Consider the following 144,179-nt stretch of genomic DNA (forward strand, 5'->3'; position numbering starts at 1 on the left):
TGATTTATTGTGTAACCAAAATTTAATGGATTCCTTTTAGCACTCATGTGGATAACCTCACACTTTTCATTGTTTATGGTCAACTGCCAATTTTGACACCATACAAATATCTTTTCTAAATCTTTTGCAATTTGTTTTGATCTTCTGATGACTTTACTACATGATAAAAGACATAATCATCTAAGAAAAAAACCTAGGATGGCTGCTCAGATCATCTCCTGAATTGTTTAGATAGATAAGGAACAGCAGAGGGCCTATAACACTACCTTGGGGAATGCCAGAAATCACCTCTATTTTCCTTGGTGACTTTCTGTCAGTTACCACAAATTGTGATGTTGCATAACTTTTACACTTTCTTTTTTGGCTTTTGATCCATTCTTCCTGCCATGAATGAATTGCTTGTTATTTTATTTTCAATAGCTAGTCTAAATGTGGGAGTTTTATGTCGACAGGTTCCAATTCCTGTAGTTATTAGATTTCAGAATGCTTATTATTACTGCTGATTATTATTGCTTTGGCAATTTTTAGGGAGCTCGCACATTGTACTGCCTGCAGAACTATGAATGTTTCAGCAAGACATATGGAAGCATCACCTGGTAGTTGAAACTTCCTTTCTTCCACAGTTTGTAAACCAAAGAAGGTGCATCCTGTATGAGGGTTTGTATCTATTTTTGAGCCATCCATTTGCATTTGATTATATCCTGCCCACTTCTCTACTGGGTATGATGTAACTGATCACTGCCCACATCCTTTTCTGTTGCTGGAACAATTAACATGTTACAGGAATGTACTGAGAAAGGCAACAGTACTCTAAAGTGGGGTGAATAGAAACAGCAGGGTGAATAGAAACAAAACTTCATATACACAATTACTTTGAATACTATAAGGTTGTACTGGAAATTAATTTTTACTATTATTGTTTTTGGGTTAGCAACACTTCATACTAACAAGGAAATTATGTTTTGTTGGGTTGGCAGCATTGTAGGATGATATTTATCCTTGTGTCTATGTCAACAGTTTTTAAGTTGTTTTCCTACCTACTTTGAACTTCTCTGGTAAGTAAACATGTATTCTACGTATGACAGTTAATGGCATTGTAAGTACTAGGTATAACATCTATATAAAACAGTAAGGGCTGGTTTTTGTTTCACTTTCAATGAAACCAGGCCTGTGAATTTTTCAGTATTTTAGGTTACGTTTATAAACTTTGTGGTCTGAATAGAAACATATGAATTCTGGTGTTTCTATTCACCCAAAAATGACAAAATCTAAAATAACCTATTTGTATGCCAATTTAATACTATATAATTCTCTAGTTATGTTACATGCACAACTAACATATCTTCCCTGTTTCAGAGTTGCTTTTCAAATATGCCATGGAAATACAAACCCATCATAGGAGGTAGTTAAAAAAACACAGCCCTAATCATATAAACAAAGCCCTCTCTGACATCAAATTGTGGGTTAGCTTATGGAAAGCAGTTGAAATACATGGGATTCATTTTAACATACTATACAGACACCTAAAAAGAGGCGCCAACGTTAAACCTCAGAGTGGACAAACTGCCTTATCTTTTGAAGAAGAGAAGCTGTTTGTAGACAGATTGAAAATATGCAGCCAATGGGAATATCCTATTGTCTTTACAACCTTAAGAGTTCTAGTAAAGGATTCTCTGGACAGTGAGGGAAGGAAGTGAGAAGGTTTATGAATAATCTCCCAGGTCATGATTTTGTGGAGTCATTTATGAGGTGACACAAAGATCAATTAGCAGTGCGAGTGTGCCAAAACGTGAAATGCTCCAGAGCTGGCGTTACACCAGAAACTATCAACAGTTACTTCGACAAACTGTCAAAGGAACTGAAGAATGTGCCTCTGTTTAATATAATAAACTATGATGAGACGGGTCTTACATATGATCCAGGTAGTCACACGGAGGAGAACTAAATATCCCAAAAGGGTCATGAACTCCTCAAAGGCATCAATCTCCATAATGTTTGCAGATGGCACTACGCTGTCCCCTTATGTGATGTATAAGGCTTTGCATTTGTATCGAAGTTGGACTCAAGGTGGGCCAAAATATGCAAAATACAATTGGACAAAATCTGGCTGGTTCGATTCATTCTGCTTCAACAATTGGGTCCTTACAATTGCTGTCCCATACCTGAAAAAGCTGGAAGGTAAGAAATTTCTCATTGGAGACAATTTATCTTTGCATCTGTCCATAGAATCAGTTAAGTTGTGTCAGGACAATGGCATAAGATTTATATTCCTACCAGCAAATTCAACACCTGACACAACCACTGGATGTAGCATTTTTTCGGCCTCTTAAAACCACTTGGCGCCAAATATTAGAAGAATGGAAGAAAGACCCAGGAAGAAATTAGGCTATGGTTTCTAAGGATAAATTTCCTCCACTTTTGAAAAACTTGCGACTCCTTGAAGGAAAAAAGATGTTGCTGCAGGTTTGAGGAAATGTAGGATTGTGCCTCTAGATTGTAATAAAGTGTTGTTAATGCTCCCACGTACTGGTACCGGTAGACCAGTAAATGAAAACCAGGATAAGAACAATCTTGAAGAGTCCACTAATGCTGTTGACTCTTCCAGAGTCTTAGACAAGACCAGACTCCTAAACAAAGGAGAAAAAGGACAAAAGTTAATGTCCAACCTGGCAGAAGTGTTAGTGTTTATAGCGTCCCCAGTGCCATATTACGAAAAGACTTAAAAACGGTATATATTTTTATCATGTAGCCGTAAAATAATAATTTCTCTGTGTAGGTTCAGATTGCAAAGAAATAATTTATGGCAAAATGATCTAAAGAAACGACAAGATACGCTCTTTCGTTAATTTTTTAGTCGTCTTCATTACTTCCTCTTTTGTCTTGAGTGTGTATAGACGGACATCTTTCGAGTGCTGACAAATGTAAGCATATTTGTATGAGTTAAGCGGATAATATATTAATTGAATATTATTGTGCACTTTTAATTTGTAAGAGGTGATCCCGATTTCATGTCCGCCTTCCTTGAATTAACCTGCATTCGAGTAATTTACAGCTCAACAATCGCAGCGGCCGATGCAGCCAACGACGCCATTACGTGGCGATATTAACTTATGAAAAATTAGCGGAAGCGGAAAACTCACCCGCTATTAACGTAATATTAATTTTTCTCCACAGCCGCCCGACGTTGCAGAAAATACTTAGCTTTAAGATTCTTATTTTCAGTACCATAGCCGAGACCCAGAGCCAGGACTCCGACTACAATACAATGGTTAACGGAGGTAAGAAAAATACTCTCGCGCGTGTGTGGGCCGCAATTTTAATTAATAACTAAAGATTTCTTGCTTTAAAGTGAACTGACTAGCCGAGGAAATGAATATGAAAAGTTTATTACGTTGTTCAGCTTGTATGCTCATGTTTGTAAGATGCAGCGAGTCTAACATTCATTAACGTAACAAATAATTTGAGATTAATATTGTTAAAAAAGAGAACTTCAGGAAAGCATTTAACAGTAAAATCAAAATTAAATGGAATATCATTTTTATTAAGGCCCACCACGTAAGTCGGCAACAATCAAAGAATAATAATAACAATAATAATATATATATTAAATTACGACGGCCGACGGACGCGAGATTGGCGCCGCAACTTTGGGGCCCGATTAATATGATTCTATTGTACTGAATGTAATTATGTATGTGTCTAATTGTTGTAAAATATTAATGCTTGTATGAATTCTTTTACATGTACAACAACAAAACCACACCCTGATGAGATCTGGAGAGGAAAAAGAGTAGAAAAGAAAAAGGATTGCGGGAAAGAAAAATAAGTAAGGTAAGGCCTATTGTGCAAGCATCCTGTGTAGCTCTGTGCGGAATATCGAACCCATGTGCACATGAGATACCTTCGGTGTTTTGTTTATTTATATGTTTATTTTTGGAGGGGATAATTAATTTTGTGTGTATCAGTGTTAAAGATTTGTCAGTGGCTTAAAGTAAATTTAGTATGGGTAAGATAGGACAACCTAAAGCATCCGTACCAGAAGAACAAAATTCTGTTAATATGGAAAGTGAGGATCATTTGCAATACGTAAACGAATCCCAAGCCACCGCCTCGGATAACATAATTTCCGGAGCGGGGGGCGAGGATCTGTGGACGGTGAATGACGCTCCACAGCAGAATGGGAATAGAGTAACAACTCCACTGCCCGGGCAGGGGGGCCAATCGAGTGCTAGATTAAGCGGGACACCAGTATGCTCACCGATTGCAGACCCATTTGCAGAATTTCTGCGCAGGTTAGAAGAAAGAGATACCAAAGCGAACTTGCCGAGATGCGGGACGCTTGCAAAGAAATACCCGATCTTGTGCAAAGCTTAGCCGGCGAAATGCAAAAATTACAGATATCGCAGGCTAGGCTTGAAGATAATGTCCATACTTTAACCAACCGCGTAGATAATGTGGAGATAGATGCACGGAAAAGTATTGACGCATATTTGGAAGTGCAAGCTCAAAAAGTAGAAAAAGAATTAAATGAATGGCTAGAAGTAAAGGATCGCGAGATATCTGCAAAGATTGAAAGCGACGTAAAAACAGCTGTAGAACAAGCGACTGCGGCCGCGAGTGTAAATATTGACGCTAGCGCTGCCGCACTAAATGCCGAATTAACACAGATCAAGTCCCGTGTGACAGTGGAGTTGCCAAATTGGCAACAGGAGGTCGCGCGGAGACTGTCTGCATTGGAAAGCAATGTAAACAGTGGCGGACAGATAATGAATCCGACTCCGCGTACTGATTACTATAATAACGCTGACGGTAGGCAGGGTGCGAGTGCGCAACCGCAACCTAATACGAATTATGAGCACGAACAACATGCGATACCGTGCAGCGCACATCACGAAGTAATGAATGTCACAGAATGTAGCAATCAGATGTGCAAAAAAGAGGACAATGTAATAAAACACAGGACATTCCAACCCATCAATAGCGAAAAACGAAATGTCCACCCTGTTGTATTTATTAAGAGCTTCAGGAATGTGTTTCCCAGGACATGGACCGAAAGACAAAGAATACAGTTCGTGGTCTCCTTTATTCAAGGTGACGCGGCACTGTGGGCCACCGACGTGTCCGAAAAATGTCTAACGATGCAACAGTTTGAAGGTGCATTCTTGCAAAAATTCTGGTCCGATAGCGTCCAAGAAAGACTACGAAAGGAGTTGTACAGTCCAGAAATGTACAATCCTAAGATGGGAACGTTACGCAAATATTTCGAAAAGTATATAAACAAAACCAGGTACTGGGACGAGCCAATGTCCGATCGTGACATAATCAGATTGATAAAAATGAAGTTGCCCAGTGAAATTAAAAGATATTTCATCAATGTGCCGGAATACGATATAGAACAATTCATGGAAATAGTGGATTCTGTTGACTTATTGATCGAAGATATGAAAACCGAAAACAAGTGGAACCATGCAGGCTGTAATCAACAAAAAGCCGATTACAATAGCAGCCACAGTAATGGTAGTAACTTAGTACCAAATGGTAACGGGAATAGGGAAGAGCACCGGCAACAGAATCGAGGCACAAACAGTGGCAATGGTTATAACGGCAACGGTTATAATCGTCAAAATCGAAAGAGACATCATGATGGACGCATGAGTAATGGATATAATGGTAACGGCAATCCGCAATGGCGGAATAACCGAAACCAGTGGCGTGGTCGTAACGAACCGACACCACAGTGGCAACAAAACACAGCGCCACAATGGAACGCCAACCCAGGTCCATCACAGAGCATGTCAGGAAGTTACAACCGACCACCGCAAAACCAGAGCCATACACAATATCAAAATACACCATCGGGGAGGCAGGGCGGCCAACCCAACAGTAGCAACAACAACCAGAACCACAATGTGAGGTTAGTGGAAGTGACAGACAACTGTCAATCCACTAATGCTCATCCGTTAAACTAAAGACAGCCACAATACGCTCTCCGTTGTTGCCTGCAGGACGGTGTAGTGAGGGCACATTCACGGATGACAGCCAAAAATTTTGTATGCTGAGATACAATGAGGGAATAAAAATAGAAAAGGAACTTGACATACCGCAGAAATGTAACCGAACAGACAAAAGTGTTGTGCAGGCTATATTGCAAGCAGATATGTACGGAGCACCAATACAGATAATAGTCGATACCGGTGCGTCAACCAATGTCATGAGTGCAAATTTTTACAAGTACTTGAGTCAAAATAATAGAATACCAGTATTGCCAGTGAAGAATTGTCGTGTTACAGGTGCAATAGGTGCACAATCTCATGTCATAAAGCACCAGGTGCAAGTCGAGTTTACGGTAGGAAATGAAGCAATGAAAAGCTCGTTCCTAGTAGTTAAAGGATTAGGTGTTGCTTGCATCCTGGGGATGGAATTTTTACGCCAGAGGGACGCAAAAATCGACCTCTTGTGCGGAGAAGTAAGCCTTATGAATGAGGACAGACGTGTAATTTTGCCATCGTTGAGGACACGGGAAGTGCATGGTAAATATTGCCGGAGCTTTCAGTCTAGATTCGAAGGAATACAGGTAATGAATTTATATTCTGACTTAAGTACAAGACAAGCATATTATAAAGAATTTATTACTGAAGATAACGAGGAAAAAAGGAAACTGATAGCCATGAAAGTCAGGGAGTCAGAACATTTGACTGAAGCACAACAAAACGAATTGACTCAGCTACTTACAGATTATGAGAATGTGTTTTTGGAAAAACCCGGTGTTATCGAGGGCTACACCTATAACATCGAAGTGGTACCTCACGATACTTTCTGTCACGCAAACTACACCATCCTGTGGTCAAATAAGGAGGCAATTACGAAGGAAACAAGGAAAATACTTACAAAGACTTAAAGACGTTCGCTCAGTAGAGCAACTTTTACATATGTGAATAATAGGCTAAGTTTATAGTGTATTTTTTTGTGAGTAAATGTTCAGATTTTAGTGTAACATTAAAAGACAATGAGGCACACAAGATTAGTGCGATTCAATTTTGTAGATGTTAAGGAATAATAGTATTTTTAAGCAATTGCATTTTGAAAAAAAAATGAACGTAGATTTAAGATTTTTTTTAAAAATTTCATGTTGAAAAATGCTTTAAAAAAAATTCAACAGCATGTAATGATGAAAGAATTTTTCATTAGTGTGTCATGGATATTTTTGAACTGTAGTAGTAACGAAACTTATGAAATTCAATATTATAGTGTATATGTTGTTCCATGTATTTATGACTATATCGGTTTTGAAATATGCCCAATCATAATTTACTGCACAACATGAGTGCAGGGTGTACATCACCCGAGGTACCTCATGTGTTGTGGACAAGGTACAAAGCAAATCAGTAAACGCAACTACCGCTAAGCACTGTTAAAATATATTGCCATCTGCTAAGGCAGAGATTTACACGAATTTATCGTGTAAACAAAAGTCACAAATCAAACATTAATCTAGGAACTTGCACGCTAGGCCTAGATTATAAAATGTGTACGATAATGCGAGAGGCAAAGTTTTGTAAAGTCGAGCCTAGCTCTGGAGGGCAAGTACGCAATGAGTGGGCAGACATGACATGGGGACTTACCTCAGATGAGACGGAAATACAATTGTATAGTCAAAAAAAATCTGAAGGCAAGTACGACTAAGTGGAAAATGAAAAGAGATAATTAGTGCGAGAGACTGGTAAAATCCAGCACGAGCCAAAATCCAGTTCAGACTGAATGAAATACATTAGTGTTTGTGAACTAATCGAAACAGTTACTTTAAGCAGTGTGAAAAACTGTGAAGGTGAAACTGTGATATGGACAGTGAAGTGCTAGTATTGAACGTTCAACAGCGGTAAGGACGCCAAACGCCAATATTACGCACGAAAAACTGTGAATTTGCTTATAAATGTGAACTGTTAACGTGAACCCACAGTCAATATTTTTGGGACAGACTGTAGTTTCAGTGAGCACAATAATGCGAGATTGGAATGCGATGCGTGGACTGTTGCAAAACAGCGACCGCAGAAACGGCGAATGTTTGTGCTAAGCTCGTACTGGGACACTCACCAGTGCCTGCGAGTGCGGCGAAAACAAAAATAATTTTATCAAGACAAAAACTGACGTGTAATGGAAACAGTGGCGCATCAAAACTTCATTCACGGGAGAAGATCCATGTCATGTATTCTGCAAGACAGTGCTAGCTTGACACTCGGAAACTGGCGAAAACTTAACAACTGCCGCACTAATAAATGCTCCTTTCCCACTAGCGTAACCATCTGCTGCGGGAAACAAATATTACGTTGGTTGTGTGTATGTTTCATGTACTACGTCGGAGATGCGTAGCAGAGCTGACTCCTGCCAACAAGCGCGGGGGGCGAATATCATCCCACTCCGCCACGCCTGGGCGAGACAGAAGCGCATCGCCAACCGTGCAACCGATCAGCTGATTCTGACGTTCCGCGACGGCGAGAGAGACGCTGGCGTCGAGCGGGCGTTGACCTCTCCGCAGCCGCCACGAACGCCGAGCACCGAACACACCAACCGACGCCGTCGCGGCGTAGATCATCAACGACACCGCAATCAATTGTTATAATGACCTCATTTCTTTGCATAGTGCAACAAAAAATATTTATAATGTATGCACATCTTGTACTCCAATGACATCCCAGAAACTTTTAAGTGAAAGTGACCAAAGCAGTTAGTCTGTCGCTCCGCCGAGGTTTTCCCCAGGTTTCCCTACGGCCGCGCCAAATGGGGAGCGAACAGTTGACACCCCTGGGACTTCAAGTTTATGGACTAACTCGTGATTGTATACCTTGAACACTGCAAAAGTTGCAACCCAAAAAGAAGCAGCCAAAATTGTATTCTATTGTATTCTATGTCCTTTTCTTTTGTACATGAGTGTATACGTAACCAATTGTATATTTTATTGTTATGTAGATAACTTCATCTGTATTACACTTTGTGTGCAACACACCTCAGTAACTACAACATACGATGTGACATATGTAAACTGTGAAAGAAGAATCTGCGTGTGGACACTGTGGACATGAAATAGGAAATATTTATGTCAAAAAACACGAACATTTTTTTTATGACATAAACATTTCGGGGGGCAATATAGCGTCCCCAGTGTCATATTACGAAAAGACTTAAAAACAGTATATATTTTTATCATGTAGCCGTAAAATAATAATTTCTCTGTGTAGGTTTAGATTGCAAAGAAATAATTTATGGCAAAATGATCTAAAGAAACGACAAGATACGCTCTTTTGTTAATTTTTTAGTCGTCTTCATTACTTCCTCTTTTGTCTTGAGTGTGTATAGACGGACATCTTTCGAGTGCTGACAAATGTAAGCATATTTGTATGAGTTAAGCAGATAATATATTAATTGAATATTATTGTGCACTTTTAATTTGTAAGAGATGATCCCGATTTCATGTCCGCCTTCCTTGAATTAACCTGCATTCGAGTAATTTACAGCTCAACAATCGCAGCGGCCGATGTAGCCAGCGACGCCATTACGTGGCGATATTAACTTATGAAAAATTAGCGGAAGCGGAAAACTCACACGCTATTAACATAATATTAATTTTTCTCCACAGCCGCCCGACGTTGCAGAAAATACTTAGCTTTAAGATTCTTATTTTCAGTACCATAGCCGAGACCCAGAGCCAGGACTCCGACTACAATACAATGGTTAACGGAGGTAAGAAAAATACTCTCGCGCGTGTGTGGGCCGCAATTTTAATTAATAACTAAAGATTTCTTGCTTTAAAGTGAACTGACTAGCCGAGGAAATTAATATGCAAAGCTTATTACGTTGTTCAGCTTGTATGCTCATGTTTGTAAGATGCAGCGAGTCTGACATTCATTAACGTAACAAATAATTTGAGATTAATATTGTTAAAAAAGAGAACTTCAGGAAAGCATTTAACCGTAAAATCAAAATTAAATGGAATATCATTTTTATTAAGGCCCATCACGTAAGTCGGCAACAATCAAAGAATAATAATAACAATAATAATATATATATTAAATTACGATGGCCGACGGACGCGAGATGTTGATGACTTTGAGGACATGGATGGGGAAGATGTAACCCCAAATTCTTCACTTTACAGTGATCCAAGCCCTTGTACATCCAAACAAGCCAAGACAACAACAACAAAAATACCGAGAAAAAAAGAAAACGTCTTGATTCATCATCAGAGGGTGAAGATGCGTACTCAGTGCAGCACAGTGATGAAGATTTGATTTTGTCCTCTTCAGATTTTTTAGATCGAGACGAAAATACTCGTCTCTACATAAGCCAAGGTGAGCATATGGTGGTCAAAGTATATGGTAAAACATCATCTTTTTGATGTTATGTTTGCAAAGATAATTACCTTATTGACAATGGTTTTGTTGGAACATTTTTAAAGAGAGGTCCTCAAACCAAGAAGTTCACAATTTACTGATGAAGAATTTTTTGTCTCAAGAAACAATGTCGTCCTAAAATTGGTGTTGCCGATTCTCAGTTCAAGTGCTCGTTTCAAAGACATGCTATATTTTGAGAATGATCTGTCTGATTTAACAATTTTCTAATAATAAAGTACCAGACTCATGGTAAACAGCTGTATTCTGTTTGTTCACCTTAAGTTTGAATAGATTAGCCATGTGACACAAACATATTTGTATATTTTACTTACTTAAATTAAGAAACCATTATCTTTTGAAATAAATGTTTATCCGTTTATTTTATAATAGAAAAAAATATAATTCATAGCTTTTATCAACTTCTCTTTGCTTTTAAAAGAAACTAAGATCTATTCACCCTTATCTGCAGGAGATTAGAAACACCATGATTAAATTTCTTTAAACTTATTGAAAGAAAATAATTTGATGATAATATCATAAGCTGATAAGAGCAATACAGGTATGTATTTTGGGTAGTATTTTTTTGTTTAAACTTGAGAAACAATAAGTAAATTTTTCAACCGAAGTTCAAATTTGTTGTTATTCACCCTATTTTACAGTAGTTATACAGCAAAACTGTTAGTACCACTCGTAGAGAAGGAGCTGTGATCTAGTCAGATTTCTATTATTTGCGATTTGACAGTGCATCAGATTTCCTAATCAGTTAATGGGTAGTATCTACTGTTCTTTGTAAAATATAATGATAACATAGCATTGTATGTATAAGGCATCTTAGTTTCTCCCAAGAGAAAGTTGTTGGTGAGGAAGGAAAGCATAGCTCTGAGGCAGATGCCTACGAATTTTTTGTGTAGTCTGTCTAGCAGTAATAGAACTTTTTAGCAGCATTGTGATAAGAGCATGCATCAGTGATATAAACAAAATCATATCAATGTACAGTATAAAGTAAGCAAAATGTTGGGGAGAGCCCTCCCATCACACTCTTCTCACCGAGCTGGTGAGATTCATTGCTTTTTCACATGTGCTGATGACGGTTTGTATAAGAGATCTCCAATTTATTCTGGAATGAAAAAGAATGCCAAAAATCTAGCCTTGGATTTTATTCATATTTCATGAGTGGGGAAGTCTTACAGTCAAACAGTCTGGTAGTATGGACCTGGCAATTGCTCCTTGTGGATGACCTGTTGTAAGAACACGTGGCCCAATTAATTTATCCTGGACACGAACCTTTATACGTCTTTTGGCGAGGAACATACTACACTAGACTCTCGCTAATCTGGCCATTCCTGGCACATATGGGAGCCGGATTATCGAATGTCTGAAATTTATTTTATTAATCTATTTTGTTTATTTATTTTGAAGACTTAGGGGATATAGTGTACTATACTTTATCAAACCGAAGGACACAATTTTAAAACAGAGGATATACTTTATTAAATCCAAAAATACATTAATTTTCAAAGAAAACTTAGTCCTAGAGTGTATACTGTAAATAATTATACAGTTGTATCACTCACTATGAAACATGTCCCTAATTTTTATCTGTCCCATTCTCTTCTTTAGCTCTTTTCTCACCGCTGGTACAAACGTTTCATGTAACCACCGAAAGAATATTTGTCTGTCCATCCACCCTTTCTTCTGAGCGCAATACTGCACTGGTAGACTATTTATGTCAGTGTGTTTAAAGCAACATGGATGTTGGGATTTTCAAATCAACATAAGTGGTAGGTAATTTATGATTCCCATTTGCATTAGAACACGCCACGCTGTTTATTCCTCACTGCGTTGTTGTATGAACCATCTATAAACAGCTACGTCCAGTTCTCCATTCTCATACATTCACATAACCTTCCGTTTTCCCAACTCACTATCCACTTGTGTTGAGTACTGTCGAATAACATGTTCTTACTTTTTAATGTTATATATAGTTGCTCGTCCAACATTGAACTCAGCAGCAATGGCTTTCTGCGAAGAACATCGATATAACTCATGGAGGTAATCTATTCTTACCTCCATGATATAACTTATCTAAAATTTCGGGTCTCTGCTTGACAACCAAGCCAGGTGGCGCAGTGGCTAGCACACTGGACTCGCATTCGGGAGGACGACGGTTCGGCCATCTTGATTAAGGTTTTCCGTGATTTCCCTAAATCGCTCCAGGCAAATGCCGGGATGGTTCCTTTCAAAGGACACGGCCGACTTCCTTCCTCGTCCTTCCCTAATCCGATGAGACCGATGACCTCGCTGTTTGGTCTCTTCCTCCAAACAATCCAATCCAATCTGCTTGGGATCTAGCGTAACGTGTTTACTGAGGGCCGGATTAGCGACAGCCTAGTGTGATTCCGTAATTCGCAAGTGAACTCCGCTTAGTCAAAGATTGCGAGTAAAATGAATTTCACATTTAGTTTTACTGTGCTACGAAACGCTTTTACACAATACCGTAATAAACAGACTAGTTAGCCCATTTATAGCTTGTGAAATGTTCTATTGTTTATTTTGCACTCCATTAAAGTATTTACTTTTTTATGTTTGATGTAGTCATGACCTCAAATTTTTGTATTATCTTTTTCACTTACATCTACACAATAATAAGAAGTCGCTTGTTAAAAACAAGTACAGGAATATTGCTTGATATAATACACAATTGTAACATTAACTGTCTGGAAGCTTAAAAAGGGTTGGGTCAATATCTCTGTGTGTGTTGACGGCGTGTACCACTGAACAACAGACACGTAGCTTTGGAAGTGTCAAGTTGGACGGCGTATCAGTGCGTAAGTTTGTTGATTTCTAATAAATTACTTAGAGACAGTGTGTTCAACCGTGTACTTTTGCGACATGTGCACAAAATTAACTTATGAAACGTCGTTTAAAGAGTGTATCCATGTATTGATGTAAAGAGAGCTAAAAAAATTGTTAAGCCTTTATTAGCTGTATTTTGTGCGTGTAATTATTTTGCCATGCCATTTTTACCTGCAAATTTGTTTATAGTACCGTGTGCAAAACTAATACACGAAGTCCAAAAGAAATGAACTGAAGCTTTGTCTCCGTCCCAATCTCACCGATATAATGTCGAAGAAAGTGCTCAGATTGTTTATATTTGTCTCTTTTGAAAATGTCGCATGAATAGTGTGAATATGCGATACAGGTGATGTCCGTTAATTAAATAAAAACATACCGGTGTACGAGCGAATTAGCAAATATGAAAGAAACTAGTTTGGGGGAACGATATTCGAACCAGCCAGCTGGCAACTGTATTTAGCATGATTAGCAGAATAATCCGCATCTAATAATATCTCGGTGTGACCAGTATAAGTGAAACTTGTGGATTTAGTGTTCAATATGGAAATGGGGCAACACACACATCACCTACGAAATCCTGTGAAGAGTCTTTGAAATACGTTTGTAGGTTGAGCCACCAAAATAATTACACTTCAACTGTCAGATATTGGCATAATTATGGATACTAAAGTATTTCAATATACAATTATATGCTTTTATTTTTGCCCACAGAACTGTTGGAGATTTTGAGCGTCTTTATTTTTTTGTGTAAGGGCTTCCTAATTTACTTTAGGTCTAGTGCCATGGGATTTACAAATTCTATTCACCACACATTTTGGAGTGGTTTTGATAGTTAGTATATTCAGAGAACGATACTCACCCATGAGGAAAGTCTGTTTTATTGCTTACATTTTTCACATGTTATTGATCCAAAGAATATTGGTACGAAACACGCTATATGAAATATAACTGTAAAAGCCCAAATATGACATCCTAAGATAACAGGCATAAACCATATTATAACATGGTCATCAACTACCAGAATAGTAGTAAGGTACTGTCATCCACAAGTGACATTTATTTCAAGTGCTGTGAATTTTGCAAAGATTGCCCATATCTTATTCATAGACAGTGTATTCTTCCTGTTCTACAAAAGCAGAATAGGTTTCCTGTTGAGTAGTGAACTGAAATTTTTGAAGTTGTCAAACTGTTGCCAAGTACTGCGTATGCATGTAGCAAGTGAGCCATAGACAGAAGTACTTGTTTGATAGCAATAGTGAAACACCAAATAACTGTCAATAAACTAGTATGTAAAACAGGTGTTTACTGTCAGAAAAGTAAATAAAATAAGATAAAACAGAACTGGAGACAGCCACACTCAAACCAAACTCAGCGCCATCATGACGTCACACACGACAACACCCTTATGTCACGGGCCGAAGCCGACGCGTGGGATCGGACGCTTCTGTCGACCCCGATAGACACACAAACATACACACAAAATTCAAGCTTTCGCAACAAACAGTTGCTTCACCAGGAAAGAGGGAAGGAGAGGAAAAGACGAAAGGATGTGGGTTTTAAGGGAGAGGGTAAGGAGTTATTCCAATCCCGGGAGCGGAAAGACTTACCTTAGGGGGGAAAAAAGGACAGGTGTACACTCGCACGCACACACACACATATCCATCCGCACATACACAGACACAAGCAGACATTGTGTCTGCTTGTGTCTGTGTATGTGCGGATGGATATGTGTGTGTGTGCGCGAGTGTACACCTGTCCTTTTTCCCCCTAAGGTAAGTCTTTCCGCTCCCGGTATTGGAATGACTCCTTACCCTCTCCCTTAAAACCCACATCCTTTCATCTTTCCCTCTCCAGGTATACAACCGCACACATGTGTGGATGGATGGATGGATGGATGTGTGTGTGTGTGTGTGTGTGTGTGTGTGTGTGTGTGTGTGTGTGTGTGTGTGGGCGCGCGCGCAAGTGTATACCTGTCCTTTTTCCCCCCTAAGGTAAGTCTTTCCGCTCCAGGGATTGGAATGACTCCTTACCCTCTCCCTTAAAACCCACATCTTTTCATCTTTCCCTCTCCTTCCCTCTTTCCTGACGAAGCAACCGTGGGTTGCGAAAGCTTGAAATTTTGTGTGTGTGTGTGTGTGTGTGTGTGTGTGTGTGTGTGTGTGGGGGGGGGGGGGGGGGGTTTAAATTGTGCCTATCTACCAGCACTTTCCCGTTTGGTAAGTCATGGAATCTTTGTTTTTAATATATAACCTTCCTTTTTCTAAGATGCTGGAATTGTTGCTTAATTTGCTCATATATCATACCTCCAAATCTAAAATAAAATTTCATAATCTGTATTTCTGTGTGTCTAATAAATCTGTTTCCGTCTAGCTTTCTTTATATTTAACTGCTAATCATAAGGTCTATGGTTCTTGGCAATTCACGAGAGATTTAGGTTTGTAATAAGCTGAATATTTTCATTATTGTTTGATAACATTATCTGTTTGTTTGGCCCTTGTATGACTACATTTTCTGTTTTAACTTTATTTTTATTTGTTTGTTTATTTTCTTCTGAAGTAATGTGTTCTTTCCATCTGCACTGTGTGGTGGCTTGCAGAGTGTTTATGTTGTTCAAACTTTTTGTTGACATACTTGTTATTCTCAGCAACTTCTGCTAAATAACTACATCTGTCATTCCTGGTATTATAGGCAAATTTCATTTTTTATTTAGTTTTATAGTATTAAAATCTCCTATTACCATCTTTTCATGCAATGTGCTTTATCAGTTGTCAAGATTATAAATATCATTCACATAGTTCATTAGTAGGGCGTATTCAGCTGTTTTGGAAAACTGCCATGTACAACACCAAGTGGGTGGGCTTCTTAATTCAAGTTCATTTTCAAGTATTGTCAGTCAGCAGGATATGCATCTCCACTGAGGGTTTTTTTTTTTTTAATGGATGTGGACTAAATGATGATATCATTTTATTTGTGCAGGTAGACATAATGGTCAAGAAGCTTAGGCTTTTAAAACATTTGAAATGGCCATTTTCATAAATGAATTAATTGCTTTTTTGTATAAACTACTTTTGTTTCTATAGGGTTTCTAATATACTTTTTACAGAAGCTGTTTGTCTACACAATGTAATAACTGCTTCATAGCGAATATGTGTCAGCTTGGTTTTCAGCAGACTGTGTAAATACGTTATTTCCATTTCATTTTTACTTTTGCTGCTTTGTAATCCAGTAGATTGTACTTCCTTCAGCCTTGTGAAAAAGGGAGGGGGGGGGGGGGGGTAGAGGTAGGGACCCACTATGTAACTCTTACAAGTAACCATAAAACTTTGTGTGCTCATTATGAGGAATTGCATTTAATGTATATTTCATGTTGTGTGGAAATAAATTATGTTGAGATGTTTAAAGACAATCAGCAGGGGTCCCCACAACTCTCTCATGTGTACATGTGTTATAAACGTGGGATACCAAGGTTAGTTTCTTTGACTTCATTTCCAGTCTTTCGGACTCTTATTTAGCCAGTGTTATGTCTTTATGCTGACCTGGCTATTTTCTGTAAACTGTGATAGTAATAATGTGAGTCATTGGAAGAAAGGTCCTTAGAAGGCACTATATCCTTTATGTATGATAACAAACTAGTAAAGTAAATTGACAACTAACTACTACTGCCAAACAGCCAAAGCGGTATCCAGTCCATTGTGGTTCATCATGTATTCTCTTCACCTTAGCCCTCTGACAATGCACAAAATAGGTGGAACCATAGCAAATACATCACAAGGAAAAATGATTAAACCAAGCAATGGCAATTTAGAACTGGCTGTATCAATGCTTGGAAGAAGGAAAAAAAGTTAATGCCAAGACTGATAAAGCCTCAGCCACTCCTTGGCATAAGGTAAAGGCTGGGAAAGAAGGAATCAAACAATTTACCCAGTACTTAGTTTGCACTAGGACAGATGGTAGTTCCTTCACAACTATGAAACCTATATTTTTTTGTTCTGCACTTTCAAGATAACCTTAGCACCTTGAAAAAATACGAAATGAGCCCTTATTAATTAAAGCAGCAGCTGAAACATGATCTCAAGCACTCTGAGCCTGTAACTAGCTAGACAATATCCCCATCATTAATACCTCAAGCAAAAGCTTTAATATGAAACAGGGCATTATCTTTCACAGAGATGTAAAATTCCAATCTGAAAAAGATATCAGAGTGAATTTGGATGTTTTTGGCATTAATTTTGTATGAGGCATGCAGGAAGGATCAAAGGAAAACAAAGGTGACACAGGTGGCTTCATAATGACACTTGATGAAGCACATGTGTTACTGAAAAAAGTAAGTCATGGTACATGAGTGTGACATTAAACCTTACTTTCCCTACACCCATAAACTATATCCTATACTTCCACTTTGGTTGCATATCATCCTATCATATTTCAGTAGCCATCTGTGAAACTGTGATGGAACTCCACAATAAGATCACTCTTTTGAACAATATACACTGAGCTTAAGCTGCCAGGATGGTTGCCCTCTGTGGTGGCAAGATCCACCAGTTAAAGAAATGAAAATATGTCAGTGATATGACATTCAGTCAAGTACGATACTTCAAAACCTGAAAAAAATATGAATGACTCCGTGCAGTGGATGTGGCCACAAATTTTGCTCTGTTCAAGGTTATCATCAACTTCCTAAATTAGTAAACAGTTCAAGTGTGAAGTTACACCTTCCCTTGAATGCCACCCGTATAGTGTCAGTGGATACCTTCCTGCTGATACAGCCAGAGGCACTCCATCCTTTTCTTGCGTCCCTGAAGGGGAGGTTTGCTGCCCCCTCCCCCTTCCCCAAGGACATTCTCCTATATTTTAACTGACCCACAGGCAAATAATGATCAGTGGGACAAAACAGTAAGAGCATCAGACTGTAGAATGGTCAGAGCATCCTCTTACCCTGATGCAGAACACGGAGAAACCCCAGCAACATTGAAATCTTCTAAAAAGGAACAAGAAAATATTTAAATAAAAAGCTCTTTTATGGTACTGCTTGATCCTGATTCTTCCGCTGCAGCACAACTACATACTGAAATGGATATTACATCATAGATGAAGCTGGAAAGGACCAGTGACTTAAACAAGCAGCCTTTAAGTTCTACTGCCCAGCACCTCCAATTTTAATGTGTGAGTAATAGAATTTTATGATTATCACCGGCACCTGTCTCAGTCCAAGCAGTTGATGTCCCTCTCCACCACGTATGTGTTGCACTGCAGGACTCGTGGTTGTTGGGAGGTCACCTGCCCAGTCAGAAACTCCTACATTTTTAGGAACAGTCAAACCCAAGCAAGGAATTTGCACAGTGGTACAATTGTCCACTTTTAGCAAACAAGTGATACCATATACAACACTCAAAGCTGTACCCATTAGCATTCAGTTGTCCACTGTGTTAATGATTTTTCAACCTTTCCCTCCTCCTAGGTCAAGAGATATCCTATCAGGAAATGAAAGAACCATTATATAAGTCACCCCTCCCCTTCATCCCATTGGGCAATTTCAATTATATCAATTATCTGTGAGCTAGAGAATGAACAAATAGTAGAGGTCAACTAGTCAGAGTTCCTCATGGATTTTAATCTTTGTCTAATGAGTACAGGGACCCCAGTACACTTTATACCACCCAAAGTACCTTTTCTGCAATCAGCTTAATGATCTGAAGTCCCAGTCCTTCATCTAGGATTTAGTGACAATTCCACACTTGTTTATGAAACATAGATTGTTATCCAGTTATTTTATTTGTAGCACATTCGAGACCTATGACAATCTACCAAGATGCTCCATATGAAAAGCCAGTTGGGAAGCATATGACACACACACTTCCCAAGGAAAGGTCACAGACAGGTTACTGCAAGAAACAACAAATGCCTACACAGCATGTAATGCGATTTCCTGCTCTTCCAGACAATCTTGATGCAAGTCTGTACCATGACGATATCAAGAAATAGTGCAGGCCGTCAGGAAGCAGTGAAGGGCCTCACAGTGATGTTCCTCTGCTAATAATCTACTTTTATATAAATGACTATGAGCAAAGTCATGTTGTTTAAACAAATAATGGAGGGGTATTGTTGGGAACAAGATTGCTTCCACAAATACACTTACAACAGATGCCCAGGTGTGGGCAAAAGTTTGATATGTCAACAGATATGCTTTCCTGGCGGGAATAACTAAAGTCTTTGACAATTACTTCATACCAATTCTTTTTACTTAGCCACATTACTGATTACACATTAAACTGAAATATTGGCCACAAACACTTTTGACCAAGCCTGTCCCCCATGCGGGTCAGAGGGTAAGAATAGGCCCAAGGTATTCCTGCCTGTTGTAAAGAGGCGACTAAAAGGAGTCTCACACGTTGTTACCTTTATGTGATAGTCCCCTGTAGGGTTTGACCTCCATTTTTCAAAATTTTCATGAAGAGCAAGCCAATTGGGGAAGGGTGCTTTACATGGTGCATTGTGTTCATTGTGCATTGAGATCTTTAACCCACTTTCTCATCGTCGTATTGCAGTCCTGCCCATTCTCCATCTCTTGGGCGAGGACACATTCCTGGGTGCAATTTCCACCATGCACTATTCAGTGTCACTTTCTGTGCTGACGATGACCATGAACTTCTTTGTACCTTGTATCCAGCACAGTAGCCAGTCTGTTGTGGTGGGGCTGCCATGTACCCTGTTGGTTGTAGCCCCCTGACAATACAGGGATCACTCTGCTATGCCTGCACCATTAACTCCCCACGTGTGCTAAGGAGTAGATGCCTGTCACCCTGGGGCATCGGGACTCCTGGCAATGGCCATCCTGCCAGGTGGCCTTTGTTGCAGTTGGGTGGTGCCTGTGGGAAGGGCTCCTGATAGGAGTGGGTAGCATCAGGGTGGATGGCATGCCATGAAGCGTACTATGTCATCTCTTGCTGGTGGTCCACTGCCAGCATTCTCTAAGTGAGCATAGTCTAACTTTAATGCTAAGAAATATGACCCCAAGTCATTCCCCTCCCTGGCCACACCCTGGGAGGAACGCCAGGCTAAGCATGGCAGTGAAGCTTATTCGACCCGGTACCGCGTATGTACGAGAGTTGATGGGATTCTTTCACGTCCATGAAGCCTCAGTTTTTTGTGGAGAATTTGGTGGACGAGTTTGGGAAGGTGGAGGGCTTTAAGACCCTGGACCGACTGACCTACACTGAGGCTAAGAGGAAATTTGAGTGCCTATATCCTCATACGCCACCGCTACAAGAACAGTTCTCGCCCCCATCAGTTCCTTGAATTCATCTCGCCTCTCAGAACCGGGAGACTACACCTGCCCCCTTGATGGTGGGGGCCACTTCCCTCTCTGTTGCTCCTGCACCACCTACTTTGGGAGCAACACCCTCCCCCCTCCCAACCATCGGGGATTTCAATCCTGAGCCAGAGAAGTGTAAGACTTCTTCAGTTCCTCTCGCTAGGAAGGGTCCCTTTGATCACTCCCTTCCCAGGTTTCTGCTAGTGGGAAGGATGACACCTGGCAGCGGCTGAAGAGCCCAGGAGCAGTTGGTCATAGTGATTCATGCTCATCCTCAGTCCTGGAGACTGATTAGTGATTCAGTGAAGTCGTCCCAGCCATGGAAACACAAGGAACAGCACGAGAAATTGAAAAAGAAGACCCCTAAGAACAAGGAACTTGTGTTGGCACCCACACCACTGCTACCTACAAGTTCTGCATCTGAGGATGGGTTGGAGATTCTGGCATCCCCTGAGGACCTAGGTCTCACCAGACCCTCAGACATAATGGATATAGACTGCTCAGGCAAAACGTCGGTGGCAGCAGATGACTCTGAGGCGTAAAATTGCCTCATTGAATGTTCCGTACCTTCCCAGTCTCCCAATGTCATCCTCCAGTGGAATTGCGGCAGTTTATTCCGCCATCTGGTTGAGCTACGGCAGCTGTTAAGCTTTACACCTGCTTTCTGCATTGCCCTCCAGTAAACCTGGTTTCGGTAGTGCGGACCCCTGCCCTCCGTGGCTATAAGGGATATTACAGGAACCGTAGCGACTGTAATAGAGTGTCAGGTGGATTTTGTGTTTATGTGCTAAACTCGGTCTGTAGTGAACCTGTGCCCCTTCAAATCCCTCTTGAAGCTGTTGCTGTTAGAATACGGACGACGCAGGAAATAAATGTCTGCAATGTATATCTTCCTTCAGGTGGTGCAGTACCCCTGAATGTATTAGCTGCACTGACTGATCAGCTCCCTAAACCTTTCCTACTTTTCAGAGATTTTAACGCCCATAACCCCTTGTGGGGTGATGCTGTGCTTACTGGCCAGTCTCAGTTCGACCTCTGCCTCTTAAATACTGGGGCCGCCACACATTTCAGTGTGGCCTGAGGTAGTTACTCAGCCATAGATTTATCAATTTCCAGCCAAGGATTTTTCCCATCTATCCACTGGAGAGCACATGACGACCTGTGTGGTAGTGACCACTTCCCCATCTTCCTGTCACTGCCGCGGCGTCAGGCCCACGGAGGCCTGCCCAGATGGGCTTTAAACAAGGTGGACTGGAAAACTTTCACCTCTGATGTCACCGTTTACTCTGCTCCTCATGGTAACATCAATGTGAAGCTTGAGCAGGTGACTACCACAATCATTTCTGCAGCAGAAAACACAATCCCTTGCTCTTTAGGGTGCCCCTGGCGAAAGACAGTCCCTTGGTGGTTGCGGAAGTCACTGAGGCAATTACAGAGCGATGGCGAGCTCTACAGCGGCATAAGCGACACCCTTTCCTAGAGCATCTGGTAGCCTTTAAGCGGCTCCCTGCCCGTGTAAGCCAGCTTATAAAACGATCGAAACAGGAGTGTTGGGAGAAGTACGTGTCGACCATTGGATGCCATACGTCACCTTCCCAAGTCTGGACAAAGATCAGATGTCGTTTTGGGTATCAGACCCCAACAGGTGTCCCTTGGCATTACCATCAATGGCATGCTATGTACCGATGCAAACACGATTGCTGAGCACTATGCTCTAGCCTCTGTGTCGGAGAAATACCCCCAAGCCTTTCACGCCCACGGTGAAAGGAAAGCAAATTCCTCTAGCTCTACCCGCCACAGTGAAGTCTATAACGCCCCATTTATGGAGTGGGAGCTCCTGGGCCGGATCAGATCCACAGTCAGATGATTAAACATCTCTCGTCTGACAACAAGTGCCATCTCCTCGTCATCTTCAACTAGATCTGGTGTGATAATGTCTTTCCATCTCAGTGGTGGGAGAGCACCATCATTATGGTGCTCAAACCTGGCAAAAACCCACTTGATGTGGATAGCTATCGGCCCATCAGCCTCACCAACGTTGTTTGTAAGCTGCTGGAACGCATGGTGTGTCGGCGGTAGGGTTGTGTCCTGGAGTCATGTGGCCTACTGGCTACATGTGAGTGTGGCTTCTGTCAGTGGCACTCTACCACTGTCCCTCTGCCATCCGAACAGCTTTTTCCAGGTGCCAACCCCTTGTTGCTATCTTTTTTGATCCATGCAAAGCGTATGACATGACCTGGTGACATCATGTCCTTGTCACGTTATACGGGTGGGGCCTTGGAGGCCTGCTCCAGATTTTTATACAGAATTTCCTGTTGCTTCATACTTTCTGTGTCCATGTTGATGCCTCCCATAGTTCGCTAGTTGCCCCCCCCCCCCCCATATCCAGGAGAATGGGGTTCTGCAGGGATCTGTATTAAGTGCACCACTATTTTTAGTGGCCATTGATGGTCTAGCAGCAGCTGTAGGGCTGTCCGTCTCACTCTCTCTGTATGCAGACAACTTCTGCATTTCGTACTGCAGTACTGCTAAGTCGCGTGTTATGCACTTCTGTCGGTCTCGTACCATTCATCCGGAACCAGAACTTTACATTCATGACGATCCACTCACTGTAGTGGAGATAGATCAATTCTTAGGACTGGTTTTTGATGCCTGATTGACTTGGCTTCCTCACCTTCGTCAGCTTAAGCAGAAGTGCTGGCAGCACCTCAGAGCCCTCCGCTGCCTGAGCAACACCAACTGAGGTGCAGATCGCTCTACTCTGCTGCAACTCTACAAAGTCCTTGTTCTATCCTGCCTTGACTACGGGAGTCTCATTTATGCTTCGGCGGCACCATCAGCAGTGGCCACTGTGGCGTTCGCCTAGCAACAGGAGCTTTTAGGATGAGTCCAGTGGCCAGTGTCCTTGTGAAAGCCGGAGCCCCTCCCTTGCAGATCCGACGTGCACAACTCCACACCAGTTACATTGCACACGTTCATAGTTCTCCTCAGCACTTGAATTACTGTCGCCTTTTTCCAACTGTGGCAGTTTATCTCCCGCATCAGTGGCCCAGGTCAGGGCTAACGATTGTGGTTCACATGCAATCCCCTCTGTTTGAACTGGTGTCCTTCTCGTTACCACCTCCCACCCAGGTCCATCTGCATACACCTCCATGGTGTACACCTAGGCCGCAGATTCGTCTGGACCTTTCACATGACCCTAAGCAGCAGCTCAGTTACTCCTGCCACTCTTCACTGTCACTTTCTCTCAATTCTTGATGTTTTCCGTGGCTCTGAAGTGGTTTACACTGACGGCTTGATGCCTGATGGTCATGTTGGCTTTGCCTACATCCACAAAGACCATTTTGAACAACATTCCTTGCCCAATGGTTACGGTGTATTCACTACAGAGCTGGTGGCCATCTCTCATGCACTTCAGTATATCCATTCATGCCCCGGGGAATCATTTCTTCTGTGTACTGACTCATTGAGCAGCCTATAAGCTATCAACCAATGCTACCCTCACCATCCTTTGGAAACATCCACCGAGGAGTCCATATGTGTCCTGGACTGGTCCCGTCGTTCTGTGGTGTTTGTGTGGACCCCAGGACACATCGGCATCCCAGGCAATGAACATGCCGACAGGCTACAAGGAAACCTCTTCTGGAGACGGGCATCTCTGAACCTGACCTGCGTTCTGACTTATGCCATAGTGTTTTTTGGCTTTGGGAGACGGAATGGCATAAACAGTACACTGTGTAATTAAGGAGACTGTCCCACTTTGACTGCCCAGCAATGAAATCTTGGGTTACCGAACTCGTTGCTGCTAATTTTGTCTGACAGCGCCTCATCGGCTGATTTAGATTTACGTTTTATTTGTGAGGGTGGGTTTTATCATTTAATCTAAGTTTTTGCGTGTGTCCTTTGTCCCTCTGTGTCCTCAATCTCCACGTTTGTTGCCCTTCATCGTTCTTGTGATTTTTTTCTTTCATTCCGTTTTGAGTTGTCAGTCTCATTTGTTTTATCATCACACTTGTGGCATTGTTTTATTCAGAACAAGGGACTGATGACCTCGTAGTTTGGTCCCTTTCCCCCTCTTTTACTGCAAACCAACCAACCAACCCACCCACCCACCATGTACACAATATCAAATTTTTACTCGCATACCTTTCAACATCTGACAGACAGACACATGTAATGTTGCTTTTACAAACTGGAAATTCAACAGTGCACTAGAATAGTGTAAAACCACCTCCCAAGATTCAGATGGCACCCTAGTAATTATAGCAAATGAAGTATACTGATGTTAGACGAAAATTTTGTGAGAACAAGTTTTTCCCATCCAGTGGACAGAAAGTATCATTTTACCAATATTTAAACCTGATAAAACCCCCACACTACAGGCAGCTACAAACTAAGAACTTTAACGGCTATGCTATGCAAACTCCTGGAACAGATGGTAAGTTGCAGTCTCTGCTTGTGCCTGGAAACAATAAATTTGCTTTCACTGCTGATTTCAAAAGCCAGATCCACAGCCAGCCACCTGAATATGTTGACAGGGAGGCTGTCGAAATTCGGCACATGGTCACAGTTGCCATTTACCTACAGAAGGTATATGATGCAATGTAGGAACAGCACATCTTAGCTACCTTACATAGGTGAGGTTACTGAGGCTACATACTAACTGTCGTTAAAATCTTTTGTCCCATCAGCATTTCTGAGTTGGTACGATCAGTAGTGAAGATTTTGTCTTGAGTGCTAGCCTGTTCGCAGTTGCCGTAAGCGGAACTGCTGCTATTGTGAGAGTGAACGTATTGTTTGTTTTGTATGTAGATGACTTCCATTCTGTGTCATTACCAGCAGAACATCACTTCAAATGACCATTTGGAAGACAAAATTATTGAGGCTTTCATGGCTACTTATTGACATATTGCGTGATATTGCCTGTTGGCTTTAATCTTAGTATCTTTGGAATCTTTGTCCGACATGTGGTTAACAATTTGTGCTGGAATTTTGCAGCACTCTCAAAGATTTACCCTCCATTACGGTGGTGGTTCATACCAGTTTCTGTGCTATGTTCATTTCAGATTCTTCTATAAATACACTGTTGAAATAATAATGATGATAATAACAAGTACACTTGGAAAGACAAAGTAGATTTTGATCTGATGATGAGATACAGGGAGTTCAATTGATCATGACCAGGCCAAATATCTCACGAAATAAGCGTCAAACGAAAAAACTACAAAGAATGAAATTTGTCTAGCTTGAAGGGGGAAACCAGATGGCACTATGGTTGGCCCCGTAGATGGCGCTGCCATAGGTCAAACAGATATCAATTGCATTTCTTAAAATATGAACCCCCATTTCTTATTACATATTTGTGTAGTATGTAAAGAAATATGAATGTTTTAGTTGGACCACTTTTTTCGCTTTGTGATAGATGGCACCGTAATAGTCACAAACATATGGTTCACAATTTTAAACGAACAGTTGGTAACAGGTAGGTTTTCTTAAATTAAAATACAGAACGTAGGTACGTTTGAACATTTTATTTCAGTTGTTCCAATGTGATACAAGTACCTTCGTGAACTTATCATTTCTGAGAACGCATACTGTTATAGTGTGATTAGCTGTAAATACCACATTAACGCAATAAATGCTCAAAATATGTCCGTCAACCTCAATGCATTTGGCAATATGTGTAACGACATTCCTCTCAACAGCGAGTAGTTCTCCTTCTGTAATTTTCGCACATGCATTGATAGTGCGCTGACGCATGTTGTCAGGCATTGTTGGTGGATCACGATAGCAAATATCCTTCAACTTTCCCCTCAGAAAGAAATCAGGGGACGTCAGATCCGGTGAACGTGCGGGCCATGGTATGGTGCTTCAATGACCAATCCACCTGTCATGAAATATGCTATTCAATACCACTTCAACCGCACGCGAGCTATGTGCTGGACATCCATCATGTTGGAAGTACATCGCCATTCTGTCATGCAGTGAAACATCTTCTAGTAACATCGGTAGAACATTACGTAGGAAATCGGCATACATTGCACCATTAAGATTGCCATCGATAAAAAAATGGGGGCCAATTATCCTTCCTCCCATAAAGCCGCACCATACATTAACCTGCCAAGGTCGCTGATGTTCCACTTGTCACAGCCATCATGGATTTTCCGTTGCCCAATAGTGTATATTATGCTGGTTTACTTTACCACTGTTGGTGAATGACACTTCGACGCTAAATAGAACGTGTGCAAAAAATCCGTCATCGTCTCGTAATTTCTCTTGTGCTCAGTGGCAGAACTGTACACGGCATTCAAAGTCGTCGCCATGCAATTCCTGGTGCATAGAAAAATGGTACGGGAGTAATAGATGTTGATGTAGCATCCTCAACGCCGACGTTTTTGAGATTCCCGATTCTCACGCAGTTTGTCTGCTACTGATGTGCGGATTAGCTGCGACAGCAGCTAAAACACCTACTTGGGCATCATCATTTGTTGCAGGTCATGGTTGACGTTTCACGTGTGGCTGAACACTTCCTGGTTCCTTAAATAACATAACTATCCGCGAATAGTCCAGACACTTGGATGATGTCATCCAGGATACCGAGCAGCATACATAGCACACGCCCGTTGGGCATTTTGATCACAATAGCCACACATCAACACGATATCGACCTTTTCCGCAATTGGTAAACGGTCCATTTTAACATGGGTAATGTATCACGAAGCAAATACCGTCTGCACTGGTGGAATGTTACGTGATACCATGTACTTATACATTTGTGACTATTACAGCGCCATCTATCACAAAGCGAAAAAAATGGTCCAACTAAAACATTCATATTTCTTTATGTACTACACAAATATGTAATAAAAAATGGGGGTTCCTATTTTAAAAAATGCAGTTGATATCCGTTTGATCTATGGCAGTGCCATCTAGCGGGCCAATCATAGCCCCATCTGGTTTCCCCCTTCAAGCTAGAAGAGTTTCGTTCTTTGTAGTTTTTTTCGTTTGACGCTTGTTTCGTGAGATATTTGACCCGGTCACTATCAATGGACCACCCTGTGTACCACCTGGGGCATAGTAGGTGTACTGATAAAGGCTTCAGTGTTGTCTGCCAACAGGGAGCATGGTGACATGGCTTCCAGAGTGCCAACTGTGTCTACACTTTAATAGGGAATGCTCACTTTCGGAAGAAAGCATGGTGCAAATGGGTGAAGCAATCAGGCAACCATGCCACAGAGGCGCACTCGTGCTTCCTACAGTGAACTGACCAAGTTTGAAAGGGGTCAAATTGTGGTGTTCTAAATGGTGGTGGGGGGTCCTTTTGGAGAATTGCCTTGCAAGTTGGATGTGCTGTGTCAGTCGCGCAATATTGCTGGTATCATTGGCTACATGAATATTATCACTCCTATAGACGAGGTTCTATACTCCATGCAGCACAGATGCCAGGATCATTGTAAGGGCAATAGTAGCAAATCGTAACAACTACCACAGCACACATAAGAGGGTGTGTGAGCCCAGATATGTCAACATGAACTCTTGCAAACTGGTTATTAGCAGTGGGACTACGGGCACACACACCCCTAGTCAGTCTTCCAGTCCCACCACAGCATCGAAGTGCGTGGCTCGGCTGGTACTGTCGGAGGATCACGTGGAAGCTGAAATGGTGAGCTGTGGTCTTCAGCGATGAAAGCAGATTCTGCCTGTATGCAAGTGGTGATTGTTTGCACATAAGAGACAGACCTGGTGAGTGCTGTCTCATTGAGTGCATTGTCGCAAGTCACACTGACGCCACCCCAGGCCTTATGGGCTGCGGTGCGATAAGCTACAACTCTCATTCACCTTTGGTGTTTCTTCAGAGGATGGTAACTCACTCTTGGTACATGCAGAAAATTGTTAGACCTGTCTTTTGCCATTATTGAAACAGGAAGATGATGTGTTGTTCCAACAGGGTTATGCTGACCTATAAATTGTCTGTGAAACTCATCATGCTTTTCAAGACGTGCAGTGATTTTCCTGGCCAGCACGATCTCTGGATTTGTCTCCAAACAAGCATGTGTGGATTATGATGGGATGAGAAATGACTTGTGACTCAACAGCTCTCACAGAACTATGTTAACAGGTCGAGCAGACATGGCATAACATATCCTAGGACAGGATTCACCATCTGTACTATCAACTGGATGTCAGTCAGCATCTGCATTGCTGTCCTTGGAGGCTACACCACATACTAGTGTGGTATTTCAGCATGGGATGCTCTCTGGAACCTAGTACCTCGGAACCAGTTGTGCTATTGATTTGCAAATGCAATCATCTAATATACTCCATATGCATTGTTGCAGCAATAAATCTTGAGTGTATCGGAAACCTCTAAAAGGCTGTGCTGTTTTTCTTTTTTTTTTTCTGGCAGTTTATTTTTTTCTCTCTTTCAACTATCACAAGTTCTTTTGCGTGATTAGGTATGTAATAAAAATTGACTGAGATGGAAATTATAGATTTCACTCATTCACTCAGTTCATGTCATTCAGTGAACAGTATGTTATTTCCACAATGTGAATGTTGAAAACTCAACATTGAGAATAATTATTTTTTGGATGAGCAACTGGATCTCTAGGTACATAACCAAGATTTAAGATATTGACAGGGAAAAATAGCAATAAATCGGAAATTACTGAAACAGAAAAATCAAACACATAACACAAGCAAGCACACCTCATTCGCACATGATAACTATCACTGGCTGCTGTGGCCATAATGCAGCTGTCGCATTAAATGAAAATAGTAATCTGTAGTGGAGTGAGGAAGGGGCAGGGATAGCAGGGTAAGGGTGAGAGGAGAGAAGAGTGCTGTCTGCATAGTGTGCAGGGACTATATGGTGGGAGGACAAGGCTTCCAGGTGCAGCATTAGGAGGCAGTGAGAGAGGGCGGGGGTGGGGAATGGCAAAGAAGAGGAACAGAATAGGAGGAAACACTGGTGGGTGCATTGGCACAGAACTACACATAATGAGGGTGAAGTGATGTATATAGGGAAGAGATGAATTGTCAGAAGTGGTGGTAAGGTTGAGGCCAGGGTAATTTTGTGAGCAGGGAATGTGTTGTACAGACAACTCCCATCTGCTTAGTTCAGAAAAATCTGGTGGTGGAGGGGAGGATCCTTGTAGCTCAGGTTGTGAAACAGCCATTGAAGTCGGGCATGTTATGTTCAGTTGCGTGTTGTACCACAGGGTAGTCCACTTTGCTCTTGGCTGCAGTTTTGTGGTGGCTACTCTTCCTGATGGACAGCTGGTTGGTAGACATGCAAATATAAAAAAACTGTGCAATGACTGCAGCAGAGCTGGTATATGATAGGGCTGCTTTCACAGGTGGCCTGGATTCTGATGGTGTAGGATAAGCCTGTGACAGGACTGGAATAGGAAGTACTGGATGAGTGGAGTAGGCAGGTTTTGCACATGGGTTTTCTGCAGGGATATGATTCCTGTGGTGAGGTTTGCTATTATCAGAGGTGTAGAGATGAACTAGGATGTTGTGGAGGTTGTGCGGGTGACGGAACACCCCTTTAGGAGGCACGGGTAGGATATTGGGTAGGGTGTCTCTTGTTTCAGGGCATGATTACAGATTAAGTCCTGAGGAAGGATGTGGTTCAGTAGTTCCAGTCCAGGCTTTTATTGGGTGACATAGGGGCACTCCATTGTAACTGCTTCTTGGCAGTGGTGGGAGTATTAGGGCTGTCTGGGGATATGCCACAGGAAGTCTGTTTGTGGACTAGGTCTGGGGGATAGTACCTGAATGTAAAGAGCTTTGTGAGGCCTTCAGCACAATGGACAAGGTAGTTCTTGATACTGCAGGTATACCATCCCCAGATGGGAAGGCTGTATGGGAGGGATTTTTTGGTATAGAAATGATGGTAGCTACCGAAATGCATGTACTATTGTTGCTTTTAATATGGACAGAGGTGTGGATGGAGCCATTAGAGAGGAGGTGGTCAATGTCCAGGACAATGGCATGCTGGGTTCATGAGGACCAAGCAATGGAGATGGGAGAGAAGGTATTGAGGTTGTGAAGGAAGATAGGATAGGATAGGATGTCTTGGCACTGAATCCAGATCATGCAAGATATTATCAGTGAACTTCACTTAGACCAGGGTTTGAGGTTTCGGGAGGAGAGGAATGTTTCCCTAGATAGCCCATAAACAGGTTGCCACAAGAGGGTGTCATGCTGGTGCCCACGGCTGTGATGTAAATTTGTTTGTATACCTTCCTTTCAGAAGAGAAGTATTATGAGCTAGGATAAAATTGGTAACGTGTATGAGGAATGAGGTAGTGGGTTTTGAGCCTGAAGGACATTTGGGATGATAATGTTATAGAATGGCAAGATGTTAGGCATGAGGGATGTTGCTGTATAGGGAAGTGGCTTCAACAGTGACAAGTAGGAATCCAGGAAGTAAAAGGGTGGGGATTATGGAGAGTACCTCCATTTTGACAGCTACCATACCTTCCACACCAAAAAGTTCTTCCATACAGCCTGGCAATCGGGATGGTGTCTCTACAGTGACAATAACTCCCTTGCCCAGTATGCTGAAGGCCTCACAAAGGCCTTCACATACAGGCACTACCCAGGTCTAGGCAGTGAATAGATCTCCTGTGCCATATCCCCAAAGACCACCAATCCTCCCTCATTCCCCAAAAACCAGCTACAAAGAGGCATCCCTTTAGTCATCCAATCCCACCCAGGACTGGAAAATCTGAACCACTTCTCATTAAGGCTGTGTTTATCTGTCATCATCATTGAAACGGAGACATCCTACCCAAGATCTTTACCATCCTTCCTAAAGTGGTGTTCATTGCCCACCCAACCTTCACAACATCCTAATTCATCCCTATGCCACTCACAATCTCAACTCTTTGCCACAGGGATCATACCCTGTGGAGACCTAGGTGCAAGACCTGCCCAATCCACCCACCCAGCACTTCCTATTCAAGTCCCGTCACAGGCTTTCCCAACTCCATAAGAAGTCATGCCACCTGTGAAAGCAGCCATCATGAGCTGGTACAACATGCAGCTGAACGTAACATGCTTGATTTCAATGGCTGTTCCACTGCCCGGGGCACCTGGATCCTCCCCTTCACCGGCAGCTTGTCTGAACTGCACAGTTTGGAGTTACCCTTACAACACATTGTTCACTCTCAAAATTATCCCAGTCTCAACCTACTGTCCCCACAGACTCCACCAAAGAGTTTCTACCCCCTCTGTCCTGTCATCTCTTCCCAATTTACATCCATTCATCCTCATTGTGTGCCACTCTCTGCCAACATGTCGATTGGTCTTTCCCCCTACTTCTCTCCTCACCTTTTCCACTCATTCCCCCCCCCCCCCTCACCGCCACCCTCCCCCCCTCACCGCCCCCCTCCCCCACCTCCTGACACTGCACATGGCAGCCTCGTCCTGCCACCATCTAGTTTCTGCACACTACTCCTGGCAGTGCTCCTCTCTCCCCTTGCCTGCACCCTGTAATCCGCCCCCCTTTCTCACCCCACTCCAGATTTTTGCTTTTGGTCATTGCAACAGTTGCATTCTGGCTGTAGTGGCCAGAAATAGTGGTCATGTATGCATGACATGCTTGCTTTCGTGTGTGTGTGTGTGTGTGTGTGTGTGTGTGTGTGTGTGTGTGTGTTTCTTTTCTTTTCTTTTCTTTAAAAGGCTTTGGATAAAAGCTCATTGTTTGAGAGTCTTTGCATTATGCCTGTCTGCAATTCAACGTGTGAACATTATGATGGTTTGTGCCATGAAATGCAAAGGAACAGTTTTGTATTGTAGAATAGGCTTCTTGTTGCAGTCCGACTTCTTGTTGCAGTCACATTCGTAAATTCAAAAAAGAATAACTGTTGACATGATGACAGATCAATTCATCAGTGCACAGGGGAGCTATGCTATTGGCTGTGAGAGTAATACTGTAAGCAGCAGTGATATATCATATGACACCGAGTCCTGTCACCTGTCAACAGCAGCGTCTCTAAATGACTGGCCTTAGTCTTCTGTTACATTTGTGGTGTGTGCCATTTAACATCTAGATTTTTTAATGTAGGTAGTAGCAGGGACATGTACAATGAGCTGCTTTCTTCACCTTACAATTAGCTCACAGCTTGTGCTAAACATTGCTGACTATTTTTTTACAGGACGAGATCTATGGTACTCAAAGCCACCTTTTAGTTGTTACCTTCTTAATTTGGGACACTGTATTTTAACTCACATATAATTTATTTTAGTATGTGTCTCGTGGTTAATGAAATAGTTTGTCCTTCAAAGTGTTCAGTGTAAGGTGCTTTGTTACATGCTATAGTTCTTGCAGATGAATGTGAATATAAAATAACTGAAACATTATCCTAATTCGTGACTGAGCTATGAGATAATGATATAACGATTAATGAGTCGTGTTGCTTGTTTTTTATCAAATATTGGCACCCTGATTTAAAACTGTGCTCTTATTGATTTTATCTAGTGGATTCTTAACAACAGCTGTAGCTCTGTGTGTTTCACTTTTTTTTTTCCTCTCTCCTGCTGGTGTTAGTTGTTGTATTATCTCAGATAACAACATAGCTAGATAATTTAAAAAATGTTTTAAATATATTTGAACAGTTGAGTTTACATACATAATACAATTAATAACATTTCTTTGCAGATATCATCTTTTGCTGACTGTTTCTGCTGACAGGAAATTCAAGAAACTTTCTGAGGATTTCATTACTGTTCAGACTGATAAAATGCCTGGAAAAAAACTAAATCTGCGTGATCGGTTGGAAGATGACCAGTTGGACCTTAGTATGTCTGATTTAGACGAAGTACCAGTCCGTGAAATAGTAAGTGAGGGCAGTCTGTATAACCATTGACGACTTGTTAATAGCTTATTTTTAATTTGTAAATCCATTCATAGCTATTTGTATTTGCCCTACGTAGTATATTACTGCTGCAGAAGTAGGTCATTCATTTTTAAATAAAACAATAAAACTTACATGCTTTGTAGCCTCTCGTGCCTGCTGTGTGTCCATGATAACTAGATGATTTCAATGGTGTTGCCAGAAGTGGAGAAAATCGGCAGTAGTTGAAAGTTATTCATTTGTCTCCAAGCACGGTCAAAGTCAGGCTGCCCCTAGACGCAAAGTATTACTGTACACATTGTTAGTGGTGATGGTGCCAATATCGCGGGAAGCAGCTGATGCTACCCCTCCACAACTGTTTTGTGGATACGTGCATGGCGTGCAAAGTACCCCGAGCTCGTGCTACTGTTTTTCCTTCTGGGCTGCATACCTTCCCTTTCCACATCCCTCCCCGTCCCCGATCCTTCCCTCCCCCTTCCCTTCCCCTTCCCTTCCCCTTCTGCCTCCCGTTGGGAGTATGTTTTTGTACTTACGTCCAGAGACGGGCACTTGTGAATGAATGAAGTGGTTTCTATTCTTTTATCTCTACAATGTAAAATATCTGTCCTTACTTTGTCCTTCTCTTTCCGTGATTCTTCTCTTTACCTTCTTCTCCGCTGCGGCGTTTGAGAATTCTTCTTTTCTTTCCCTTCCTTTGTTCCTCCCTTTTTCTTTCTTTCCTCTGTGTGCATGTCTGAAGGCCGACCCATGTGTTCCCACGTGTAGCTCGTGATGGGGTAACACGTAATTCCCCATTCTGGGTAGTCAAGTAAGACTTGTACGTACCCCCTGGTAAAGGCCACGCCCAGGGAGAGTTGATTACCCGAGCTGGTACCTTCCGAACATGCCAATTGGTCCCTTCGTCCGTTTCTCGGGAGGTGTGATCTGAGGTGTGGACAATCACCTAAGGTAGGAGTGCCCTCAGAGAAGGACCCACTTGGAAGGAGTGCGCCATCGGAGATGTCAGTAATCATGAGGGATACTTGCGCAATGGTTTCTTTTACTTCTACACCTTCTGCCCACCAGAGAAAGCTAGACAAGTCTCAGCCACAGAAAATTCTTCCATCAGTGACAAAGTTCTTAGTTGTTTCTCGGTCTGACGAAGGTCAAGACTTCTCAACAGTAAACCCTTTCATTATTCAGAAAGGCATCGATGCAATTGCAGGTCCTGTAAAGTCTTGTTCCCGGTTACGGAATGGTACCTTGTTGTTAGATAGACATTACCCTCCAAGCACAGAAATTGCTTCGAACTACACTGCTACACACCTTTCTGTAGCGCACCATACTTTAAACTCATCGCGCGGAGTTTTTTTAATACAAGATTACTCGACAGAGCATCAAATGAGGACATTCAAATTACCTGTCTGGTCAGGGAGTAATGGCCGTACATCGCACAATGAAAAGGGTTGAAAAGGAATTGGTACCGATATGCGCTCTCTTCTTGACATTTGACAAAGTTCAACTTCCATCAAACACTAAAGTCGGATATGAGATAATTTCAGTTCGCCCTACATCCTCAACACTACATGTTGCTATCAGTGTCAGAGGTTTAATCATATCAGCCAGTTGTGTTCCAGTACGGCCAAATGCATTACCTGTGGTACACCCATGAGGGTGATTGTTCTCCCCCATCCCACTGTTGCATCAACTGTAGGGGTGACCATGCTGCTTCCTCTAGAGATTGCCCTATTTTTAAAGATGAAGGAATTATTCAGGAATTCCACTGCTGTTTGTTACTTATTCGCCAGTGGAAAGCCCACTGTTTTCCCTGCAGGTAAATATAGCACTGTCCTCACCTTGCCTCGCCTCGCCTCTCCTTGACTTACTAAGGAGGTGTTCACACAGACTTGCTATCTCACCTTTAGCACCATGGTCATTAGAACGGCTATCCCAAAGATCACCTGTTCAGCCTCCCCACTATCACCCGCTCTCTATAAGGCTCAACCTTCATTGGCTCCTGCTAAATCACGGGCCCCAAAATTGGACGCCCGGACTTCCACAAAAGAGCCTACTGAACTCCTGCATCTCAGCATCCTGCTTCCAAGAAGGCTCATAAAAAAAACACAGTTCCTCTCCTTCTCTGCCACAGCATGCCTCTTCTACAGCGCCATCCAGTGGTAGCCGCCCTTGGTCGTCTTCCGTGTCATCGAGACACACCACTGGTGGAAGGAGCTGCCCCTGAACACACCACTGGCGGCAGGGGCTACCCCCGAACAACCTGTGTATCAGGATTTTCTATCTTTGGCTGAATGCCGTTCTATGCCTTTGGCCACCGGCTTTCAGCGGTTGCTGAGTTGGCGGCAACTGGTGAGATTTTTCCTTTTTTCGTCCACCCTAAGTCATTATGCATTAGAATATCTGCAGAATTTACCCCAATCAGGATGAATTGTCGATCCTCTTATGATTCTACTTCCCGGTCATCATCCGTCTTTCAGGAAACAAAGCTACATCCCTGTGATCGCTTTGTCTTCCCTCATTTCCAACCTGTCTGGTTTGATCTCCCCTCTGTTGCTGGCATTCCGGCACGTGGGGAACTTATGATTCTTCTCCACGATACTATCCATTATCACCCAATCCACTTACACAGTTCCTTCCAAGCTGTGGCTGTACATCTTTCCCTTTCTGGATTCACCTTCTCTCTTTGTACCATGTACGTTCCATCGTCCACACCAATGGCAACAGCCGATCTCCTTCATCTCCTTGGTCAACTCTCACCCCTCTATTTGCTGGTTGTGGACTTAAAATGCCCACCACCTGCTTTGGGGACCTCCATGTCCTTGCCCAAGAGGCTCTCTGTTGATTAATTTCTTCCACCAAGCGGATCTTGTTTGCCTGAACACTGGGAAACCTACATTTCTGTGTGCCTCCACGTCAACTTACTCTCATTTGTACCTTTCAGTCAGTACTGTTCGGCTAGCTTGGCACTTTGAATGATTTGCTCTTACTGATACACACTCGAGTGACCATTTTCCATGTGTCCTTCGATTACAGCCACAACTGCCATCTCTGTGCCCAAGACACTGGAAATTTTCCCAAGCCAATTGGACACTTTTCTCCTCTCTAACATCATTTGATGACCATCAATTGCCTAGCATTGACAGCCCGGTCACTCAAGCTACAGAAGATATTCTTACAGCCGTGGAACGTTCAATACCTTGTACCTCCCCTTTGCCCTGTGACGCAATACGCGAGTGGAGACATGCTCTTCACATTTTCCACCATCATCCTACATTGGACAACTGTATCTTACGTGCGCAATGCCATCGCATCAAATGTGATAGCAAGAAGGCAAGCTGGGAATTCTTTACCAGTTCCTTTAATACCTTCACTCCCTCATTAGTTATTTGGAGTCGAATCTGACAGTTGTCTGGCACATTCAGTCTTTCCCCTAAATCTGGGCTAACTGTCACGCAGGATGCCTTAGTGGACCCAGTTGCCATCTCTAACTCATTGGATCAACACCTTGCTGAGATTCCAAGCTCTTCTAATTACCCACCTGCCTTTCTCCTGAAGAAACGGGAAGTGGAAGATCGACCTCCGGCTTTTTCATCTCAAAATCCTGGAAGCTGTAATGCCGTTTTTTCTAAGCAGGAACTCAGACATGCACTCTCCTCCTCTCGCTCTTATGCTCCAGGATCAGATGGTATACATGTCCAAATGTTTCTGCATCTCTCATACCCTAGCCTGTGCTACTTTCTTTGCCTTTATAATTGACTTTGGGTCGCCAGTACCTTCCCCAGAAGATGTCGGGAAGCTAACGTCATTCCTGTTCCAAAACCTGGAAAGGACAAACATCTCCCCTGCAGCTATCATCAAAACTCTCTCACAAGTAGTGTTTGTAATGTTTTGGAGCGTATGGTAAATTGCTGTTTAGGCTGGTGGCTGGAGTCCCGAAACCTTTTAACAACTGTCCAATGCAGTTTCCAAAAGCATTGTTCTGCAGTTGACCATCTTGTTGCTCTCGCCACTTGTATCATGGACAATTTTCTCAGGGAATGCCAAATGGTAACTATATTTTTTGCCCTGGAGAGGGCATACAATACCTGTTGGAGGACAGGCATCCTCTGCTCCTTGTTCTCTTGGAGCTTTTGAGGTTGGCTATCCCTTTTTGTCCATGAATTTATGATGGAGCGCACATTTAAGGTGTGGGCAAACATCACTCTATCCCGTATTTTCTCCCAAGGAAATGGGATGCCCCAGGGCTCCGTGCTAAGTGTTGTACTGTTTGCCATCGCCTTAAATCCAATTATGGATTATCTCCTTCCCGATGTCTCAAGCTCTCTCTTTCTCGATGATTCTGCAATCTTCTACGGCTCTCAACAGACCAGTCTTCCTGAACGTCGTCATCAAGAACGTCTTGATCGCCTCCACTCATAGAGCATCAAAACCGGCTTCCGATTTTCTCTCAGTAAGACCGTCTGTGTAAATTTTTGGTGTCGTACAGAGTTTTATCCACCTTCCCTACATCTAAGCCCTGTTGACCTTCAATTCGCGGACGTCACCAAAATTTTGGGACTAATGTTTGACAGAAAACTGTGCTGGTCTTCCCACATTTCGTATCTTTTGGCTCGTTGTCTGCGATCCCTCAACACCCTCTGTGTTTTGAGTAGTACCTCCTGGAGAGTGGACCGAGTGGTCCTCCTCCGCCTATGTCACGCCTTAGTGCGCTCGAAATTGGACTATGGAAGCTTAGTTTACTCCTCTGAACAGCCATTTATTCTTCAGCGTCTAGATTCTGTCCACCACCGTGGATTGCATTTAGCATCTGGAGCTTTTCACACTAGCCCTATGGAGAGCCTTTACACTGAGACTGCTGAACCTCTGCTCTCCAATTGGTGAACTGTCCTTCTGAGTCCTTACCTAGTCATCTGTCTGTCTTCCATGCCTGCTCATCCGACCCATGCCCTTTTTTTTATGCCTCCTTGGATGTAGGGTATGCAGGGAGCTCTACTAACACTGGGAGTCCGCTTCCGTCAATTGCTACATTCACTTTCCTTCCAGTTTCCTAATATATTCTTGACAAATGGGGCTACAACGCCATCTTGGTTTCGCCACGGGACATGCCTTCTCCATGACCTTTGTCAGCTTCCCAAGGATAGTACCCTACACCCCTGCCACTATAGTTTATCATCGGGCTTTTGCTGCTCTCTGATATATGTGCACAAATGGAGGATGCCACATTTATTTACACTGACAGCTCCAAGACCATCTTTGCTGTCAGGAGTGTCTGTATTATTGACAACACCCCTATTAGATTTCGGCTTCCTGACCAATGTTAGGTTTTTACTGCAGAGCTTTACGCTGTTCTCGAGGCTGTCCAATGCATCCGTCACCATCAGTGGATGAAGTATGTTATATGCTCGGACTTGCTCAGCTCTCTTCTCAACCTCCAAGCTCTTTATCCTGTCCCCCATCTGGTCCACTTGAGGGTCATCTCTGGCATTCCTCTGGATCTCAGGGCATATTGGTATACGCAGAAACGAGACAGCCAATATAGTGGCAAAGGCTGCTGTCTCTCTTTCTCGGCCCACTGTTCACATGATTCCCTTTGTGATCTACAGTGTGTTTCATGTCGTCGTGTTGCCCTATTATGGCACGCACATTAGTCTGCACTTCAGGATGATAAATTATGGAACATAAAACCTCTTCCTCCCAGCTTCATCGTCGGGAGGAGGTAATTGTAATTAGACTCCGGATTGGGCACTGTCGTTTTAGCCATAGACATCTTTTAATTGATGATCCTCCCCTTCTTTGTCCCGTCTGCTCTGTCATGGATAGTGAGACACCTTTTACTTCAGTGGCCCTATTTTAATCCGCTACGCATCCATTTACAGCTGTCGTCGGATACATCTTTCCTTTTAGCAGATGATGTGCTCTCAGCTGATTGCGTCTTTGAATTTATAAGTGTTAGTGAGATGACATCGGTCATTTGAAGCTCTTTTAGGAGGAAACAACCCCCCTTCAATAGCACTTTTCTAAGATTTCCTTCCGTTTTTAGTTTCCCTCTTCTTGGAGTTTTGATCCCATTGCTGCTGATTTAAATTCTTGTTTCTACCCTTAACTAAGCCACAGAATGGACACTTATGACAATAGCTGTTCTGCGCCCTAAAACTATAATAAATAAAAAAAAAATAGCTGTCCCCCTCCCCCAATTGTTCCTCTCCCCTTGGCAGTCCTGATGCAGGGGCATGATACCCCTCCTGCCTTTCCCAACGACCACCTCTTGAATCATCAACTTATCATGGACAAGCAGTACCGTTACATTAAGTGTAAGGGCTGTGGCTGCAAACAAACTATTTCCGTTTAATTTACTAATAGTAAATGTCACACACATGAATTGTCACCTTGTGAAACAAATGTTGTCAAGATTCAATTGCTTTATGCGTTGTTATTGTTTGTATGGTTCCATTATTTATGAAAAGAAGTTTGTGCGCTTCCTGTAGTGGTGATATTTAATGTAACTGGCATTGAGGCCTGAACAGATGGTAGTATAGTAATTGTTTTTCTACATACAAACTGTTTTAAAATGTCCTCTCTTCCAGGCACAAATCAAGAAGGCAACATCATTGGACCTTTCTAATAATAGGATTACAACACTGGGAGTAAGTGCCTCATACATAAGTGTAATATTAGATTCATAATCAGTACTTGAATGTGATTTACTGTATTCTTGTAAATTACATATATTTAAGAAGCTTTGCGATTATATAAGATGCCATGTTTCTGATACAGTAATCATAATTTCATACATACTAATTACAGTGAAACCTCTATTTTACGTTTTCATGGGATCCAAACTTAAAAATTGCAAAACTGAGGAAAATGTTAAAACCCCCAAAACACGAGCAAAAACATATATAATTGGCATATATGATTAAAAATCGAAATCCTCACCAATACATTCTATAAAACCTGTAGAAGTGAAGGAAAGTAAATGCACAATACAACGTTTATACAATAATTTGTGGTAATGAATTTCATCAGTTCTTTAAAAAAATGCAGATGTGTAACAGCAAGTGAAAACTCATCAAAAAATTGAAACAGGTATCTGGGTACAGACATGCTATGACAGCAAATTATACATAAAAACATGTGTTTTTGGTCCTTTGTGTTAACCAAGAAAAAAGTAAAAATTGATGAACATGGTGAGTTAAACCAAAAACTATGAAGTACAGTGAGAGGCTTCAGAATCTAACATGCACGGGTGTGTGTTTTCTTACTGCAGCCAGTGGTGGTTTAATTGCGTCTTGCAGACTTCAAGCCGCATACACGCTAAGCTTGAAACATGTCTCCAGCTACTTGATGTGAACACCATTTGGAAACATCTTTTGAAGCAAGGTGCAGTGTCCTCAACAGTTAGTGGTAACTATTGCTGCTTGCAATCCAGCAGAGGGCAGAGCACAACCTATTAATGGGTCATCTGCACTGGGGTTTTATTGCACACCACTGCTTTATGCCCTTTCATAAACGACTCAGCAGAAAACTGCAGCTACATTTGGTAGAATATTGAGAAAGACTCCGTAGAAAAAGAAAATAAGGTTGTTCAAAATGTGAAATAATACTCAAGGCTCTGGAGTTAATCTCCTATCAACAAAAAATTAACATAATGTCTGGTTGCAATTGCTTTCCTGATTTATTTATTTATTTATTTATTTATTTATTTTGTTAAAGGTAATGATGATACCATTTTTGCCAGAAATTCAGAATTGTTCGGTGATATCCAAGTGAAACTATGAAAACTAGAGCTGTCTTCCATATTCAGTTCCCAAATGTAGCAAGTTTTTCCCACCAGGTGTTCTGTAATATGTTTTTGCTAACCAAAGATGATGACTGTATGCAAACCAACAAATTGATTTCAGACAACAGCTAATTTTATCTACCAACTGCTATAAAAACTAATTTTATCTACCAACTAAAATACAAACTCTCCATTAAAATAATACCATAGTTAAAAATGAATTACAAAATTCTTTAATAAATGTAACCTTATTCTGTAAAACTATGTTACACTGAGAGATGCTTATGGTCTTCAGGTCACAAGTCACAATAAATAAATAAAAAAGGATGAATGACAGTGATGTCTTTCATTTTGTTTCTATGAACCTTCGAGTACTAATAATGCAGCAGCACATGTTACAGTTCCTTGTCTCTAGACATGACATGGCAGACAACACGAAAACAACACAAGAAATAGCGTTGCAGATGATGCAAACACACTGAGAAATGTTTGCTGCAAGTTTGGACACAGAGACAAGAAACAATGATGGAAACGTGTGAAACAGTGCAGGAAATAATGTTCTTAACAGAAACATGTTTCCAGTGGAAGTGTGGATGCAGCTTCACACTATATTTTGCACTGGTGGGCTATCAACTATTGTGAGCGCCTGTGAACAAACTCTGGCTGAACGGTGGGCATGTCGTCTATTCATTTCCATTGTAGTGTGTGACATGTGTGCAGTATGCCGTCTCAAAGCAATGCTGCATTGAAAGTGCCATATTACAATTTTTTTCACACTTATCAGTAAATGCCAGTTAATAAAGCATCAACAATTTAAGGCTTCAAAAAATTTTGTGATGACTAATTCACAGTACAAAATACAGATGAGCAAACTGTAGCATAATGGATAAAGTCACAGTTAGCCGAATTAGAGGTTATTAAGTTCACAACTCACTGCATGCCAGTATTATTATTATTATTTTCTTTTTTCCAACTTAGCAATGTTATCACGTTAATTATGATTGTAATACAATACGTTTTGCAATATTCGATGACATTCAACATTTCTCTCTAGGTAGAGAATGAAGGATGAAATAAATATTTGCCTGTTTATTTGCAAATGTGCGATGATTTCAGAGTGTGTGGTTAGGCAGGAGCCTAAGAGGATAGCTTAAATTGCTGCAAGTGAAATGATGAGCAGTAATATTCATATTCTTCCTTGTCACAAATATTTCATATGTTGCACAACCTCAAACATATTCCCCTAAAGAGTTCTTGCTACAACTGAGATTCTCCTGTTACTAACATATCCATAACTGTGAAGCTAAACGCTGCAAGTTGCGTTGTTAACGCTAACTGTGGATCACATCAACATCTACTCTCTTTCGCATCTCCCTTCTCCGCAACAGCCTAAAATATTACCTAAATCCGCTGCCACTCACAGTGTGAATCGTCTGTCTCTTGTGCCACTTATAAATCGTTCAGCTACATCAAATGTCAATAGGAAGAAAATTTGACAAAGTGAGATGTTGAGTAAGAATGTAAAATTGAGTAAATTTTACTAGGGAGAAACATAAAAATAGGAAATTTTTACCATGAATCTTACGGGTTTTTCATAGGGATGACAAATTTATGGCATACAATTGCGAAAAAAGTAAAATCGGAGAACATAAACGCAAAGTTTGACTCTGTACTAGATTACAGTGTAGAAGAGAGTTAAAAGAATGCTGTAAAAGGTTAGGCTTACCTTTGTGGTAGTAATAATTTACCTGTAGGTATTAAGTGTTGGTTTATACAGCTAGTAATCTACAACATTATACCTTTATTGTTGAAGGAGCAACTGTCTTTTGAAATCAAAATAGCATAGTGGGCAACTAGCAAATTGTGAACAAAATTTTAGAATGAGTACAAAATACCTCTTTATTTGAAACTTGTGTATTTTGAAAACTTTTGACTATGTTTCAACTAATTGCCCTTGAGAAATAGGTATTTATTTGTTGTATGTTGGAAGGAAGGAAGATTAGTGTCTTAACCTCTCATTGAAAATGAGGTCCTTAGAGGTGGAACCCAAACTTGGGATTCGAGATTGGCAGGGAATGATATTGGTTGTGCCCTTTCGAAGTAACAATCCTGATATTTGCCTGTAGCAATTTAGGAAAATTATGGAAATATTAAATCTCACAGCTTCCATTACATTTCATCAGAGTAATGATAAATTCAGAGCTGAAAGTGGAAGCAGGCAAAGAGATTCATTTGTCAGCAGTGCTAGTGGAAGTTTCCAGATCTTTAAAGTGGGAAAACAAGAGTACTAATGTGTGTTAATGGAATATATCAAGTCGACCTACAGTTCTATTATTTGAAAATCAGTTACTGTGACGATCTTATATTTCATTAAGCTAGTGTGGCAGTACAGCATGGAAATTTATACAGCTTTCTTGATCAGCCACATCAATCTATGGTATGAGAAAGTTTTCCAGCACACCACGATGCACTAATTATTACACTCATACACTTCATTACATAGAAATAATGGATAAACTGTGATCATTTTATAGTTCACAATTCCAGTCCACACCAAGCCATGGTAAATTGTGGAACACACCAAGAGAATAATCTGTATAGTCCATGGTTAAGCAAACCCATCAATAATTTGAAGAACAGCAGTCCAAAATGTGGAAATCCAGTATCCAGCAAGGTCACAAAGTTGCAGTGTGAGCAAGGAAGAGACCTAAGGACAGCACGATTTGAAGTTCCTTGCAGTGGATTGACATCAATGGCCAGGCCCATGTGATAGCTCACTGGCTTCTCTTACAGGAGGCCAGAGGAGTTTTTGATGGGATATCGACATCTGCCAGATGTCGTAGGTATAGCATCTCTCCACCCTTTAATTATTCTGTAGGATTGGAAGTGTCCTTGTCGATATTGTGGTTGCTGTGTGAGTTTGATTGTCTGTCTCGGCACACAATGTTTTTGTTTCCTTTAATTTTGTTGATGACAGGATGCTGATGCCAGAGTTAGGTGGAGCTGGGGTAGGTTTGTCGGTCTGTTCTGGAAGTCAGTGGTACTGGAGTAGAAAAGGGTTCCATTCCATGGGGAACAGTTCTACAGTGCTGAACCTGGGGATGCGAATCCACCAGAAATATGAATTTGTATTGAGCTTGCTCCAAGGAGCCATTTGACATCTCCAGATGGTTCTGATAAAACCTGGTACCTTCCCAAAAGTGAGAGTCCAAACCTCTGTGCCCAGCATGTAACAGGGGCAGTGGGTGGAATGACATGGGTTTGTTGAAGGTCTCAGGAGTTCCCAGAGGGCCCAGTGTTGCAGCCATGCAACAGTGATGCCAGAGTATGCCCCTGTATCAGTGTTGCTCTGTAGTGTCCAGGAAGTGGGTCCTGTTCCACATCTGTACCTTGCCATTGCAACAGTAGAGCACTTGCCCGCGAAAGGCAAAGGTCCCTAGTTCGAGTCTCGGTCCGGCACACAGTTTTAATCTCTCAGGAAGTTTCAAAGTCCTGGTTGCATTCCCATGGGTGTTGCGGCATTGGCAAAGCATGGAACTGTTACAGCCATGCTGACTGGGTTGATACGCCAGTCTCGCAGGAGCAGGCTGTCAACTTGATGTTCTGTGTGATGCCAGACCAATAGGCTTGCCGCCATTTGCATGCTTTCATATGTGCCATTACCCAGTTTTCGACGTGCAGCAGATTTACTACTCGCTGATACAGTGGGGCAAGATAATGACATGGCTATCATCATTGTCCACTGTTAGCATCAGTACACCCAGTGACATCTGGACCCTGTTTCTAGATGAATACAAGTGCAAAACTCTGGAAGGGAATGGGTGTGTTGTTTTCTGGCCCACCTTGACGAATGTACACTCCTGGAAATGGAAAAAAGAACACATTGACACCGGTGTGTCAGACCCACCATACTTGCTCCGGACACTGCGAGAGGGCTGTACAAGCAATGATCACACGCACGGCACAGCGGACACACCAGGAACAGCGGTGTTGGCCGTCGAATGGCGCTAGCTGCGCAGCATTTGTGCAGCGCTGCCGTCAGTGTCAGCCAGTTTGCCGTGGCATACGGAGCTCCATCGCAGTCTTTAACACTGGTAGCATGTGTGGCGAAATAAATAAAAAAACATTTGATTTAATTGTGTTTTTTAACTTTAGAATTTTTGAAAGGCTTTTCTACGGATTGTATTGACCGGCTTGAATGCGGACAAATACAGTGCTGCGTGAAATATGCCTGTAATATAATTTACCATTCCGATTAATTACATTTTGAATTCTACGTCATTGTTGATTTAATCAGAGTTCTCACCTTAGACGTAGAATTAGTCCTTCTGCCACAATATTAATTTATCAGTCGCCATCGAAGTTCTTCTCTTTGTTGACCGTGTGTATCTTCCTAAGTCGGCATCGGTTCACTTCACGAAGACGGTGGAAACCAGGGAATACAATGCTACGTTGCTTTAAATAATTTTCGTAACACTTCGATACTTCTCACTATTTTTATTCACAAGACAATAAGACTTGCTCTGCTCGTCGCACAAACCATAATTACTAACTACATGGCTGCCTTTCTCACAGTCCAAAAATCACGTCCATCCTCCACGAGGCAACAATCCAAAGTGTCCCTTAGCTCCTTCTTGGAGTATGAAACAAGAGAGAATCCAATGTGAACTTTACAAAGATTATAATATACATGCCTCTCAATTTATCTTTGGCGCAGCTTTTAAGATATTGTATGTCTCTGCATAGGAATGTGTCATTACAACTGCCCCCCTACTGTATACTGTCACTAGAAAATTTTATTTGGTTGACAGGATACAGTAGTCGACCTTGCAATTGATAGGTTTGGGGTTCTTTTATTTACAAACTTCATTTCTATTGTCTCATTTTCATGGCACTGTGAATTCTTTGGTATTAATGAGTGTGTGTCAGTTTTTTGGCATACTTATGCTAATATTTACAAACCTTAATCCTAATATACAAAGTTTTGGTTAACACTGAGAAAACAACATCATGTGGTACAGTTTGTACAATAAAATATACAATGAATACAACGTTATTTACAAATGTTTCCTTCTTCATCTGAAGTGAAAATTAAGTCCTTGTATTGCTTTCTGTATTTATTCTGGGGCGACGAGCTTTGTTCGCTAGCCCGTGTTGAACATGGGCGGGTGATACGCGCGCCTGATTGTTTGGTCGTCCGTTAGCTGGCGACGTTGGTTGAATGCACGCGCCAGTGCACTGAATATACACCGACGTGCGGGTACCGTCGAGACTTCCGAACCTCAGTATGCGTGTGATTTTTGCAGTTCCTTCCAGTACTTAGACTGGATACGACGAGGTACATTGGAATATGTGCCCCGAAGAACACAGCACACTATGTGCGAGGTGGAGGACGATCCCGTCGATGCCGCTCCAGGTAAGAAGCGTACCATGTCAAACTTGTTTGGCATTGTTCCTTCCTATTGTGACGCCATGGGTCGTTTGACGATACTAGCTTCAATTTTTCGAGGTCCCTTGTTTAGGCTCGCTGACACTTGCAACGTAGCACTACTTTGCACAATTTCAATTTCTACACACACCACTTTAACCGCGAGTATTGCGATCGAAACTTTCTTTTCACTACTTTTTTCTTCGCATTAACCCCTTTTACCTATTGTACCGAGATTCATTCCCCTCAATACTTCTGGTCAATGTACATAAATATTCACAAATTTGTAAGTCACGGGATTTGGCATGAAATACAAAGTACATCACATACAATGGAATAACATAAAACACATACAATACATTAGTTACATTAATTACAGGAAAAAACTATCGACTAAAATTGAAAAAAGTTTTGACCACTCATAGTGGCTTCTTCGTCTTGGATTTTACTGACACACACACCCTTTTCCATTAATCAGTTAGAAGGAACAAGTCCTTTGTTTTCTTTCTTGAACTCGAGTGTAAGTTAAGGTTTACCTTCGTTACGTATTCTTCATACGCAACGACATGCCTCAGCATGCAGAGAATACACCTGTAGCCGCTCCACTGCACCTTGGGAAGGGAATTTTCTACCTTCTACTTAGGGTAATGGCAACGACTACGTGTATGCTACGGTTTTTTACCTATAAAATATGAAAATGCACGAAATAATCATTTATATGCAGCATAACCCTAATATGTACAGTGTTTTGTGCTTAAGCACGTTCTGGTGTGCTTGTAAATCATTACCTCTAATAAAATTTCCTACATTAACATAGACATATAAACATACAATCTTGAAGTTCAGGGTGTAGCTACTATTAATATGTACAGTGTTTCATAATAGCGGCACGCCCTTGTGTGCGTGTATCATTTTCAATTTAAGTACGCTTATAGGCGTCCTGTGTTATCATGGGAGAAAAAATACAAACATTTTAATGCATCGGTTGTCATGAAAATCTATGTACACGAATAATCAGACTTGCATAGCTTCAGTGCAGCATGAAATTCTGTATGACGTTCTTTTTTTTTTTTCAATTTATTTTATAGACGATTCCTTTGCTTACAGGTCGTCGATCACACTACTTACCTGTTTCTCATACAGCGGCGATATCATTTTCATTCTGTGTGGCTGTAAATCGTGATATGTATGAAAGATATAATTTTGACATGATTTATCATTTCATGTTTCAAGTGTGTAAAGTAATTCATATCTTCCTTCTGCATACATGAGTGAAGAATCGCTAATGTTCCACTGGGTATCAGGTATTTCGTATTTTCTCGTAAACTCGTAGAGTCTTACGGTTTTAATTAAGTTATTTCTTGATGTTAGGTATACATGTTTATACGAGGTTGTCTTAGAGTTTAATTTTCCTTATCCACTTCTAAGTTGTTTAAGTTCCGTACATGTACAGAGCTTCTTTCGCCTTTCACACATTCATACATACATTTATACACACAAAAAATATCTACCACTTAATATACACATTGCTGGTGGGGCCCTTTTTTCGGTACCCTGCACCATTCCTTCAATATTCCAAAATAATTCAGGGTGTGCTGAGCATCGTCCCTTATACTAATAATACTTACAACTAAATATTTCTTCTTACATACATAACTGCCTTACGGTCCATTAATGCGCAATCATTCCATATTTTCCTCCTTTACACTTTAGCCTTCGTACATATAACCTCGTGTATAGCTTATATATTCTACAAAGTTGTTTGCTGAGTGCTTTAGGTGTTTCCTAACGTTAATGTGTTTCAAATCCTAGGTATGTGTTTTGAGAGCGATTCAGTTCATTACTCACGCTGCATAGATCTGTTTATTATTTTCCTATTTTAACGCTTGTGTCATTCTTTTCCTTAGTCACAAAAATTCACACGTTTACCTTGTTGTTCATTCTGAAAATCGCTAGCTACTGTGTAATGTAAATGTATGCGTTATCTCTTTGCTTTCCTCTTTGCTGCTTTTTCCCAATATGTAATTGTGTGTTGTTCTCGTGTACATAGCTTTTCTTCCGGTTATCTATCTGCATTATTTATTTATTTTTTTTTCTATTTTCTTTCTCCTTCCGTACAAGCTAAGATTTTACTCAATATAATATAATATTACAATACCGTCCATGACCAGTATGTACTAGTATGTTCACTTTTATTACGTAGTACCAGGTTATAATTAAATTTTCTAAGCTACTATTTACAAGACTTGTGTACCATTTTCTTTCTTGTTTTTGAATGGCTTTCATCACTGTGTCTCATAGTAAGCGTGGTCTCAAAACTTTTAAACGTTCCGCGCATCCGCGCTTATGTACCATGACTGGACTGCAGGCGCGGGGAAAACTCTGCATTGTTGGTGAACATTATTCGTGATAGCCGCCATCGTATAATATGAGTCACGTGTCGTCTGGACTCGACCGCGCATGCGCCTTCGCGCTTTGTATACACTCAGCTGATCGGACAGGGAAGGGGGAAGATTTCTCCCCGGCTCGCTGCCTACAGCGCGGCCAATGACCTTGTCTTGACATGCAGCTATCGCGTGCACATCAGCTGAGCGTTGAATTGCAACTTCGACGCGTGGCTTGTTGCTCGTCTCAAGCGAACAAACCCTGGCCTTCGCGTTAATTTGTCTTCGTTCCTCTCTCTTAAATAACTGAGTTAGACTACAAAAGTACCGTATGGTTTATTTTATAGCGTTAAGACTCACAGTAACACATGTTTCATTAGGTGTAGTTGACTATGCGTTTTTTAGCTGGCATATGCCCCCAGTTGGTTACTAGTTTCGATGTTTAATTTATGCTGCCGGAAAACTTCCATACCTAAAATACAATTGACGATTAACTTGTCAACGATTAAGAATGTACAGTTTATCGTGACATCGCTAATGGTAACAGGTATTTGCGTCTGCCACTTAATACTTTTTGACTTGTTACCTACAGCTGTCAAGATTTTACAATTTTCCATTGGCAACACTGGTACTTTTAATGCTTTCGAAACTTCTTTGAATAAACTGTTAGAAATAATATTCGTAGATGCCCCTGTATCTAAAATTACGTTGGTAATTATAGTTCCTATCTTTGCTGTTATTACAGCCTGCACGAGGTCACTTACCTTGTCTGGTGCTTTCTTCTCTTCTTCACATAGATCATCTTCTACGGTCGCATCCTGATCATATCTTAAAAATAATTGTTTAATATGTAATGTGTGCTTGTTTGTGCCCCCTGTCGTCAAATCGGTCGGCCGGTGGGGGCTCATTACGACCGATTGTTGTTTACCGGGGGAGACAACGGCGTTGCTTCAGTACTGTCCGTTACATCTACAAAGTGTACTGAGTGGTTATTCTGTCGCCAATTAGTTTCCGGACCGCTGCGTGCAACATTTTCTTGCGACCGGCCGTCGCTATTCCTCCTTGGTCTGTCATTCCTATTACTGTAACTATTGTAATTTTCATTTGTGTGCCGCCTTTCATCACGCGGGCCTGACCAATCATTCACGTGATTTCTATCATTTCCATACCGGCGTGGACCGTAATCTGCACGATACCTTCGGTCTTCACGTCTCTGTGGCGCCGAATTCCTCCGATTCCCGTAATTCCAGGTTCCATTATTTGGCCTTGTCGCATACGGATGCCAACTGTGTGTGTTTTGTCCACTGCCATTAAAATGATATCCGTTACCGTTGTTTTGATTGGTTCCGGAATATTCATTCCGATTACTTGTGCTCGGCTCTTCTTCGTATACTAGATCAATTGAGTCAAGCACGGAAAGAAAGTATTCAAGGTCGTTTTCCGGTATGGTTACCAATTTTTCGCGTAAATTCGCGGGTAGTCTGTTTTTCAGAATTTTGAGAACGTCTACGTGCGGTATTGGATTATTCCAAGAGCGCGTCTTATTCAAGTACTTTTCGAAATACTTTCTCAACCCGCCGTTTTTGAGGTTGAACGGTTGTGGGTTGAATACCTCACGTCGCAGTCTTTCTTGGACCCCAGCAGACCAATATTTCTCCAAGAAAGCCCGTTCAAATTGTTCGTAGGTGACGCACTGTTCAGCCATGTCTGTGGCCCACAAAAGTGCGTCGCCTTGTGTGAAGCCTACTACATATCTAATCTTCTGTGCCTCAGTCCAGTTTCTTGGTAAGACATTTTTAAATGCTCTTACAAATACAACTGGATGAGTTTTTCTGGATTCTGTGGAGAAAACTGGAAACTGTCTATGTTTCAACAGGCTCTCATCGACTAGAATCGTCGAGATGCAAGGCGACACGCCTACTGCCTGTTGCAGCACCGCGTTTGGCGAATAGCCATTGTTTGCCTGTGCCGGTGCGTGCACATACGCCGGACAGGGCGCGTGATGTTCTGCGTTATTGAAATCGTAATCTGGCACGGGCGAATAAGTGTCGCGCTGCCTGCTGCTTGACGTAGGCAAATCATTTGAAACATTCAGTCTACCAGCAATTTCCTTACGTATTCTGTCCTCGGCTACTTTGATTTCATTACCTAATTTTTCAAAAAGTTTTGTTTCCCGGTCAGTTATTGATTCATTTACATTACCGTTTTCTAAAGTTTCATTTATTTTGATAATGTCCGCCTTGATACGTCGAGTCTCCTGTTTCAGAAAACCGACTTCTTCGTTAACTTTATTAACTTGGTCAGGTATTTCTTCACATGCGGACTGTACTCTTGTTAAATTTAATTGAATAGCCTGTACGTTTTCATGTATTTCTTTTTGTGCGGTTTGTGTTTGATTGTGTGTTTCTACTATTTCTGACAGTTCCTGTTCCTGTTTGTTTGTAAGATCTGACAATTTCTTTTCTAAGTCATTTGACAATACATTGTATACACTATTGACGGTTTTGATGACTTTGTCTTCGATCTTTTGATCGATTTCATTGGTGAGTTTATTTAAGCGTTGATCGAAATGTCTGTGCATGTTCGCCAGTTTTGTGTTCGTTGTGTTGTGACTGATCTTTAAATCAGATAATTGCTCGCTCACGTTTGACATCAGACTATATAATGCCTCAAGCGTAACTGACGAAGCTTGTGTGTTTGTATTTATTCCATTATTTGTAGCCGTTGTTTCTCTACCACGATCTGATTGAATCGAAACCGGGCTAGGTTCACTGGTTTCACGCGAAATATTTTCATCTGATCTGGTAATCGATGCTTCATCGACTGTGCACAAGGTTTCATTTGCAAGTGGTTCATTATTGTTAATCCCTGTGGAGTGCAATTGAATCGTATTTACTTCTACATTATGTTGTGCTGAAAAACTAATTGCGTCATCATTTACGTCACTATTGTCAGAATCGGTGACGTGTCCATGAACATTTGTCAAATTAAAGTTCTCCGATTCCATTGTGGAGATATTATTTTTATCTGTACTTTACTGTTAATCTAAATCTTTAAATTCTCTCGCAGTTGAATTAATAGAAATATCTCGCGATTGTTATTTGTTGCGCGTCGGAAATTTACAAGATGGCGCACTACGTCTTCTAATTCTGCGATTGTTGAACATAAAAAGTAATTATCAAAGTGTAATTGTGTGTTGCCACAAACACTACCAGGATTTTAATATGGAAAGGAAAAGGTTCTGCTTTAAGTGGAGCTAAGCCAAGGTGCAGCCACTGCATGCGTTTGCGCTTTCCTACCTTAATTCCGGCTGAGCTGCGTCACTCACGATTACGTTAGTTTTGTAAATCCTTGTCCTTGTTCCTTCTGGTTATTGTGCCATCTGTTTATACAGTTAACATTGTTTCACCTTATTCATCATTTTCCATGTGCGTCATGTAACAGAGAAACAGTAAATAGTACAAGTACATTTGTAGCACAACAATCAAGTACTTACTCTTTGTTCCACCAGCACTGTCCCTGTCAGCGGTCGCCAGTGTGGCGAAATAAATAAAAATACATTTGAATTTTATTGTGTTTTTTAACTTTAGAATTTTTGAAAGGCTTTTCTACGGATTGTATTGACCGGCTTGAATGCGGACAAATACAGTGCTGCGTGAAATATGCCTGTAATATAATTTACCATTCCGATTAATTACATTTTGAATTCTACGTCATTGTTGATTTAATCAGAGTTCTCACCTTAGACGTAGAATTAGTCCTTCTGCCACAATATTAATTTATCAGTCGCCATCGAAGTTCTTCTCTTTGTTGACCGTGTGTATCTTCCTAAGTCGGCATCGGTTCACTTCACGAAGACGGTGGAAACCAGGGAATACAATGCTACGTTGCTTTAAATAATTTTCGTAACACTTCGATACTTCTCACTATTTTTATTCACAAGACAATAAGACTTGCTCTGCTCGTCGCACAAACCATAATTACTAACTACATGGCTGCCTTTCTCACAGTCCAAAAATCACGTCCATCCTCCACGAGGCAACAATCCAAAGTGTCCCTTAGCTCCTTCTTGGAGTATGAAACAAGAGAGAATCCAATGTGAACTTTACAAAGATTATAATATACATGCCTCTCAATTTATCTTTGGCGCAGCTTTTAAGATATTGTATGTCTCTGCATAGGAATGTGTCATTACACATGCCGCGACAGCGTGGATGTGAACCGTATGTGCAGTTGACGGACTTTGAGCGAGGGCGTATAGTGGGCATGTGGGAGGCCAGGTGGACGTACCGGCGAATTGCTCAACATGTGGGGCGTGAGGTCTCCACAGTACATCGATGTTGTCGCCAGTGGTCGGCGGAAGGTGCACGTGCCCGTCGACCTGGGACCGGACCGCAGTGACGCACGGATGCACGCCAAGACCGTAGGATCCTACACAGTGCCGTAGGGGACCGCACCGCCACTTCCCAGCAAATTAGGGACACTGTTGCTCCTGGGGTATCGGCGAGGACCATTCGCAACCGTCTCCATGAAGGTGGGCTACGGTCCCGCACACCGTTAGGCCGTCTTCCGCTCACGCCCCAACATCGTGCAGCCCGCCTCTAGTGGTGTCGCGACAGGCGTGAATGGAGGGACGAACGGAGACGTGTCGTCTTCAGCGATGAGAGTCGCTTCTGCCTTGGTGCCAATGATGGTCGTATGCGTGTTTGGCGCCGTGCAGGTGAGCGCCACAATCAGGACTGCATACGACCGAGGCACACAGGGCCAACACCCGGCATCATGGTGTGGGGAGCGATCTCCTACACTGGCCGTACACCACTGGTGATCGTCGAGGGGACACTGAATAGTGCACGGTACATCCAAACCGTCATCGAACCCATTGTTCTACCATTCCTAGACCGGCAAGGGAACTTGCTGTTCCAACAGGACAATGCACGTCCGCATGTATTCCGTGCCACCCAACGTGCTCTAGAAGGTGTAAGTCAACTACCCTGGCCAGCAAGATCTCCGGATCTGTCCCCCATTGAGCATGTTTGGGACTGGATGAAGCGTCGTCTCACGCGGTCTGCACGTCCAGCACGAACGCTGGTCCAACTGAGGCGCCAGGTGGAAATGGCATGGCAAGCCATTCCACAGGACTACATCCAGCATCTCTACGATCGTCTCCATGGGAGAATAGCAGCCTGCATTGCTGCGAAAGGTGGATATACACTGTACTAGTGCCGACATTGTGCATGCTCTGTTGCCTGTGTCTATGTGCCTGTGGTTCTGTCAGTGTGATCATGTGATGTATCTGACCCCAGGAATGTGTCAATAAAGTTTCCCCTTCCTGGGACAATGAATTCACGGTGTTCTTATTTCAATTTCCAGGAGTGTATGTTTGATCCTCAGATCTATACTTCACAATTACAGATGCAGTGACAGGGCCTAGTGTTGTAGATGTTGTGCTATTGTTTTCGGGAAGGCGGTTCTTAGTACCGAAAAAGGAGATTAATAGTGTGTGGTCTTTTATAAGATGGAATTTTCTGCTGTAAAGGAGTGCATGGAATTTTTAGATGCCAAATACGATAGCCAGTGCTTCTTTTTTGATGTGTGAGTAATTTATCTGGGCTGAAGTGAGTGTTTTAGATGCATGTGTGATGGTGCTAAGTTTGGCCAGGTCATTTGCTACTCAGTTTTGGCCTAAGCACTCCTCTTCCTCTGGAAATAATTTGCACTTTAGTCAATTTTGTTGTAGCATCTAATGCAGTAAACATAAGTAGGCAAGATGTTGCTCTCTTGTTGCATCACTTACTAATATATCGTCCAGATAATTGACTGTACCCAGTATGTTTTGAGTTGGCTATTCCAAAAAGGTTTGGAAAATTTCTGGTGCTGTAGCAATTCTAAAAGCAGCCTGTTGTAGCTGTACAATTCAAATAGAGTGTTGGTGACTATGAATCCACCTAATAGTCTTGACGTGATCTCCTCTAGCCTTGGAACAGGATAGATGTCAATCTCTGATCGTCCTTTTATAGTTGATTTACAGTCACTACAAACATGGAGAGAGCCATTTGATTTTTGTAACATTATCAGTGTTGTTGACTGGATGCAACAGGTGTGAGAATGTCTTGTTGCACTAGACAGTCTAATTTGGGCTTGAGGTCATCTTGCAGTGCTACTGGCATTGGTTTAGCTCTAAAGTAGCAAGGTACTGCAGAAGACTGGAAAATCCGCTCATGGTACTAAAGCTCCATAAAAGTTTATCAGTCTAGCCACAAGTTCACAGAAATTGTTATAGGTGACGTACTTGTCATCTCTTCCCACTTGAGACTGAAAAAGTAAAGTTAACTGTTTCCTCGATCAACTTACAAATTGACACACAGAATTCCTCCCTAAATGTTCTGTGCCATTCTGTCTCTGACGTAGTCCCATGAAGTAGTTCTTATAATACTATTTGATTTATTTGGAGATACAGTCTACCTGTGTGGATGTAAGTGCAAATGGGGCAGCTGATTTACTTTAAATATATCTTGAGATGCATTAAGGCGAATGTATTGACAAACAACATGAAGCAGTGTAGAGGCACACCTTTAGACACAAGTAATGTCAAAATTATGGAAAACTGAGAATGCCAAGAGGTTGGATCAGGATTGCATCTTTATGCCGACTGAAGAGATTGGCCCCCAAAAGAAATATTTAGTAAACTTTGTATAACTTTGGAACAGTCTAATAATTTTCATTCGTTTCCTGATGTAAATAGTTTACTGCACAATGATGTGGTAACAGCAAGGCTTCCTCTATCATTTTTTTATGCTCAAGGTGGCATTTAATGATTAATATCTGATAAAGATAATTTCTTAGTTCCATGACAGATGTAGGTGTTATTTCCATAACCAAGTGATGCAACAGTTAGCAATTGAAATCGTACTTTGCAATAAACAGTTGTTTATCAACCTTTGAACTGAATCAGTATAGCTGACGGACATCTAGCGACTGATGTGATCCTGGCAAAAGTGTGGTGATATACAATGTCTCATAAATAGCAGCAGCGACACACATTGTTGTCCGAAGCGTTGACTCAAGGACAACTGGCAGTCAGTCTGGAGCATAACTATAGCAGCTGGTGGTCGGTCTGGAGTTTGGAGCATAACTCATTGTTGAGAGGCTGAGCGGCAATCTAAGTACCACGGGCACAATGTTGTATGACCTTGCGGATGCAAATAGGTGCCTGCAAATGCAGTGCTGTTTACCATGACCTGTGTGCGGCTTGTGCCCCCAGATGCTGTAGCAGCTGCAGGGGACTCCCAAAAGTACAGCAGGAGCTGTACCTGGCCCGTGAAGCACATCCATGAGTGTAGTATCACCCTGTGTTACTATAGTTGGTAGATCCCTGTCACTAGAATTGCCAAGTAGGGTTCACTCTCACAACTTACTCATAGTTCCCAAAACCACTGGTGTATTTCAGTGCCATATTGCATTGACAGTCTCACTGCCTGTGTTCTGAATGTGGGAAAGGCCTGTCACTCATCTCTGAAGCATTCTGTACTGCTGCTCAAGAAGCGAGTTATGCTTCTGAACTGCAGTGTTAAAATTAAAAATAAAAAGTTGCCCAAAAATAAGAGGAACGTCACAAGACTTCACCTGAATGTGAGCTACATAATGATTTTCACACACTAAACCCAGTGAAAAAGATCTGAAAATTTTAAGCGTAGTGAATTAAGATCATTAGATGCTACCACTGCTGTTGGTGTCGTTTGGTATTTTAATACAGAAAGATGAAAAAAAGTCCATCCCAAAAAGTTTTGTGCTTAACTTAATGGCACAACAAAGAAAGCAATCAGATGGCCGCCTTTTTATACAATGCTGTTATTGTGCAAAAGTACGTGGTGCTTTCTGTAGGATTGTAACCTTTGTGATATCAACTAAAGAGACAGAGAATCAATAAGAGCATAGGTTTTTTCATTTACTGCTGATCGGTACCAGCAAGAAGTTTTATTGAATTGTTGTTTATCATTAGTGGGAGAGAGAGGTTTTGTGGTTGCTGTGTGTAGGACTTCAAATGTGCTGTACCATTGGTGGCATGACATTGTGCTGCTTTTGCAAACTTCTACTGCATGTCCTTCTTTACAGCTCTTTGCATTCTGCATTTCCTTATGTGGGCACTGAGTGGGCATATGCTTAGTGAACAATCTGATGTGGACATCCTGGATATGGCTTCCTATTATTGTTGTAGCAGGTTTGGGCAGCATGGGGACTAATGAGAAGACAATGAGTCAAATACATGCAACTGCTGATTTGTTGTTTGGGCTTTGTAAATGGAGGTCACAGTTTCAATATGTGGGATGCATACGTAATTATTGCATCACACACAAATGATTCGGTGCAACATTGTTTACAATTTTGATTATCACACAATTATCAACTCTTTATGTTCTGCTCTCTGAAATTAGTTTCCTGTGCAGCATATAATTGATGCCTGAGCAAATGCTAGTCTAGCTACTAAAACATGTTCATTTCTCATAATGCTTAGAGAACAAAGTATGGATTTCAGACTGTGGTTATGTTATTTACCTGAAAGTGGAGCTGCAGACGTCTTTAGTATAAGTCTCATTATCCTCCATGTGTATGAAATTGTGCAAATAATGGTAGTGAATGCTGTTCTGGCTTGATGAATTGCTCTTGCATAAGCTGTTGCTGCTCCAGAATGCGCTGTTGTTGTACCTGCTGTTGCATCTGAAGTTGCAGCTGTTGCTGCCACAATTTCATGAATTGATGAATTCCATATGCATGATCACTGAACTTAGTCTGTTGTGTTTGTGCACACATGCATATGCCCACATATGCACATGCGTAAACACACACACACACACACACACACACACACACACACACACACACACACACACACACACCGAAGTTGAGTCCTCATTGTCATGAAAGTACAGTGTAAGTAAGGTAGAGAAATAAGCACAGCATGATATGAAATGTCTTGCAGAAGCCGGGTTTTATCTCTGGCTTGGCATCAATGGCCAGCCTGTGTGACCTCCCAGTGGCATCTCTTACTGGTTGCCAGAGGAATCAGTGATAGTGGACATTGCAGGGTATTGTCATTACTGTTGAATGACAGAGATATAGCACAAATCTGTTTAGTTTTGATTAATAACATAGGGCACTGAAGTTAGCACTTCCCAAAGCACAAAGAACACTCAAAAATATTTTAAAAATGCCAATTTCAAAACTGCCTAAAGCTGCTGCTAAAATAATTAAATTCTTTATTTACTGCATTTACTAGGATGGCCTGTTTGGCTTAGCTAGACAAATACCAAAATATTTTGTTCAGATGGTGCACCATAACTCATAAGTATTTGATGAACCATGTTTCAAAATCCTCAAGGGTTGCTGATAAAATAATTATTTACTAACACTTCATATAATAATTATTTACTAACACTTCATATAATAATTATTTACTAACACTTCATATAATAAAGAATTACTTTAACAGCAGCTCTTGGCAGTCATGAAATGTCTTTTTTTTTTTTTTTTTTTTTTTTTTTTTTTTTTTTTTTTTTTTTTTTTTTTTTTTTTTTTTCCCAAGTACTTAGAAACCATAGGGCACCACTTACACAAAGTATGTCATAAATGTACTAAAGGCTTCCATATACTTTTCACTCCTACAAATCTGACTTGTAGGTACTCATTTTTTCTGGTGAACTCCTCATCCTCATCCAAATGGTTTAACACTTCAGCATGAAACTCCATATGAAACATTTCACTCATACTTCATTTTAATACTGTGTATATTAGTGTGCAAACTTTTTCTCACTCACACCATGCACTGCATCTGCTTGGTGGAGTTAAAGCAGAATCGTATTGTAATCACTCGTAGTGGCACCATGTACTGCTTGCCATTCTAAGACGCATCAAACTGCACTATTAGTGGACTGTGTAACAACTGTGCCCATTTATAATTCTGCTTTTCCCTGATTTTTATTTGTAAATCCAGGTCCATTCACTTTCTGTGAGCTTAGGTCTAGTATTAGATCTGCTAGTACGGCTTTCTGTTGGATATTTTATCTACTATGTCACAGTATGGATTTTGCATCTGCATTGTACTTAGAGAAAAGGCATGGCAATTGGTAATCCAAATAGCAGTAATTGTTTTCAGTCCATCTCGATATGGGGCTCTCTCATGACTGTATTGAATGTATTGCTTGTCAGCAAACATCAGATACTAAAGTGTCTATCTCCTAGGTTAATGTTCACTCACTAAGTTCTGTGTCTGCGACCTCTCTTTATCAAATAATGTCATCCACTGACCTGAAGGTTATCATTATTACATGGGTTGCTAAAGAACCCCAAAGATTCACCATTTCCAGTGTACATTTCTTGGATGGATACTATAGCCATGTCCAGCTATTTGACATAACACAGCCATCCACGACATGTTACTAAATCCCAATACAATTCCTCAGAGTTCAGAGATTTTTTACAGCAGTGCAGTTCACATAGTTCTAAGATTTGAGTGCACATGCTCTCTCTCTCTCTCTCTCTCTCTCTCTCTCTCTCTCTCTCTCTCTCTCTCGGCTGTCGCGCATTTTGTAATCTGGATCATTCTTAATCTGACAGAGCTGCCTCGCAGAGGAGTTATGGATTTGGATCATAACTTCTGCTGTAGTTGCATTCTGGGACTCTGTGAACATTTTCTGCCAAGCAGTGGTTCACTTATGGTTGTTTGTTAAAATGGAAGGGGATTTAGTCTTCCTTTGTATGTTGTCTGAAACACTCACTTCAGTCTGGCACTCACTGGCCATAAAATTTTTGTTTTATTTCTGCCCTAAGAAGTGTTTAGTAGGTGAGACGTTCTGTTTCTGAATTTTGTCAGGTCTTCCATCTGAATGCATATGGGATACATACTTGCTTACAGTTAGATTTTAGATAGTTTTTTCGGATGATTGTGCACCTCACAGTGTGTTCATACCACTTTTACAATGCTGGTCATTCCAAAATATTTAAAATTCTGAGAGCTGAAGATTTGAAAACCTTGACTTCGTCTTTTCTGAAACTACTTGAAAACTAGTACATATTCTTGTGACACTTAGCATATATTTCCTTTTTCAAAGAACTAACTTCTATCACAAAGTGAACAATTTCTTTATAGCATAGGCCCAATCTGTAATGCTGTTTTGACTTCAGTCTATTTATCTTCGGATATAGTAAATAACGAAATAACAAAGATTTTCTGTGTAGCGTTTCCTGTATCATCACATTCTGATGTACTGAATATCGTATTCCAGTTTTCAGCCGGTTATCCTTCTCTTTTGCTGCTGCCCTTCCAGGACTGTGCTGGTTAATCTTGCCGTATCCTATTTGGCAAGGGCACTTCAGTTTCTTGACATCTTTTTCTATTCCTTTGTTCTCGGGTAGAAAGTTTTCCCTTAACATTTTGGTCTTTTCGTAACTCTTTTTTTGGTATCTATACTTTCACTTGATACTTAAATTCAGAGAGAGAGAGAGAGAGAGAGAGAGAGAGAGAGAGATTTCTAATTCTGTGGCTTTTTGCACTGGAAGTTTCTGTAGCTAAGTTAAAAATAATCGAAGAATCTCTTCATGGCTGTTGAGTCCTCAACCTCACTAACCTGCCATTGCTTATTTGTGTTCCCTTATACTTAGATGTTGATTTATTGTTTTCATCTTCTGTTGTCATTAGTAACATCGCCAGTGCTGCACCACTGGCATTGGATGCTGTGTGCTGCTGGTGCCACTCTGTCATTCACTGACACTGCCTCTCGGACCTTAACAGCGACACCAGTTGACGATTGCCAGGGACCTGAGGATACCCCATTCTGAGTTATAAGGCAGTGGTATCACTGATTGCTGCTGTAAGGGGAATTGCAGTTCCATGCAGAGTAAAATATCTTATCAGATGATGCAAAGCCAGTGGGCACCAAATTGTATCAGTAAGTGCCTTCTGATTTAAAATTTCTCTCTGGACATTACATGTTGCCAGATCGGTCCTGGCTGTAACAGTCCACTTGGTCAGTTATTTAACACAATTCAGTACATACACCAATACAGAACTTTTTACGCGCGCGCGCCCACACACACACACACACACACACACACACACACACACACACACACACACACACACACACACACGGACGGACGCGCGCGCGCAGCTAGTCAGTGAACCTTGATAACCAGTGAGTAAGTCGGTGTTTGAAAATCATGTGCTCACTCTGGTTATCTCCAGTACTACTGCTAGTGGCCATGCACAAGTTGGAGGGCAGCCAGAGGAAAATGTAGAAGCTGTCATTTGACCAGAGTTTAGTTGGGAAACGGACGCAAAGTTATCAAGTCGTTCATCCAGAACAAGTATTTCTGATGCTCTTATAAGCACTAATGAGGAAATGGAAAAGGCACTTCCTTGACAAAAAAGTGTGAATGGACTTTCACTTTATAGTTCTGTCATATTTTATGTGCTACGTAGAGCACTATTAGCTTTGAAAACACAGTTTCATTTGTAACCAGGAAATTAGTTATATATATTTCATCAGCATAGGTACTTTGCAGGCTACCATATGGTGCATGGCAGAAGGTACCTAGCACCACTACTAATCATTTCATTTCCTGTTCCAATTGCAAATAGAAAAATGGAAAAACAACTGTCTATAGGCCCCTGTACGAGTCCTAATTTCTCTTATCTTTGCGACACTTATACACAGTTATGTTGGTGGCAGTAGAATTTTTCTGTAGTTAACTTCAAATGACAGTACTCTAAATTTTCTCAACAGTGTTTCTTGAAAAGAATGTTGCCTTCCCACCAAGGATTGCCATTTGAGTTTGCAAAGTAGCTCTGTAGTACTTGCACGTTGATTGAACCTACCGGTAACAAATCTAGCAGCTCACCTCTGAATTGCTTCAATGTGTCCTTTAATGTGACATGATGGGGGTCACCAAAACTTGAATAGTGCTAAAAAATGGGTCATATTAGTGTTCCATATGCAGTCTTCCTAAAATTCTGCCAATAAACCAAAGTCAACCATTTGCCGTCCTTACTGCAGTTCTTACATGTTTATTCCATTTCATATAACTTTGCAGCATTATGCGTAGATATTTAATCAATGTGACTGTGTCGAGCAGCACAGTACTAATATTATATTAAAATATTATGGGATTGTTTTTCCCACTAATCTGCGCTAACTTACTTTTTTCTGCATTTAGAGCTAACTGCCATTCATCAAACCAACTAGAAATTTTGCCTAAGTTTTCTTGTATCCTCCTGCAGCCACTCAATGACTACACCATCCCGTACACCACAGCATCATCAGCAGACAGCTGCAAATGACTGCCCCCATTGTCTATCAGGTCAGTTGTGCATATACAGAATGATAGCGGTCCTACAACACTTCCCTGACGCATTCTTGATGATACCCTTGTTGCTGATGAACACTCGCCATCAATGCCAACATACTATGTTCTATTACTCAAGAAGTCTTCAAGACACTCGCATATCTGGGAATTGACTCTGTATGCTCATACTTTTGTTAAGTCTGCAGTGGGGCACTGTGTCAGATGCTTTTTGGAAATCTAGAAATATGGAGTTTTCTTGTTGTCCTTCATCCATGGTTCACTGGATATCATGTAAGAAAAGAGCAAGCTGAGTTTTGTAAGAGTGATGCTTTCTAAATCTGGGCTAATTTGTGGGAAAAAGCTCTTCTGTCCAAAGAAATTTTATTCAAATTGAGAATATTCTCAAGAATTCTGCAGCAAATTGACATTAAGGGTATTGGTCTGTAATTTTGTGGGTCTGTTCTCTTAGCATTCCTATATACAGGAGTCACCTGCCCTTTTTCCCAGTCACTTGCGAGTTTGTGATGGGCGAGAGATTCACGATACGTGCAACCTAAGTAAGAGGCTGATGCCAGAGAGTACTGTTTGTAAAGCCGAATTGGGATTCCATCAAGACCTGGTGGCACATTTGCTTTCAGTTCTTTCTGTTGTTTCTGTATGCCAAGCTTATTATTGTGCCCTTCATACAGGAGTCTGTGTGATTGTCAAACAACAGAACGAGGGGCGTGTGAAAAGTCTGTGCAAAAATAAAAACTACTTATGTGTTTGGGGTAAACGTTTTTTATTTTTTGACATAGTCTCCTTTTAGACTTATACACTTCATCCAACACTGTTCTAATTTGTTGATTCCTTCTGAATAATACGAATTGTCCAAGTCTGCAAAATAGCTATTAGTTGCTGTAATCACCTCCTCGTTTGAATAAAATCTTTGTACCGCCAGCCATTTCTTCAAACTGGGGAACAAATAGTAGTCCGAGGGAGCCAAGTCTGGAGAATATGGGGGATGTGGAATGAGTTGGAATCCTATTTACAATAATTTTGTGATCACATCTGCTGAGGTGTGTGCTGGTTCATTTTTGTGATGGAAAAGGAGTTTTATGCGGTCCAATCGCCAGCATCTTTCTTGCAGCTCACACGAGACTGGTCAGTGAGCGACTGGATAGAAGCCCGTGACCCACGTAGTGATTTTACGTAAGACCAGAATTTCCTCAGGATCTCTGCAAGGTTTTTTGTTAAGGTATGAGTGTGGTAGTTGCTGTATGTATTGTGCATCACTCTGTGTAAAGATGCACAGATCTCTAACAACTTTTGCCTGTCGTCATTTGCACATTCTGAGAGTGCAACAGTGTTAGCTTCCTCAGCATTTTCTGAATTTTGTTACTAAACCATGAAGGGTCTTTTTTGTCCTTAATCCACTTACTCGGCACATACGTGATTACTCTAGAAAGCGATTTACAGACTGTTTAAACTTTGCCCATAATTCCTTTATGCCCATCATACCAGAACTAAATTATGTTCATTCATTGTGTAAGTGGGACCCTGACAACTGCTTATCTGCTCTTTCTAGCAGGAATACTCACTTAGCCTCCTTGATTAATTTATTAACTTCAGTAGCCAAAGTCACTTTAATGACGTTGTCATCACTAGTCCCAGTCTACAAAGTCAATAAGGTCTGGCATCTAAAATGTTTCCATTGTCTGTGAGTTGTCTAACTATCTGTTCAAGACAGTTTTTCAAAACTACTTCACAAGACTGCTTGTCAGAACCCCCTGCAATGAATCCATAGACACCCCAGTCTAATGCTCAGTAGGTTAAAGTTGACTCCAGCTTATATTGCACAATCTAGGTATTTCTGTGCTACTGAACATGGACTTTGAATTATTATAAAAGTCACTGTGGAATCAGGTGGCCAATGATTAGCTTTATTTGACATAGACCTGCTACGGACGTTCAGATAGCTTCACAGTCACATTCAAATTTGATCTCAGTAGAGATGTGTCGAGACCATGAGGCTAGATAAGTGTGAGACTTCAAATGTAAAGGTCTGAGGTTCAGTCACTAATCAGTCCAATGATTTTTTGTCACTTTTTACTCCTTTTAGCTAACGGTAAATACTTTTCAGTGAACAAACTGCCAAGTTAACCCTTTTATTTCCTGTGGCTGATGTTGTGTACATTAAATTTACTTTGTCTTAGCTGCAACAGAAGCATTTTTCCCAATAGAGACCTGAGGTACACATTTGTGAATATTCAGCCTTTTCATCATGTGGAAGTGCCTCTGACTGTTTGGTATGACTATGAAAATATCAGCAAGTCAATATAGCAATTCACAGAAGCTTGTGACCACCAGAATACACAGGCGTGGTTGGTTCACAGTATTCCACTATATAATTGAATATTGTTAACGTTATTTTACTAGGTAATTATTGAATGCTCACTTTACTATTTATTGCAGTAGTGAATATGATCAAATGAAGCCACGTGTACAAAGTAATTTTAAAAACAGATACATATTTTTGTATGAATCTTGCATCCAAAATCATTAAAAAATCACATAAGTGCATCACCATGTAAAGAAAAATCTTCCTTTCTCCAGATAAAATTCAGGTCTGAAAGGGTTGAACTGCAGTAGGAACAGTAGATCCTCCTATAAGTGGCTGAGTGAGTTCGTTTAGAGGACCATACCTAGTAGAAAAGAATTGTGGTGTCCAGGCTTTCAGGAGAGGGGCAACTACACTTTTTAAATGTCAAAAGAAAGGTCATTTATTTCGCAGTTGTTTTAAAAAGAAGAATCAAAAAGTGTCAATACTTCATGAGTTACTGACAATTTCATCTCGGTAAAATATTTTCTTAGAATATAGTTGGCCAGAGAGCCAGTATATTTTTTCCCCATATAAAAACTAACAGTATCCATGTACTGTAAATTTAATTGTTATAGTCAGACTTTTCCACTCCTTCAATCTGTTTCAAACTCATAGAAAATAAAATCTGCTTTTATGCTACTAAACACTATGCCAATTTTACACCCAATTTACTGTTTTTAGTTTGAACATTCACATGCATTCAAGAGGTAATAGATTTCAGACAGTTTGCTTCTTCTCATTTCTGCATTTCTAATACCTGTGAAGTGCAAACATAAACAATAATTCCTGAAGATTTTTATATTGTAGTGTATCAAAATCTTCTGACAGAAACAGAAGACAACCGGTTCCATCCACCTAACAGGAACTATTTCATGTGTGTCTGATCCAACCAGATGAAGTTGAGGCACTCCATAAAATGGTGCAAAAGCTTCATTCTGAAAAACCAGTTACCTGACAAGTAATACTTATTTGCTGGTTACTGATGGGTGTAACCTATTCAGTGTAGACCCATTGCATACAAGTTTTTTCTTCCAATCAAACTACTATTTCCCCAGGGAGCTCTTATTATCTTCTTTATTCCAGAGCTCCCAATAGTGTAAATCCTTGATCCCTGTGCCGTTTTAGGCATTCCAAGAACATTGAACTTAGCCTCAAGAAATGAGATGCCTTATGTTGGCTGAAACATATGCCCCACAAGAGACGGCATCTCTTTAGAAGTTATATCATGAGGTGACTGCTGTCACACAAGAGTTTTCCCCTAGAATAACTTGATCTGGGAACAGTTGTCTCATCACCCTCAGGAGGTGATGAGCTGGTTTTGTCAGCTACATTAATGGTGTAGTAGCATCAGAAATCCCAGGGACATCAGGGTTACTTAGTATTATAGTGCTCATTCCAGATGTTTTCTGGCGCAGAGACTCGGGGAAACTGTTGACAGTAGTCATTGTATCTTCCCACTGTATACAGAGAGTGGCCAATTACTCCCTGTCAAAATAAAGTTGAAAACCCCTGAAGCTGATTAACCTGAGCTTGACAAAATATCAAGGAAGAGTCAAAAACAAGAACAAAGTTAAATGAAGTTCACTGCTGTTATCCCATAGAAAAACTGTAACTAAAGGAGACTTCAAAGCTTACTATTGTGCAATAATTTCTCTCTCATAATTCTGCAATTTTTCTTTTGCTTTTGATATTTCAGGGCATTCTTTGAGGTTTTAGTTAATTTCCTGTAAAAATACTCATAAATGTGTGTCTCTATGGTGCTTCTTGTGGTAATTGTTAGCTTGATTAATAACTGATTTCTCTCTGTAAGCTCGTTCCATTGTTTGTCAGTGGTTTCTCTTGCCCTGTTCTTGAGTGACTTTTCATTTCACTGTTTGCTTCCTTATTGTATTGTAATAGTTGTTCATAGAAAATATTTTTATTTGCAGAAGAATTTTGCTTCATTGGTTCATCTTGTTAAAATTGATTTGAGCAACAACTTTCTGACAGAGCTACCTGAAAACTTTGGTGAACTGGTACAATTAAAGCACCTGGATCTTTATAATAATAAAGTAAGTATATGATTTTTTCTAAAAAATATTTGGTCTTTAAATTACTTTGCAGATGGATAAACATTTTGATTTTTACATCTATTACAAGTCTTGAAATACTAATTGACACTAGCATACTATAGATATTGAGGTCATTGTTCTAAGCATTTTCATTTATGATGTATATGTTAGATGTTGAACCAGATTTTATCTTTTAATCTTGACTGTGATGTACAGTATGACTAATATGCTACAAAAATATTCTTAAAAAAACCTTTATGTAGATTTGATAACCAAGAGAGATTTTTGATTATATTGCTGTCTGCAGTGGAAGTGAAGAATTAACAGGATCTGTTGAATGGAATGGTCAGTCTAATGAGTACAGAATATGTATTGAGAGTAAACCAAAGAAAGATGGAAATAATGAGACGTAGTAGAAATGAGAATAATGAGAAACATGGATTTGTGATAATGAAGTAGATAAAGTTAAGGAATTCTGCTACCTAGGTAGAAAAATAAATTGTGATGGACAGAACAAGGAGGACATAAAAATCAGACTAGCACTGGCAAAAAGGGCATTCCTGACCACAAGAAGTCTACTGCTGTCGAACATAGATTTTAATTTGAGGAAGAAATTTCTGAGAATGTACATTTGGAGCACAGCATTGTATGGCAGTGAAACACAGATTGTGGTAAACTGGAGAAGAAGAGACTTGAAGCATTTGAGATGTGGTGCTACTGAAGAATGTTGAAAATTAGATGGACTGGTAAGGTAAGAAATGAGGAGGTTCTCTGCAGAATTGGCATGGAAAAGCATATATGGAAAACTCTGACAGGAAGAATGAACAGGATGGAAGGATATCTGTTAAGACATCACAAAATAACTTCCATGGTACTAGAGAGAGCTGTAGAGAGTAAAAACTATAGATAATAAAAGATTGGAATACATCCACCAAATAATTGAGAATGTATCCAGGAAGTTTCAATTGAAAATGTAGGTTGCATGTGCTACTCTGAGATGAGGTGGTTGCCTCAGGAGAGGAAGAATCATTCATTACCTCTATACTACTACTTTACAGGGTTTCTATTCAGAGTGAGAGCTAGATTTGATTATTGTGTTACAATAAACACAAGAGAAGTTGGCTGCCTCGTAAAGCAGCGAACAATCTGACATTATATCTCTGATTGCCATGAAACTCATATTTGGATGTATGGTTTTTAACAGCTTATGTCCACTTCATCATATGGGCCTGTCTGGGGTTCATCAGTGAGAGAAGAAGAGACTTTGTGTGTGTGTGTGTGTGTGTGTGTGTGTGTGTGTGTGTGTGTGTGTGTGTGTGTGTGTGTAAGTGTAAGTACAATCTAACTTCTGCACCATTTCAGTGCAGTAATGTGTTCATTGTAAATAAGTATTATAGTAGTTGTATTACATGTTTATTACCTTATAAATAAATAAAAAAACTTTATTTTAAATTCAGTGCATTAATATTTGTAAAATGACTCATATAGTGTTCATTAAAAGCTTATTTGTTTTAGTTGTAAATATTTGTCGTGTATTGTTGTTTTTCTGACATGTTCCACATCCTGGAGGACCTCCTCACTATGGATCAATTGGAATGAAAGTAAATCTAATCTAATCTAGTGAAATTGAATCAGTGAAATATATTTGGTATGCTATTATTTTTGTGCCTGGAAATGTGTTTTTATTCCACTACATGAATGGTCATGTGCATATTTGTTGTGGTGGTGGTTTATAATGTGTGACACATTCCTGTTCCATGTTACCTGTTAGTGTACCTATATTTGATATGTGCAAAATGAAAGTTGTGATGTTGGCTATAATAATGTTAAAAATTTTACTCGTTGGTAATTATAAAAGTAAATATATCTAAGCTCTGTAAAGAACATAACACTCTTTCAGGTATTGTTTGGTTATAAAAGTTCTTTCTTTCAACATAGCTGCAACACCTCCCATTAAGCATTGGACAGTTGAGGAACCTGCGTTGGCTTGATCTGAAAAACAACCCACTTGTGCCAGCTCTTGCTGAAGTGGTGGGTCCATGCTTGGATGCAGCTCAGTGCCAGAAAGCTGCTCGCACTGTGGTGCCCTTTTTACAGAATTTGCAGGTGCAGATTGCTGAAGAACGTGAGCGTAGGCAACAGCAGAGAAGGAGACAGCGTGGTAAGTTTTATTTATTTATAAATCTTTTAATTTAATCAAAGGATCATCTCACAGTGGTATAGAAGTTGTCATGGTAATACAATAAAAATCAATTGCTCAAAGTATATGCACAGAATACTGAAGTATGCTCTGTAAGGGTAGGATGGCCTTGATGAAGGAATTGTCCCAGTATTTGCCTGAAGTTACCGAGGAAAACCACAGAAAATCCAAATCAGGATGGCTGGACAGAGTGAACCCCACCCTCCAAAACATGAGGTCAGTGCCTTAACAGCTGCACCGCCTCATTCAGTTGTTCCCTATTACACAACATTGTTTGATTTACTCGCCAATATCTTCTGATAACTAATAATATAAGCACACAGTTGTGCTGTTCATCACTGCACACACTCGGAACACCTGCTGATGAATTCTGGACCATGACGATGCTGCTATGCTCCTTGCGGTAACTACAGCCTGTTCGAACAACCAATTCTTTGACCACCAGTGTTCAGGTATGCTCCATGTTTCCTTCCTGTCCTTCTCTCTGTCCACCTGGGGAAAAAAAACTGTGTCAGCAAGACATTACTGTCTTGCACTTTAGATCCTCATGCATTACTTTTTTGCAAAAACAGTAAACTGTGATCATGAATTGAAATGCAACAGGGTGTCATAGTTAACCTATTATTATTACCTGCTACTCTGAATCCTCCAAGTAATCTCAGTTGTGTGTTATGCATTAGTTATAATGAATGTTTTAGCTGCCTTTCTGAACAGATGCCTTTCATTTCAGTGGTCAGTTTATTATAAAATTTTATTCGTGATAGAAAATACTGTTTTGAGATCTTTGCTTTTTTTTCCCTTGGTAAGTGTAGGACCATAGTGGCACTTGTTCCATGAATATGTATAGAAATATTGTGATGCTGTCCCTTCTCCTCTGTGCACTAACTTTACTCGAGATATGTTGTTTTACCAACCAATCGGCGCGTAAGGAACCTGTGCGCACCTAGGTTATGTCATCGACCTAGGGATACTCCACATGAATCTTCAGCTTGTGTAACTACGCCCATAATTATCCACTGTCTCATGATAGTATTCCATCCCTACTTTAGTATATGTGATTACACAGAGATGCTGAGGGCGAACTTGAATGTTCCAAATTTGGTGTAAAATAACTGCTTCCTGTGACTCTGATAAACAAAATGTTATTTATGAAAGTACACCACTTGTTCTCCAGCCAGAAATAACTCTAATCAATAAAATATTAAAATTCAGTGATAGGTCCTCCTATCATTCCATAGTATAAACCAGTAAAAAGCAAAATGCTAATTCACTTGCAACAGCATTTAAAATGCACATCTCTGTATTTTGCTATAACATATAGTGACAAGTGCCATTTCATGTCACCGATGAGCCGTTATAGTGATTCAGTGCACTCACAAAAACTAATCTAGATTATTCATCCCGGAATACATCTATAGCAATGCACATATATATTATTAAAGGACAGTAGTTTCATCTGCACCTGGGTTCTTTGTGGCTACACACTCCCACCTGACCATCGGCTGTCCACTGCTACTGACCAACTACTCAGTTCTCTGATCGTTTAGCTGCAGTGTCACCCCTTAACTTGTACTAATCTTTCTGTAACAGTTTACAGTTCCTATTAATACAAGAACACCCCCTTGTTTCAGACAGTGATTTACACTACTCAGCTGTCATTACAATTTCTTTTTCCAACCTGCTGACTCCACGTGAACTGACAGCTGATATAGCTTGACCTTCACGCTATTAGCGGAATAATTAACAATGTTATCCCTGATATGCACTACAGATTGGTAGACGTACTTACTTGCTGCAGTAAGGATATCCCATTTTCTGAGTAGCCCTTTACAGTGAGCCCAACTATGACTTATAGTTATTATTCTTATGGCTTTTTCTACAGTTGAAAAACTGTGTCCATGTTTCGTGCCTTCAGTTGACAAAAAAGAATCACGTATCTACAGGGTGTTTCAAAAATGACCGGTATATTTGAAACGGCAATAAAAACTAAACGAGCAGCGATAGAAATACACCGTTTGTTGCAATATGCTTGGGACAACAGTACATTTTCAGGCGGACAAACTTTCGAAATTACAGTAGTTACAATTTTCAACAACAGATGGCGCTGCAAGTGATGTGAAAGATATAGAAGACAATGCAGTCTGTGGGTGCGCCATTCTGTATGTCGTCTTTCTGCTGTAAGCGTGTGCTGTTCACAACGTGCAAGTGTGCTGTAGACAACATGGTTTATTCCTTAGAACAGAGGATTTTTCTGGTGTTGGCATTCCACCGCCTAGAACACAGTGTTGTTGCAACAAGACGAAGTTATCAATGGAGGTTTAATGTAACCAAAGGACCAAAAAGCGATACAATGAAGGATCTGTTTGAAAAATTTCAACGGACTGGGAACGTGACGGATGAACGTGCTGGAAAGGTAGGGCGACCGCGTTCGGCAACCACAGAGGGCAACGCGCAGCTAGTGCAGCAGGTGATCCAACAGCGGCCTCGGGTTTCCGTTCGCCGTGTTGCAGCTGCAGTCCAAATGACGCCAACGTCCACGTATCGTCTCATGCGCCAGAGTTTACACCTCTATCCATACAAAATTCAAACGCGGCAACCACTCAGCGCCGCTACCATTGCTGCACGAGAGACATTCGCTAACGATATAGTGCACAGGATTGATGATGGCGATATGCATGTGGGCAGCATTTGGTTTACTGACGAAGCTTGTTCACTGTTCCTCTTGCACCTCATGCTTATAGCTTGTTTGGCAGTATTTTATGGTCAACAGTGTCAAAAGCCTTGGACAAGTCTAAGAATGTGCCTGAAATACACTCATCCCTGTTGAGAGCTTGAAGTACACTTTTGTAAACTCGGTAATGGCCAATATTAAACTTTTTTGCTATTTTGAAGCAAAACTGTGCTTCCCTCTTAAAGAGGTTATATTTATTCATGTAACTCATTAGTCTATCGTTCATAATGCATTTGAGAAATATAGAAGTAATGAAACTGGCTAGTAGTTTTCAATACTTTCTGTATTACCATTCATTAGTAAGGGCGCAACTCATGGATGCTTTACGAACTCTGGAAAAATATCTGAACTGAAGGACTCATTTATCATTTGTTAATTGGGCATCAATGCTGTCTCTGTACTGATAGGGTTTTCCTGACTTTAAGCTCTGTTATGGAAAACGTAATAACTGAGCTTGCTGTGTAGGATGTTGTGGGTGTTACAAGCACTTCAGTAAGACTTAACTGCAACTCCTCTGCAATACATCATCCGCAAAATTTGCCTGTTCCTGAGGATGTTCTGTTATTCTACCTCCATCTTTGATGTGTATGTTAACAACTTGTGCTTGCCTTTTCTATTTTCTTGTCTACAACATCCCACGCTACTTTGTATTTATTTTCCCTTGTAAATATTATTGTGTCATTGAACGGTCTTTATGCAGTATATTTGTGGTACAAGGGTGCTCATACAATAGTTTGCAGGAGCAGAGGACATAGACCCTGGGGTATGGAGTATTTTTAATATTTTGCAATACGAATAGCAATTTGTAAGAAGCCATAAAAAAGTTTCAGTTCCAACCCTGTTAAAAATTGCATAATACTAATGTTTCAGTCATTTTCTGGAAATAAAAACATTTGTCTACACTATATTTTTACCTTTCCCTGAGAGCTAGTGGGTGGCCAGTCCCCTGTTGCCCCTGGTATTGGTACCCTTGCTGTGATGATAATCTGTGAGCTGTGGAGTAGTGCAGTGCTTTTTCAAAGAACTGAGGAATTTAAGTGCATGGAGGACATGTAGCTTAACTGTTTCTTCTGCTCAGTTAGCCTTTTGTTAAAAATGGCTGAAAAGTTTGTGGTGGGAATAATCTACTGCCAATAATGTAGTCTACACCAAAACTGCAGTTCACAAACATTTGTTGTAGTTAGGTGGTGCATAAACTGCTGTTTATGGCCAGTTCAGGTTCCATCCACTTCAGTTATGCACAGATAAATGAGTAACCACATATACACTTGGTTGATGTCCTACAGTATTGTTGTAATGCACTAAGTAATTTAACCCTAATGTAATAAATGACAACTGTTGATGTGTGGCAAGTAAATCATTAATACAGTCACTGTATTAATCACTCATTGCACTATCCTTCCGAGCAGATAATCATATCAGAATGAATAAAATATGCACAGTAAATATCAGTTTCGAAAACAGTACTTTTCATGACCTCACTCTGTTGTCACAGTTGGTGATATTTCTTGCAGAATTTTAAGATGAACTTCCAAATACAGTAATAATCTCGATAGAATTACATGGTTATCTTGTGTAAACTTGTGATTCTATTTCTGTAACAATGTTTTGCCCAAAGACGTTAATTACTTCAAAATTAAATGAGTGTAGATGTTGCTAACATATTTTTGTCATTGGTTGCTTGAATACTTTATTTCTGCAGATTTTTCTTCTGTTTTATTAAGAAGTCAATAATTGTGTATATGTTTGCGCATGAACAATCATAACAAAACTTAAAATTACTGGTATTTGGCAATTAACATGGTCTTCAGCCAAATTTATTATACCAGTGGATTCAGAATAACCAGAAGAATGCACTGAATAATTGATGTGAGTTGAATTGGGCTTAGTTACAGATATGCAGTTTTCATGTCCTTACCATGTATTATGCCCATACTTATCAGATATATAAGAAATTTGGAAAAAAATTGTTACTTTTGGGAGGAAGAAAACATAGTAGATGAGTACAGATGCCCAGCTTGCTAAGTCTCAGAGTTTCTGATACCTGCAATTATCCTTCTGTAGCTGCTGCTGTATAAGTGGCTACTTTTGAAAATGTCTCCTCAAAAATTAGTTTAAGCAATGTGGAGACTTTAGAGAATTTAGCTTCTACATTGTTTTCCATATACACGTCATTCCAATGTCCTAGAAAAAGTATGTATTCTATGTATGTTCTGAGAAAATCCTTTTGTAGGTCTGCAGTTATGTAAGCTTTACCAAGCCCATGTTAAGCATTATTATCTAACAGTATTGATCAGAAAGGCCAATGTCTCCTATAAAAAATTTTAAAATTTTCCCCCTCAGAATCTTTAAGTACATGTTCTAAGACTGATGCTGAACTTGTTGATACCCTAGTAGCAATGTTTATCATTTGTGCCACACCGAAAGTGCTTCCTTGACATCTTTGTGAATATTCACATCTCTAAATATTATGATGATAGTTTTGAGAGCTGAGACTCTTCCCAGGACTTCGTTTAATTTGTTAAAGAAAATGGCCACATAACCACAAGATGAGCAGAAAACACAAATAATAATTAACTTGAAACTTCCTGGCAGATTAAAACTGTGTGCCAGACCGAGACTCGAACTCAGGACCTTTGCCTTTCGCGGGCAAGCGCTTTACCGGTAGAGCGCTTGCCCGTGAAAGGCAAAGGTCCCGAGTTCGAGTCTCGGTCGGGCACACAGTTTTAATCTGCCAGGAAGTTTCATATCAGGGCACTCTCCGCTGCAGAGTGAAAATCTCATTCTGGAAACATCCCCCAGGCTGTGGCTAAGCCATGTCTCCGCTATATCCTTTCTTTCAGTAGTGCTAGTTCTGCAAGGTTTGCAGGAGAGCTTCTGTAAAGTTTGGAAGGTAGGAGACGAGATATTGGCAGAAGTAAAGCTGTGAGTACCGGGCGTGAGTCGTGCTTCGGTAGCTCAGATGGTAGAGCGCTTGCCCGCGAAAGGCAGAGGTCCCTAGTTCGAGTCTCGGTTGGGCACACAGTTTTAATCTGCCAGGAAGTTTCACATCAGCGCACACTCTGCTGCAGAGTGAAAATCTCATTCTGCGAATAATTAACTTCTTATTAGGTGTCTAGCTTCATTAGTTTAACAGCTACGATTCAAAGTGGCAATCTGCTCTAATTGCAATCAGATCCCATTTAAATTTAAAATATATGCCACCTGTGATTCAATAAGTGATCCGCTTCCTGTTAATGTAGTGCTACAGTAGCAAGTAGCACATTCATGTGATGATAACACTGTATGTTGCAATTCATTATCTCTGCATCAGTGGTCTGTAATGCATATTACCACACTGTTCAAAGACTGTAATTCAACTGCAATTTGGTGTTTGTTATTTTTAATGGACTGTACATTTTGATGAAAACTAGATTATTCCAAGAACATTTCTTTTGTGTTTGTGCACTCCAGTGTGGAATGCTCTATCTTCTGGGTACATGATGAAGAAACCTCTAAACTGGTAGATACAACAGAGGTGAAAAAGAGGATAGTCCTCTTACTCATGGTAGCAGGTATTTGACCATCTGTGGTCCCACACCCACCTGATATACTCTCACTAATTAACTCCACCAGTTTTCCTCTCCCAGTCTTGTTGAGATTACAGACCAAGTATGACAAAACACAAGTTTTTCGGTGCAATACCATTGCTTTTTCAGAACTGGATATTAAAGGAAAAAAATTAACTGCAGATGGTACTGTACTTACTATAATTTGTTTTTCTTTTCTTTTCTTTGTTTCCACCAAAAATTCCAAATAGAATTGAAGAGTTTATTGTTTGAATACAACAGGATTTTTTCTTATCGATATTCTGAGACTGAAGCGATAAAACAAACAAGTAGTTTTGGTTTTGTTGAGGTATGAGACCTTAAGAGGGTAGGACGTCAAACGGGCCGATTCGGACAGGAGAGGCACCACAGGACATTTTAATTTCCACTGTCTATACTTTCACAAATAAATTCATAAAACTTCGCCAGCATGACCAGGAAGGTTTCAGGATTCACACTAATAGCAGTGGAAGTTCAAAAACATAACAAAATAATTTTTTTTACATGCGAAATTTCATCATTTTTCACTTATTGTTGGCTGCATTTGTTGCTATAGGTATACTTTTCTTCATAAGTAAGAGAGATTCTTCAATGAATTTTGCACAGCATACAAACCATACTTACAGGTGTATGCAACTCTAGAATTTTCCAAATATTTTAAAAACTCTGATAAAACTTGAGATAAATAACTATAAAATTTGAGTTTTTTCTAAACGTGAAGTTTAAGATGTGACAGGCCATTCATTTTTTCATAAATTAAATAAATTGTAGAGTGTCATACACCTGTAAGTATGGTTTGTATACTTGCAAAATTCATTGAAGAATTTCTCTTACTTATGAAGAAAAGTGTACCTATAGCAACAAATGCAGCCAATAGTAGGTGAATAAATGATGCCATTTCACATGTAAAAAAATTTATTTTGTTATGTTTTTGAACTTCCACTGCTATGAGTGTGAATCCTGAATCCTTCCTGGTCATGCTGATAAAGTTTTACGAATTTATTTGTGAAAGTATATAGACAGTGGAAATTAAAACGTCCAGTGGTGTCTCTCCTGCTCAGTTGGCCCATTTGATGTCTTACTCCACTTAAACAGGTATGATACAGCAGTTATTAATACATCTATTTCACTGTGACTTACCTTTCACAATTGTGTGTGTGTGGGGGGGGGGGGGGGGGATTACTTGCAAATGATGTGGACAATTTGCAACTGCAAATCTAGTCATAGTGGCCTCTCTTGTTACTAAAATATCTTTTAAAGCTAATATTCTAAACATTGGTACTTGTTATTGATTCCTCTTGCAAAAAGTAAAAGTAACAACACTGTTAAAAAATCTGAATGTAATTTAATATCAGATGCAACCTAAACAAAGCAAGGGACTTACTATTGCACAAGAAACTTCCTGTTGCTCAAGTAATGAATTCCCAGTAACAATTCACCTCTTTCTGTTATTTAATTCAGCGTCTCACATGTAAAACCAGATTGGAAAATATATCAGAAAAAGTTTTATTTACTGTCTTGAATTTAATAAACAGTAAAAAGTCAAAGGACATATTTACAAATAACAGAAAAATGTATTAGAAAATATCTCCAATTTTTTTTTTTTTTAAAAAATCACAAACTGAATTAAATGACAGAGCTAAGGATTAGAAAATACATTATAAATTGCAGACTAGTGTTGTTACTAGATACAGATTTTTTTCTTTTATTAAAAAAAATCGCAAAATACAATCTTTCTAGTTCATATGCATTTAACATGAATTTCTGTTGTACTGACGAAAGTGCAGTTCCAAAAGTAGTTTCAAAACATTTTTTATTCAAAATGAAAAAAATATAAAGCAGGGCTGTAATTACATCCATACCCTGTAAGTGAATATCAGTTATATACGACAAATATTTTTAACATTATATGATTTTGCACATCCATATCCTGTGCATATAACAATTGTCTAATTTGCAGAATTAGATGAACTAGCTGCGCAGGAGAAAAAGAAAGAGCTTCAACAGCAGCAGCAACAACAAAAGAAGAAAAAGAAAGCTTCTAAATCAGCTGAAAAAATACAGGCAAAAACAGAAAATGGAGTAAAACATAACTCACGTCCTAGCCAATCCATTGTAGATGAAGAAATATCACAGGATCCCTCCACTGTGCCAAGGGGTAAAATACAAAGCAAACATTCCAACACAAAAAAATCTGGTAAGCTCTCTCTCTCTCTCTCTCTCTCTCTCTCTCTCTCTCTCTCTCTCTCTCTCCCTCTCTCTCTCTCCCCCTCTCTCCCCCTCTCGCACGTGTGTGTGTGTGTGTGTGTGTGTGTGTGTGTGTGTGTGTGTGTGTGTGTGTGTGTTGAATCAATTAATGCATATAACTGTTACAGCTGCATTACAGTGGCATTGTTAACTCTGTAACTGAAGTCTAATAATTGTGCATTTATAAAGTTACCTAATCATTTGTGTAATTTACATTAATAAGTTGTGCATAACTTTGTGTTATACACAACATTTCTAGTTATTAAGTCTTTGTAATGTAATGGACATTTTCTCAAGTTACAAAGTTACGATGTTTGTTTGCTTGTCTTAATGTAATTGCTAAAACATGCTCTTACTATGATTACTGCACTGGAAGTTATATCGCATTGTTAGCAGTTACTTCTTTTTGACTATTTTTAGATGACTATTTTTAGATGTTTTATATCAGCCAATCTTTTCTATTAGTCAAATTGTCCCACAAATTTATTTTTTTCTCAATTCAGTTCAGTACCTTTTCATTAGCTATTCAATCTAGCCATCTAATCTTCAGCATTCTTCTGTAGCATTATATTTCAAAAGCTTCTGAACTGTTTACTGTCCACATTTCACATCCGTACAGTACTACACTCGAGATGAGGCTGTTCCAGCATTGCTGCATGGGAGACAAGACATTCTTGGGTGCTTCTCTGTGTACCCCCAGAGAGATGCAGCCAGAATAGGCTAACCATCAGGCAACTCAATTGCACGCATTCTGCACATCTGAGAAGCACTTGGCCACCCCTTTCCACGTGTGCCTGGCCCGTGCATAGACTACAAACTGGCTGCCTGATTATCCACACATCGGCTGTTCGGTCATCCTTGGCCACATTTGCCTCCAGCCACCCAGCTGCTGCTGGCTAGTACACAAGATGGAACAGCCTGATCTAGAAAAATATTTTCAGAAAAGACCACCTAACACTAAATTTATATTCAGTGTTAACAAATTTCTCATTTTCACAGTTGCTTTTCTTGTTACTGTCCGTGTGTAATGTTGTCTGTATTTTACCCATCATAAGTTGTTTTGTTGCCCAAACAGCAGAACTCATCTACTATCTTTTGTGTCATTTCTCTATGTAAAAAATGAGATGCATTCCACATTGCCTAATTTAATTTGATTACACTACATTATCTTTGTTTTGCTTTTGTTGATGTTAATCTACTCATCTCATTTTTTGACACTTACCTGTTCTGTTCAGCTGACCTAAGTCCTGTGCTGTCTCCGACAGAATTAAAACATAACAAGCAATCCCAGAGTTTTAATTTTTTCAACCTTAACTTTAATTACATTTCCAGATTTCTGTTAAATTCCCTTTACTGCTTGCAGATTGTACAGATTGCCCATTGGGCTACAGTTCTCTCTCTGTCCCTTCTCAATTCCTGCATTCTTTTCATCTCCTTTAATTTTTGGCTGCAGGCTGGTCTCTGTACAATTTGTGGATAACATTGATACTGTATTTTTCCCTCCTACCATCATCCTTTGAAAGAGTGTAATTCAGACAACATTGCCGAAAGCTTTCTCTAAATCTACAAATGCTGTACACACAGGTTTATCTTCTGCAAGATCAGCTTCTACCAGTTCTTACATTATTCTGTAAATAATTTGCGTCACTGTTGTAACCTTGACTCGTTACATTTATGGTCTGCTAATATTCACATGTCAGCTCATGGATTCTTTGGAACTGGAATTATTACAGATTCCTTGAAGTCTGAGGGTATTTCACTTCTTTCAAAAGTCTTGCATATCTGATGAAACAGTTTTGCCTCTTGAGTTTTGCCACTGTTTTTCTTCCACTGCTCTAATTCTCCATGCAATGTCATGACTCCCATCTTGTGTCTGCAGCTCGTGGTCTCGCGGTCACGTTCTCCCTTCCCGAGTGCGGGGTCCCGGGTTCAATTCCTGGCGGGGTCAGGGATTTTCACCTACCTCGAGATGACTGGGTGTTTATGTTGTCATCATTTCATCATCATTCATGAATGTGGCAAGATTGGGATGAGAAAATTTGGAAATTTTTATGGGCACTGATAACCACGCATTTGAGTGCCCCACAATCAATCATCATCATCATCATCCCATCTTGTATTCATCTGCTTCCTGTTCTCTTTCCATAATATTGTCTGAAAGTTTACTTCCTTTTTATAGCCCTTCCGTATACACTACTCTGATCAAAAATATCCTGACAGCTGTTAGGGGACGTTAATATGGGGTGTATCTGCACTTCGCCTCTATGACAGCTTGAACTCAGCTGGGGACACTTTGAGTGATGTTTCTGAATGTCTGTGCAGGAATAGTAGCACATTCTTTCTCAAGAGCAAAACCAGAGAAGACTGGGCTCTGGAGCGAGGTAGACTTTCTAACTCACCCCAAAGATGTTCCATCGGGTTCAGGTCAGTACTCTGGGCAGACCAGCCCATTTCAGGAATATTATTGTCCAAAAACCATTACTACACAGATGCTGCTTTATGACAGGGTCCATTGTCATGACGATACAAACTGCCATCATCTCTGAACTGTGTCTCTACTGCATGCAGAACACAGTGCTGTAAAAGGTGTTAATATACTTCTGAATGTAGCATTTTTTAACCACAGTAGGGGATGACACACTAACCATAAAAAGCAACCTCTTTTTAACTCCATAGGCTCTGTTGTTGTGCTAGCTAGACTGCAGGTAGCAGTTTGGAAGTCGTGACTGATTTCCTATCCTGCGATTTCATGTAATTCTTTCCCCCACCCCATCCCCTCACCCCCTCCCTCACACCACAATGCTTGACTTTCCCTGTCCTTCAGTACACGATGTCTGCCTGGTCTTGGTTTAGCTGTGGTTGTTCCTTCGTATTTCCACTTCACAATCCTGTCACCAACAGTTGAGACTTGGGTACCTTTAGAAGGGTTGATGGCCTTGATGGATTTGTTATTCAGGTAATATCCAATGACTAGTCAACATTCAAAGTCACTGAGCTCTCCTGACTGATGCATTCTGCTGTTACTGCCTCTGTACAGACAACACAGTACTCCCCACTTCATATTATATTGGCAGGTCTGACTCTTGTAACATATAGTGGTAAGGTGTTATTTTTTATATTTGACTTGGTCACTTTTTTTATACAATCATAACGGCTTTTGGTCTTCAAAAGCCATCTTCAGATGGTATGTGTGGCATTTGATGAATAAATGTTTGTAACGTCGACAGTGCGTGAACACTTGTTCATCAGATGTCACCCATAGCATCTGAAGATGGCTTTTGAAGGCTGAAACCAGAGTCAAAAATAAAAAAAAATATCATCTTAACAATAAGTCAATCACCTTCTCTGCTAGTGGAATGTCATTTTTTCTAACATCTAGTGGTCAGTTCAGCATTACACAAAAGTGTCCACATACATTTGATCCGATAGTGTATTTATTCCACCTTTCATTCTGTGCATAGCACTTGCTTGCTTTCTGAACTCTTGTGTACATACACCTGCTTCTCTTTTCTCCTAAGATTTATTTAATTCATGTGTACATGATACCTGCCTTTCCCATACTTTTACATGCTTCAACAACTCTGCATTTCTCCTTTAGCCTGTCCTGCATTGCAATTTTTATGTTTTCTTTTTTTTGTGATTAAATTCAATTTTAAGGGTGCTACCAAGGATTTCTACTAGACATTGTGTTTTTATCTCTTTAGTCCTGTCATCATCATCCGTTATCTGCTATATTAGCAGGTCCTTTGCCTCTCCATTTTCTGCGATCCATTGCTTCCTTCTTAAGGTTGCTGTATGTTGTACCGTCCATCATGTCGTCCAGTATCTGGAATCTCTTCCTTCCTCACTTCCTTTTCCCTTCTACATAACCTTCTAAAACTGTTTTTATCAGTCCGTCATTCTTTCTTAATATATGCCCAGTCCAATTTCTTTTTCTTCTCTTTATTACATCTAGTAACTGTCTTTTCTCTCCCACTCTTCTCAGTACCTCTTCATTTTTTACTCTGTCCATCCAACTTATTCTTTCCATGTTCCGCCATGTCCAGATCTCAAAAGCCTCCTGCCTTTCTCTGTCTTTTTTCCTCATAGTCCATGTTTCAGCGCCATATAGAAGAACACTCCATACAAGACATTTTATGAGTCTCTTTCTGAGTTCTCTGTCCAGACCGATGCAGAAGATTCTCCTTTTCTTATAAAACGCCTCTTTTGCCATTGCTATCCTTGTTTTAATTTCTGTGGTGCACTTCCAGTCGGTGTCTGTCCTGCTTCCAAGATACTTAAAATTTTGCACCTGTTGTAGTGTTTCTCCATTCAGCACAATTTTTATTTCCTTATTTCCTCCTATTGCCAATACTTTTGTTTTATTTGTGTTAATTTTCATTCCATATTTTTTTCCGTTAGTTGCAATGGTGTCCACCAAATCCTGTAATTGTTTTTCCCCTGTGGCTAGAAGGACCATGTCATCAGCAAATCTCAAGCACCCTACTCTTCTTCCTCCAATTTCTACTCCTTTGTCATCTAATGAGCATTTGTCAATCATATTTTCCAAGTATAGGTTGAAAAGAGTATGTGATAAACAGCATCCTTGTCTTACTCCTTTCCCTAGTCCTGTACTTCATTCGAAATTTAATCAGTCAAAGTTACTTATATGTCTTTGATGTCCACATGCACAAATGCAGACCGTTGGGAAATGCATAGCACACGATGCTTAGCGTAGTACCGTATGTTAGGCTTTCTTCCGATTCCAGTCGTTTATGGAGCATGGGAAGAAGGACTTGTTAAATGCCTCTGTGCATGCTGTAATTAGTGTATAATCTTGTCATGGACTGTACAGGAGTGGCATTGGAGACTGAAGAATATTTCTAAATTTGTCACTTAATACTGGTTCTTGACACTTTGTAAGTGGGCTTTCACATGATAATTGATGTCTATTTTTAAGATTGGTATGTCTTTCATGTGGCACCCTTTACACACTGAAAAGCCAAAATTGCAAATATCTTCTGAAACTCCAGAGAAAATATGCCTGACTACTCTTAGGAGACACAATACGTGTACTTTTACTATTATGGTTGGTGTTGGCTTTGTATCTTTCTTGGTTATGATAATTGATGGTTATGCTGTTCATAATAGCTTATTCTCATTCCTGTTTTCCTATTTGTTGTTAGACCTAATCCTGTGTTACTTCTGTTTGAATTTGTGCTCATAATCCTGTACCCATTTTGTCTGACTACAAGAACACACAGATAATAAGGCACAACACTTTATTATGACTAAAATGCTTATACAAGAAGACACTTGCCATGGAATGGCTGCTCTTCCAGTCCCATAAACGTAGGTTGAATGTCAACATATGATTGAGAATGAGGCTGCCTGGGCCCGTATCTATAATCTTTCGGCTGGCCAGGAGAGTGCACTGTGGAGAGGCTGCATGTGCGTCCAAGTGTGGTGGTCTCTGCTGATGTTAGCGTCTTCTGGCTTCTGTGGCACACTGTACAACTGTGTGCCTGGATTGTGGCCATGGAAACTATGCAGGTCACTCCACACCTTCCCCCCTTGGGGGTGGAGTGTCGCTGAATCCTCGGGCACGGGAATAGGGCATTAGTGGCTGGCATGTGAAGCATCCCAAAGCCCTATTGGCGGAGCAAGAGCTGATGAGACGGGCAATGGGCAATCCAAGCAGGGAGCCTTGGGAATGACCAGTGACAGTTTTAAGTGGAGGCAACTCTGCTGCAGACAAAGGCTGTGCAGGAGTCATCGAACTGGCTAGGTGCATGTCCACTGACTTGAGGGTCACCAGAGCTGCTGCCAGAGGCTGTGAAGTTTCAAACTTACCAGACGGAGGCACTGACGCAAGCAGAAGAGGAGGCTGGAACACCAGCAGATAGGTGGCATCTAGTGATGGAGGCACCAGCAAAGACAGTGGTGTGGCTGGGATGGGGGAGTGGGTGCTCACCTGGACTTGGAACTGATTTTGATGGTGCCAGACATCCTGGTCTCCAGTCCAGAGGGTGTCGACATGGTGGCTGTTCTGATGGGGGCACTGACAAAAACCACTTGTCCAAACTGCCATCCCTGGTGGGAAACAATACAGCGGAACACGACAGCAGGTGGGATGCCAGATGGAGTAGGTGGAGCAGCGTCCACGGCTGGCACTCATGGAGAATCTTGACAGGGCTACGGGAACCAGTACAAGTCATCCAGTAGTCTGTCAGAAAAACCTGTAACATCTCCTTGGTGGGAAAGTCCTGCAGATATTTTTTCATCTGGTTATATTAAGGGTGCAAATCATGCAGTTGGCCTTCAAATTACATTGGGAGTGAAAGGAAGAGGAGCAAACATGGCGAATGCCTGACCACTTACAGAAATCATGAAATGCCTGAGCCAGGAACTGCGGTCAGTTGTCAAACACGAGAGTAACTTGGAGACTTTCCACAGAAAAAAATTTGAGTGAGCCTGCATAATGACTTTGGTAGTGGCCAAAGAGCAACATAACATATATGGAAAAGGCAATAGTGTGTTAATAACAATCAGCCGAAACACAATCAGAAATGGACCTGTAGATTCCACGTGGATGCGTCCCCAAAGCTGGGTTGCTGGAGGCTATGGGGAGAATGAAGTGTTGGGAGCAGCATGTTGACAAGCACATTTGGGACATGCAGCATCTAAATACTGCAGCTCCCAATCAATGCTGGGCCAGTACACACGTCAGCAAGCCAAGACTTCAGTGCAGGAAACACCCCAGTAACTCTCATGTAACAGCAGACTCCCAGGAACAACCACCCTGGGAGCTGCATTGTCCATGGAGAGGAGGATGACCCCATCTAAGACTGAGAGATGATGGTACCAGACAAAGTAGTGACAAAGCAGATCGGAAGTGTGGGCCAGAGGACTTGACAATGCTGGATGAGGCAGGTGACTTGCATGAGGACAGGGTCAGATGCTGTAGCCTTGGTGACCCAGGTACTCCTGATTGGGAAACCTGTCTGCCACTTGGTGGGATATGATATCCAAATGAAAACACACAAGCTCCTCTCTATCAAACTTGAGGAAACTAGCTGTCATAGTGGTATTTGAAAAGGAACAAGGCTCAGTACTGCAATCGGTGGGCCATCTTATCTGGGACCTGGGCGGACAAACTGAGTAACAAAACTATTGGCCTGTGATCCATAATGGCTTGGAATTTGCTGCCATGCAAGAAAACATGAAATTTGGTGACTGCATACACAGTGGCCAAAGCTGCCTCCTCGACCTGAGTGTTGTGGACCTGTGCTGGAGTGAGAGTTTTGGATGCAAATGCCAGTGGCTGCTCAGAGTCGTCCGCATTCCGAAGGGCGAGGACTGCCCCCACACTGTACTGCAAGGTGGCAATAGCCAAAACCAGTGGTTCATTGGAATCGAAAGTAGTTAGTCACTGTGTTGACCTGAAGGCCTGGTCACACGCTGGAGACCAGATACAGAAAGCACCCTTGTGAAGGAGGCGGCAGAGAGGGCGTACAATGTTGGACTCCCTGGGGTGAACCAGTGGTAATAGAAAATTTCACCCAGTAAAGCCTGCAGTTCTTGCAATGATGAGGGATGCGGGCATATCTGTAATGGCCCTGACAAGACTTGTCAGGTGTTGGATGCCCTGAAACAATATAGTGTGGCCCAGATACTCAAGAGATAGTTGGAAAAATTTGTACTTCTGTAGATTGTGACACAGACCCACAGCCCAGAGCTTTTCAAAAAGGACCCAGAGATTGTGCAGGTGGTTGCTCGTAGCACATCCAGTAATGACGTCATCCAGGTAGTTGAAACAGAGTAAAATAGTGGACATGACCTGTTCCAGATAGCACTGAAAAATTTGTGGGGGCACTTGCCAACCCAAACATCAACATCAGCATAAATACAGGCCGAAAAGTGAATTAAGAACCATGATATGCTTGAACTCCTCACACTAGGGTAACTGGTGATATGCTTTGGAAAGATCAAGTTTGGAGAAAAATTAGCCCCCTTCTAAGCACGTGAACAGCTGGTCTGGAGGTGGCACCTTGCATATTTGTTAGCCATGGACTTAAAACTGCTGCAAAATTGCAATTTACCGTAGAGTTTCTTCACAGTGACAAAGGGTGTGACCCATTCATTGGAGGAAATGGGAACCACAACCCCGAGAGGTGCAAGCTGGTCCAGTTCCTCCTTGAATCCTAGGGGTGTAGGAATCTGCCTAGCACGGAAAAATCTGGGTAGAGCTGACTGCTTCAAGTTTATGTGAGCTTGGAAGTCTGGCACACCTTAGACCATCTGCAAATATATCGTAAAATTCTGAGTACAGAGGTTCCTAAAATTCTGAGTACAGAGGTTCCAATGATTGATAGGGAACCTTGGCAGAAGGCATCAAACCCAAAGGGTTCCTGAACCAACGTTGCGGACGATGATAAAGATCATAGGCTGAATCACTGATCTATAGGTAACATCAGATTTGAATTGGCCAAACAAGGGGATTTACTGTGTACCGTATCGCCATATGTGCCTGTTTACCGTTGAAAGTTCTGGAGAGCCGAGCTCTGAATATGTTTGGGCATGAAGCCAGGAAACTGCCACACCAGTGCCCACCTGCAGGTGCAGCTGTTCCACGAGAACCAAAACCTTGATTAAAAAATAAAAAAGTTGTTGGAATCCTGGTTGGCAACCAGTTCTGATGATGACACTTCCTGGACATCTGTACCCATGTTCTCTGATGTTGCATTCTGGGCTATTAAGTGACAGACTACCGCAATGTGCTTTTCTTTTTTTTCCCCCTCAACACTTCCAACAACAGATAGCGAACGCTGGGGACACTCTGATCTGTCTCGTTGGGAGTAGCAAGCTGCACTTGATGGCAACAGGGAGCGGCAGCTGGTATGCTCTTTACATTCTGTGCAGAAGCAGCCACATCAACCGGTTTAAACCGCCACAATATCATCCCACTCACATGCAATGGAAGGAGCTGGACAATGCTGTGACAGTACACCACGCTTCCAGCTGCTGGCCAGCAGCGTGAGACACCTCATACAACAGGTCAATGGACAAAACATCTGTGAGGGAGGGGTGTTATAATTGCAGGGTCCATTGCCAGACTTCTTTATCCGGGGCAGAGCGGATTATAACATCGCGAACCATGATGTCCACATACAATTCTTTTGACCTGGCCGTGACAAAATGGTGACAAAATGGCGCTTGCAACTAAGACTGTAGAGGGTTGCAGTCCACACATCGATAAGACTGATGGGGCTGCTTCTTACATTAGTAAAATTCAACCTAGCGGCCATGATGTGATTGTGGCAGTGATAATAGGAAGACAACAACAAGCATAAATTGTCAGATGACAGTGAGGAGGGTTCCTGCAACACCATCAACTGTTGCAATGCCTGATAACAAGGTGGGAGAAATCCACGACAAAAACAGTGCACAACATACTTCTGCATCCGTAACATGGAATGCGTGGAAATGTTGCCGTCGGTGGTGCTCTTATGTTTTCCAATCTTCTGCCGTCTCATCAAACGGTGGGAATGGAGGAGGAATCTTTGCCAGAGACAAATTTTTGAGAGAGCAATATTGACACAGCCTGTTGCATGACCATAAGAAGTTCTGTCTGTTGTTGCACCAACATTTGAAACAGATACTCCATGTCACAACAAAGTGCAAAAAGCAGCTGCACAACAAAACACATGGAAAAACTTACCCTACTTGTTGCCAATGTATTCTGATCACAAGAACACCCAGATAAAAACAGACACAATGCTTTATTACATCTAGAATGCTTGTACAAGAAGACAGAAGACACTTGTCACGGAGTGCCTGCACTACTAGTCCAATAAACAGAGGCTGAATATCAACATGTGACTGAGAGCGAGGCTGGCCAGGCCCAACTCTGTAAGCCATCAGTCAGTGAGTGGAGTGCACTGCAAAGAGGCTGTGTGCACATCCAAGTGTGGTGGCTTCTGCCAATGCTAGAGCGTTTTCCAACTTCTGTGGCACGCCATACAACTGCGCACCCGGATCGCGGGCATGGAATCTACATGAGTCTCTACACACTTGGTCAGAAATCCAGTTCTTCTTGCCACCTCAGTCCTCTAACCCCCATGAAACAGTCGGCAATGTAGCTATTGAAAAGGTTGCTGCCCCTCAACAGAAACAATATGTTAGTGTGACCTCTCCATAGATACTTCTCTGAAGTGTTATGACCATCTGTGCAGGAAATGGCTACCGTATTTACTCGAATCTAAGCAGCACTCGAATCTAAGCCGCACCTGAAAAATGAGACTCGAAATAAAGGGAAAAAAAATTTCCCGAATCTAAGCCGCACCTGAAATTTGAGACTCGAAATTCAAGGAGAGAGAAAAGTTTTAGGCCGCACCTCCATATCGAAACAAAGTTGGTCCATTGTAATATGAGACACAATTTAGGTCGAATGAATGACGATACAGCTACAGTAGTTTGGTTCGAGTCGTAAGCTTAGCAGTTCAGCTTTACCAGGTAGCCATTGCTATGCGTCAGGCGCTCCGTCTGTATTTAGGTGGGTACCCTTCCTTTTTCACGTGCTTCGTCTGGTTTGAATCGATTGCTTATTTTGCTTTGATCTGATAAGTGCCGTTTTCTTTGTTATAGGTGTTTGCGTCACTCTAAGCTGAAAATGCATTACTGTACTGTGTCACGCATTGTTTGTCGCATTCTGATAGTGCGTGTTTACGGCCTGTCGCCGCTCGCGGCATGGCTTGCTTTTATGCGCGCTACCGCCGCTTACAATTTTAAAAAAAGAGAGAGGAATCGTCTCATTAGCGAAACAATGGCAAGAGACTGCTATTTGTTGTTACTTACACTGCTGCTTTCTTTGATAATGATCAACAAGAACCAAATAATAGACTGCGTATGATAGAACATGTTCTGAACGAGAGTTAGGCGAAAATTTTTCTCCGTTTGAAAATCTTTGCGGCCGCTTCTTTAGTACATCAAATTCTGCACAGAAATTAGTCATCTTAGATTTAAAAATCTAGTCAGTTGCCGTGCTTCATTTCTGACTGTATCACTATTAGGCATAAATGTAATACGAATATAAACATGACACGATACGTATATTCTTCCGCGTTTGCTGTTGTCTCGCTCTATAGTTTCGTAGTGTATTAGGCAGACAGGATTTAAATGAGATAGCAGCAAACACGAAAGAATACATGGCAAAATGTTTATATTCGTATTATTCTTATGGCGAAGAGAATAGTGCATGTGATTCACATTTCATCAGGTTCCTATTAGCAACCATCTCTACTCACAGGTAGGAAAAAATTCAGAACGTAGAGTTGGCCATATTGACAAACATCTCAAATAGTCTTGCCAGTCGTATTTTCGTAGTACATTGAAATTCTGCTACATTTGAAGATGAACAATACGGAATTTGTATTTACTTCGTTGGATAATGTATGAAAATGGTCGAAACTCGGGACGGAGAAAAAAAGCTCGTCTTCCACCTTTTTTTAAAATTTATTTATTGACGCAGAGGTTTTGGCGCCAGTATTTATCTTTGTGTCTACAAAGCATGCCTATGTAGCACTACATATATTCGACGGCAGAAGTTAGTTGTGGCGGCACCTACTAACATTTTTCAGAAGTTCCGCTTGCTTTGCACTCGATTCTAAGCCGCAGGCGGTTTTTTGGATTACAAAAACGGGAAAAAAAGTGCGGCTTAGATTCGAGTAAATACGGTAGTTAATTGGCATGGGGTGGATCCTCATTCGTAGCAGACACAATTTTGTCTGTTGTGAGTGGAAAATCTTCCAAGAAATTTTGCAAGAAATTGTCAGTGTTGAAGCACACTGTTTTGTGAAAGAGAAATATCGAGTCCGAACCCATAAGAAGTAGGGGCAAGGCATAGACATTCTCAAGTTAATTGCCATGAATTGACATGGCTGTTCATCTAGTGAGAAGTGCAGATATGTTCTGACTATGTCCATCTTGGCCACCGGATAGTTTTTATGTTATTTCTTGTGACCATTGATGGACAGACATCAATTTACAATTGTACATTTATGTTTGCTTTGAAATTACCACAAGGTATCTTTTTTTCACTAAGCAGTTTAACGCACTGTTGATATCCTCTCCAATTGCAGTTAGGATGAGTCAGGCTCAGAAGTAAGAAGGTGTAGCTGAAGATCTTAATCAAATATGAGCTACACAATTGATGGCACACAGTAATCCCAGAGAAAGGCAGTTAGAAAATTCAGTGCATAGTGATTCAAGATTATCAAATGGTGCCACTGCAGATACCCCTTTAACACTGTCTTTTATTTTAAATCCGAAACCTGTGGAAATGTCCGCCCCAGAAATGTTTTGTGCATTTCGTAAGGGTACAGCAAAAAATGTAATTGAATGTCTGCCTTTTTTGTACGGTGCTGTTACACTTACTGCACAATGAGATGCAGGTGTTTGCTAAAGAATTTTAATCTTTCATGTGTGAGTTGAAACTGCTGTGAACCAATCTGGTCATAGGCCGCCTCATTTGTAGTAGAGGTTGGCGCTTCGGTATTGACAAGAAAATTAATGGAAGATAAAGCTGTTGCGGTCATACCATTAAAGGATTCAGTTGTCTTTGAAGTGGATTCATGCTGCTTTGGTGTTGTCATGACTTAGCTTGCAGGGCTGACTCAGTGCAGCTGCAGGAGACTACTGCCAGATGTCCCTGTATATAACACCATGGACACAAGTGTTTCCTAAGATGGATACTCAGCATGAGGGTCCTTTTAAAAGCAGTCTGGACAACCAAGATACTGATCCTTTCTGTTATAGTGAGGATGACCAGGAGAGGGTTTCATGAAGACTTCGATGCCTGGCACAATGTACGGGTGCTGCGGATTTTTAAAATTATTTTGACAGCAGAGTTTAAACCTCAAATCCAGTGATGATGATGTACTTGACATGTTCCAATCATGCTTGAATGGGAAGGCTGTTTTATAGTCAGGTTCGTCAAAATATTTCTGTAGTGCAGCTGACATTTTGAAAGTTTTTGCAATTTGTAACACTTCCTCAATAGTAGGATTTGCTAGATTCTCTCTGCACAAACTTTTTTGTGTACATTTCTAATTATCATGTTTCATACTAACAGTTTGCCATATGATTGTTTACAAGTTTCATTTTTACACGTGAATTGATACGTGTGAATGAAACCTTGAGCTCAGCTGCCTGTGATTTAATTTCTTACAACAATGAAGGAATGTGAGCCTGGATGCTAAGACATAAGTTTACAACTTATAATGCTAAGAGAGCATTTTACGGATTTCCGATAATTCTATATACTCACAGCTACTGAAAGAGCACAATCCAGTTGGAAGTCACATTAACAGTGGGTTATTAGATAACAAAAAAATTATGACACAGAAATGTGTGTGTCACTACTAGCCTGGAAGTGAATCTTGGACATTTGTAGTCATAGCTGCAGTCTTCATGTTCTGGATAAAGTGATGTGAACTGTGATGGCATGTACTGTACTGGCATTTTCAATAACTGCAATATGAGCTGCTGTTGTGCAGCTTGGTTGCCTTGTTGTCCAAGGATGGCCTCTTGAGCTTATTGTGAAGTGTACTGCTCAGCCTGCTGTTGCACTTCTTTTGCTTCTTTTTGTGCTTACTGTCGCAGCTAATGTGCTTGTTGTGCCTATTGTTGTGTTTGAAGATGCAGCTGTGCTAACACATGCACTAAACTCAAGACCTCATCACCAGTGTGACATCTGATATTGGTGTAATCTATATGTGCATTGACATTGTAAATGTGATTGATAGCCAGCCTAAGGTGTGGCCGAGTGGTTCTAGGCACTTTAATCTGGAACCGTGCGACTGCTACGGTCGCAAGTTCGAGTCCTGCCTCAGGCATGGATGCGTGTGATGTCCTTGGGTTTGTTAGGTTTAAGTAGTTCTAAGTTATAGGGGACTGATCACCTCAGGTGTCAAGTCCCATAGTGCTCAGAGCCATTTGAACCATTTTGATAGCCAGGCCTAAAGTTTACCAGCAATCCCCATAGTTATGCCAGAGTCCAAAGAGTCGCCAACTGGAACAGTACAGAATAACAACACAGAGTCATGGCCCAGTAGAATGGACTATAATGTTAATGATAGTTGTCAGCATAGCATAGCATAGCATTATTCAAAGTGCATGTTTTCTGTTGGGATGGTGAGTTAAATTAGCTGTGTAACATCAGTGGTTCCATCCATGTGATAGTCTTCTTTCACGATCTTGCAGTGCTTGGTGCAGCCTGTGGCAGTGATAATCTTAAGTTGTCAACCCAAGTGTCCTAAAAATAGGAGTTAGTGGACACTACTTGAAACTTCTTCGAACTGAGTTGTATTTTCCCCTTTGTCCTATGGTACTGTTTTGTGCGATTTAGGTAAAGCTACATTCTTGATATTTCTGTGCCAAGAGTATTGAGCTTAAAGTTGTGGCCAATAGTAGATTTGACAATTTTCTGGCCACATTTCCTGAATGACAATGCTGCCATTGATGTGTTTAAAAAGCTTTCTGACTGATATTGATACTTTTACGGCAGTGTGTTTATTTGCCCCAGCCTGGAGTTGAGATTAGCAGTTGCTACTTGTTTATGGTTTGCTAGTTGTTGTGTGTCATATCATGTTGTTATCTCCTCTAGGTACGTTCACTCTGATTTTCCTTCTGTTAGAGTTAGTTTAGCTGCTCTGCCGATGTATGACAAACTATTTGAAATATATCTAAAAACAAAGATAATGAGACTTACCAAACAAAAGCGCTGGCAGACATTTTGTCTGCTTGTGTCTGTGTATGTGCGGATGGATATGTGTGTGTGTGTGTGTGCGTGAGTGTATACTCATCCTTTTTTCTCCCTGAGGTAAGTCTTTCCGCTCCCGGGATTGGAATGACTCCTTACCCTCTCCCTTAAAACCCACATCCTTTCGTCTTTCCCTCTCCTTCCCTCTTTCCTGACGAAGCAGCCATTGGTTGCGAAAGCTAGAATTTTGTGAGTATGTTTGTGTTTGTGTGTCTTATCGACCTGCCAGTGCTTTTGTTTGGTAAGTCTCATCATCTTTGTTTTTAGATATATTTTTCCCACGTGGAATGTTTCCCTCTATTATATTCAAACTATTTGAAGTATTTTTCATAATGCAGGTAGTGTAATTTCTGCAGTGGCTTTAATTTATAGTATACATGTGATCTGCTTTGGCTTCTCATGGATAGCATTAAGTATCTGTGGCCAGACAACTACAGTGGTGTAGCAGTAATTTTGTTTAGGGCACTGTGTAGAATTATGATTAAAATTCAGAGGACGCATTAGGTAACCAAATATCATCACTTTCATATAATGTGAATGATTTAAGCAATGCACACCAGGAAAGTTTTCAGCAGGCACAAATGTTATCTGTTCCATATTTAATTAGCATTTGGAGTGACTTCTCATGGCAGTGATGGGAGCTTCGAGCTACCACGCCATCTAGTCAGCTTGACTGCAGTGCAGGTTCTGCGTGAACTATTGTTGCTTTCCCACCAGCTGATTGCAGCACAAGCACAGAGTGGCTGCAACAGAATTTGATATGATTACAGCTGCTTGCCAGCTGCCTGACTCCAGTGCCAGTCTCATGCGAGCTAAATTTTCTGTTTGATCTTTTCCCGAATTTCACTTTGCATCCATTAAACGTTAATATTCCAAAAGATCTGTTCTTACCAGCATAATATCTGATAAGTCTTGCGACACATATTGTTTAGGAAATCACCGTTAGCTCATGCTGGCCTCCTGACAATAATACCTTTCATACCGGCCTGGTGCCACATCTAACTCCTGTCATCACAAATATATTAATGGAAACCATATCAAAATCCGTATAGTCGTTCCTAAGATTAGTTCAAATACATAGGCAGAAACTGCAGTGGGGGACTTCAAATTAGCTTAGTGGATGTAGGGCAAGTATTAAATGTGAATGCTACAGAAAAAGCCGTATAATAGGTGTATAACATGAATTTTTGACATCACATAGCATTGTGTTTAGCAGACTGATGTGGGGCCATACGCACACATAATAGAAGACTGTATTAATTAGCATTTGAACCCTCGCTCTTCTTCTGGTACAGATTTCACATGTTCATGCACACTATCATGTCTGTGATGACACTGATTATTAGAGAGCTGTTGCTTGGGATGATGGCCGCAGGGGGGGGGGGGGATAGGAAAAGATGTACAAGGGAAGGAGAGGATAGGGGGATAGGGTGAGGTAAGACAGGTGGACTCAGTAGCTGCACGACAAGACGAAAGGAGTTCTGAGGGGACAGAGTGTTTGGATGTAGAAAGGAGAAGGGGGAAGGGGAGAGGGATAGAAAATAGTTGAGGGAGGGAGAGAGAGAGAGAGAGAGAGAGAGAGAGAGAGAGAGAGAGAGAGAGAGAGACCACATGGGGTGGGGGAGTGGTGGGAAAAGGCAGTAAACATCCAAATGGGAAGAAGCAGTGTGTACAGTGATAGAAGAGGAAACAGAAATGGTAAGGTGAGGCAGTGGGAAACAGGATTTAGTAGCAGAGGCTTAGGCCAGGGGGATCGCAAGAATGCAAGATATGCTGGAGAGGCAATTCCCACCTTTGTAGTTCAGGTAGACTTGTGACGGAAGGGAGTATCGAAATGGCTTGCGTAGTGAAGCAGCTGTTGGTCATTTGTGTTGTGGTGCACACCATGTTCAGCATTTGGATGGTGAAGTTTCTGGTTTGCCATAGTGTGGTGATGACCATTCATTCAAGTAGGTAGTTGTTTACTTATCATGCCCACCTAGAATGCTTTCATACATAGCTCTGCCTTTCAGTGGGTAGAAAATGCCTGTGACTCGACTGTGGTAGGAGACAGAGGGTGGATGTAGGTCTTGCTTCTGGGTTGTCCACAAGGGGATGATCCATGGATTGCAGGATTGAAATACGGATGGACAGGTATACTGTGTAGGTTAGGTCGGTGCCAGAATACAATGTTGGGTGCTTTGGGTAGTATTTTGGGTAGGATATCCCTCATTCAAGATGTGAAGAGAGGTAGTTAAAGCCCTGGTGAAGGATGTGGTTGAGCTTTTCGAAGGCTACTGGTGAGTGGCTGGTTAACTTATTTACTGGTGTCAGAGGATGGATGAGTTGGATATTGTCTGTCAGTAAATGCTCAGGTAAGGTTACTTGCATATTTTGCCAACTGCTTTTCACTGCCTGTGTGGCATCCACAGGTGGCAAGCCTGTAAGGAAGAGTCCTTGACCAGAATAGGTTTGACACATAATAGATGACAGTTGTGAAAGTGGAGGTACAATGGAGCCATCTGTGAGGTGGATATCGAATCCTTTGAAGGTGGCTCAGTGAGTTGAGGAAAGCCCAGGTGAAGTGGATTTAGGAGGAAAGATCAAAAGTTATACTTGCCAAGCGTTCTGACCATGAAATGTTATCAGTGACTCTGAATCAGGCAAGGGGTTTTAAATGCTGACCGGATAAAAAAGATTTCTTCAGATGGCCCATAAATAAGTTACCGTGTGACGGTGTCATGTGAGTTTCCATGTCAATACCAATGATTTGTTTATAGATTTGGCTTTCAAAAGTGGAATAATTGTGGGTCAAGATATAGTTGGCCAGGGGAACTGGGAAAGAGGTGGTGGGTTTGGTATCAGGACAACGCTGAAATGTTGGTGTATGAGAATGTTGCATACACAGTGATTGACAAGAAGTCTGTTGGTAACAGGACAGGAACTTTGGAAAGGAAGTGAGCTGTACCTTGGATGTAGGATGGGAGGCTGCAGACAGTAGTTTGGAGGTGGTGTTGAAAAGGGGCAGTTGTTCTGTAGAAGCATTGTAATCAGTCACAACAGGACAACCAGTAGGGAGACATGTGGAGGAGGGTGGTTGTAGAGCTTGGGGAGTATATACAAGGTAGGAGGGTGGGGGATCGTCAGCTTGGAGGAGGGACACGGGTTCAAGTTTCAGGTTTTGGGTTGGATTACTTTTGTACACTTATTCCACATATTGGCTTGTAATCATACATCACTTGATGTTTCTTTTGCAGTGTTTTGATTCAAATGTTGGTCTGTCATGGAAACATGATCTGCATAAAGTCACTAGCATTCAATTTCAGAAAGTACACTTGTTCAAATGAGCAGTGTTTCTTATTAAATTCGTCACAGCTATTATTTTTGTACCCAGCATAGAAAATACCCCTGCTTCAGCTGTAATGTACTAATGTGTATTCTACTGAGACTAGATCTTCAGATAACAGAAAGCTAAAATACTGTATTTATTTCTTGTGTGTTTTTAAACTGTTTCAGGTAATGGGTATGTTCGTCTCATTTGGACCCCTATCCTGTTGGTTGTGAGCTGCTTGTTAGGACTCAGTCTGGTTTCTCTGCTGAGCCCTGAACGATATTTGTTGTTTCAACAGTCTGTAAAGAACATCTTACATCCACCAGCAGCAGAGTTGCTTTGGCAGTTAACTGACTACATCAGTCATGGAATTTTGCAGTGCAGTACTTATGTCATGGAATTTTGGGTATGGCTGAAGGAGGAAGAAAAGATCCAGGAGGCAGCTGCATACTTAATCAGTGTATGGCATTTGTTGTGTCTTAAGGTGGAAGTAGTTTACAGGACGCTCAGTGATCAGTTGCCTTTATACATAGATATGGTCAAGAAAAAAATATCATAGTTTTCCTCTGAAAAATTGTACATCAAAAATTTTTGATACCTTTATTCAGTGTGAGAATACAGTGTGAATCTATTTCCTTCAATTTTTATTGTGTTCACTCATTTGTAATTTATAGAACACAACACACATCTCAAGTACATTTTCTCTTTGGTAACTGTGCAATGCATTTACATAGTTCATACATATTCTAGTTCATCTATTCAAACAAAATACTGATATTAGAACTTTGTAAAAAGAACACTGTATAGCGGAAATTTTGATACATTCCATTCTACCTGTATGTTGCAACATATTTGAGTTAAATGGGGTTTTGAGTAATTTTGACACATGTTTTGCACAACCTCTCTCCTATTGTGCGCTGTTATGGATACATATAAGCATAAACACAGGCATGCATGTGTGTTTTGCATACATTCATATGAAAAGATGGGTAAAGTTTAAAACATTTTTTGTGCTCTTTGTCCCCAGGGCAGCAACATTGACATTTTCATGTAGACCCATTTCGTAATGTTTTTACGAAGAGAAACTGCATATTACTTCACTGTCCTGTGAATTGAATTTCTGTGACTTGGCCTGTGGTAATTATAGCTATAAAATAAAGTGTGATATTTGCAGGAAATATTTTAGGAGACACTTTAATTACAGTTCAGAAATTGGCTTCCATGCACAAAGTGAGTGGACAGTGCACATACTGCAATTTGATAATCTGTAATGAATTTATAGATGTTTTGAGGAATAACACTGTTCTTCGTACCAAAGAATAAATGCACTGATTTTTACTAAGACGTTTTTCATGTTTATTAATGTCAGCTATTACCTGCATAATAATAATAATAATAATAATAATAAAATATTTTAGGATTTAATACATAATTCAGGACTTTAGAAGAAACATTAAATCATGCTTCATTCCTATAGCCAAATGAAGATGCTCAGTGGTTGTAGTGCTTCAAGAGTTTCCACATTAATTCTAGAGCCGCTCGTCCTTCTACCATCTCGAACACACGATATTTTAAAAATAAGTGTGAGAAAACGTACTTACTGTGCGACACAGGTTTGTGTGTGCGGGCGGGAAAGGAGTCACGAGCACAAGGCAGATGCGATGGTCGAACTGCATCGACAGGTATTTGCCGCTTGCACCACAGAAGTTGTATTGAAAGAACAAGGCGTGTTTATGTATCTCATGGTGTTTTATGTCATTGATTACTGTAACGAGAAAAAAGAACAGTTGAAAAATTATTAATAATACTTTATGCGTTGGACTTGCTAGAAGCAAGACATGTTCATAAATTATGTGGCTGTAAAAACTACACTATTGCAAATGTACTTAATCGGATCTGACGTGAGTCGAGTCAGTTGACTTGTATGAGTTTTAATATTTATATGTGGGAAATATTGAATTTGTTCTCTGTGAAAGCTGAAATTTACTATGACTGAGTTAAAAGTATTCTTAGAGTACTAAATTATTTCAAAACTAGAGAGAGAGTCTTACAAATTCCCGTAACCAGCATTATTCTTCAGAGAAGAAGGTTTTGGAGATCAACGGAGCCGGCAATCCAGAGAGGAAGATCGGCTGTGCTTACCATGTAAGTCAACTGATGGGAGAGAGGTGTGAATTTTGCAATCCAACTTCACATTGCTACTGGTCATCTAAAGTGTTAGGTGGTTAAGACTTGAAAGTAGCAGAGCTCAAATCCATGACACTTATTAAAAGTAGTACTTGTAAATCCTGAAGATCTTCAACTTCACCAGGGTATGACATTGTTTGGGCACAAATTTGCACTTTTTTTGATTGAGCATATTGTATTTATTATAAATATTATTACAGTTCTGTTTGAAATTTCTTCAACATCATCAGTTTAGTTTGGAATTTTTTTTATTTATTTTATTAAACCTATTTTCAAATACGAGCCTAGGTCTTTACATCAGTAGTAAAAGACATTCCTTGACTGCAGCTCTATCTGACAACCTTCTTTTCTTCACATCTCTGACACCCCAGTGCTGTCCCATTTAATATTATTTAGTTCCACACTATTTCATTAGCCTGTCTTATAAGTTACGTGCAGTTTTGGTCCCTACATGTAAAGTAATAGAAGCAGCCAAGTCTTTGAATCAGTATATTTTGTTTTAACTAAACTATGAGGTTATATGAATAGTGCAAAGGTTACAAGTAATGCCTTATGATATGAAATCACTGTCCAAGTTAACTGAATTCACTACTTCCAATACACTTTAAGCTGAACTGAGAGACTGACATACCAGGAACTCCACTTAGCAATAAGGCCATCAACAATCCTGTCTGTGGGGTACAAGCCTGCCAGCCCTTTAAAGAGACAAGCCAGTGGTGAACTGTCATCAGAGCAGGGCTCACAGAAGTATCAGCTCATCTCCAATTGCTTATATGTATGCTGAGGATGGGGAAATACATACCATGAGATCATACGTTTACAATATGCTACCAAAGCATCATCTTGCTTTGGTTGGTCAGTGCCAATCAGTAGTTTTCTACTGCAGAAAATAATGTGCTTTATCTGGAAGATTGTATCATATATTGGCAGATATGCACACTGATCCCAACAAAGAGAATTCTTGTAGTTGGCAGATAGATAATTTATTGATGCCAGAACCAGTGAATGTCAGTTTCCATGTCTTTGTTCCTTGTAAACCTTTCCAACAGTATTTCACCTCTTCTGTCACCTGGAAGATAGTCAACAACCCTTACTTTTTTCTACAAATGTTACGTCCATCACATTGAGTTCATGCATAAAGTCAGAATGAAGTTTAAATTCCAATGGTAGTTTGGCCAGTTCATTGTTTACCAATTTTTCTGCCTTATAAATCCGCCAGTTCTCTGTCACTGGCTGATGATATTGCTGCCACAAATTCCAGTGTAGCATTTGCACCATCACGTTGTGTTTCTGATTATAATTTGTCCCTGCGATCTTTTTACAACAGCACAGCATGTTGTTGGCTGTCTTATCAGATTCTATGCAAAGGCAGGTCTTCTGATGATTTATCAATCCTTGCTTAGACAGTATCTGTTTGATGCCTGTCCCCTTTGCTGCCAAAATCAGTTCTTCTGTTTCCTGGTTCAGTGTTCCATTGGTCAGCCGTAACTATTTCTGCTACCAACAAAAAGTTTTCAGTTTTGTTCTCAGCTAGCATGTCTTACTTCTTCTACAACTCATTTTTTATTTATTTATTTATTTTATAATTATGAATGGTTCTAGGAATTATTATTGGATGTAAAAGAAGGCAGAAATTGCTGTAGGTACAAAAGCAAAATTACCCTGTGACAAGGAACATAGATGTTTCCTGACAAATAAAGGAGAAAGCAATGTGTTAACAGGAAAGTAACATCTACAGTGAGGTTGGGACAACTTCTGCGTGTGCATTAAAATATTGCTTGCGCATACAGATGTAGGGATCATTCCATGTAGGCATCATTCCTTCATAGAACCTCTAAATCTACCCATTGTGCTGTCCCACATGCAAGGTTATGTTGTAGTCTTCAGTCCAGAGACTGGTTTGATGCAGCTCTCCATGCTACTCTATCCTGTGCAAGCTTCATCATCTCCCAGTACCTACTGCAACCTACATCCTTCTGAATCTGTTTAGTGTATTCATCTCTTGGTCTCCCTCTATGATTTTTACCCTCCACACTGCCCTCCAATACTAAATTGGTGATCCCTTGATGCCTCAGAACATGTCATACCAACCGATCCCTTCTTCTAGTCAAGTTGTGCCACAAATTTCTCTTCTCCCCAATTCTATTCATTTCCTCCTCATTAGTTATGTGATCTACCCATCTAATCTTCAGCATTTTTCTGCAGCACCACATTTCAAAAGCTTCTATTCTCTTCTTGTCTAAACTATTTATCGTCCACGTTTCACTTCCATACGTGACTACACTCCATACAAATACTTTGAGAAACGACTTCCAGACACTTAAATCAATACTCGATGTTAACAAATTTCTCTTCTTCAGAAACGCTTTCCTTGGCATTGCCAGTCTACATTTTATATCCTCTCTACTTCGACCATCATCAGTTGTTTTGCTCCCCAAATAGCAAAACTCCTTTACTACTTTAAGCATCTCGTTTCCTAATCTAATTCCCGCAGCATCACCCGATTTAATTCGACTACATTCCATTATCTCCGTTTTGCTTTTGTTGATGTTCATCTTACATCCCCATTTCGAGACCCTGTCCATTCCGTTCAACTGCTCTTCCAAGTCCTTTGCTGTCTCTGACAGAATTACAATGTCATCCGCGAACCTCGAAGTTTTTATTTCTTCTCCATGGATTTTAATACCTACTCCGAACTTTTCTTTTGCTTCCTTTACTGCTTGCTCAATATACAGATTGAATAACATCGGGGAAAGGCTACAAAGCTGTCTCACTCCCTTCCCAACCACTACTTCCCTTTCGTGCCCCTCGACTCTTATAACTGCCATCTGGTTTCTGTACAAATTGTAAATAGCCATTTGCCCCCTGTATTTTACCCCTGCCACCTTCAGAATTTGAAAGAGAGTATTCCAGTCAACATTGTCAAAAGCTTTCTCTAAGTCTACAAATGCTAGAAATGTAGGTTTGCCTTTCCTTAATCTATTCTCTTAAGATAAGTCCTAGAGTCAGTATTGCCGCACATGTTCCAACATTTCTACGGAATCCAAACTGATCTTCCCCAAGGTCGGTTTCTACCAATTTTTCCATTCGTTTGTAAAGAATGTGTGTTAGTATTTTGCACCCGTGGCTTATTAAACTGATAGTTCAGTAATTTTCACGTCTGTCAACACCTGCTTTATTTGGTATTGGAATTATTATATTCTTCTTGAAGTCTGAGGGTATTTCGTCTGTCTCATACATCTTGCTCAACAGATGGTAGAGTTTTGTTAGTCCTGGCTCTCCCAAGGCTATCAGTAGTTCTAATGAAATGTTGTGTACTCCTGGGGCCTTGTTTCGACTTAGGTCTTTCAGTGCTCTGTCAAACTCTTCATGCAGTATCATATCTCCCATTTCATCTTCTTCTACCTCTTCCATTTCCATAATATTGTCCTTCAGAACATCACCCTTGTATAGACCCTCTATATACTCCTTCCACCTTTCTGCTTTCCCTTCTTTGCTTAGAACTGGGTTTCCATCTGAGCTCCTGATATTCATAAAAGTGGTTCTCTTTTCTCCAAACGTCTCTTTAATTTTTATGTAGGCAGTATCTATCTTACCCCTAGTGATACATGCTTCTACATCCTTACATTTGTCCTCTAGCTTACCCTGCTTAGCCATTTTGCATGTCCTGTCGATCTCATTTTTGAGACATTTGTATTCGTTTTTGCCTGCTTCATTTACTGCATTTGCAATGCAAGGTTATTGCATACCAGATAAGCTAATAAACTGTTGGGTCAAGTACTTTTTCATATAGTACTGCATGCTGTTCATAATGAGGTGACCACGAATACCCTTGATGCCATGCCAGCTCTGAAAGATCTAGACTCAGTTTCTTCTGGCTACAAACAGTAAAGGCACAGACTCCCTAGCTACTAGCAAGACTCCAATAGAACATGAATATCTGCTAAAATTATAAAAATTGTAAAACGTGCACTATTTCAGCGTTTGTGCAGTTCATGGGTGCTGTTGGGAAGAGGATCACATTCCACAGAACATGCATGTTTCCAAAATTGTAAGCTTTTATAAGCAGGAGAAGATTTAAGCACCCCCTTCAGCTGTTGGGAAATTTTGTTCATGATTATTATTTGTAAGGTGTTTATGCATGTTATTCTATGTCATGTTCCTATGTTTGCTTTCTGCATGTATTCAGAAGCACAGTGTGACTGCATAGTTGACCAAAAGGGAACAATAAGGAGCTCCTTCAGAGCAATTGTTTCATTATCTTAACACATTGTATGTGAAAGATGTTTTAACATAGTCTTGTCGGGCTTCTGAAGTCAGAAAGTTGCTTAACTGCCCCAATATGGATTTAGAAAATACAGCCCCACTCTAATCTGAACCTGCTGGAGGTGGCAGCACAAGAAGCTTTTGTCCACAAACACCACCTTGTGCTAGTCGTCTTCAATATCGAGAAAGCCTACACTGGCACTTGCTTGCATATATTGTTGAACAACTTAATGAATGGGGAACTACTGAACACATTCCTCTTCTTATGCTGTTTTTCTGTGCAAATCCTGTTTTCTTTATAGAGTCAGAGGCAACTATCCAATCTCTTCCTTCAAGACAATGGTATATTGCAAGGAAATCGACCCAGCAAGTCCATTCTTTCCATGTGCTTCTTATTCATGAACAATTTCTCAATTTTCTATTCCTCCTCTAATCTTGGCTTGAAGCACACTAGCTCCAGCTGACATTTGAGAGATTGGAACAATAGTTATGAAAGAGCATTTATAACTTTTTGTTAGTGAAAAACCATTTGCATAGATTTTAGTTGTTCATGTCATCTTTTTAACTTACCTGAATTCTACATGAACATTACTCTTTTAAATTTTTACAACTTTTGAGTCAAGTTTTGATGCCATATCTCTCTCTTAGCTGCCAATCAATTTGCAAACTGGATTACGTGAGTATTATATATATATTTGGATCAGCAAGCAGACGTTCAGAGGGTATTGTACTAGTGACCAGTGTGCACAGAGGTTATTGGACGATGACTCAGTAAGATGGTATCTTCTCAAGTTCAGACGTTCTCTGAAGGTCCTATAACTGCCACAATTGTTGATATGCAACAATCAATAATCCATATTTTGAAGGCCAGGTAAAAGAGGGCATGTAACACTGTGTACCGAGATTTGATCATTGTGGGATGTTTAAGCTTATGATCAGAATTGGAGCAGACACTGCCCTGGCTTATTAAAAGGCTCAGTCATGATTTAGAAATGACAAAACACAAGAAACTGTATTTTTCATGAAGTATTTAACTTTATTCGGAAGGGAAAATGATGGTTTTACTGTTTTGTGTACTGAAGGGTTCAAGTACATTAATCCTGTGTGGCTGCTCTGCCATTCTTGTTCACTATATCTTCAAGTTCAGTGCTTAACATGTACGATGTATATGGTGTAGAACACAGTGTTGTTGAAAAGGCACTTGAGTGGATGAAGAGTCACCATAGTAGGAAATTTATTGTCTCAGTCAGTACCAAGATATACCAAAAAGAGTAATTGTAGATCATCTGAAATCTGTGTCCATCTTAATCCCACCACACACGTTGCTTATAACCACTGATAACATCTCCCTTTATACAAACATCGTCCATGTACATTGTCTACTGCTGAAAATTTCCTCAATCAACAGCCACCTGATTCCAAACCTATGATATCCTGCCTGCTCACATTAATCATCTTGATACTTACCAGCAACTACTTTTCCTTTGAGGGCTGGTTGCACAAAGAGATCAGGGGCACAGCCATGAGAACCAGTATGGCTCCTATCTGTGCCAACCTTTTCACGGTTTTCTTGGGTGACTTCAGCCCACGGTTTGTCTTAGATGGATTAATGACATCTTTGTCATATGGGCTCATGGTGAGGTTAATCTGTTAAAATTTTTGGAATCTCTAAATGCATTCTCCCAGTTAAAATTCACGTGGTCCAATTCTGAATCCCATGCTACTTACCTTGACACTGACCTCGTCATCACTGAACGTCAGCTATGCGCTCCTGTTCACATTAAACGTAATAGCAAACAGTGGTACTTAATTGTGACAGCTGCCATCCTTTCCATGTCAAATGTTCCTTCCCATACAGCTTTGGCATTTGGGGCAAGCATATTTGTTCAGAAGCAGACTCTTTACAGCAATGCACCACCATTCTCACCTCACCCTCCACTAACGTAATTACCCCACCAGAATAGTTCAAAAGCAGATTTCCCAGGCCATCACATCCAGTCTTGGGACTGCTGATCCCTCCAAAATCTGGCTTTAGGTGTACACCTTTCATCACTCAGTATTACCTGGGTCATGAATGTATTAATTAGTTACTCCGACAGGGCTATGACTTCCTAAAATCAAGCCCTCAAATGAGATCCATTCTGTCTGTCATTTTGCCCACTGCACCTAGAATAGCTTTTTGTCACCCTCCCAATATCTGTAATATCCTTGCCAGACGCTAGGCTCCTTCTGCACCAATTTCCATACCCTATGGCTCCTACCTCTGTGACCATTTCCACTGTCAGACTTGCCCTATGCACCCTCTTACCACTACCTATATCAGCCTTGTAACTCACAAAACATGCTCTCAAAGGGAGAGCCACATATGAAACCACACATGTTGTGTACCAGCTGTTATGTAAACTTTGACCTTTTACATTGGCATGACTATCACCAAGTTATCAGTTATGATGAATGGGCATAGGCAAGGGGTGTATTCTGACAACCCACAATATCCTGTTGCAGAGCATGCTCTACAGCATAACAGTCATGACCTCGGCATCTGTTTCACTGCATATACCATCTGGATTATTCCCTCAGACATCAGTTTCTCAGAACTCTGCAGATTAGAACTTGTGTTACAACATAACCATGGTTCTTGCCACTCGCCTGGCGTGCATTTACATTAATTTCTTCGGTATCAGCACTTCTTCACAGTAACTATTCCTTTCTTCACTTCCTTTTAGTTTTCTATGTATTTCATTTTCTGACCTGTCTATATTTCCCTGCTCGCTTCCCACCTCTATCACATGCAATGTACTTAGCTTTCTGCTCTTATTAACTCATGCACAATGTTTTGGCAGTAATCTCTGTCTTGCATATCACCCTATCTTCCACTTTTAAGCTCTCAGGACTTTAAATCTCATCCGGTGCAGTCCCCAACCACCAGGCTTTCTTTCTCATGCCATTTGATAAGTCTCCACGGACCTGGAGTTCTGAGTGACTTTTCCAAACTCTCGCAATTTCTTAAACCTCACCAGTCCTTTTCCTCCATCCCACTTCCCTCCTCAACTGTTCTGCCGGTACGAGCCACTGGCTCTGAAAGCTTGCACATTTAAATACCTTTATATGTGTGTTCTCCTGCTTTTGCTTCGTGAGTAGACCTTTTATCTGTCCAGTTACATTATATTTTCAGAAGAGTGATTCAGTACATTCAAGCTACTCACCTGAAAATTCAGAGCAAAAGAAAAGGAGTAACTTAAGGTTTAGTCCAATAATATGTGAGCAAGTAGTGGAAATAGTGTATTGGATACAGGAACCAATATTGCCCTATCCCTATACACACTCTGTATCCTCGTGACAGGAACAGAAAGAAAAAAAAAGTCAGTGGGAAGAAGGATGGCAAAAATAAAGAACAAGAAGCTGCAGCCAGTAAAGTCCAAGGTTTGGGTACGGTTGTGCCCTCTAAAACACAGAGGTTAAGGAAGCTCACCAGACTAGAAATAAGTAGAGCATTAACCCATGACCCACAACCCCTCTTTTGTTTCACTGGAGAACACCATTAAAAGAATGCTTTCACAACACCTTATGGCTTCTGTGAATTCAAAGTTACCCATATGCTATTTGATGTGTGTAAAGCTTGAGCAACCTTTGAATATATGATGATAACCTGTTCCAACAACTTTAATGGGTGATGTAAGTTATCTACTTGCAACAATTGTTTTCTTTAAGACATTGGTGCAGAATTTCGAAACCGTTAATAAATGTACTGAAGTGAATTCAGGCCACCATTTTCAAATAGAATCCTGAAAAGTACCTCTTCATTGCCCAAGAAATGAAAATCTTGAGGCACGCAGTTAACAGATACTGTGTCTGTTGTGATACAGGAAAAGTAGGAGCTACAATGTATAACAGATTTTCCTGCTCTTGGCACATTTCTAATGTGTTCCCATGTCCTATTACAGATGCTTACAAAATATTTCAGTTTTGACGCATGGCCATTACAAGAACTGTTGCAGTTAGATGCCAAATTTTTTTGGAGTGAGGATCAAGAGAGACCTTTCTGTATTGTTATAGAAGTGCTGACATTTTAACTAGTCCTGGCCATTTTCGACAAGAAAATCAAAATGGAACTATGCAGCTAATGGCTATCATATGGGGGCATGAAAACCCAGGAAGGCACTGAGAGAGTGATTACTTATGTCTCCAGGTGCTTTTTTACTGGGAAAGAGGACCTTGCAGTTTTCTGGATAAACAGTGTGCTCTGACAGGTAATGTAGGATGTATACTGTCTTTATTGCCTGTAATGAAAATCTCATTTTTAGACCACTCATGTTTTGTTCTATTTTAAAGCATATTCTGTTGTGTTGGTTAGTGTGGCAGTCAGCACTGACACAAACAAGAAAGGAAAGAAGTTGTGGTGGCTGGTGGCAGGAATACAGAATGATCTGTACAAAACATTTCAAATTAATAGAACTCTCTATTTCTAAAAACAAAAGAAACACGAGTTAACTTCTTGTTACGACATGCCTTGATGTGCTTCTGGTGCCCCCTACATGCAATTACTTTACACACTATTACTGCTCGCAGATCACAGGCCAAGTGTCGTCTTGATATTACTTGGTACTGATGCTCTCGTAGTCTGTGACCAAACTGCACTGACCAACAATGGGCGGCTAGTTAAGTAAATGGTGACAGCAGATGCTGAGCTGTCACTTAATGGAGGTATGGCCCTGCTCGCTCTTTCCATTGGCACGCAGGTCAGTGCCATCTTAATGCCATTTTGTGGCATTGTGCTGGTGATGCTTTAGGACTGCACATCTTCATTGGTCATAATGTGGTTTTTCTTACAAATCTGTCTGGTGAGATTGTAAACTGTTCTTCTTGTTTAAATTACTATTATTACTCACATTTTCTTGCCTCTTACTTTATTCCTAACGCTCTTTTACACATAGATATTCAACTTTAGTACACTGCACTTCACTGACACACAACATATTTTCATTTTTATGTTGTGTAGATCCATTTTCACCTCACTTCATCGGAAAAAAATACATAACATGAAAGTTGATTTACATAACATGATGGCCGTGGTAGCCAAGTGCACAAGAAGAGTATGTGCAACAGCCAAGCAGTTTAATGGTGACACAAATCCTCAGAATACAGCAGAGGTACAATTGCACAGCTGAAAACAGGGCCCAAGATTATGGTCTCTGCTCTGGGTTACATTTCAGTGGTTGGTGTCTTTGTGATCCATGGCGATGCTGGTAGGAACGAGTGCGTGCTGGCCTTTGTGAGCCCTGGGTCTATGGTTCTAGCCCTGTACCAAGCCCTAGTGAAGGTGCGGGTGAGCTGGTAGCAGTGGTCTATATGAGTGTGCTGCAGAGGTGGAGGTGGTGTCCAGTGCTGGTCTGCCAGCTTCCAGACCATTGATGATGACTTGGTCGGTCCTCGCTCCATAGGGAAGGAAATACCAACTGATTTAATGGTGGTTGGAGATGATGCCGGTCAGCGAAAGCAATAATATGGGTGTGTTACCACATTTCTTCTCCCTTTGAGAGGTAGTGATTAGACAGTGTCTGCAAGGTCCCCATGCCGTGCGCTGCAAAGTTTTCCACAGAAAGATGATGTCTGGAGGGTCAGGCTCTGATGAGACTAGTGTTGCCACGAGCTCCTGTATGGAACCAGGGAGTAAGGCTGGAAGTGCTGTGGCTTGGTGGTGATGGCCTTGGTTGCTCCAGCTCCAGAAAATGGGGCAGGGTTGTGTATGTCCTGATTCGGCTCCTGTGGACACTGGTTGCACTTCCTGCAGTAGCCCCTCTCTTGGCTTTGGCTGAGATAGACCCTATAAAGGGCTGTGAAACTCAGTTAATGATTTCTCTGTATGGGTGAGTAAGTCTGGATCAGTACAAAGGCTCAGGGCAGAGGGGGTTTATTGGGCAATTATTGGAATGCTTGGATCTGACTGCTGGTGAGGAGATGCAGGTGCATATGGAGGTGGTGGTAGTTGATTCCCCACATAATCACAGCCAATTTTGGTGGAAGGGGAGGGGGGGGGGTACCTGCCTGTCACCCACCAGTATCATGAAGATACGTCATCCCTGCTATACGTGGATGACTGCAGGGATCCAAAACTTTTTGGCTGAAGCTGCAGGCCCAGACATGGGTCCCTGATTTGAATCTTGGGCATGGCACTGCTTGAGTGCATGTGGGACTGGCATCAGAAGATGTAGCTGGTGGCCGTGTAACAATTCTGCTGGGCTCTTCTCACCATTAGGCATGGTTCTGTAACTTCTAAGAAAGTGTGTTAATACATTCTCCACTGGAGTGTCCTCTTATGTCTTTTCATTCAAGTTTTGAATGTTTGTACTAGGTGTTCTGCTTCTCTACTTGGCACTGAGGGTAAATCATTAGTTCTCTTGTGTGATGAACCCTATTCATAGCAAAAGGTCCTTAATAGTTTAAGATAGGAGCCATTATCTGTTACTAAGATCTTCATAGTGTTCTGTGGCATCATGGAACAGCCGTTGACGACATATGAATATTGTGAATATACATCAGTAACAACCAACCAATTTGTATTGAAAAAGGGCCCCTGCAAAATTTGGGTGGACAGTTTCCCATGGCTGCATCAGCATTGGCCATAATGAAATACATTGCCACAGAGTGACCTGTTGTCCCGCACATTTGGTACATGCTTGACTTAATTGCTTGATTTGCCTGTCTATGCCCTGTCAGTGAGCATGGCAATGGGCAAGCATTTTAGTTCTTTACATCCCACAGTAGATGAAGTATGTCATTTCCTAGAGATGCTGGGATTACTACTTTGGGGAGAGTGGAGGGGGAAGTATATTATGTTAACAGTACTACACCATGTACCAGAATAAAGTAGTGATTTGTAGGGTCTAAGTTCTCTCTTGGTGGTTGTTTGGCCCACCTCCACAAGATATGATGCCAAATTTATTGTAAAACATGGTCTGCACTGATGGTGTTGATGATATGTGAACCTGTAATTGGGAAGGGACCTACTTCTAGTTGAGCCCCATCATCAAGATAAAACCAGAGAATTTCTGATTGGTCAAATCTTGGATCTGGGCCCATTTCAAGACAAGACAGGAGTTTTTGTTGGCTATTGTGCTGTTCTTAAAAAGTGAATTTTGTAGTTGTAGTGGCTACAAAATTCACTTTTGAAGAACAGCACAGGATCCACTGTTGTAACCTGTGGTCATTTTGTCTGGTAAGTGTGCAGAAGGGCTAAATAATGAGAGTAGCAATTTGTGGTCAGTGATGGGGTGAAATTTCACACCATATAACAAGCCATGAAATTTGTTATTGCATTTGGGCCTATTTCTATTTGTGAATAGTTTTTCTGTGCTATGTGCAATAATTTAGGGACAACTACTATTGGCTGCTCCAAACCGTCTGAATTTTGGTGAGCGTGTACTGTTCTGAATTATTCATATTGTGCTGCATCGGCAGCTGCTGCCCGCTGTTTTCCCAGCTCAAAGGTGGCCAGGTATGGCACTAGGCAAAGACTGTTGTTACATGTTTGGAATGCGTGTTCACACTCAGCTGACTAAATAAATGGCCCACCTTCTTTATGTAACTGATTTAATGGCTATGCAATTTTAGATGCGGATGGAATGAATCTTTAAAGCAAGTAGTTTTGCCCATAAGAGACTGGAGTTCCTTTATGTTCATGGGCCATCATACAGCATTGATAGTTGCAATGTGGTTGTCCATTTTCTAGTTCCTCGCTGTGAAATGATACCCTAGCTGCTCAGTAGAGGGTTAAAAAAATTTGGTTTTTCTACATTGCACTTTAGACCCACTTCCTGGAAGTTCTGAAAGATTTCTGAGATTTTAGAGGTGATTGTTTGTGGTTGACCACATGATAACAATATCATCGAGGTAGTTGATGCAACATGGAATGTTTTGTGTGAACTGCTCATAAGGGAACTGGAAAAGAGCACGGATACTTGACGTGCTGAAAACTAATTGTTTGTATGTGTACAGTTCATAGGGCACGCTAACCATGAGCAGCTGCTGAGATATTTCATCGATTGGAAGTTGCAAATATGTGTCTGAAAGGTCTAATTTAGAAGAATACTGACCTCTGCCAGTTTTGGTACTAATTCTTCCAGATGAGGAATAAGGTATGTGCCAATAACTGCTCGATCCTTTACTGTTACTTTGAAATTGCACAGAGGTGTATTTTGCTGGACAGTTTATATTTTATCATCACAATTTGTATTGCCCATTGGCAAGATATAATTGTTCTACCACTCCCGGTTATATTAATCTGTCTAGTTCCTGCTTGATTTGTTCACATAGTGCTAATGGCATGTGTCGTGTCCAAAAGAAACATGGCTGTGCTGTCAGTTTGAAGGTAATGTGAGCAGTGAATTCTTTAGCTTTGCCTACATCTGGTGAAAATTGTTTGCATCATTCTGCTAGCTTCTGGAATGGCTCTTGTTCTGATACCAGGTATACTGAATGTGAAATCATAACTGTGAAAGCTGCAGATACATCTAATCCAAAAAATTTTCAGAACATGAACAGCTTACTGCCAGGAAGTTCAACTGACATACCATGTTTTTGTAAGTAGTTTCTGAAGTATCCGTTGACTCAGGATACTCCCAAAAAAAGAAGCCCAGGTAGCATTCAACAAAACTTGAAAATTTATTTGCAGTTCACAAAGTTCTGGAACAAATAACTTTGTTGACAAAAGTTCAAGCTTCTTGTGCTTTTATATGAAATACCAACTAAATAGAACTACCAACCTTAATAACAGAAACACTATTATAAGTCTTTACTTGTAGGTCTCATGCCTGGAGAACCACACTTGTTAAGGGGGAAAAAAATCAAAAATTAAAACACTGCCAAGGTGAATATGACTGAAGTCATTGAATCACAATCACCAATCAGTCTAATGAGAAAACAGTCAGTAACATAATATCACCTAACAAAGTCAGTCCTGGAGAGAGTGACGTGATGATCCTATCCTACAGCTGATGGCATGTCAAGAGCAAGCCCATGATTGAAGTAGTGCTCATGTACTCAGCACCTGGCTCAGTCCACTTGCTTCAACAGAACTGACTCACTGTGGCTAGTGTGTAGCCTAAACAGTCTCTGGGTGACAGAACACGGTGAAATATTTTCAGCATGTGATCTGATGGAAGGAAGTAGTACTGTGTGGCTAGCAACCTCTCTATCCATTGCTAGCGCCACCTACTGACCTGCCACTGTGATGCAACTGCCACCTGGAAGCTTGGCACAGGAGGTAATCTTCCATGGGACTTTGCTGTGTAAGTTCTTCGGGCAGAAGATGAGCCATAGCCCGTGTTGTGCGGTGATTGTGCTGATAGCTGCTGATGCTAGTGTTCCTTAGCAACACATTAGTCCTTCCCCCATGAAAAAAGAAGTCGGTTTCCTCTGAAATCTTATGGGGGGGGGGGGTTAGGAAGTCACCGACATCCATCAGGATTTGGGTAGGTGGGGGAGGTGGGGGGGCGCATTGGACATCCAAGGAGGATGACCCTGGAATGAATCGGGGGCTGCTGGAGGAACCACAGATCATTATGAGTCTGGAACAGAATGGTGTTAGTGGCTCCTGTGGTGTTGTGAGTCCCTGGTGTGGTCAGACCTGGTCGATGTATTTATAGCAACTACCACCACTCAGCAACTGCATTTCTAGCATTGCACAACCAGTCAGGGTTAGGACAGTGGCATGCTGCCACCGTGGATGACCTCTGGCAAATGTGAGGGCTCTGACCGGGTCCCATGGAGAGAAGAGGTGTGTAGTCGGGAGCTCTGGAGATGGAGCAGGCCACTGATGGATGGATAAGAGACAGATGGGGGCAGCCGAGCAGTCTTTCAGCTGGGGTCAAACCACTTTCAGGAGAAGCCTGCTAGGACGACAGTAATAAAGTGAGGGCATCATCCACTGAGTGGTATTGTCTCAGCCTGATCATTTGGGTTTCAAAGAACAAATGAAGGGCTCAGCAAGGCCATTGAAGACCAGATGAATGGGATCCTTGTGGAATAGTGCATGCTTTTGGAAGTACAAAAGGAAGTACATTCTGAACAACTAAATTTGTGCCTGTTTTCTGTCACTGTTGTGTCTAGAAGGCCCTCGAGGGCAGTCATGCTAAGACTTGGATGGTTGGCTAAGACGTCATACGTGGCATATGAAAGATGAAAAGAAAACTGCTGCCAGCATCAAATGTAGTCAGCTAGGAAGAACCAGGAAAGGGGTCAGCAAAACTGAGGTGAAGTCAGGCTTTGAACACCTGTTTGCTTTGACATGTGGAGCAGGAGGTGACCATCTTCGAGATGGCGGCACCCACCATATGCCAGTAAACATGTTGTCTTGCCTAATATTTTGTGAGAATGACACACCAATGGCCCTCAGGGAGGAATCCAGGATGGAGTAGTGGATGGAGCTGGGTATCACCATGCAGGCTTTGGTCTCTTTGTAGAAGCAGAACATCCCGAAGGGTTGACAGCTCATGGCAGTCCAGCACTGTAGGCCTATGGTGAGGATGGTGGCCCACGTTTCAGCAGTGGGAAGTGTTGACCATGGCAAGTTTTGCATGGCTTCGATGTAGTGCTGGTTGGGTCCAACCTCAGATGTGCTGAATGTGTGTGCCAAGTACCCTACTTGCCAGGAAAAAAATGCACATTTTCCTGGGTTACATCAGAGGTTGTCCTTGGTGAAGGTGGTGAATAATGTATCTTAATTCCTTCCTAGGTCTGAATGTCTTTGACTCCCATGATATCATCCGAATAGTTTGCTGCCCCTGGGATGTCATGGATGAGGTGCTCAAGGTATCTTTGAAAAATCGCTCGAGCGCTTTTGATGCCAAACAGAAGGAAGTTATATCGGAATAACCCAAGTGGGGGATTGATCACATGAATGATCTGAGTCTGCATCCACTGGAAGTAGTAAGTACATGTCATGCAGATCTAAGTTGGCAAACACGTTGCTCTCCACCAGGCATATCACAATATCTTCTATCTTTGGTATTGGATTAGCATCCACCACTGATAGACTGTTAACAGTAGCTTTAAAATCTGTGATGTAAACATGCAGACTGAAGTGATGAATGAAAATTTGTACTGAAGCCGGGATTTGACACTTGAGAAGGTCTCATCTAATTAAATCTTTAAAATCACCACTGCTGTGCAGAACCCCCTGATCGTTTTTTCACAATCACTATAGGTGTGGGCCATTGGCTGTGTCACCAGTATCAGAATTCCTTCATTGTTATTGCTGCAGTTCTTGTCAAAGCTTACTTCTGAGCACAACTGGCATGTTTTGGACTTAGCAGAATTTTGGAATTGCCATCAGTAGCAGAGTGAAGCACGCCTCAAAATTCTTGGCTCCAATGGATGATTGGTGAAAATCTGATTGAAATTTGGAGAGAAATTCTGCAGCATAAGGGCAGGGTCCTAAAGAACAAACAGCTGCTTCAGTATTGTGGTTTTCCAACCCAATGGCGTTAAGAAGGTCTAAATCAAGAAGAATTGATGCCCCGAGGCTGTCTCTCAAGGATTTGTGCTGGCAGAATGGTGGGTCCACAACTCTGGCTACCTGGAATAAGACAAATGCATGAAAAAAATGATTCTGGAGTCCACATCGCTCAACTGATATATCTGTCAAGTGAAGATACTCTCACAAAAGAAGCCCATGTAGCATTTAACAAAACATGGAAATTTTTCACAGCTTGCAAAGTTCCAGAACAAATAACTGTGTTAACAAAGGTTCATGCTTCTCACATTTTTGTGAAGTGCTAGCTAAACAGAACTCTCATCCTTAATAGTGGAAAAAATTATAACAAACTACTCACGAGGGCTAATGCCTTTAGTACCACACTAGTTCAGAGAAAGATTTGGGAAATGACAACACTGCTATGGAGTGATTGACTGAAGTCATTGAATCACAGTCACCTGACAATGTAATGAGAAAACAATGAGTAAAATAACAACAGTGCCCTAAGCATCACATCAGCTAGAAAAGTCAAAGTCTTTGAGTGAGCAGTGTGACAATCCTCTTGTATGGTTGATTAAAGAAGTACTAATGCACTCGGTGTCTGACCCAATGTGCTTGTTTCAATGGAACTGACTCACTGTCTCTTTGTTTCAGTTCCCCACCACCGGGGTGGGCTGGCATTGGATAAAGTCCATTCTTCAGACATTGGTTACATAAACTGTATTTAAAGATTGTTAAAATATATATAGAGTGACAATAACAGAAGATTTTGTAAAAAAAATATGTAGGTTGATGATATTAACATAGAAAAGGTGACAGTAAACAGGGACTTCATACAATACATAGATGGGAAATATTGATGGTTGCTACTAAACATTTGATGATTTTATATTAGTTAAAATACAGCACTGATGAATGTGAATGATGCCATGGTGTAATGGTGATGCTAGGTGACATACAAAAAAAATTGTCATGATGAAGGTGTGATGATAAGACTTTATAGAACTGTAGGTAGTGACTAGAAATCGGCAGGTGGATGAAGGTGAAAGAAAAAATTGGAGGATGTGAGGTGGAGTGTTGTGATTAGGGCTGGAAAAAGGAACACATCTCAGGACAGATTTCGTCATTGGAGAGTGGGAGTTGCTTAAAATTCAAGCAGGAGAGAATGGATGAGGCATGAAGGTGTGGGAGGGAGGAGTATGGATGTAGTGGTACAGTAGCCACCTGGATTGGTTATTAGTGGATGGGAAATTAGGTGCTGAGACTGGATTTTTGAGTTAACGTATCAGATCTGAAGGTGCTCTACGAAGAGAAGGTGTGGGAAGTGGAGCAGTTGGTACAGGATGCACATTAGGGAAGACAGGCGGCTGTGGAAGGTGAGGCAGAGTGCATGTCCTTCCAGGATTTCAATTTAGGTGAGGAAGAGATCCAGGCCACGTTGGCATAGGTTAGAATGAGGCAGATGAGAGATTCATAGGCAGAAGGATATAGAAAACAGGTGTGGCCCATTTGTGGTTTTAGTTGGTTTCGGGCTTCGAGTTGGATGTCAGACAGATGTGCATTCCATGTTAGTTTTCTGTCAAGAGTTAGATGTAAATACTTTACTGTGTTAGTTAGAGAAATGGGATGGTGGTAGATGGAGAGAAGGAAATCTGGATGACAGAAACACCAAGTGGTGCGACTAAAGATGGTGGCTTGGCTTTTCTGTGGATTTACTTGAAGTTTCCATGTATTACGCCACACGACTAGGAGATTCAGGTGACATTGGAGGGAAGCATGGGAGAGATGAGTGGTTACGTAGGCAGTGTCCTCAGCATAATGCAGGTGGTCCATGGGGGTGGCAGTTTGGGAATTTCTGCTGTATACAGGATATAAAGGAGGGGTGAGAGAACAGAGCCTTGAGACACACCTGCAGCGGGGTGAAAGATGTGAGATCAGGCATGGTAGATTGTGACATGTGTAGAATATTATTGAAGAAAGGATGCTACAAAGTGGACATAGTTAAGTGGGAGTCCACTTGTTTGCAGCTTGAAGAACAGTCCAGAATGCCATACACTGTCAAAAGTTTTCTGGATATCAGGGGAGGCAAATATGGCAGACTTCCATTTATTCAGTTGATGAGAGATTAGGTGGGTCAGGTAAGGAAGTCGGTTGTCGATGGAATAGTTGGGTTGAAAGCCACATTGGACACTGGGAATGGGTAGGTGGATTGCAAGGTAATAATGGATCCATTGGGTAAGAATGGTTTCAAAGATTTTGCTGATAACTGACACAAGGCTGATAAGTCAATATGATGATGTTTGCAAGGGTCATTTTATCAGGTTTCAGGTAAAAGAAGACTTTTGATGTTTTCCTCTGCTCTGGATAATAACCTGTGTACAGGACGGCATTGCAGAGGATGGCAGGGGTTTTGTGGTAGACTCTGGGACATTCCTTGAGGTGACAGGTAATTGTATCATGACCAGGTGGAGTGATTTGTTTTTTAACAACTGTTTGTGTGATGTCATCAGCTGTTATTGTCGTATTTCATACTGTTCATGAAGTGCTGTGTAAGTACTGGAAATCTGGAGTGAATGATGAGACAGTTGTGTTGGTATGTTCATACACATGACGGTACATTGTGTAATCAAAGTTGTGATCATGGGGGTGGTGAATGGGTCATCATGTAGGATACAAAGTGGTTGGCTTTGGTGAGGTTGTCTGGAAGTAATCTGTTGTTGTGTAGGATGGGATAGGTGGGAGTAGAGTTGTTTCTGGAGAGTCTCTGGAATGCTTTCCAATACTTTGTAAAGTTTATAGGTGTTTGGTTTGGTTTAGTGCATGTCATGCACCAATCCTGACATCGTTTGGCTTGTAAGAAACTGTGACCATGTCATTGGAGCTGTTGGTGATGTGTGAGCATGTCCCAGTCGTGAGTACAAAGGAATTCTCTGTATGCACGACAGGCTTCTTGGAGCAGGGCAAGAGCATGTGAAGGAAGAGTACAATGATTGTAGTAGAGTTTACAGTGTGGGATGTGATGGAAAATGGCATCTGAGATGGTGTGTTGCAGCACGTCCTCGAAAAGAGGGGAGAGTTCAGAGGAGAGATTAACAGGAATGAGGATCATTAGTTTTGATGATGATGATGATGGTAGGGATGAGTGCTGGACTTGTGTTGTTGGTATGTAGCACTGAACGTGAGTTAGGAGTGTCTTTGGATGGGAAATTTGGCCTCATATCTGCTGAGCAAAAAGGAAAAGGAATGTATTAGGTGTTGTCATTCTGGGATGATTTCAACCTGCATGTGTTCAGTATCTTGGAGACTTAGCTGGGTCCCTCTAGTTTTGCTCTGATGGTTACTGGTACTTGGCCTTATCATAGTTTTATTGATAGTTTTTGGTTAGCTGTGGAAGGAAATTTGTGGGATGAGTGAGGGAAGGGAATGTTTACCTGCTGATATGGGTGTATACCATGTAGCTCGTGTTGTGGCTGGCAGTGTTGGGCGTGCTCCAGGTGATGGTGTGGCTGTTGCTGACGGTGCCGCAGCTGACGGTGCCGCAGCTGACGGTGCCGCATCTGACGGTGCCGCAGCTGACGGTGGTGCTGACGATGATGTGACTGATGCTGGTGGTGATGGTAATGGTGCTGTGTCCTCAGCAGTCGGCGGCACTGGTATCACCATACGGACTTGTCCATTGTCTCTTTGTAAAAGCAGGGCATCCCAAAGGGTTGACAGCTCATGGCAGTGACACCAGGGGCATGTGAGAAGTGTCGGATCTGGTGGCCACCTATGCTGGATGAGACAGACGGCCTCCAGAACACTGGGGTTCAGTAGAGTGCTGGTTGATAAGCTGTGCACCCAATGGCAAACTGGCAATGGCATGTAAAGCATCATAGTCAGTATGAAAACAGACTTCAGGATCATTGTCACACTCCTGATCCTTGCCTACAGGAAAATGAGAAAGCAGGTCAGCGTCTGATTGGTGTGAACTAGAGCTTTACTCTACACTGACACAACCCATGGGATAGCGACATGCACATATACTGAAGGCAGTAGCATCATATACACAAGGTACAAAATGGCAGAGTGTTGGTGGAGCTGTCATTTGTGCCCAGATGATCCATATGAAAAGGTTTCCAATGTGATTATGGCCACTTAAGGGGAATCAACAGACTCTGAATGCGGAATGGTAGTTGGAGCTAGACGCATGGGGCATTCCATGTTGAAAATATGCCATGAAGATTCTGAGATCCACTGTGTCAAAATGTGCCGAGAATACCAAATGTCAGGCTTTACCTCTCACGACTGACAACACAATAGCTGACAACCTTCACTTAAAGTCTGAGATCACCGGAGTTTGCGTAGAGTTGTCAGTGCTAACAGACAAGCAACGCTGTGTGAAATAACCATAGAAATCAATGTGGAACATATGACAAATGTATCCATTAGGGCAGTGTGGCGAAATTTGGCATTAATGGGCTATGGCAGCAGATGACTGACATGAGTGCCTTTGCTAGCAGCAGCACATCACCTGCAAAGCCTCTCCTGAGCTAATGATCATACCAGTATAACCGCAGATGATTGGCCTGGTCAGATGAGTCCCAATTTCCATTGCTAAGAGGTGATGGTAAGGTCTGAATGTGGCACAGACCCCAGGAAGCCATGACCCAATTTGTCAACAAAGGATTGTGAAAGCTGGAGTTGGCTCAGTAATGGTGTGGGCTGTGTTTACATGGACTGGCCTGGGTCTTCTGGTCCAATTGTGCCAATCAGTGACAGGAAATAGTTATGTTCGGCTAGTTGGAGACAAGTTGCAGCCATTCATAGACTTCATGTTCCCAAACAGTGATGTGCCATCTCACTGGCCACAGCTGTTCCCAATTCATTTGAAGAACATTCTGGACATTGTGACTGAATTATGTGGATACCCAGACTGCCCATCATGAATCCCATTGAACATTTACGGGACGTACTTGAGAAGTCAGTTCATGCACAAAATGCTGCACCAGCATCACTTTCACACTTACGGATGGTTCAATATTTGACATGGACACACACATGCACTTGTGTGCAGATGTTATTGAGAAATTCCAGACTATGTATTCTCTGGACCCCGCCTTTTATTACATGGCACCTGGGTTGTCTTGAGCAGTTCTCAAGAAAATGAAGTGCACCATTGAATTATTGACCAATGCTGACACGCTTCTTTCCTTTGAGTAAGGGATCCTTGGGGACTTTGTCAAAGAGTCCATAGGCATATCAAGGCAAATAACCCACAGATGGGTGACAGATTCAATGCACCCTTTGATTCATGTTACATAATGTAGTTAGATGTAAATAACTTATATGGGCATGCCATGCAATGATCACTGCCTATTGGTGTGTATTGATGGGTTCCAGAAGATGAATGTAAAGTGACTAGTTAGAAAAATCAAGAGGAGTATGGCAGCTGATTCTACTGTAGGGTATGTGGCAGAGGCAGAATTCACGTACCCTATTAGTTTTCATGATGTGCACACCGATTTGCTACTGTGTCCAGAGCAACTAGTTCCATGAGGAGGCTCCACAGCAAAACTGAAGACAATGCTGGGGAGTAAGCTGAGATACATTATTCATTATTGTAATCACCAGTAGTGTCTCAGCTTGAGGATGGAGCTGATTATAATCATCTGAGCTATCTCCTTCAAGCAGTATATTGATTTGAATATGAGTCAGAGAACTTCCATGATGTATGACTTTGAGAAAGGTTTTTATAAAATAATGAATAATTCAGTTTTTGGCAAAATAATGGAGAATTTGACAGAATGGCATGAAATTTTGATTAGAACCAGATGGGATAAGAAAATGCATTGCCAGACCAAATTTTAAGAGGGGCACCATATTCAATAAGAACTTTGTTGCTGTTGAGGTGACGAAGACGGCAGTAGAGCTTACGAAACCTATTTATGGGGGGATGCGCATATTATCCCTATCCAAACTCCAAGAGTACCAGTTTCATTATGAGTTTGTGAAAACACATTTCATAGATTCTAAATTACTTTATATCGATACAGATAGCTTCATCTATTGAGTGAAGAATTGTGATCTATATGAAGTAATGAGGTACCATGATAATGAATTTGACGTCTCCTCATACATGGCTGATAATCCTTATGGTATTGTTCTGTGGAACAAGAAGGTTATCAGCCTTCTGAGAGATGAGGGGAATGGATTGCCATTTGTGCAGTATGTAGGTCTGCGATCAGAAATGTATGCATATCGCACGTTGGAATGTGCCAACCAGAGATGGGCTAAGGGCGTATGTCTTATGGTATCAAGAGCCCCCTCTATTGAAGACTATGGTGCATGTACAGCAGTGTTTGCGATGCTGCAATGCAGCCACTGCATGTGATATGGCAGACCAGTATTCGATGAAGAGGACACAAGGTGTACATTGTGCTGCAGTCTAAAATTGGCCTGTCCCCTCATGACACTAAAAGGGTCATTTGTGATGACAGGACTGAAACTCACAATACTCACTTGTAGTGAGAGAAGGGGTGGGGGACTCTGAGTGAGAGGTACAGAAGGCGGGAGGGAGAGAGAGAGAGAGAGAGAGAGAGAGAGAGAGAGTCACGTAAATATTATATGTACTATGTACGTGTGCATGTACACATACTGTGTGTGGAAAATAAGCATAAAGCAAAAAAAATTATATTAGTATGTGTTTATATATAGGTTGGAACTTAAATAGTGGCAACACTGCTGTGGACACTCTATGCAATGGAATCTACTATCGTCGCTGATAGCACATGTTGAAATACCTACCTTACCTCCGAGCAAATGGACTCACCCGTCCCATGTCACCGGTGTGCGCACAATCGAGGGAAATACAGTCACTTGTGAGCAAGCGGTCTAATGTAGTGGTGTCACTATGTTTCGAAACAAGAACAACGGAGTTGGATCAAGATTGAATGTGCCAAAGGTCGTACAGCATGGCAGTGTCATCAAGGTCTTCAAGAGGCATGTGGGGAATTGGCATTGCCATACAGAACAGTGGCACATTGGGTAAAAAGCCTTCAACGTAGGTTGGCGAAGTGTGGCAGACATGCATCAGGCAGGTCATCCTAGCATCTCTGAAGTAGTAGTGTGTGCTGTTGCTGCATCATCAACGCAGTCATCAACGCCATACAATTTGTGCGCTCGCTCATGAAACCAGATTAGTGCATACGACTGTGCTTTGCATCCTGAAGGAATGCCTGGGTATGCGAAAAATTGCATCACAATGGGTTCCACAAGACTTAACGGAAATGCAGAAATGGATGCATTACAACACTGCTCAGATGCACTTGGAGCGCTATAAGCATGAAGGAGAGGCTTTCTTACGCCGCATCATAATACTGAATGAGACATGGGCCACATCATACAAGCCAAAAGTGAAATGCCAATCCAACGAATGGCATCATTATGGGTTGCCACGAAAGTCGAATGTGCATCAGAGCCCCAGTATGGTGATATTCACGTATGACTGTGATGGTGTTATCCTAACACATTATGTTCCTCCACAGCAGACTGTCAGTGCACAAATTTATTGTTCATTTTTGGAGCAACATCTGCGACCAGTTTTGTGAAAGAAGCGGCGATACTTTCTGCACAACCCATCTGTCATTTTGCCGACAATGTGTGGGCGCATACAGCGCAAGCTGTGACTGCTCTATTTGGTCGATGGGACTGGCAAGTACTGTACCATCCACCATACAACCCAGACTTAAGTCCTTGTGACTTTGATTTGATTCCGAAGCTCAAGGAACCGCTTCGTGGCTTTCGCTTCAGAACTGTTCCAGAGATTCGACAGGCAGTAGACTGCTCCATTCGCACCATCAACAGAACAGGCTCTGCTAACTGTATACTATGCTGGCAACGGGTTCTACACAATGCTGGTGACTACTTTTAAGGACAATAACAGGTTCAAACATGTAACTCTTTTGTATCGGTTATGAATAAATAGCTGCCACTATTTAAGTTCCAATCTTCGTATATTCACACCATGCGTATGTGAAAAAAATGTAAAAGTGTTAAAAAATGTAAACAAAAGCATAAACAAAAAAGGTTTTTGCTGTAGACTTATATACCTGGAAAAATTGTAAACATTCTCATGCAGTGTTACTGCAAAAAAAAAAATAAAAAATAAAAAATAAAAAAAATAAAAAAAAAAAAATAAAAAAATAAAATAAAATAAAAATTCTCAACCGTTGGTACTGTTGTAGTGTGTAAGTTAGAAGTGTATCTGCATTGAAATATTGTAGAATTCCAAGTCTTGAATAGCAGCATACTTGAAGATTCGATGCATCCCTGAGGTCATCTCCTTTCCCTTCATGAAGATGATGGTAGCTGTTTGGTCATATAATCGAAGCGATGTAACCGTATCTTTAAAGGGTATGCCAGGATCATCACAGTGAATTCCATAGTAGAAATATGTTAACCACTCTACACTCTTCCATGTTCTAGCACACTTCACATCCTTGGAAAGACTTCGGTGATGCAATTTTTGCTGAGAATATCTGTATTATTCTGGCATCTTCTGTGTACGCTACAAATGCAACATCTTTAAATATGAACTGTCTATGCTCATCGCCATAGAAACCCTGAGCCTCTGCAATGATACTCACACTTTGAGATACTATTGTGGAATGTTCTGGCTATGGCACAGCACCTGTTCATTTATACAGCTCATTGCACAACACCAGTGAGCAGGCAGTAGTTAATCACAGTATCATGTAGAACTAGAGCATACACTGCAATGTGCTCTGGGCTGAGGATTCAGATTCAATTAGTACATCTATATGTCCAGATTTAATTATCTCATTCTGTTTTGAGCAGTCTATTATGATGATTGGTGATAGCTCCTTGAATTTCCATGGACTGAGTAGCCACCCTCCTCCTTCTTTTTCAGCACTTTCATAGTAAGAAGCACAGAACCTCGCATACATGTCATATACTAGATTGTAAACATTTTCATCCCACTGCAGGTGTAAATTGTCATATGGGTAAGACTCTGGCATTAGTTAACTTGCAGTTGTTGAAAACAGAGGAATTATGTGCTACATTCCCTCTTCTGTCAGTCTGAAATGCAAGTACAATGAATCTAGGCAGCTCTAGATGTGAAGAGGTTTTCATAGCACATGTTTGTCTGCTTGCAGTCGGTAGCACTGTATACTCGAAAACCACCAAGACCAGAATGTTAGTGGTAGATATGTACCAGAATTCAGAACTTTTAAAAGCTTTAAACACTGCTCTTGTTGATTGTGATCATATTCTCATATTGAGCCCCTTCTACATCTACATCTACATCTACATTTATACTCCGCAAGCCACCCAACGGTGTGTGGCGGAGGGCACTTTACGTGCCACTGTCATTACCTCCCTTTCCTGTTCCAGTCGCGTATGGTTCGCGGGAAGAATTTTACATTCGTGATCTCCTCGGGAGGTATAAGTAGGGGGAAGCAATATATTCGATACCTCGTCCAGAAACGCACCCTCTCGAAACCTGGCGAGCAAGCTACACCGCGATGCAGAGCGCCTCTCTTGCAGAGTCTGCCACTTGAGTTTGTTAAACATCTCCGTAACGCTATCACGGTTACCAAATAACCCTGTGACGAAACGCGCCGCTCTTCTTTGAATCTTCTCTAACTCCTCCGTCAACCCGATCTGGTACGGATCCCACACTGATGAGCAATACTCAAGTATAGGTCGAACGAGTGTTTTGTAAGCCACCTCCTTTGTTGATGGACCACATTTTCTAAGGACTCTCCCAATGAATCTCAACCTGGTACCCGCCTTACCAACAATTAATTTTATATGATCATTCCACTTCAAATCGTTCCGCACGCATACTCCCAGATATTTTACAGAAGTAACTGCTACCAGTGTTTGTTCCGCTATCATATAATCATACAATAAAGGATCCTTCTTTCTATGTATTCGCAATACATTACATTTGTCTATGTTAAGGGTCAGTTGCCACTCCCTGCACCAAGTGCCTATCCGCTGCAGATCTTCCTGCATTTCGCTACAATTTTCTAATGCTGCAACTTCTCTGTATACTACAGCATCATCCGCGAAAAGCCGCATGGAACTTCCGACACTATCTACTAGGTCATTTATATATATATTCAATGTAAGCGTTATTACCCTTCACACTCTGTACCAGAATGAGTTCCTATTTAGCTTTCATAATAATCTTCATGTCCTCAAAGTAGTAAAGATGCATTTTTACAGATATGCTTGCAGTACATCATTTGTGCTCTGCAACTGTTCTATCCACTGAGTCATCTATGAATCATCCTACATTTTCTAAACCACTTAAGTCCATTGATGATGCAGAGATGTATGTTTTAAGGGTTGATGTTATGCCAACACTGCTTGTACAATAAATCTCAGATACATTGAGTTCATAGGGTATCCTTGAAGCAGGAATGCCAAAGCTTTGTGTGTAAGCTTTGACCCCATTCTAGCACTGCCATTGATTTCTTGAATGATCACTACAAATACATTGAAACTCTTGCATGGAAGGGTCTTGGTGCTGGATGACCATCCTAATTTCATCATTCTTGTTAAATGTGACTGAAGCATAAGGTTTATGCAAGAAGTATTCCTGATGTATAATTTGCTCATCATACTCTACTGGACTGGTTATATTGAGTGAGGATGTCATTGTGAAGTTTCAAGCCAACTGATGTAAGAAACTCATAGTTCATACGTGTTATCACTTTGCAGTTTGGCACTGAAGTGACGTGCTGTGGGTTGCGTGCACTGGTTTTATACCATGAGCTCGTCCTGCGTTAGATATAATCGTACAATGATTTCCGCACCATTAAAGTCAACAAGTTGATTATTCTGGTCAACAGCACCCAACTTCAAATAGTCTTGTATCTGAACTGTCACTGGAAGGGATTTTGCATTGGTCAGAGTCTCAACAATCTTAGATCCTGTTGCAACTGAGGAGCATAATCCATATATAGAATGAATCAGACTGTCACTGAAATAGGAGTTTGTTGCAATGTTACACTCGACTCGGATTATGCTGACAGGCAGTATGACAGCAGTCTGATCTGACTTGTAAAATTTACTAGGATCCTGCTTCAAAACCTGTCTTTTTGTAAAACCCAGAATGCACCCTATTGAACCTTTCTAGTTAAAGTCAATCATTGCACTCACAGTCCTTATTTCAGATTTAAGTGTATTGATGGTTTTAAATGGCTCAATACTTTTTCCAGACTGTTTTAGGACTTTGTTTAAATCATCGATATCATATATACCAGGTTCAATTTCCACAATGTCTTTTTCACCATTAGTATCCAATGCAGATTGTTAGCTTTGATGATATTTGGGATGCTGTTGTATGTCTCCAGTCCACTAAACACACTACTCCATTCATCAATGCTCAAATCAATTGGCCAGAAATAATTTGCATGTAATACAGATGAACATTCTTTTAAAGTCACAGTGTGTGACACTGCTTCTGAACCTCAAGTGATGATGAAATGTTTATAGCTCTCCCTTATATATTCTTCTTCTTCTTCTTCTTCTTCTTCTTTGTAAATGTCAAGAGAAACATGATGCATAGATGTCCTCAGAGATATGTATTAAAGTCCTAATAGAGCCAAAAATTGTAGAACACGTCTTCTGCGAGTGAAGTATCATTGTAATTCTTCTAGTTGTTGCAGGTCACCAAAGGAGTTGAAACAGCAGATGGTATTCGCATGTTTCATAACGTATGACACCCAGTGGATGCTAGAACCTTAAGCAACATCTAAATTTCCACATTGTCTTTGGTAATGTACCTCACATAAACAAACCACAGAATCTTGGTACGTTGAATTTTTTTCCAACAAATTTACGTAGATCAGTGTCTGTGAGTGCTCAGTCTGGTAGGACTACTAATGGTTTTTTTTTTTTATTTATGAACAGAGCAAGCCCTTTCCTGCATGGTTTCAAGTACAGTTCTTTCCCGATGGCTGCAGCTTCCAACATGCAGTTATGTCTTCTTGCTTCTTCTAACTGCACTTGGGAGTTTGCACATTCTTCACAGTTCAAGGAATTGTTGCAGCACCACCAGCAAGGGACCCCACCACTGAGAGAGCAGAGAGGGCTGGGATGAGGAATGGAAGAAAACACCAGACATCTTGTGTACTGGTAGAACTCAAGGTGCTTTAACTGATCATCTTCTTCTTCCCAACTCCTCCTCCTTCAGAGCATTTTTAGCTGTGAGGATACAGTTTTTTCAAACATCTTTGCTTTCCACTCTTCTTCTTCTTCTTCTTCTTCTTCTTCTTCTTTAGTACACAATGTGCAGCATTCATAACTCATTTGAAAGTCGTCGCTTCTAAGCTGAAATTAATATTTCTATGCATGGTTAACATGCTGGTTTCTATGCATGGTTAACATGCTGGAATGCATTGACCAATATGAGTATGCTTTCTTGTGCATATCACCTTAGCCTCATCAGCAAAAAGCCTGTCTGCGATGTGATGACTTGGGAGATCTTTATTTGCAGCATATGCAGTGTTGTGTTCCATACACACTTCATCAAGCAGAGTAATATCCTTATCACCTCATGCCAAGTGTTTGTCAAGCTTTGCCAGCCGGAGTGGCCGAGCAGTTCTAGGCGCTACAGTCTGGAACCGCGCGACCGCTACGGTCGCAGGTTCGAATCCTGCTTCGGGCATGGATGTTTGTTCCAGGTCCATAGTAGTTATATCCTGGGATGTGTACTTCCCCTGTGTGGAGTTGCTAGTCTCACATCGGGTGCTTCTCCAGGTGGTGAATGGGGAATGGTCACTAGATATAGTGGGAACCAAATAAAATACCCCAGGGTGGACCAAAATTAGCTGCCCCGTAGTTAGAGGCCGAAAGAAGACAACTTTGGAAGAAAATTACCTGGTCCACCACATTGGAGGTCGATGCAATAGGCCAACTCCTCATTCACTGGGGGAAAAAAATACAATGTTAAAAGACCCAAGGTGACACAGCTGGATGGATTAAATGGCAAACAGATAAAGCTATGGAAATGAACTATGAAAATTGGAACGTGGAACATTAGAGGATTAAGGAATAAAGAAGGGTAAATAATAAGAGAGTGAGAAAACAGAAAACAGGACATTATTGTGTCATCAGAAACAAAAAAGAAGAGAAATGGTGTAGAAAATAAGGGATCCTATGTACACTGATACAATGGGCAAAGACATCAAAGTGCAAAGCAAGGAGTGTCAATATTGATAAAGAAAAATTACAGAAACATATTGCAAGTTGGGAACCTATTGATAAAAATCTGATTAAAGTAAACGTAACTTTATGTTGACACAAAATAACAACAGGAGTGTATGCAGTAAGTGAGGATGAACCAGATTATACCAAAGGAACATTCTTCAATAAATTAATGGACTTGGTAGAAGGAATAGGAAATACAAGAGAAACAATAAATGCTGGGGATTTCAATAGTAGAAAAGGGTGACAAGTAAGAGATAAAATGGTAGGACCAAGTGGAGAAAATATAGTAAATGATAATGGGCTAAGATTAATTAATATATATGAAGAAAATTCACTACAAATTTTGGATGTTTTCTATCCACATAAAGAAATCAACAAATTTACATGGCATCAAGAAACACACTAATTAAAATCAATAATTGATTACATATAAATTCAGCAAAAAACAGTTTTAAAAACACAAGACATTAGAGCACCCAGACGAGTAACCCAGAGTGACCATCATCTGGTTAAATTTAAAATTGTGTTTCCATACGTAGATATAAATAGTAAAGAAGAAATTGTTTATGAGGAGGAAGATTTTAAAACTGAGGTAAAATCCCAAAGTATAATTACATAGCCTACAAAATGAAAGTACGGTGTATCTATTCAAAAAAAGGTTTAGTGAAAAGTTAACTGAAACAGAATTTGACAATACAGATATACAATATAAATATATGATTAATGATCTATACGAGGCAGCCAAAGGAGCCCTGAATAAAGAAATTAACTATAAGAAAAAAATCTTTATACTATTTTGATACAGAAACAATGGAAGAGGTACTAATAAAGAAAGAAAAATATTTAAAATGGCTAAATACACACAGTATCCTGGACAAGATAGACTTAAAAGCGCACCAAGCCGAAATTTGGAAAACGGTGATGGAAGCAAAACACAAGAATCAGGAAAATACCTGTAATAAAGTGGACAATCTAGTTGAAGATAAAAGAAACTCAGAGGCATGGAACATATTGAAAACACTGCATTAGTACCCAGACTTGGGGAAAATAGTTCAAAGAGTTATTGACTGCAAACAGAGGAGAATTTCTGGATACAATTAACAAAGATATAGAAGAAACAGAAAATAATGGCAGCATTTCACTGGACATAGAAATAGTAAAAATTAATTAAAACTAAAAAAAAAAACAAAAAAAACGAAGTGCTACTGGAATTAGTGGAGTACCAATAGAACTGGTGAAATATGGTACAGATAAATTACATGAACTTTTGAGAAGCCTTTTTGAAAAATGCTTAAATGGCAAGGCCATAACAGAAGACTGGAAAGTAAGATTTATATCAACAATCCACAAGAAAGGAAGAAAAGAAGAGTGGACAACTACAGAGAAATAACTCTAACTTACGTATTTAGTAGACTTTGTGGAAGGATTATCAAACATTTTTTGGAAACAGAATTTAAGGAAACAGAGGCCAAGGGACAGGCTGGCTTCAGAGCATGGAGATATTCTACAGATCATATATTTTGCTTGCAACAGATATTGAAAAGAAAAAGGTGATAAATCAACTGCTTCATTTAGTATTTGTAGACATAGTAAAAGTGTATGATAATATACCCATATGTAACTTGTGGAAAGCTTTAAAAGGGTTTAATATTAGTTCCACCATAATTAAAGCAATTCAGAATCTTTACGAAAACTCTGTAGCAATAACAAAAGTACAAAATTATCTTTCACCTGGATTTAAAGTTACAAAAAGGGTATGTCAATGATGCAGTCTGTCACCAAAATACTTTATAAAATACATACAGAAAAAGTAATGGAAAACTGGAAAAGAAAATGTAAAAACATGGGGCACCATTCATTACAATTTGCTGATAAACAACTAATTTTGATACAAGGCAAAGAAGACATAAAATACATTACAAGGAAATTAATAGAGTAGTACAAAAGATTTGGACTTCAGGTCAACAGGGATAAAGCAAAATATATAGTAATAGGAGAAACAAATCAAGATTTGACGTTGGAAGAAGGGATGGGAACTATAAACACACTGAAGAGTATAAATATCACACAAGATGGAAAACAAGACACAGAAATTAATTCAAGAATAACTACTGGAACAGTAAATGGTATTTTATGGGACCAACAGATTAGAAAGGAAACAAACAGAAGATTCTTCAACACAATTATGAGAAGCATCATGACATAAGGATCAGAAACATGGACAGTTAAATTTCAAATAGTAAAAAGGTTTATGGGAATTGAGATGGACTTTTGGAGGTCGACCACTGGGATATCTAGGCAAGAAAGAACCAGAAATGAAGTCATCGGGAAGAAAGTGGACGTTAACAAATTCAATTTCAGATTTTATAGGAGAAAAACAACTGTTATGGTATGGACATACAAAAAGGGTGTCAAAGGAGAGCTTACCACAGAGAATTATGGAATGGGAGCCACCAGGAAGAAAGAAAAGGGGAGACTGCTGACCACATGGATTCAAGGAATTCAGACCTCTATCAGAACAAGAAAAACTGAAGAAAAATTATGGATAGGTAGACAAAAGTGGATGATGAAAATCATGTTTGATGTATAATCTTGGGGTACCAGAAAATGTAAAGTGTTACGTTGTGAAACCAGATGAAGAAAAAAAAAAGTGTACTTCCACTGGCAGTTTGTCTATAATACCACCACCTCCTCTAATGCATCTTCTAGAATGCATTTTATACTACTGCAGTGATTGTGGAGTGTGCACCCCAAAATATAGCAAATTGTTAGCATCAATCCAATAATTTTCTGCTGCAGGAAAACCAAGCCGTTTGACTCGAGCTATATTTCTTTGACATCTTGTGACTCTCTCCATGAGAAAAATATCCAGTTCTGAGCTTTTCTGCAACTCTTAAGTGTAGAAACAACTCACAATTTCTTCACATTTACATCCTTCAAGATATAACTTCTAGGATTCATTCTTTGCACCTTTGAAACTGTAAATATTTCTCTTGACCAGTTTGGCAGGTATGATTTAACTTCTTGTGTTTTGAGATTCATGGAATATCTCCTACATTAAATTTCTGTTTATGTGGATCCAGCATCTTAATGTAATAGTACACCATATCCATGAGTCTATCATTGCAAACATCAAATGGTTTCATTTTTGTTGTTCTACATTTGGTTTGATTATACTGAGCAGATATTTTTGGGAGGATATCTGTCCATTTGTATGAGCTGTGAAGGTAAAAATGCATCCGCATTTGACGTTTTACTGTTTTGTTCAGACATTCCACGATACTTGCTCTGGTGGGTGAATTTTGAATAGTGATGTATTCTGTGCCACTGCATTGCAATCTTGAAATACCTATGGTAAAACTCTCCACTGTGATTGGTTTGGTGGTTATCTGGGCATCAATTCATCCCTGTCTGCAACAAACACTGCTCACACACATCTGCCACATTTCTCCCCATTTTTGTTTTAACAGGTAATACTCAGACAGATTTGGTGTATGTATCAATAATCATTGAAACATATTTGAATCCATTATTCTCATGTGAATATTCCCTCTTATGTACAAGGTCAACCTGTGATAAATCAGCCAAACCTTTAAACATAACATGCCTACAAGAGTATGCTTTGAGTGCTGGTTTGTGCATTTTTCAAACTACTGTTGCCATACTTATTTGATGATAACTCTCTCTCTCTCTCTCTCTCAGCAGCTGATGCCATGAACAAATGTAGTCAATCTATTAGCTTGTTGGGATCATCGTAATATATATTCTGCAGGATTCGATTGTTCTCTGCTTTATGCTCAATGTCAATACCATCACCACTGTTGTTGTTGTTGTTTTCACCATCGAGTATTGGTTTTATATTTCCTGTTGCTCTGTTTTTTTGTGATCTAATGTGCATCAGTCAAATGTAGTATTTCACGGTACATTTCCCCTATCATTAACTGAATAATTTATGGGTTTTTTCGTGGGTCTTACGAAAATAAGATTCATTAAGCTAGGTGTCCTCTCAGACTGCGTATCACCAATCTGTATTGTGTCATCAGTTACATTTGTAGGCTGCATATTCAGCATGTACAATCTTCACCTGCTGACACCAAATGTTCTATCTGTCTGGCCAGGGGCATGATTGATAATGAATTCATCATCATCATCATTATCATGTGGTTTTGTTTTTGTTGAGAGCTGCCTGAGAGATTCAGTAACTGGGCTTAAAGTTCTCCCTTAGTGTTTGCTGTTGATCCATATGACCTAACCTTAGCAATCATAATTTCTCTCTAATGGTGTTTTGCACCTAAATGACTTTCTGCTTCATTGACATCTCAATGTATACTAAACAGACTTCTCTGCTATGTGAGGCTTTATATATCAGCTCTTCTTCGCCTTATTATGTGGCTGCTCCTCCTTCTCAATAACAAGGGCCTCAACAAATATTTTCCCCTCAATAGCCTCAACCTTTTCAGTTAAGTTGGTTACTTTCTTACCGGTTTCATTAACTAACTCATTTAATGCATTGATCATTCTCAGAAGAGTTCAGTAATATATATGTAGCTCCCTGCTTGTACCTCCAACTTCATGCACAATATTCTGGATTCTTGCATCAATGTACAAGCAAATTTTCTGTCTATGTGCACCCATTCTCTTGGGTTAAGAGCCAGACACGTGCGCAAATTTGTCCATGGTGCACATATACTGATGTACTGACCTCTCTTATCAAGTTATATATAGGGTGAGTTCTTCCAACCTGTACAAACTCTAGGAACTGATTGATAAGAGGATATGGAACAAAAAAGGTCTAATGAACGTATGTCCGGAAATGCATGGTTTCCATGCTAGAGACCATTTATTCAATCATACTTTGTTACAGAGACTGCAGTCTTATATGTGTTGTACCATGCAGCCACAGTTACAGTATGTGTTAACAATGGTTTCCATGTGCCTCAATGCATGCGTGTATGCACCATAGTATATTCTGTCTCACACATTCACATCAGCCAAGTTGCCCCTGCACTAACGCAGTGACCAGTAATGACCTCCATCTTACTGTTTAGAACCACCGCCAGCATTCGAGGTGTCAGGAACAGACTGGGCATCCTCATCACCCAAACTGATGAGCGGGACAGACAATAACAGCTCCTTGTCCTGCTCCAGCATGTGGGCAATGTGTGCTACAGGATCCCACGTGGTTGCTACAGGTTCGGACACACTGAAGGTTGTTGCTGCTGCAGGTCCAAACGTTGATGCAGATGGTGGCTGAGGTTGTTGCAAGTCCAGATGTCCCCAAGGGGGTCCACAACTCTTTTGTGGATATGTGTGTGGCGAGCATGGGACCTCGAGCTAGTGCAGCTCTCTTTCTTTTCTGGACTGGATACATCCTTTTCCACATCCCTCCCCGTCTTTCATCCTTCCCCCCCTCCCACCGCCCCTTCCCTTCCCCTTCTCCCTCTCTTTGGCGACTGGTGCTTATGACTGTGAGACATAATTTCTCTTCTTTGCTATCTACGCTGCAAAGTGTCTGTCCTCCCTTTGTCCTTCTCTTTTCTTTGCCTCTTCTCTTTACCCTCTTCTCCACTGCGGCGTTTGAGACCTCTCTTCTTTCCTTTTCTTTGTTCCCCCTTTCTCTTTCTTTCCTCCCTGTGCATGTCTGAAGGCTGACCCACACTTTCCCACACAATTCCCGACCCCAGGTAGACAAGTAAGACATGTACATACCCCCTGGTAAAGGCCAGGCCCAGGGAGGGGTGATTACATGAGCTGGTACCTTCCGAATGTGCTAATTGGTCTCTCCATCTGTTTCTCAGGTGTGACCTGAGGTGTGGATAATCACTTAAGGAGGGAGTGCTCTCAGAGAGGGTCCCCCACGAGGAAGGAGTGCACCATCAGAGATGCTGGTAATCATGGGGGATACTTTTGTAATGGTTTCCTCTACTTCTACGACTTCTGCCCACAAGAGAAAGCCAGATGAGTCTCAGCCAAAGATACTTCTTCCATCAGTGCCAAAGTTCCTAGTCATTTCTTGGTCTGACAAAGGTCAAGACTTCTCTACAGTCAACCCTTTCAATATTCAGAAAAGGTGTCAACACAACTGCAGGTCCCGTAAAGTCTTGTTCCTGATTATGAAATGGCACCTTCTTGATAGTAACAATTAGTGCCCTCCAGGCACAAAAATTGCTGTGAATTACACTGCTACACACCTTCCATCTCCGAGTGGAAGCGCACTGTACTTTAAATTCATCATGTGGGGTGGTTTATAACCGCTCACTCGACAGATTATCCATCGAGGACATACAAAATTACAAGTCTGACCAGGGCATAACAGCCATACATTGAGTCATGAAAAAGCTCGACAAGGACTTGGTACCAACCCGTACTCTCTTCTTGATGTTTGATAGGGTTCAACTTCCATCAAACATTAAAGCAGTATATGAGATCATTTCAGTTCACCCTTATATCCCCAATTCTACGTGTTGCTATCGGTGTCAGTGGTTAATCATACCAGCCAGTCATGTTCCAATTTGGCCAAATGCGTTACATGTGGCAGGGATGCCCATGAGGGTTCCTCTCCATCCCCTCATTGCATCAACTGTATTGGCGACCATGCTGTTTCCTCTAGAGATTGCCCTATTTTCAAAGATGAACGAATTATTCGCAAAATCCAAGTGAAGGAAGAGCTGTCCATATTTGCTGCTCATAAGTTATTCGCCAGTAGAACGCCCACTGTGCTCCCTGCAGATAAACATAGCACTGTCCTTGCATCTCCTCAGCCTACTAAAGAGGTAGCCACATGGACTTGTGATCTCACCTTTAGCGCCACGGTCATCATATTGGCAAGCCAAAATATCGCCCATTCAACCTCCCCACTATCACCTGCTCACTCTAAGGCTCATCCTTCATCACCTCCTGCTAAATCACGGGCCCCAAAATTGGACACCCAGACTTCCAAAAAAGAGCCTACTCATGAAGATTTTTTACATAGCCCAACCTCCCAACCATCGATTCCTCCCTCCTCTCAATGTCCTGCTTCCAAGAAGGCTCAAAAAAACCATCGGCCGTCTTCTGTGTCACCAAGACACACCGCTGGCGGCTGATCAACCAGCCAATCACTGATGGCACGAGCTGCCCCCAAGCAACCTATGGATCAGGATCTTCTACCTTTGGCTGAATGCCATTCCACACCATTGGCTACCAGCTCTCAGCGGTCATTGAGTTGGCAGCAACTGTGGTGAGATTTTTTCCTTTTTCTGTCCACCCTATGCCAATTATCCATTGGAATATCTGCGGAATTCGCTCCAATTGGGATGAATTGTCGATCCTCTTACGATCCTACTCCCCGGTCATCTTCTGTCTTCAGGAAACAAAGCTACGTCCCCATGATTGCTTGGCCTTCCTTCGTTTCCAGTCGGTGTGGTTTGATCTCCCCTCTGCTGATGGCAGTTCGGCGCATGGGGGACTTATGATTCTTGTCCATGATACTGTCCATTATCACCCAATCCCCTTAAACAGTTCCTTCCAAGCTTTCGTTGTATGTCTTTCCCTTTCTAGATACACATTCTCTTTGTACTGTATACATTCAACCGTCCACACCAATGGCAACAGCCGATCTCCTCCATCTCCTTGGTCAGCTCCCCCCATCCCAATCCCCCCCCCCAACCCCCCATTTGCTGATTGGGGACTTCAATGCTCACCATCCACTTTGTGGATCTCTGCATCCTTGTCCGCAAGGCTCCCTATTGATTGACCTCTCCCACCACCAAGCAGATCTTGTTTGCCTTAACCCTGGGGAACCTACATTTTTGTTTGCCTCAGTGTCAAACTTCTCTCATTTGGACCTTTTGGTTGGCACTGTTCAGCTAGCTCGACATTTTGAATGGTTCACTCTTGCTGATACACACTCAAGTGACCATTTTCCATATTTCCTTTGTTAACTGCCTCTCTAGCAACATTCGATGACGCCAATTTCCTGGCATCAATAATCAGATCACTCTTGTTACAGAAGTTATTCATACAGCCGCAGAATGTTCAGCACCTCATACCTCCCCTTTGCCCCTGCTCCCCCGAGTTCCTTGGTGGAACGAGATGTGCCGTGATGCAATACACAAAAGGAGACATGCACTTCACGTTTTCTGCCACCACCCGATGTTGGTCAACTGTATCCGCTATAAGCAATTACGTGTGTTATGCCATTGCATCATCTGTGATAGCAAGAAGGCAAGCTAGGACTTATTTACCAGCTCCTTTAACGCCTTCTCTCCCTCTTCTATAGTTCGGAGCTGAATTCGACGGTTATCCGGCATGTCTGGTTTCTCCCCAATCTCTGGGCTCACTGTCGCACATGATACCTTAGTAGACCCAGTCGTAATTTCTAACTCATTGGGTCAACACTTTGCTGAGATTCCGAGTTCTTCAAATTACCTGCCAGCCTTTCTCCCGAAGAAACGAGCAGCGGAAGTGTGACCTCTTGCTTTCTCCTCTCAAAATCGCGAAAGCTATAATACTGTTTTCTCTATGCGGGAACTCCAACCCACACTCTCTTCCTCTCGCTCTTCCAGCCCAGGACCATATGGCATCCACGTCCAAATGTTGCTGCATTTATCACACCGAGGTCTGCATTACTTCCTTCACCTTTATAATCGAATTTGGACCGATAATACCTTTTACAGGAGATGGCGGGAAGCTATCGTCATTCCTGTTCCAAAGCCTGGAAAGGACAAACATCTCCCCTCTATCTATCGCCCCATAACTCTCACGAGTAGTGTGTGCAAGGTTTTGGAGCGTATGGTGAATTGCCATTTAGGCTGGTGGCTAGAGTCCCGAAACCTTTTAACACCTGCACAATGCGGTTTCTGAAAGCATCGTTCTGCAGTTGACCATCTTGTTGCTCTCTCCACTTATATCATGAATAATTTCCTCGGGAAATGCCAAACGGTAGCAATATTTTTTGATCTGGAGAGAGCATACGATACCTGTTGGAGGACAAGTATCCTCCGCGCACTATTCACTTGGGCTTTCGAGGTCGGCTCAGCTTTTTTATTTGTGAATTTATGACAGAGCACATCTTTAAGGTGCAGGTGAACGCTGCTCTCTCCTGTACTTTCTCCCAAAAAAACAGGGTGCCCCAGGGCTCCATACTAAGTGTTTTACTGTTTGCCATCGCCATAAATCCAATTATAGATTGTCTCCTTCCCGATGTCTCAGGCCCCCTCTTTGTGTACTACAGATCTCAACAGACCAGACTACTTGAACGACGTCTTCAAGAATGTCTCGATCGCCTCCACTTGTGGAGCACCGAAACCGGCTTCTGCTTTTCTCGTAGTGAGTGCATCTGTGTAAATTTTCTGCATCGTATGGAGATTCCTCCGCCTTCCCTACATGTAGGCTCTGTCGACCTTCCATTTGTGGACGTCGCCAAATTCTTGGGACTTATGTTTGACAGAAAACTGTGCTGGTCTTCCCAAGTTTCATATCTTTTGGCTGCTGTCTGCGATCCCTCAACACCCTCTGTGCTCTGAGTGGTACCTCCTGGGGAGCAGACCAAATGGTCCTCCTCTGCCTATATTGCACCTTAGTGCACTCAAACTTGGGCTATGGAAGCGTAGTTTACTCCTCTGCGCGGCCATCTATTCTTTGGCGTGTCGACTCTGTCCACCCACCATGGATTATGTTTAGCGTCTGGAACTTTTTACAGCAGCCCCATGGAGAGCCTGTACGCTGAGACTGCTGAACCTCTGCTGTCCAATCGGCGAGCTGTCCTACTGAGTCATTATGCTAGCCATCTGTCTTTCATGCCTCCCCATCAGACCCATGCCCTTTTTTTCGATGCCTCCTTGGATTTAGGGTACGCAGGCCACCCTTCCTCTCTACTACTACCGGGAGTCTGCTTCAGTCAACTGTTATGTACTCTTTCCTTCCACTTTTCTAAAACTTTCTTGACAAATGGGGGGTACAGTGCCACCTTAGCTTTGTTCCCAGACCTGCCTTCTCCGTGACCTTTGTCAGCTTCCCAACGATAGTACTCCCCCTATAGTTTAACGTCGGGCATTTTCTGCTCTATGCACCCAGAAGGGGGATGCCACAGTACTGAAGGCTCAAAGACCACATTTGGTGTTGTGAGTGCCTATATTGTTGGTGACACCCCTAATAGATTTTGGTTTCCCCACCAGTGCTCGGTTTTTACTGTGGAGCTTTAAGCTGTTCTCCAGGCTGTCCAATACATCTGTCGCCATAAACAGCTACAGTATATTATATGCTCAGATTCACTCAGCTCTCTTCTCAACCTCCAAGCTCTTCATCCCGTCCACTCTCTGGTTCACCAGATTCAGGACTGCCTCCACTTGCTCGACTTGGGAGGCGTCTCTGTGGCATTCCTCTGGATCCCATGTCACGTTGGTATCTGCGGAAACAAGGCAGCCATTATAGCGGCCAAGGCTGCAGTCTCTCTTCCTTGGCCTGCTGTTTGCTCATCTACAGAGCGTTTTATGTCATTGTGTTGCTCTTTTATGGCACACAGATTGGACTTCTCTTCCTGATGATAAATTATGGGACATAAAACCTCTTCCCTGTGTTTGGACCTCTTCCTCCCAGCCTCGTTGTTGAGAGGAGGTAATTTTAACTAGACTCTGGATAGGGCACTGTCTTTTTAGCCATCGACGTTTTTTAAGTCGCGATCCTCCCCCACTCTGTCCCCACTGCTCTCAGCCATTGACGGAGAGACACCTTTTACTTCAGTGGACCTATTTTAATCCACTTCGCCCCCATTTACAATTGTCGCCTGATATATCTTCCCTTTTAGCAGATGACTTGCGCTCAGCAGATCACATCCTTGAGTTTATCAGTGACAGTGAGTTGACATTGGTCATTTGAAGCTCTCTTTTGTGGAATAAAACCCCCCCTTCAATAGTAGTTTTCTGAGATTTCCTTCTGTTTTTAGTTTCTCTCCTTCTTGAGTTTCGCTCCCACTGCTGTTGATTTAACATTCGGTTTTGTACCCTTCCCTAAGCCACAGAATGAGCGCTTATGACTGTAGCAGTTTTGCGCCCTAAAACCATAACCAGAAAATTTAAAAAAAGGGTCCAGATGTGACGTGTGCGTATGAAACATTTATGTAATAACTGGAATTCACAATATCTGGTATTTTATGGCGTTATACAATATGTTCATTTATTTGGATAAAAGCATATGGTACCTGATGATGGCAAAATGAATTGCCAAAACTGGTTGCTTTCAGAATATAATAAAATATCATTAAAAAATATGGCTGCTCGTGAAGTTTATTGACATTGAAAATATGTGACGGAAGTTGACATATTGGTGCTCACTCCTGCGTGCTTCAACATATCAAAGGGTGCTGCTAAACAAGGAGGAGGAAGCATCACATACATACCAAGATATGAAACAACCAATAACAATGCTAACTACAGACAAGGATGAAATATGCAATAATTATTTTTCCACTTCCTGTTTCGCAGAGCTGTCCCAGATCTTAACTTCTGCTGCTCATGCTTCATGGTTCTTCTCCCGCTGGCTGATGGCTGGCTGAGGGAGACCGAGGCTGTCGACCTGCTGAGACCACCCTACACCTACTATGATGACATTACCAGGTACTGTAATCATAATGGCTGAAGCCTATCACATGACTAGATTCAGCATTCCTATTGGATCCAGCCCTTCTTTTTCTCGACCGCCATCTTGGATTACATCACACAAGGAGAGGAGGAGAGGAGGGGTTAGGAAGGGGAGAGGGGATGGGAAGGGTGAGGGCCAACAATGCTCCCTGGTGGTGGTGTTGTCGACTAGATCAGTTGGTCTCCAAATCTCAAGGTGAACACCTGTGGTTCATTGTGTTAAAAAAAAAGTACCACAGTTGTTTACATCATCTAAATTGTTTAAACACTAGCATCAATTTCTAGGTGTTTTGCAATTTCAGAAGTAGATAAACAATATTCTGAAACAAATTCTCTAAACAATGTTTTATGCACACTATATTACCCTACCGTCATAAAGTCCTCCCAGTCCAGCAGCTCCACACAGACCAAGCGAATTTCCCACTATTTTTATTCACAGGGCACAGTCTTGGATTACGTTATAGGAGGGGTGGGGGAGTGAAATGGGAGAGTTAACAGCACTTTGTGGTGGTGGTTTTATGAACTAGGCCACTTGGTCTCCGGAACTCAAGGTGAACACACTGAATGGAGCTACTATCTAGTGCTCAATCAATGGCAATTCAAATTGTTTAAATAAACAATATACCGCACTCTATACAAGATAAAGATTTACCATAAATTGGGGCTACATTGCTCCTCTGAAAGGGAAATCTTCAAATAAAATCAAAAGCTTTCAGCTTTAAATCATAGATGGTATCACAGTCTTCCATCCAGTACTTTCTCAATCTGCCATTTTGTGTTTAGTTGTTGAGTGTATGATGCCATGGCTAATAACAAGATATAATTTTCTTTTTTCCTTTCTTTTACTACTTTGTACTCCAAAGATATGTTTGTGATGACAGAATAATTTTCATTTGGTTATATAATGTAGAACATGAAATGTGTGTGACTATGTTTTCTATGACTATGTCATAGTAAATCTCCAGAAACTCTTTTCTTCACAAGTGGAAGCCATTCAGCTGAAGTGTTATTTATTAAACTGGAATTTGCATTTGAAAAGTTGTCTCTACAGAACAGAATTTTATTACTGAAAGAGTAAGTACACAACCATTTGTCGTAGAATTTAGTGCTGAATTAAAATTTACTTCACCTGATAATGCGGTTGGATTTGTTTTTCTCTTATTCAGAAATAAATAAGTGAGGTTACATTTTCAACAATTGTGGGGTTACTTTGTGCCACACATAAAATGGAGCAAAGTAACCCCACTCATTTCTACAAAATATATTTTTGTTATATTTCTGCATTATTTCCCATAGATATGGTTTGTGATTATAAAAGAAAACCAGAATCACATTGATACATGTTATCTACAAATCTGGGCAGTTGTGGAACACATGGACGAAGGGAGTTTCAAAGGGATGCAGGTACAATAATTCTAGTTCAGGATGGTTTGATGCAGTGACCTACAGTGACTGGTTTGAGAGCATACTGCTGCCAAAGCTGAAGAAACTGGAAGGAAGAAAGGTTTTGATTGCTGACAATCTCTTCACACATTTGAACATCCAAATTAGCCAGATGTGTAGAGAAAATGAGATTCTTTCATGTGTCTTCCACCAAACTCAACTCATCTCACTCAACCTTTAGATGTTGCCTTCTTTCATTCCATGAAAGTAGCATGGTGGCAGGTACTGTGTGAATGGAAACAAACACTTGAAGGAATGAAGTGTGCCATTCTTCCTAAACACCAGTTACCTGCTCTGTTGAAAAGGGCTCTTGATGTTATGCAGCCAAATGTAAAATGTAGCCTTGAAAGTGGCTTTAGGAAGTGCTTTGCTTGAATGTATCAGACACAGAGATGTCCAACAAGATGATCTGAATAATTCATTTCTGCTCTTCCTTCAAAGAAAGGAAACTCTCAACATTCCCAGGGATAAAGGTCACACGAAAAGAAGAAAGATTTCAGTCTTACCTGGAAAAAGTGTCTCTCATGCAGCTAGTACCAGTAGCAGAAATAGTAGAATGGTGGAGACATATGTGGGTGTTACAGTAGAAACCACTTCACAAACACCTAGAGGCCAACCAGGAAAACATAAAAGAAGCAAATCTGGCATTCTAAGAAAAGTGAAGATCACTATACACAAAACTCTTCTACGGAAAATCCTGGGAGTCTTACAGAAGGATATGTCTTCTGGAAGTAGAGCATGAAGAAGAAGAGGAAAACTTACAGAACTCTCAAGGACCACAAATTAAACCAGTAAAGAGAGAAGTCATTGCTTTTGTGATCTTTAATTATAAGGATCATCTGTATCCAGGTGTTATTCAAAACTTTAATGAGATTGGGGCAAAAATAAGTGCTATGACTAAATCAAAAAAATTATGGAAATGGCCATCAAAACCAGATGAACTCTTTTATGAATGGAAAGATATTGTCGAAGGCATAGATCCCCCAAACATGGTGAAAAAAAAGGACTTTTTCCAAATTCCTGAACTGAGTAGTGTTGTCTGACAATGCTGAATTCTGTGGTAATTAGGTTATGGTATCTAGATTGTATAAACATGTTGCATTTTTGGTGAATATAGTATATCTAAGAGAATCTAATATCTACTTTTCCATAAGAATAATTTTGCACTTTTGAAAAGTAAATAATGTATTTTTGTATGTGGATTTTTTTCTATTTAATAAATGTTAAAATTGAACTTTACTATTTGTCAAAATTTCAAATGGCTCTGAGTACTATGGGACTTAACATCTATGGTCATCAGTCCCCTAGAACTTAGAACTACTTAAACCTAACTAACCTAAGGACAGCACACAACACCCAGCCATCACGAGGCAGAGAAAATCCCTGACCCCGCCGGGAATCGAACCCGGGACCCCGGGCGTGGGAAGCGAGATCGCTACCGCACGACCACGAGATGCGGGCTGTCAAAATTTGCTCCATACAAGTTTTCCATTAGAATTAATTTTGAATGTGGAGTGAAGTAACATGATGTATGGGAAACTTTGATCCACTTTTAAAAATTGTGTAACTCATTATAAAAGGAAAACCTCAGACATCATTCCTTTGTGCTTTAATTAACTGCTTGGAGATTATCAAATGTATTTGTTAACTTTAACTTAGGTGTTTTCAAGCATCGGTACAAAGCGTCTAAATACTGGAGCAAAGTAGCCCTGTTATACGGTACGTCTGTCCTGTTTGGCAGCCCAGTACAGACTGAGTCCTTCTCCCATCAATTTCCAGATGGCAAAGTGGGAAGAGTGGTGGAGTTAGATTAGTGGAGGTAGCCTAATTGACATATTCCCTGCCTCAGGACTTTAATTTCCCACCAAGACATCAGTGCAAAGTAGCAAATCGATGGCTGCCATCTTGGATCCGCCATTTTCAATAAATCTGGTAACAATGTAGAGTTGGATGATATGAACTTCGCCCTGCTACTAGTACATACATATTTTTAACTTACCATGATGCTAATGGACACACCAAAATTGGTTTTCCTTCCCTTTCTTGTTACTAACTTACCTGTAATTAGAAACTATCGCAACAGCACACAGAACAAAATCAATAAACGGCAGCACTTACATCAAATTTAGCTGCAAGCAAGAACTGAACTGATTAACAAACCAAGTGAAATCAGGTAAGGCCAACAATGTACAGTAGTTGGTCGTGGCTAAAGAATGGATGGGCGACAGCTGATAGTGCTATCGATATATTAATAATTAACCCTGCTATTGCCGGTCCCAAGCCCAGGGGATGGGGAAGGAGGAGGGGGAGGGGTAACAACCTTATAAAAAAACTGAGTCCATCTGGCTCCAGATGATAGCACCCAATTAGGGCCCCTACCTAGGGTTACAGGGGAAGGAAGCCCAGCCAAAAGTGTCAAAGGCGGAAGAGGAAAGTTACTTCCCAACGGCAGAGAGAGTGGAAGAGCCACTGAAACATATGAGGTAGCGGCTGTACACCATGTTAGGGGCGGCTACCAATGCCGTCTGTGTTCCTATGTCAGGGGCAGCCTGAACTCATCTTCTGGGGCTAACAACTTCAATCGTATAACTGGATGGACAATAGCCGTTCCATCAAAAAAGTTGTTTTAGCCCATGGAATGGATCGGACTATTGAATCAAGATTACCCAACGGGGACAATCCTCCATTGACCAAGGTCGACACAAGCAGGCATTTGGATTCTGAGGGACCTGCCAGAAAGTGCATAAGGGAAGTGTCGGAGCTCCCAAAAATCTCAAAGAAAATTAAAACTAAAAAGACTTTCAGAATTGGAACCATAAAAGTACAGACAATGATTAAGACTGGTAAACTTAAACAGGTAATAGATGAGATGAAAGAGAGAAGCATTGGGATACCAGCAATGCAAGAAACACGATACACTGACAAAGTTACACTGGAGTCAGAAGGCTTCATAATACTGAATGGGACGCAAGGAGTTAGAGCGGGAAAGGAAAGACATGTACCTAGCTTCTTTGGTATGGGATTCATAGTGGACAAGAGATACGAGGATGGCATAACTGAAATGAAGAGCAGGTCAGAAAGAATATCAACACTGCCATTTCAAACAGGAAGCAAAATGTATACGGTACAATAGTAAATGGATATGCACCTACAAATGACAAGAACAGGAAAGACAAGAAAGTTGCAGACAGTTTCTGGGAGGAGCTAGATGACACACTGAAAAACATACCATATAGACATGAAAAGATACTCATTGGAGATTATAATGCACAAATTGGAAGAGAGAAGCCACGTAAATGAGTAGTGGGTGGGTACCCTGCACATCAATGGAAGAACAAAAATGGAGAAAGACTAATTGAACTGTGTCGAGAACACAAAATGAGATAGATGACAACACACTTCAGGGCCAAACCGAGTAAGAAAAAGACATGGGCAAACTCATGCACCCGCCTTGATGAATTCCAAATTGACCACATAGCAATCGGCTGGATTAACACTAAAGAGATCATGAACACAAATGTCAGAAAGAACACAAGAATACAATCGGATCATTATCTTACTCGGATCATTATCTTACAGAAGTTAAGTGCCTTTGGATTCCAAACAGGGACAGATTGCCACAGACGAATAGAAGAAATGGAAACATGAAGATAGACAGAGACAAATTACGATACAGACGATCTAGATATGAAGAAGGAATTGAATCATTCAGTGAATGGGAGGACATGAAGTGAAATATGGCGAAAAAGGCTGAACTATGGGGAAAGGAAGAAAAGAAATGGAAGCACTGGTGGTGTAACAAGGAAAGTGAGGAAGCAGTAGAGACTTGCAGGAAAGCCTGGAGAGACTGAAACAGCAAGAAGGACCCGGAAAAATGGGAAGTTTTCTTAGGACCAAGAAAGGAAGTGGCCTGAAGAATAAGATGGACCAGAAGACAAATGACGAAGCAGGAACTGGACAAGATTGAGACCAACTTCAGGAAAAACAACAGCAGACACTTTTTCGAGAACTTCAAAAAGAGTCTGATTGGATACAAGGATAGAAATCTGTTTATAAGAGATAAGAAAGGGGAGCTGGCTGTTAGTGCGATGGAGAACTGTAGGATTTTTGCAGAGAACTTTCACGACCTGCTGAACTGTGAACCACCTGAAGACGAGCTGGGATTGGGGACTGACACAGAAGAGGGAGAGCCACGCCCTCCAACCAGGGTTGAAGTCGCACATGCCATAAGTGATCTAAAACTGGTGAAGATGGTACAACAGACGAGATGATTAAGTGGGGAGGCAACAAAGCAATAGACAACATGACTAACATAATCCATGAGATTT

At 41.1% G+C, this 144,179-nt stretch overlaps 1 protein-coding gene across 2 annotated transcripts; it reads left to right on the top strand.

Annotated features, from left to right (window-relative positions):
• Positions 1-12,961: 12,961 nt before the first annotated feature.
• On the top strand, positions 12,962-96,981 carry LOC126187607 (leucine-rich repeat-containing protein 59-like). 2 transcript variants are annotated; one of them, XM_049928797.1, is made up of 7 exons: positions 12,962-13,213; positions 33,227-33,404; positions 40,004-40,063; positions 66,640-66,762; positions 68,701-68,923; positions 77,241-77,477; positions 95,823-96,981. In XM_049928797.1, the coding sequence occupies exons 2-7, from the start codon at positions 33,309-33,311 to the stop codon at positions 96,194-96,196; spliced, it is 1,113 nt and encodes a 370-aa protein (XP_049784754.1). In that variant the 5' UTR covers positions 12,962-13,213; positions 33,227-33,308; the 3' UTR covers positions 96,197-96,981. The 2 variants fall into 2 exon arrangements, with proteins under 2 accessions (XP_049784754.1, XP_049784753.1); XM_049928796.1 differs by lacking the exon at positions 12,962-13,213 and adding an exon at positions 13,562-13,587.
• Positions 96,982-144,179: the final 47,198 nt, after the last annotated feature.

This window comes from Schistocerca cancellata, chromosome 5 (genome assembly GCF_023864275.1).
Source record: "Schistocerca cancellata isolate TAMUIC-IGC-003103 chromosome 5, iqSchCanc2.1, whole genome shotgun sequence".
In the NCBI taxonomy this organism is placed as follows: Eukaryota; Metazoa; Arthropoda; class Insecta; order Orthoptera; family Acrididae; genus Schistocerca; species Schistocerca cancellata.

Coding starts and splice junctions, on each gene's coding strand:
- LOC126187607 (XM_049928796.1), top strand. CDS start 13,562: ATGAATAGTGTGAATATGCGATACAG. Junction 66,763..68,700: donor TGGATCTTTATAATAATAAA/GTAAGTATATGA, acceptor CTTTCAACATAG/CTGCAACACCTCCCATTAAG. Junction 77,478..95,822: donor TTCCAACACAAAAAAATCTG/GTAAGCTCTCTC, acceptor AAACTGTTTCAG/GTAATGGGTATGTTCGTCTC.